This window comes from Cibotium barometz, chromosome 48 (genome assembly GCF_041138505.1).
Source record: "Cibotium barometz isolate CiBa-2024 chromosome 48, ASM4113850v1, whole genome shotgun sequence".
Classification (NCBI taxonomy): domain Eukaryota; kingdom Viridiplantae; phylum Streptophyta; class Polypodiopsida; order Cyatheales; family Cibotiaceae; genus Cibotium; species Cibotium barometz.
The window spans coordinates 2,942,343-3,086,521 of NC_141093.1; the positions used below are offsets into that span (position 1 = coordinate 2,942,343).

General features: G+C 43.5%; 2 protein-coding genes across 3 annotated transcripts; both read right to left on the minus strand.

Annotated features, from left to right (window-relative positions):
* Nucleotides 1–29,915: 29,915 nt before the first annotated feature.
* On the minus strand, nucleotides 29,916–92,454 carry LOC147610705 (protein NEDD1-like). Of its 2 annotated transcripts, XM_086785165.1 has the most exons (12): nucleotides 92,254–92,454; nucleotides 91,980–92,129; nucleotides 91,711–91,823; nucleotides 64,903–65,163; nucleotides 64,637–64,741; nucleotides 63,033–63,098; nucleotides 62,695–62,916; nucleotides 31,405–31,992; nucleotides 31,004–31,280; nucleotides 30,624–30,922; nucleotides 30,299–30,484; nucleotides 29,916–30,152 (listed from the first exon to the last, which is right to left on the minus strand). In XM_086785165.1, the coding sequence occupies exons 2-12, from the start codon at nucleotides 92,125–92,127 to the stop codon at nucleotides 30,045–30,047; spliced, it is 2,373 nt and encodes a 790-aa protein (XP_086641291.1). In that variant the 5' UTR covers nucleotides 92,128–92,129; nucleotides 92,254–92,454; the 3' UTR covers nucleotides 29,916–30,044. The 2 variants fall into 2 exon arrangements, with proteins under 2 accessions (XP_086641291.1, XP_086641293.1); XM_086785167.1 differs by lacking the exons at nucleotides 91,980–92,129; nucleotides 92,254–92,454 and having other exon boundaries at nucleotides 91,725–91,823.
* Nucleotides 92,455–129,018: 36,564 nt separating this feature from the next.
* LOC147610706 (Acyl-CoA N-acyltransferases (NAT) superfamily protein) lies at nucleotides 129,019–130,839 on the minus strand. The gene is made up of 2 exons (XM_086785168.1): nucleotides 129,705–130,839; nucleotides 129,019–129,508 (listed from the first exon to the last, which is right to left on the minus strand). The coding sequence occupies exons 1-2, from the start codon at nucleotides 130,805–130,807 to the stop codon at nucleotides 129,262–129,264; spliced, it is 1,350 nt and encodes a 449-aa protein (XP_086641294.1). The 5' UTR covers nucleotides 130,808–130,839; the 3' UTR covers nucleotides 129,019–129,261.
* Nucleotides 130,840–144,179: the final 13,340 nt, after the last annotated feature.

Genomic DNA, 144,179 nt, shown 5'->3' on the forward strand with positions numbered 1-144,179 from the left:
AGAAGGCTGTGAGGCATGCTATGTTCCTTGTGCGATATTTGCGCTCACTTGGCTCGTACTCACTCCGAGGTGGGCTAAGACCTGGCAATGTGTAAGAGATGTGCAATGATCCTTCCCCAGAAAGTGGTTCCTTTGATGGGGTTGAAATGAAATCGTCACCTATCTTATTGGAGAAAATATTGTGGTGACCATGATGACCCATGGAAGACCAACTTTGGGAACCATAGAGAACGTTAAGATGGAAGGATACATCAGTTGGAGCAAGCTCAAAAGGTATTATGGGCCCTTGAGTTAGACTATGATTAGAAGCAAGAAAAACAAAAGAAAGAGAACATAATAAACAAGCCAAGGCTCGAGAAGCTAAGACTAAACAAAACTTGAAGGGAAAGACTTTGCATATAAGCATATAAACATGGCCACCCTCACCAATATCTGCCTTAATAATATTTCCATCGAAAACAGTTCTTGGGCTAGAGGGGTGTATGTTATGCCTAAAGGAACAATGGAAGAACAAGTGTTGCTAGGAATAAGCTCGATTTGTGCAACAAATTGCACACTTAACTAGACTAATTGGACTGCTCCGTTGAATAGGACACGTTTACAGTGCCACTATAGAATAATCCCAAGCCGAAGCCTATGATAAGGAAGCAGATTCTAGTGGAGTAAAACATGTAACAACATTGAAATTCCCAAGGAAATGAAAAAATGGAAGAAACACAAGAACCCATCTCCATACCTGAGGTGGACACACACCTAGTGACCGTGGATACCTTGATACACTAGATGGAGGAAGAACTAAAGATATAACTTCAAAATCTTCATGAACACCTTCTATCAAGTTCCAGAACTCAATCCAAGTACTAATTTCTTTGAGTTTATACACTGGATGGAGGAAGAACTAAAGTGCTAAACGACAGATCTTCATCAACACCTTCTATCAAGTTCAAAACTCAATCCCAAGTACCCATGGGTTTGAGTTTATACAACAACAGACGTTGAAGACCCATAGAAGCTCAAATTTATTACTTAAAATAACCTACGCTACCGGTTTTTTAAGTAATGGCATTATTGATGTCACTAACGTTACATGTCAGTGAGATCCGATAACATCTTTAAGTCGAAGGTTGCCAAAGGACATCATCATGAGTCCTATCTAAGTTGGAAATGAGTCCTATCTAGGCCCTTGGCAAAGGTAGACAGACAGTTTCTGAAAGCCAAAGTCACTACACCCACGTGAATTGAGGTGAAGGTAAACTACCTCCTGGCGTGTTTTGAGGCGGTGAAATTTCTGAGTGTGCAACAGAAGTTAAATGCTATTATGCAGGGCATGGTGCAGGAGCTGCCAAATGCACTGAACTTGCCTTTATGCACTGAATTTTTAAACACTTTAAAACACTAGGTTTGTCACTGATGCTAAGGGGAAGCAAAAGTGCCCATTAAGATTACAGAGGACAGCATTAGAGATGCATTGGACCTCCAAAGATTGTTGAGCCCTATAAATCAAAATATGCGCAGGATTGGCCTTTGGGTGACATCCTCTACATCATACAATAAACAGCAGGCAAGAGCACAAGAGGATGTGTGAGCTATATGAAGAGTTGGAAGGGCTTATGGCCAAGTGTACCCAAGATATGCAAAAGACAACTGCCGAGCAAAGGTCTATTTGGAAAACGAAGGATGTATTGCAAGTGCAGTATGCACAGTTGGGCACGGAAAAAAGAGCAGCTGCTTTTAAGAAACGACTTGTTGAACAGCAAAGGCAGATAGAAGACTGGCAAAAGAGGCACGCACAGTCTTTGGATGCACATAAAGCAATGAAAAGTGAACACGCCCATGCCATAACAGATTTGGGAATAGTATCACAGGCAGCGGACAGGGAGATCAAAGAGACAACAGATGCACTGCAAAAGACAACTGCCGAGCAAAGGTCTATTTGGAAAACGGAGGATGTATTGCAAGTGCAGTATGCACAGTTGGGCACGGAAAAAAGAGCAGCTGCTTTTAAGAAACGGCTTGTTGAACAGCAAAGGCAGATAGAAGACTGGCAAAAGAGGCACGCAGAGTCTTTGGATGCACATAAAGCAATGAAAAGTGAACACGCCCATGCCATAACAGATTTGGGAATAGTATCACAGGCAGCGGACAGGGAGATCAAAGAGACAACAGATGCACTGCAAGCCGAAAAAGAGGCCAATGCCAAATCCATGCAGGATGTGAATGCCCAAGTCCAAAACCTGAAGGGACTCATGCCAACCAAGCCAAGGAGACTGAAAATGAGCGACGAAGTGTCAAGGATGCACACGCCAAGGCACTTGAAGAGTTAAATGCAAAAATCCGAAGTTCAGAAAAGAATGTGCAAGTCTATGCAGATAAGTCCAAGGACGTTGAGGAGCTCTGAAAGCATGCCTAGAAAAAGATTGAAAATGCTGAAATATTAATGAGAATAAATGTTATACAAAATGATCAGCATATCAGAAATGCAACCAAAGAGAAGCCAAGTTTACCAAACCCAAAGCAAGGACACTGCTTTAGCATTGGCACAACGCTTAACCACACCTGGCTCCTCAAGAAAATATGCTGAAGAAGGTGACTGCCTGTAACAAATGATTGATTAAGCAGCAGGTATGGAACACCTTCCAATGGCTCCCCCCCCCCCCCCCCCTCACCAAACGCTAACCATGTTCTTTTCCTCACTAACCCTCTCACTTATTCAGTTTCAAATAGACGTAGCTGGTGAGTTAAGCCTAGGGGATATAGTTTTGATACAAGACATTACCACTCGCTATGCTGACCCTACCATAGTGATAGCCATATTCCATTCAGATATCATATTAGAAGATCAAATGGCCATCTACACTTTTGGCTTCCACGCCATAGTGCTGAACTTTAGATCATGGTGTAGAGTACTTTAGAACTCCACAATTGATGAAGAGGATGTCTTCATCCCTTTGGGCCTGAAGAAGTAACAACATCCTACTTTTTTGGAGGTGCTACTCACCAATTTAACATGGTTACAAGTACATGGCTGGCTAGAAGCCAATGAATCATATCATTATCCTGACTACGAACATAGTGTACACAGTATCCCCCTCAGGGTATAATAATTCTATATCAAAAAACATATACGCATCTTGAAACTCTTCTTCAAAAAATATATATACGCATCTCGAAACTCTTCTTCAAACCATGCTTTATGACTTTACTGCTGAGCAAATTAACTACCCTGATAACATATGAGGGGAATGCTGCACTGAAGTTCTTTGATCAAAGTAAGCCCCCACCCCCATATGATGAGAATGAGCACAGAAGGAGAAAGAATGAAACATAATTATGATACACTAACTTAGCCCGTTTATTGTTACAGCTTTCCTCCATTGACTCACCGGCCAAAGAGCAACCACATATTGCCAAAACTACTCGATTCGCACTTCTTCTCCAACTAACACTCTAGACTCTGAGGAGATACTGGATTTTCAATGATCAGCAACCGATCAAGAATAATATCAGATCAACCAACTGGTATATGCAAGGAATCCGTTACTGGAGTCTGGATCCCAAGCTGATGACAAAAGATTTCCTCCAGGTTGTGCCTTTTGATCCAACGACACCGATTCTTCCAGAAGCCTGTGCATCTTTATAGAATGTGGGTCACTGGTAACCATACCCAATCCGTGCATTAAGGCCATATAGCAGATGGTTATGGGCAACACAAACCTGGTTAACTCAACATTACGTCTGTTGGAGATAAGGATTGTCGCATTCATAGTGTAGTACTGGTACTGCAAAAATGGTGGAAGAAGCACCCTCACAACATGCGAGGAGGTTATGAGAAGCTGCCTTTGAAGCTCAGGTTACCTTTTCCTGATGATGTATTTGGCTTATAGCCTCCATGGAGAATTCCCATCTTAAGGCAACAAGCATGTTGGGATGTATATGTCAGAAGCTCTAGGTATCTGCAAACCGATCCAAACTTTATGCCTATAAAGAGGCAGTGGAGTGGCACTAAAATTGTTATATATTTTAAGTCGTCTCCTTTGCCGACATTTGGGAACAACAAAGATGCACGGAAAGCTTAATGTGGCAATGGCACGGTGTTCCAGATCCTGCCATCAGCACTAGAGTCTCAAAGATTTACTGTTTGACATGAATCAGAGAACCGACTTTCAAACTATGATGTATTACTACCAAAGTCTTCGATACTTACGGAGCTACTACCACACTGCTTTCAAAGACATGGTGAAATACAAATTTTTGGACTGCCTACCCACACTTTCATTGGACTTGCCAAAATTTGCAAAGAAGGAAAGATATCTTCTTCAGAAACTGGCTTCGGGAGGACCCAAAACCTTTAAACAGGCTCCTGGGGACAGAACCTGCATCAAGTAGGGGGGAATGTGAACCTCATTCTCATATGTGTCGAGAAGCTTTCCAGCATGAGACAACGGAGAGGGCGCTGCTGCATTGGAGCTACTTCAGAGTTTGTTGGACCTTGGAGCTCGGCTCAGTTCGGGAGCAAGTTCCCAAATGACAGTTATTTTCCAAGCTTGTCTTTCTTGCTTTAGTGAGGGGGTAGGCTGGGAGATAACAAAGGACCACTGCTCCCTAATTGTTATTGAAGTGCATCGTAGCAAGAAACACCAGATTTACCCACCCGACTGAGACATGACAAGCAACAACAATACACGAACTCCTTACCGATGCTACTGGTTGGAAACCAGCAAGCAGCCCTTTTTGTGGGTCATCTGCCTAAATAGACAGCCCTCTACAAGAAGTCCTTCCGGACAGCTTCATGTACCTGACAAAAGACCGGTCTGGCATTTGGCACAAGAGGACAGTATGTGAGGAACTTTAGTGTGCCCTCATAGGAGGGGAATTGGACTCGAGAGCATCACTTGACCGCAGGCAGGTCTAAGCACTGCAGGAAGCTTCTCCCGGGCCGCAGTCACACCTTCTGGTCCTCAAGGAGGGGTGTGCATCTCCATTAGTAGATAGCTCCTCACCCAGGTGGTTGATTCTGGCACCATCATCATTCGCCCAAGCACAGTGGGTTGTTCTTTCTATTGGGAAAGATTGTGTAGGCCTCCTCAACACCTACGCTCCCAATGGAATGCATGACAGGGCTGATTTTTGGACCTAGGTACAACATTTTAAGGTCTCCATATACCACGGCCAAGGATACCATGAGGAATCACTCACCTTGCAGCTCCATGACCATGAGGTCTTGCACGGTACCCCTCCTGTCTACCATGTGGATACTTCAGTAACTCATACATGTCCCCAACATGAACACTCTAGGTCCCCACACCCCATCCCTAACCCTAACCTCAGTGAGTCCACATCTCTACGCCTGACCCTAGGCCTATTGAGACGTAACATACTTCACTCCTCCTGTTCAATTCACATCCTTGTGAACACACAAGGAGACCAGCCTATGTAAGCGAATCCCTGGATCCGGACATCCAATCATAGCATCTACTCGAGTCTATTGCCTCTTACCTAGTCTAGTGTAAGACTCCTCTTGTGGACCCTGATACAAAGATCCAATCGCTTACTACCAATCCAACTCTCATCCAAGAGCTGAATCCCAATAGGACATTCATTCTTAAAGTGCAACAAGCTCTACCGTAACAACCCTAGCACAAAATCAATAACACAACTCAACTATCGTACCAAATGGCATTTTGCATTAGTTGTCGGCAAACACTAGTACACTTAATGCACAAACAAGTCCTAGTGCCATGTACTTCCAATACATATTCCAACCACAAGCGCTACCGTAACAACCCTAGCACAAACCCACAACATAGCTCAACTGTCATACCACTAGTTGTCGGCAAACACTAGTCCACTTAATGCACAAGGAAGTCCTAGTTATATGTACTTCTAGTACAATATTCCAACCACAAGGTCTCCCCTGTCCAATGTAGACATCTATGTCATGGGCAGCGGTGTGTGAACACTCTAGGACCCCCTCTTATTTCGCGTACGGTGTGTCCTTATCTTTGTACTAGATTTTGGGTACACACACTCCAAGCAAATCTGATCAAGTTGTGTGCCATCTTTCCCTAAGGACTTCTTCACTCTGTGTGTGTGCATGCACGCTGTGTACTGTTGCTGCTATCCCTAATACAGGTCCAACATTTGGTACCAGAGCAAGTCACTCCTGGAGCTACCCATTTCACTTGTGCGCCTTCAAGCTGCTGGCTGCACTTCCGTTCAGACTGTCCCGCATGCCATCGCTCTGCTCAGCCAGTCGTGGCGGCACTACTGCAGGCAGAACCACCTCTGCCCCTTTCCGTTGGCTGAACGGCGCTAGTTGGAGAACCATCAATAGCCAGCCAACGGGCGGTCCTTGCATCTCAGCCAGCAGAGCTCAGCCCACTTTGTGCTTACACGGACAGGGCACCTTTTCTCTGCAGTTTTGGTAGCACCCACCGTTCAGTTCACACAGGCCGCCTGTGCCAGCGCCTCCACCATCTTGTTCACACAGTCCGCTTGCCGCCACTTCCTCTACTGTAGCAGTGCCCTCTTCTGCTGCCCTCCTGCCAGAATTTGGGGCTTTTCAAAAAAAGCAAGTCCAAATTTCGGGGATTCAAAAATTGGCATCGAATAAGGGGATTCTTCAAAATTCCGCATCAGATTTTGGGGCTTTCCAAAATTGGGGAGAAATTGCACCAATTGGACCATTCGGCATCAGTAAAAATTGGGGCTTTTTTGCAAAACTGGGATCCTACACCATTGATTAGAGAAATTGACCAGTAATCTCTATCCCTACGATTGCTTTTTCATTACATTTGCAGGTCAGTGAACTTGTTTGTAGGAACAATGGTTGACAATGATGTATTTGACATGCTTACAGCTGAGGACAAATTGGATGGGACAAATTCCCCATTGTGGGCATATATGATGAGGCACCTGCTGGTTGCCAAGGGCCTATGGGCTATGGTTATAGGTGAGGAGGTCCGTCTCCCTCGCCAGTTTTGCAGCAGCCAGCTGCTCCTACTCCTACAGGTGGCCTAAGTACAGCTACGTCTACCACTTCGGGATCATGTCATTCATGCACCCACACCCCCTACTGTGGATCAGCGATGGTGGGATGCCCGAGATGCACATGCACATGCTCTCATTGCTCTATCAGTAAAGAGGAGAATTATACCTCACATACGCTCACATGCACATGCTCTCATTGCTCTATCAGTTGCAGCAGCCAGCTGCTCCTACTCCTACAGGTGGCCTAAGTACAGCTACGTCTACCACTTCGGGATCATGTCATTCACGCACCCACACCCCCTACGGTGGATCAGCGATGGTGGGATGCCCGAGATGCACATGCACATGCTCTCATTGCTCTATCAGTAAAGAGGAGAATTATACCTCACATACGCTCACGTGTCACTGCTAAGTTCGCTTGGATACACTTGCAACAGTTTCCCAAGTGCGCAATGAGGTTCGTGTGGCCTATTAGAAGAAGCAGCTTGACTTAATGAATATGGATGAGGGTTACTCAATGGTGAGTATTTGACAAAGGTGAAAGACCTTCAAGAGCAACTTGCCAACATTGATGAGATCATTCCGGACAGCTCTCTAGCCACTACTATTCTCAATGCATTACCTGACACGTGTCAGGTTTTGCCACTACACTCAGGTTATTGATGAAAGGCAATCCCAACTCATTCTCATTTGATGAATTGGTGTCTTTACTCTTGCAAGAGGTGAACAAATCTGGCATAAAACATGGGGATCAAGCCTTTGTTGCCCAAGGAACGCACTTGTTACCTATATATAGCAAGAAGCCTAAGGGTGGTTGAGCTTCCTCTTCCGGTAAAGATGCTGACAAGGGTGACACTAAGACGCCCAAGAAGAAGGGAAAATGTAACTACCGTCGGAAGCTAAGTCACTACATTAATGAATGCAGGAAGAGGCTTGCAAAAGAGAAAGAAAAGAAAGACTTGGCCAATGCATCAACACAGTGTGCTGAAAAGAAGGAATCTGCTAACTATGCTTAGGATAAATGGGCATCCCAGGTTCAGTGTAGCTATGATGCTTCTCTATATGATGCATGCATGTCAGTGGCAGATACACATCAGTAGTATTTTGACTGTGATGCTGGCAAGCACATTACGCCATAGTGCCACTTGTTTACTTCATTGGGAGATGCACCCAAGGGAAGTATTGTTACATGTGCCAACAACTCCTCTTACCCAATCAAAGGAGCTGGGAAGATTGTGCTCATTGTTGCCAATGGTGGGACAATCACGCCCTCCAATGCATTGTATGTACCAAGAATCAATAAGAATCTCCTAGCAATTTCAACCATTGCTGGGTCTGGCCTAGCTGTCCACTTTGTTGACGACGACAAATGCATTGTACATGATTGTAGTGATGGAGATCTTCTTGTTGCCTTAGGTACTTTATGTCATGGTCTTTAAGGTTTGATATATGTTGCAAACCTTGCAAGACAGCAATGTAATGGCTCCGTTGGCAGGTAGCACACATGCTAATTCTCGCCATGCATCTCGGCATTATGTTGATCATGCTCTTACGAGCAACTTGTGCAATAAAGAAGAACCAATTTAATGAAGCATAGGAGGATCAAAATTGGATGCACGCCATGCACAAAGAATATGATTCCATTTTGAAGAATGGCACTTGGAATTTAGTTGACTTGCCTTTCGGCAAGAAAGCTGTAGGTACAAAGTGGGTCTATAAGATCAAAAGAAAGTATGATGGTAGCTATCACCATTTGACCCTTTTCCCACTTCTGTCTAGAGATTTGGGAAAAGCCCACAGATGAAGATTCAAGGTGTGAACAGGGATTTCCAAAAATGCAGGGAAGAACTGTTAAGGAACACAAGGTTGCAAACACCTGTGTTAGGCCAGGGTTTGGCACAGAATATGTTTGGAAGGCTTATCCAGCTTTTTCAGGTTCAAAGATGGACCACGGAACATTAGCTTTGTGGATTTTTATTCATTCATATGGATTTATAAGGTTTATAAGCATATGTGTCCACACTCACTAAAGTTGGTCGGCCAAATTTATAAGTGAATACACACCAGAATTGGATGATTTTAATGATAACCAACCAAAACCCAGACATTGGGCGCCTGGATGCATGGAAAAGCTACACGAGTTGCTAAACAAGGCTAGAACTGATATTTTTGAGGGGACAAGGTTATTTCTGGTAGGAACTGGCTTGATCCACACACTCCTCCTCTATGGAAAAGCTAGCGCATCTCTTCTGAGGCTGTTTTTAAGCAGACTGAATCTCTTCCAGAGCTCCTACAGGGCTGGTCATTTTCTTCGAGAGCTCCTATAGGGCCGGTCGTTTCCTTCCAAAGCTCTTACAAGGCTGGTCGCTTTCTTCCAGAGCAGGGCTGTTCACCTTCTTCCAGAGTAGCTACATGGCTGGTCGCTCTCCCAGAGTCTGACAAGGCTGGTCGACTTCTTTCTGGGCTGATACAGAGCTGGCCGGTTTGCTTCTGATCATCTACAAGCTAGCCGATTCGTCTTACTAGGCTTTTTGTCTCTCTCCACTGCCATCCATCTGGCAACACATCTGAGGGCTCTTCTAGAATTGTTTCGGAACTCTTCTAGGGCTGATTTACAGCTGTACCTAAGGGCTTATTTGTGGCTCTGTTTTATGGATTGTTTATGAGCTGATTCATGTACTATATAGAACATGGAGTTTGGCAAAAAGCTCCATGCGAATCTCGCTGCAAAGTTGTGGAAATCCGGTGCTGAAGGCACCTGTTAGGAGTTTTTCTGAAAGGTATTTTCGGCCTGTGTACATATGGATGCATGACGTGTGTGAAGAGATTTGTTTGGGAACGCCTCGGCAGATGTACAAAGAGAATGGTTTTGTTGTAGACTTGTTACAAGTTTGTTCGAAGTGTGCTTTGCTGCAGGCTGTTTTACAGCTCAGTATATGTACGCGTCTCAAGGATGAGTGGGCATTGGCTGCAGTTGAAAGAGGGTGTGGAGCAAGGGCCAATGTTGCCTTGAGCTTTGCTGTGAAATGGAAGGATGTAGATGGTCACGTATATGAAAAGTAGGAAGGGATGGTACAAAAGCATTGGTGTGTGAAAAGGCATTTTGGATGGCCATCTTCTAGGCCTTAGGAAAAAAATTTAAAAAAATGATAACTACGTGGCCAACTATTTAAGGGCCACATGGCTGTTTAGCATGGCGGCGTTCAGGAAGGATCGCAAGAAGGTTGGCGAGCTGGCGGATGGAAAAGATGACGGGGGGGTGGAACGAGCAGAAGAGGAGACGGCCAGCTAGGGAAAGGTCGCGCGGCCTCTGTTGCAGAGACAGGCTGGGGAGCACAAGCTGCTGGGAGAGGCTTCTTCAAAGACGGCGCAGAGCTGCAGAGGCACGGGTGAGGTGCTTTTGTTAGGTGGCCGTCGTGTTAAGGAGGGGGTCGCCCCTGGTGATTCAGCAAAGAGCTGAAGGGAAGGCGCCGCCTGGTGGATGAAGTGAGGTGCTGCAGACCAGAGAGCAGTTGGGGGCGCAGAGACAGGCACATGCAGTGAGGAGACCGCCTAGGAGGTTAGCTGGTAGGGTGCCGCCTTGTGTGAGGCCTTGTAGGTGGCTACGGTGACTGGAGCAACGGACAGGGTCAGCGGGGCAGCCACAGGCGCAGAGAAGCATGGGCTGGTGAGAGGCCGGGGACTTCAGGGTGGTGAGCACCCGTAGACACAATACAGAGGACCCGCCCAAGAGAGAACTGGCGACAAGCAAGAACTGCAGGTTCTAGCTAGTGGAAGCCCCGATTGGCTGGCGACAGTGTGTTCATGGCTGAAGCGCAAGAAGAGGGCGCAGGCAGGAGAGAAGCTGCTGCCGTCAAACATGAAGGGCTGGAGAGTTGAGTCGGCAGGAGAGGAGCCAACGTGAGGAAGGTGGCAGTTTTTCTTGGTTCTGTTGTGGCGAAGGCGTGCAGAGGAGCCACCTTGGTGTTGTGTTACTGAAGCTACTGGGCGACTTGCTGTTTGACGTCAACTGCAGGTCGGGAATTCAAGGGAAACAAGGGCTCATGAGTTTTTAGCGCTGACAGGAGCTGATAGCTTGAAGGATACGGAAGGATAAGTGGTGACGGCTGGAAATCCAAGGAAAGAGAGCTGAGAGGTGGGGGGGGGGGGGGGGGGGGTACCCACAGCAAGAAGGCGTGGAGTGCTGACTGCAGCGAAGGAGGAGGAGGACAGGGAAGCCGCCAAAGAGGGGGGACTGCCACTTTCTAGGTGTGTGGCAGTCTTTACAACTGGATGCTGCTGAAGAGAAGGATACAGGGCAAAGGTGATTACTGGGATATACATATATATTTTGCTGATGCAGTTTTACCGTCATGTATCTAATCCTAGAATTAGGTCCAGATGTTAATGAGTTGTACTTTGAAGATTCCTCACTCTTTGAAGTTGTGTTTTCCAATAGTTCTTCTGGTTATTGGTCTGTGGTAATTTATATAAAGGAGGGGAATGGGCAGATTGTGAATGGATTTTGGATGAGGACGGTTCTGAGGACATTTTAGATGTCCAGCTATGTAAAGATGAAGATTTCTACTGAAATATAGGTTTTGTTTTGTGTTGTCTGTCTGGCATGGGAGGGTGGTGAAGAGTGAGAGAGTGATTTCTGTTTCCAGTATCGTGCTGGTGGTGCCCCTTGTGTTTGTTGTGTCTTCCAAGGCTACTGGGTAGGTAGCTGTAGAGGCATTTCTTCTTTTCCCAGCCTCCCGACAGTTTTTTGGTGCCCCCACTTAGGATCTTTCTTCAGGTTCCTTCAGTTTACAGGTTGCAACCATGGCGTTTGCTTATCCTGAGTTTCACGGTGATAAGAATGAGGATGTAGAGGATTTCCTGGAGCAAATGGTGGTAGCATGTATTACCAACCATGTGGATAATCCGGATCAAATTTTAAGGCTCTTCCAGATCTTTTTGAAGGGCACAGCAAGTACATGGCTTCAAGGGTTTGAAGCAAAAAGAACGATTGGTAGCTCATCTCGAATGACGATGGTGGAAAACCTGAGAGAAGCCCTTACAAAGGAGTTTCAAAGAAGGGAAGATCCCAATGACGTTTGGTAGGAGCTCCAACAGCTGAAGCAAGGTGAAAGCCTGAGTGTGGCAAGTTATGTTACAATTTTCAGTAAGCTATGGACAAGATGGTATTTAGCTCTTGAAACAGAAGTTCCCCCCATGTTTGTGAAGAAGATGCAATTCATAGCAGGTTTGAAGCAAAGTTTGTTGGTAAAAGTGGACTTGAAGCAACCTTCTACTTATGAAGAGGCGGTGAGGATTGCGGAAGAGAAAGAATGGAAGCTGAAGAAAATGGCGGATTATGGGATGATCAAGGAAGACAAAGTGGTCAAGAATGGTTGTCTTGATGTGAATATGGTCCAGGTTGATTTTGTGCAACAAACACCTACTGTGTACCAACAAATTGGCAGGGGAATGTACCAGGTAAATCCTAAGGCAAGCGCCAAAGATTTTGGGCAGTTTAATGAGAGCACTGTGAACTAGTCAAGGTGTGTTAAGTGATGTTACTTATGCTTCTAAAGTTCAAACAGAGAAAATTCTTGCAGAGAATAAGGTTTTGCCAATCATAGGCAGGGATTTAGATGTCGACAGATGCTTCTCTTGGCTTAAAGAGCCAGTTCAGGAACCTAAGGGGAGGAGGGGAGAGACAGAAGATGATCTACAAGAAGAGGATGGAGTGGAAGAGCAAGTAGACGAAGAGATTGAAGGAGATGGACTGCAAATGGAGGATCTAGCAGGATTTGACACGAGGGGTGAGACAAGGGAAAATCTTGAGCCTGAAGAAGAACCAAAGGTGGTTGGCAATGAGGAAGTAGAGGACAAGAGGATGCTTGAAGCACCTTCGGAAATGAGTCTCTCTTTCGAAGAGGACAGTGGAAGTGGAAAGCTGATCACGGATGATCCTGTGAGTGAGAGCAATGTTTATGTGCTGGATTCTAGGAATTTTCTTATTGAACCGGTTGAAGAAGAACTAATGCTTGAGCAACCAGGCATGTGGGAGCCAGAGTCAGGTGAATTTGGAGTTATGAGGTCTGGGAATGCTATACTGGAAAAAGATGGAAATCTTTCCACAACAGTGTGCTTATGAGCCAGGTAATCAGAGGCCCAAGGATTTGGGTTGTAAAATGTTAATGCATATGCTTTTAACTGTGGCTGTGCAGTTGGCAAGTGAGGCCCAAGTTTGTTTCGGATTGACCCAAGAAGAAAAAGATATGGATGAGGGTTATGCAGACCCAGTTTTTGGTGATGCTAAGAGTGTGCATGAAGAGGATAGTCAGAATGGTGAGATGCCATTAGTTTTGAATGAAAGGGACTCCCAATTGGTATATCACCTGGAAGAAATAGATGGGCAGGCGTGTATAATTGGAAGAGACATGCAACAGTGGCCTTTTGACCCTGGAGGCTGACAGTTTATGGATACTAACTGCTAGGACATGAATGTCCTGCAGGCTAGGTGGCTGGCAAAGTATGTTAGGAGTTTTTCTGAAAGGTATTTTCGGCCTGTGTACATACGGATGCATGGCGTGTGTGAAGAGATTTGTTTGGGAACGCCTTGGCAGATGTACAAAGAGAATGGTTTTGTTGTAGACTTGTTACAGGTTTGTTCGAAGTGTGCTTTGCTGCAGGTGATATCAGCTGTTTTACAGCTCAGTATATGTACGCGTCTCAAGGATGAGTGGGCATTGGAAGGCTGCAGTTGAAAGAGGGTGTGGAGCAAGGGCCAATGTTGCCTTGAGCTTTGCTGTGAAATGGAAGGATGTAGATGGCCACGTATATGAAAAGTAGGAAGGGATGGTACAAAAGCATTGGTGTGTGAAAAGGCATTTTGGATGGTCATCTTCTAGGCCTTAGGAAAAAAATTTAAAAAAATGATAACTACGTGGCCAACTATTTAAGGGCCACATGGCTGTTTAGCATGGCGGCCAACGTGACGTTCAGGAAGGATCGCAAGAAGGTTGGCAAGCTGGCGGATGGAAAAGATGACGGGGGGGTGGAACGAGCAGAAGAGGAGACGGCCGGCTAGGGAAAGGTCGTGCGGCCTCTGTTGCAGAGACAGGCTGGGGAGCACAAGCTGCTGGGAGAGGCTTCTTCAAAGACGGCGCAGAGCTGCAGAGGCACGGGTGAGGTGCTTTTGTTAGGTGGCCGTCGTGTTAAGGAGGGGGTCGCCCCTGGTGATTCAGCGAAGGGAAGGCGCCGCCTGGTGGATGAAGGGTTGCCTTCCTGAGGTGCTGCAGACCAGAGAGCAGTTGGGGGCGCAGACAGGCACATGCAGTGAGGAGACCGCCTAGGAGGTTAGCTGGTAGGGTGCCGCCTTGTGTGAGGCCTTGTAGGTGGCTACGGTGACTGGAGCAACGGACAGGGTCAGCGGCAGCCCCACAGGCGCAGAGAAGCGTGGGCTGGTGAGAGGCTGGGGACTTCAGGGTGGTGAGCAGCCGTAGACACAATACAGAGGACCCGCCCAAGAGAGGACTGGCGACAAGCAAGAACTGCAGGTTCTAGCTGGTGGAAGCCGATTGGCTGGCGACAGTGTGTTCGTGGCTGAAGCGCAAGAAGAGGGCGCAGGCAAGAGAGACGCTGCTGCCGTCAAACGTGAAGGGCTGGAGAGTTGAGTCGGCAGGAGAGGAGCCAACGTGAGGAAGGTGGCAATTTTTCTTGGTTCTGTTGTGGCGAAGGCGTGCAGAGGAGCTGCCTTGGTGTTGTGTTACTGAAGCTACTGGGCGACTTGCTGTTTGACGTCAACTACAGGCCGGGAATTCAAGGGAAACAAGGGCTCAGGAGTTTTTAGCGCTGACAGGAGCTGATAGCTTGAAGGATACGGAAGGATAAGTGGTGACGGCTGGAAATCCAAGGAAAGAGAGCTGAGAGGTGGGGGGGGTACCCACAGCAAGAAGGCGTGGAGTGCTGACTGCAACGAAGGAGGATAGGGAAGCCGCCAAAGAGGGGGGACTGCCACTTTCTAGGTGTGTGGCAGTCTTTACAACTGGATGCTACTGAAGAGAAGGATACAGGGCAAAGGTGATTACTGGGATATACATATATATTTTGCTGGAGTGCAGTTTTACCGTCATGTATCTAATCCTAGAATTAGGTCGAGATGTTGATGAGTTGTACTTTGAAGATTCCTCACTCTTTGAAGTTGTGTTTTTCAATAGTTCTTCTGGTTATTGGTTTGTGGTAATTTATATAAAGGAGGGGGAATGGGCAGATTGTGAGTGGATTTTGAATAAGGACGGTTCTGAGGACATTTTAGATGTCCAACTATGTAAAGATGAAGATTTCTACTGAAATATAGGTTTTGTTTTGTGTTGTCTGTCTGGCGCGGGAGGGTGGTGAAGAGTGAGAGAGTGATTTCTGTTTCCAGCATTGTGCTAGTGGTGCCCCTTGTGTTTGTTGTGTCTTTCAAGGCTGCTGGGTAGATAGCTGTAGAGGCATTTCTTCTTTTCCCAGCCTCCCGACAGCACCCACACCTTGGAAATCTTGTAAAAGCTTCTTTTAAGTAATAAAGGAGTTACCTACGGGGAGCCGGTCGTTCTGACTCAGTGTGCTGTTTGTTCATATTTCAGCTGTGTGTTCTTTGTCTGAATACTTGGAGAGTACTTTCTTTCTGTCTAGGTCTCCGCCATTTGTGACAGTAGCATTGATCGCTACAAAGCCAAACTTGTGGGCAAAGGGCTATGCACAACAAAAAGGCATAGATTACGATAAAACCTTTGCACCCACGTCTCGTATGACCACCATCAGGTGCATCATTGATATGGTAGCATATCATGGTTGGAATGTGCATCAATTGGACATCAAAACCGCCTTCTTGAACGGTGATTTGCATGAGGAGGTCTATGTATCTCGACCTCATGGTTTTGTTTAGAAAGGTCAGGAAGCCAAAGTGTGCAAGTTATGGAAAGTTTTGGATGGTCTTATGCAGGCTCCCAGAGCATGGTACGAGAAGATACATGCATACTTGGTTACACATGGGTTTTGTAGTAGTCCCACAGAGAGCACCCTCTATGTCAAGAAGACTTGGGAGGATTTGTTGGCCATTGTTTTATACGTTGGTGACATGCTACTCACATGCCCCAATGTTGAGAAGATTTCAACCTTTAAGACTGAATTACAGGCTTCTTTTGAGATGTCACATCTAGGCCCGTTGCATTGCTTTTTGGACATTCAACTCTCACAACGCGATGCAGTCAAACTATTTACAGATTATGCTAAAAAGGTATAGTCTTGAGGATTGTAAGCATGTGGCTTTATCACTTGAGACATGTGCCAGGCTAAGCATTCTGGATTCAGGTGAGCCTTTTGATCTAACACTATATCATCAGGTTGTTGGATAGTTGATCTACTTATGCAACATGCAGATATACATTCAATATGGGATCTTATAGTTGAGTAGATTTATACATTGCCCAGATACCACGCATTGGGAGGTCCAAGGCTGTCAAGTGGGTTTTCCACTACCAGAGTTTCCCAGATTGTTCTATCCCATGGGAGTGAGTCACAACTACATGCCTTAAGTGATTCGGACTAGGCACGATGTTACAACACCAGAGTGTCAACTAGCGGATTTTGGTTCTTTCTTTGTGGTTCATGCATATCATGCCTCAGCAAGAAACAACTAATGGTGGCCACATCTAGCTGTGAGGCTGAGTACAGAGCAACATTTACAACTACCATTGAGTGTGTATGGCTCAAACGCCTTTTTCCGGATCTTAGTGTTGGACAACAGTCCTCCACTCCTATCTACACTACCTCTCAGAGTGCATTGGCAGTTGCATGGAACCCAGTGTTCCATGCTCGCACAAAGCACATTGAGGTGCATTACCATTATGTCAAGGAGAGGCTCCATGCAAGAGAGATCAGCTTTGTCATGTGCAAGACATGTGCAGGCTCAACCCAGATCTAATCTTGAAGGGCAACAAGATAAAGAATTAGGTTAGAACCAAGGTTAGAACCAGATTAGGAGCATGTGTTGCTGTTTTGGGCAGGGATGAACTGGTGGAGGAAGAGTCAAGGGCTATTGGCCAAATTTATGAGGGATTAATCACCTGTCGGCTGAAGCAAAACTGATGGACTTTGTCCAAGACCTGTTGTCCAAGACCTGGCTGACTAGCAGTTGACCAGTTCACTAGTTTATTCCAAGGCCTATAAAAGGAAAAAGTGCTCATCGTTTTGGATTATTCAGTCCAGCCAAGGACTAGGTCATAGACTAGGTGTTTCTACCTTTTCCAAGACAGCCTATGGCTGTAGGACTTGTACTACCTTTTTGTAAATTATGAATATACTAAATACTCTGTTATCTCTCTCTCTCTCTCTTGCTCTCTCTCTCTTCCGCTTGTGTTTTGCATTAGCATGCTCCAAGATGGTGTTTAGGGCTGAAAGAAGACTCCCAGAGCTTCCGCATGTAACAAGCTTGCTCTATGTCTATACACATGACAATGCGGCAGATTTGTTCACAAAGGCACTTCCTCTCGCAAAAAACTTGAGGCTTTTTGCAAAACTTTAAGCTTATTGCCTTTTGGGGATTGATCAGCCATATCCTTGTACATGTTCACATCATCAAACCAGGGGGGTTTGTAGACATCTATGTCATGGGCAGTGGTGTGTGAACACTCTAGGACCAACCGAGGCACTTTTTCCATCACTAGGAGTAAAACTGCTTTTCATCCCTATTTTTACGCCCAAGATTTAGTGGGTCGGGTAGCATTTGCCATCTTCTTCTCCATCCGGTTTTTTCCCCGTGCACAGGAACACCCTCTTAATTCACTTATGGTATGTCCTTATCTTTGTACTTGTTATTGGGTACACACACCAAGAAAATCTTATCAAGTTATGTGCCACCTCTCCCTCACGACTACTTCACCATGTGTGTGTTTCATCCCATAGGCTCGAGATTGAGGTTCGTAGAGCAACAGGGATCCCTCAAGAGAGGAGACTCTGTAGATTGTGCCATGGAGGAGTAGAGTCTGAGGAGCATTATATTTGTCAGTGCTCGATGTATTATGAGATCAGGGGGAGATTCCACTAACTATTGAGAGAGGGGTTTGGGCCATTATCTCGAGTTATGGAGTATCCAGATCAGCATTGTCTCGCACTCTTCCTATTGGAGATCCGACAACACAAAGAGTTACTATTTAGAGATCCTCGACCCCGACACCCATCTCAATCTACCATCACCAATTTTTTCCACCCATAGGAGGAGGACACTCGGACAAATGAGGCAACCACAGTAGCGACGAGGGGCCCACCATCTCACCTCTCAATTGGAGTTACCTTGCCTAATGCCACCGCACTTCGGAGAGCAAGATGGCCTCACCCTCCTGGACCACAAGCACCCCAGGCTCATGAGCCCCGGATTGATGAGATCCTCGCCCGCCATCGAGCATCTATAACTGCTACCTTGTCCCAGCTTCTCCTCAACCATGCAGATCTAGGGGGCCCCCTCACCCCCTCGCCGATGCTCGACATCCTTTATGGACCCCTACCACACATCGATGGATAACCCACTTTGTATCCACGATGATGAGGATGGTGATCCTCCATGATGAGGATGACGATGATGATCCATACATATCTACATTCACCTATGGATTAGAGTTCTTTTTGTTATGTTGTCTTTTTTTTCCATGATGAGATTCCATGGACACATTGTACATCTTCTATCTCATACACCCGTTGGGTCTTTTGCAAGATATTAATGTATCTTCTTCTTCTATAAGCCATCTGGAAACCTCGGCCTAGCATCTTGGAGTATGACCATCACCACAAGATTGCCTAACTCGGCACCATGTCCTGGGATATGCCAATTTCTAACAAGATTGCATGCCGCCTACCACCTAGTAACAGGAAGGGTTCATCGTAAAACTTGGTATGCTCTCTTCATCATTTTGAAAGAAGTATCCACTCATGTGGAAAAGTAAGAGCAAGTACAAAAAAGGAGGCGTCACAACTTAGGGTCTCTGAAGTCAAGACTATTGAGCCATTCTTGAACCCACCAATGTGTGCGAATTGAGACTTGAATCCCACTTAGCAAAAGACTCTTGACACCACTTGACAACCCCACAATCATCAGTTGGCGAACGCATGGAGCACCCATCAACCGTGGGCCCATCCGTTGACACTATTGCCCATCAAGGGATCTTAGATAATGTGCTCATGTTTTATCTTTTGGCCTTATTGGTGGTGGCGGATAAAATCCTAGCCATCCGGTGGCTTCATAGTCGTCATCATTGATCAACTCTACGTCATTACTACTGGATGACTTCACATAATTACTACCCATTGACTCCATATATATATGGTGCACACTAAATGTGCGTGCTAATTTGAAGAAAAGCAATGACAGAAAGGTGATGGGTTATGGGCTGGAAAGGTTTTAAGGTGGATGAGAGGGGTCATGGCGAAGCAAAGGTTCCCGGTGCGCAGAGAAGGAGAACATCAAGTTGTGTGAAGCACCTCCTCACATGAGCACCTATTGAAGGAGAACAAAAGGAGAGTGAAAAACTGTTGCAGCTCATTTTTATAAAGGTAAAGCGGGTATCGGGCTTTTTTTACCAAACAAAGAGGACCATGGATGCTTTTTAAGCTTTCACCTTGTTTTTGGAGGAAAAAACACCCTAATCGTGCTTGTTCTAAAAAAAGCCATGTGTTGCTTTTTGTTTTCCTCCCGGCAAAACTATGCAGCACCTCAACCCGTCCTTCTTTATTGACATCTCTAGCCTTCTTATATCACCCATGATGGACATCTTGGATGGGCCCTTGCCCAGCACACAGAGTTGACTGATTGTTTTTATTTAGCTCTTCCATAGCCCATCACTTATTGTACCCTATACCACGCATAGTAGGATCTAGATTTTTCATCTTGTATAATCTCACTGTTTGTGATCTTAGCTTTCAATTTTTAGTTTAAGTTTCCTGTTGCTTTTTCTTATTTCATCCATGATGCGATTTCATGGACACTATGTACACATCCTTTTGGTCTCCTAGACCCTTTGGATCTATTCAAGACGTTAATATAACTCTCTCTCTCTCTCTTCCGGACCTAGGAGGTGGAGGACACCGATATTGTCGATCTTGTGGACCCTTCACGAGCTGCTCTGGACCTACCTCACCCGAGAGACTTAACTCGGACCGAGCCTCCACACTCCACTGTGCCCAACGCCCCCGGCCCCCCGCCATCCACCACGATCACCTCATTAGCTCCAGATCCAAGACATGCTCCACTGCCATCCAGCTACCTTTCCACGCGACATAGTTGAGGGAGACCTCCTGGCCATACTCATTAGCCCCATGCTTGATATTTTGGAGAGTGGTATACCATCTACTCGTAGTTGATGCTGCTCTCATGTTTCGATGTTCTTAGTATTCCATGATGAGTTTCCATGGACAATTTTATATCACCCGAGTGAGATAGCTATGTTTATGTTTTCTTTCTGTTTTATTTTCCATTCCATGATGAGATTATTGAATCACTTTGGTCTCATAGGCCCATTGGGTCTTTAGTAGACGCTTAATATATCTTTCTTTCTTTCTCTCTCTCTCCACGGCCCCAGATACCTGCAAACTATCATGATTGGTCACACAATGGCCAAAATCTATGGGGCAGGAGACTGTTAGAAGTCATCTCCTATCTTAATCAGACACCAGGGCCTCTGTTGTGGGTGTGCCCGCCCCGTATAGGTGTTTTATCATTTTTCCTCACTCCCCGTATTTTTCCCCAATTTTTCCCATTTTTTCCATGGTGTGGGTGGCTGCCACAAGCTGGCAGGAGCCCCTGATGCTGGCCGACTGCACTCTAGTGTACCTGGAGCTGGCCAACTTGATCAGGACGGGTCATGGTGTTTTTTCTCTGCTGGCCGACTGGTTGTGCCCAATCGTGAAGGGCTGGTGGGACACTATGAGCTGGCCGACTGCACTCATGGGGCCATATAAATAGGCCCCATAATTCCCACATTGTATTCATTCAGTTTTCCCGGGATCTTGTGTATAGAGAGGAGTTTACACGCCTATCTCTCTATCTTTCTTGTGCTGTCTATTTTCTGCACTCTACTTGCTCTTGTGGTCTCAAGTTTGGTTATCATTCCCGTTGCGTATTTTGACATGGTATCAGAGCCCTAGGCTCTTGATAGATCTTGGGAGTTTTCTGAGCAAGAGGGGGATAATTAAGTTGCTGATTGGTGGACTGTTTTGGAGTGTTTAGGAAGAGAAGTTGCAAGAGGAAGGCAGGCTAAGGTGCTGGACAGCCACTTGCAGGTTTAGAGTTTTTTTTCCCCACCCACGCACCCTTTTCAGTTACATCCCCGCGATGGCAGATTTGTTAGAGATGGCTGAGAAGCATGTGAAGATCCCAACTCTCCCCACGTTCCCAGTGGACCGTTTGTTGGACGGGAACAATTTCGGCATCTGGAAGGTGATGACCTTGCTGATTTCATCGTCATCGGGGTTCCACGGCCGGAAGCAGAGGAAGGGGAGTTACTGTCGATGAAGAAGGACCGAGAAGCACAGGCACACATGTGGGATCGTGTCAATGCCAGGGTCCGGTCATTTATTTTCCTCAATTGCACACAAGTAATCAATCACGTAAAACATATGACGCTAGCCAGAGGCATATGGCAGCACTTGGCTTCTCTTTATAACAGGGTATCACCCATGAAGAGGATCTCCTTGGAAGTGCAGATGCGGGTTATGAACCCTGCAAAGTCATCGACGATGCGGAAGCACATTAACAAGCTGCAGGTCCTTCAACAGGAAGTCCTCCAGGCTGGGAAGGAGATATCATCTGAAGACATGGACATTACTTTGCTGTCCCACTTGCCTGCTCAGTATTCTGCTTTCTACTCCTCTTTGATTATTTACGAGTGGCAGGCTCAGCACCATTACCTGGGAGGAGTTTGTGCCAATGGTCTTGGACCAGGAGGAACGTTTCACGAACCCTCCTCACAGCGGAGGTTCGGAGGCCTTAATTGGCCAATGGTCAAAAGGCTGGAATAACAACAAGGGCAAAGGGAAGGCTTCACTGAAGAAGTCTTCTGAGAAGAAGCCCGACTCAGAACGAGAGAAGATGAAGGCCGAACGATCCTGCAATGATTGTGGCGAGAAAGGCCACTATTGGAGGAAGTGTCCTAAGCGGACTGGGAAGAGTGGTGATTCTTCAGCCTCAGCTGCAAAGACTCCTGCATTTGTGCACTTAGAGATGATGGACTCCGATGCTTCATCGTCTTCGAGCGAGGAGGCAGTTGGCTTCACCGCGAAGGATACCCGAGAATGGATTCTTGACAGTGGTGCTTCCAAGCACATGACTCCGTCCCGTGACTTCTTTTTGGATCTAAAACGGCAGTCAGATCGCATTTTTATTGGCGACAACTCCACTATTCCGATACACAATGAGGGCCGGATGGAGATTATTCCCGACGGAAAGGGGGGCAAGCATGCTTCCCGTGTTCTTTATGTCCCTGCTTTGGGTTTTCATCTTCTGTCAATGCATGAAGTATGCAAGACTGGCTTTCGTGTGGAATTTGAGGAGCATTCAGTTGCTCTACAAGACCGTGAGACTAGCCAGGTTGTTTGGGAAGGCGGTGTGGAGAATGGTATCTATATGCTCTCTGCACTCTCCTCGTTGACAGGTTCTTAGGTCGGAGATTTGTGGCACTTTCGTTTTGGCCACTTAAATGTGGATGCATTGCGGTGAGCTTTCCGAGACCAGATGGTGGTTGGCTTGCCAGATGTTGGCAGTAGGCAAGGACGTTGCAGCTCTTGCATACGTGGTAAGCAACACAGGGAATCCTTTCTGAAGCAGGCTTCCAGGCTGGCTTCGAAACCGTTGGAGTTGATTCACACTGACTTGTGTGGACCTCAGCAGATACCATCATTGGGAGGATCTCTCTATTTCATGTTGCTTGTTGATGACTGTACCAGATTCACGTGGGTCTACTTTCTTTCACAAAAGGACCAAGCTTTTGCACGGTTCAAGGATTGGCACGTGATGGTGGAAAAAGAGTCTGGGTTGCAGGTAAAGACTCTCAAGGCTGACAAAGGAGGTGAATTCTCCTCGACTGTATTTCTCAGATTTTGTGCAGACCATGGCATCAAGAGGGAACTGGCCAATACCGGATCGCCTTCAGAGAATGGGGTTGTAGAACGCAAAAACACGACTGTGGTGGAGATGGCTAGGACCATGCTAGAGCATCGTGATCTTCCTCATCCACTGTGGGGAGAGGCTGTGGCAACGGCTGTCCATACCCTCAAACGGTCTCCAACGACTTCAGTACCTAATATGACTCCGTTTGAGGCATACTTTGGCAGGAAACTTGATGTCTCGCACTTCTGTGTTTTTGGGAGTGATGCGTATGTACATATTCCAAAGAAGCAGAGGGAGAAGCTTGACTCCAAGTCCCGCGAGCTTATATTTGTGGGGTATAATTCTCTTTCCAAGGGATACAGATTGTATGATCCAGACAGGAATGAGATTGTTGTCAGCCGGGATGTGGCCTTTGATGAGCATGTTCCAGTATCCACTGTCGAGGAGCCGCCACTTCTTGGAGATCCAGAAGAGTCTGATGATGATTCCCAGACCATTGCTTTAGTTGATCACCCTCAGTCAACACAGGAGGTTGATCCCGCAGCTGGAGTAGAGCCCCCGCAATAGCAGGAGACTCCACGATCCGTTCAAGTACCTAGGTGCTGGTTGGACACCCTTCGGGAGTCAGGTGTTATGGAGTTACCCTCCGAATGGACCACAGAGGACGGCCCTCGAAGATCACACAGAGTCCGAGACAAAAGCAAAACAGCGGAGCTTCTTCACGTAAACTATGCTCTGATGTCTCGTATTATGCGGGACAAGGAGCCCACTTCCGTCAAGGAAGCCCTCTCACAGGATACTTGGAGGAAAGCCATGCAGGTGGAACTTGATGCCATCGAGAAGAACAAAACATGGGAGTTGGTACCGAGGCCGTCGAAACGGTCAGTCATTGAATGGGTCTTTAAGACCAAATATGCGTCAGATGGGTCGGTGTACAAACACAAAGCCAGACTTGTGGCTAAAGGTTATGCTCAACGGCCAGGCATCGACTACGAGGATACCTTTGCACCGACAGCACGGATGTCCACGATTCGGACCGTTCTTGCCCTTGCTTCTTCTCAGAGCTGGCCCGTGTATCAAATGGATATAAAATCTGCGTTCCTTAATGGTGACCTGCAGGAGGAGGTGTATGTTGAGCAGCCTCCAGGCTTTGTTGTTCCAGGATCAAAAGGGATGGTTTACAGGTTACGTAAGGCCTTGTATGGTCTTAAGCAGGCTCCCAGGGCTTGTAATCAGAAGATTGATTCCTTCTTTGTTCGGACTGGATTTCAGAGATCGGTTGCAAATCCTAACCTGTATCTCTTTCGGGAACGCGGCATGGTTACGATTATCATCCTTTATGTGGATGATCTCATTCTCACCGGCGGTCATGTGGAGCACATTAGCGTGACGAAGGCTGCCTTGTCAAAAGAGTTTGAGATGACCGACTTAGGCTTACTCCACTTCTTTCTGGGATTGGAGATCTGGCAGACCCAGAGGGGTTTTTTTGTCTCTCAGCAGCGGTATGTTCATGAGTTGCTTGAGGCTTTTGGGATGGAGAACTGCAAGCCTATTACTTCGCCGATGGACCCAAACACAAAGTTAACCGTTAATGATCCTTGTGAGCCAGTCGATGCCTCGCAGTACCGGAAGTTGGTTGGTTCATTGATCTGGTTGCTGAACACCAGATTGGAATTGAGCTTCTCCGTGGGGTTGTTGAGCTCTTTTATGTAGACGCCACTAAAGTCTCATTAGGACGCAGGATTGCGGATCTTGCGCTATCTGCAGAGTACGAAGGATCTAGGACTCTTTTACACATGAGGGGATGGAGTCAGACTCCAAGGTTGGAGTGACTCAGATTGGGGAGGAGATCCAGACACGAGGAGATCTACTTCAGGATACAGTTTTACCCTTGGCTCAGGAGCAATTTCTTGGAGCAGTAAGCGGCAACCAACTATTGCCCTATCTTCGACAGAGGCAAAGTACCGGGTTGCTTGTGGTGCTGCTTGCGAGGTTGTATGGTTGCGGAGACTGCTAGGCGGTTGTATGGTTACGGAGACTGCTAGGCGAGATTGGGTTTCCACAGAAGGAGCCCACAGTCATCCAGTGCGATAACCAGAGTTGTATAGCTATTGCTCGGAACCCGGTCTTCCATGCCTGGACCAAGCACATAGAGATATAGTATCACTTTGTACGTGAGAAGATCTTGGCTGGTGACATATTGCTCCTTTATTGTTCGACGAAGAACAATGCGGCGGACCTCTTCACAAAGTATCTACCTCATGCTACACTCAGGCGGCACTCCAGCTCCCTTGGGTTGATTCCACAGCCAGGAGCTGAGAGGGAGTGTTAGAAGTCATCTCCTGTCTTCATCAGACACCAGGGCCTCTGTTGTGGGTGTGCCCTCCCCGTATAGATATTTTATCATTTTTCCTCACTCCCCGTATTTTTCCCCGATTTTTCCCATTTTTTCCATGGTGTGGGTGGATGCCACAAGCTGGCAGGAGCCCTTGATGCTGGCCGAGAGCTGGCCGACTTGATCAGGAGGGGTCGTGGTGTTTTTTCTCTGCTGGCCGACTGGTTGTGCCCAGTCGTGAAGGGCTGGTGGGACACTATGCGCTGGCCGACTGCACTCATGGGACCATATAAATAGGCTCCATAATTCCCACATTGTATATATTCAGTTTTCCCGGGATCTTGTGTATAGAGAAGAGTTTACACGCCTATCTCTTTGTCTTTTTTGTGCTGTCTATTTTCTGCACTCTACTTGCTCTTGTGGTCTCAAGTTTGGTTATCATTCCCGCTGCGTATTTCGACCAGAGATTGAGCAGTCGGGCCAGCACGCATTGCAGCTAGCCCAGATCTCGTGCATGATTAGGAGCAAGCCATGAGTGCCACATGAGATTGTGCGGGCAGAGATGGGGGCTGCACCGATTGTGACAGAGGCTCTATTCCAGACAGTGACATACTGGCACAGGCTATGGGAGCTTCCACTAGATAGATAACCCCAGCTAGCCCTGGAGTCCTCGAGACATCTGACACTCGAGGGAGATACAGGGTGTTGGTATGCATAGGTAGGCACTTGGTTTGGCATGCACGACATGCAGATGGAGACACTCCCCCCGTTCCAATACAGTATAGAGGCCCCGTCATTTGCTCTCAGCCGCACAGAGCGCGGAATAGGGTTATCAGGAAGGACATTGTCAGACTGGATACTCAGAGGACATCGAGTTCACCTAGTCGTCCTCTTTCTTTCACAGAGACCGAGAGCACTAGGCTACCAGATTCCCAGACTACATTAGAGGAAGGTCACAGAGATACGGGCTCGACATCATGGATTTCCCAGGCCGGAGATGCTTAGGCTTTTCCTCCTGCAGCTTCAGAGACGCAGGCAATCCCTTTTGCGGCCTAAACTAGTGGTACCCATCAGAGGACCAATACAGAGAGCTCTCACCGACTTCTTCCAGACCAGAGTAACGAGGGCAGATTCACCCACTACAACCGACCTTCAGGCTGATGCAGGAGCTCGGCCGAGAGGAGTGACACTAGACAGAGCCACTGAGCTATGCAAAGCCCGGCGCCCTTGACCTCGTGGTCGCCACCCATGCCCGTGTCACTAAAGGAGGATCAAAGCCATCGTCTTCCACCACCACACGACTTTCTCTCGCCGGCCCAGCTTTACTACATTGGGTGCCATGTTGCAGCGTCCTATGCAGGATATTTTAGGGTGATATGAGAACTGGACACTTTTTGTTTTGGGATCAGATCTGACATTTCAGCTCTTATTACTTTCTTTGATGTTTATTTTTAGTACCCATGATGATGTATTTCATGGACATGATGTAACCCTTTGATAGGTCATTTTGGCCTTTTGTAAATGTTAATACATAAACCCCGGCCTGTTTGCTCTGCAGGCCTATGTGCTTGTGCTTAAGCATCTATTGTACATACTGGCCCACGGCCACCTACTGTCCGTACACTGGCTAGACTGTGCGCCCTCTGCTGCCCACCTGTGCGCCAACTGCCCAAGCAGCTTCTCTCAGGCCACCTCTAAGCCCAATCATGGGCTGGCACTTGTGCGCACAACAAAAAAATAGACTAATCGTGCTTTCTCTAAAACAAGCAATGTGCTGCTTTTGTTTTTCCTCTCGGCACACCTACGCGGCACCCCAGCACATCCTTCTCCCTCTCTGCAGGCTCTCCAAGGGTCACCCTCTTCTGCGCGAATCCCGTCCTGTTTGTTGCAGGGCTATGCGCATGTGTGCGCATTTATGGTCAGAAATTGACCAAACTGATTTGGAAAATTATAGAATCAGTTTGCTTGGTTAGAAGCTCACTTTTTGCTATAAATATAGGCCTCCCCTTTTGTAGAAGCTTAATAGTTTTTTATGCACTATTACTCTACTCCACCTCCCCAGAGCCAAAAACGGTGAATTTTTTTATAATTCATTAGTTTTTGACATTTCCCTCTTCAAAAGATTTGGTGGCCACTCTTGTTGCAAACAAGAGTAGATCCCTCAAACCATCAAGCCAAAGAAAAGCTCACAAAAATTCAAGCTAGAAATCCTACTTTGTCTTTATTCCTTTTCATGGTTTTCTAATTTTTGTCTTCTTTAAAATGAAAAAATGATGTTATGCCTTGTTGGAAAGGCTTTTCCCCTCTCTTCATTCTTAAATTCAGCCTTTCTTTATCCTAGATAAGTAATCAATTGTTAGAATTAAACTTTTCATTTTGTTTCTCTTTTAAAAGTAGAATTTGATTAGTTTAGAATGCTTTAAACCATCGTATTGGCCCATGGCCACCTACTATCCACCACTGGCTGGACTGTGCGCCTTCTGCTGCCCACCTTTGCACCAACTGCCCGACCAACTTCTCTCAGGCTGCCTCTAAGCCCATCATGGGCTGGCACCTGTGCGCACACCAGCAGCAGCAGCGCTTTGACTGGGCACCCTTAGCTGGTTTGGTGGCCGACCAGGGCTGGTCCTTATGGGCTGGCCTTGGGCCATAGCCCTAGCCACCCTAACCCTAGCTCCTCTCATGGCAACTCCACCAACACACCCGCCTGCTTTACATGGCTGCTCTGGCCGCCTTCTGCAGGTCAGCCACAGGCCACCCAATTTACCCCCTTTGTCACCTCTTTATGGGTGCCATGGCTGTCCCTTTGTTGCACATAAAGACAACCATCACCCGGCTGTTCTCTGCTAGATAACAAGCCTAAGGGTACCTGTCTCATGATTTCAACACGGACAAAAATGCAGCCCCAAAAGATATCATGAATACCTTCATGCCGCCCGAGACACAACCAAAGGCAAAAAGCTAGGGTTTCATGGACAAACAACCTCCTGTCCAGCATGCACCTCAGGTGCTTTTCTCCCTTTCTATGACCTTTGCACATCCATGCTAACGTTTCATGGCTTTCTTGCTAAATTCAGCCTGCTGTCTTGTACATCCTCCATGCCTTGGGTTCTAGCACTTGTCAGATCCATGCTCTAATACCAATGTAAGTTCTCCATAAACCATACCCAAGGATCATCTGACCTAGAACCCTAATGAGGCTTCATAGACCCGACATCGTACACATCGCATAACCACAATAGATTGTGGCTAGCGACTCATCACCCAAACGTAGAGTCCTCTGGATTCACCCCCGAGCCTGAAGACTGGTTGCCACGAGCTTGCTTGGTACCGATGCCTAACCTGCACTCCAAAGGCCCCAGGCAATCGCCTTCTTCCAATACTTGGCCCGCGTGGATCCGTGCATTCTCTTGCAAGCACTAGATGGTACCCTGGCAGCTGCAGCACGTCGGCAGGCCCAGGGCAAACTCCATGATTTTCATGCAAATTGTTGACACAAGCTCTTGGACAGCTATCGCACTCAAAAGGTCACTCTCTTCCTTTGGCTTCTCGCACATCATAGCCTTGTAATTGGCACCTAGCTTGCCATTGCGGGAAGACCCTCCCTCTACACCCACTGAAGCGCCCCCAAGGAGACTCAATCAACATTGCCTCTGGGATTGTCCAAAGGCCCAGCAGGTTTGGTGGAAGATCCTCGGCTTTTCACGTCTGAGCCGAGCACTCTCCGTGTCATCACATGGGGCACGATTGCTTGGGCTACGGCGGAGGGTGCAGCTCTACTTTACGGGAACAAGGGCACCAGCCTCGCTCATCGGCCATCCCAGCCTCAGCAGTCCTGATTACCCAGTGGACCTCCCTGGGCTGGAGTCTGTCACGATGGGAGATCATTAGCAGTATTACCGCTTGGCATGTATGGCAGGGCTAGGTGCAGAGAGGCCATTGATGGCACCCCCACTATTTGGCTAGACATCATCCACACCCTAGGAAGACGGTGGGAGCACCTAACAGGTGAAGTGGATGCAGCTGCCTTCCTACACAGTTGGAGTCCAGGCCCTTTTCTCACTCTAGAGAGGGTGACGGACCGATCTAGCACTACATGCCTCACTGGCTTTTTTCTCCCTCCTTTGATGTAGTCTTCCTTGGAGAGCGGCCAGCCAGAGAGGGAGCCCCCCTCTTTTTTCTCTTCACTCTTCTTTCCACGGACGTTTTCTCTTCACTCTTCTTCTTTCCACGGACATAACACACTTTGCTTTGGGGCTGTTTTATAGTTCGCTTTCCACGGACGTTTTCTCTTTTATAACTGATGGAGGATCTTTTATAACCAACCATAGCTCACATCTCCGGTGAACCTACTTTGTTTGGCTAATAAAACATTTTCCATACAAAATTCACGTAGTTGAAAAACTTGACTTTAGTTTCAACTCATAGACGTGTGGAACTTAGGACCCAAAAATAACACCATATCTTGAAGCCATGTTTTAAGATAAACTTCTCACCACACAAAGGAAACTGACTGATTACAGACCTTGTACAAATTTATATATGAAATTGCCAATGAAATAGGCGCTTCCTGAGTCAGAAAACTTCAAAGAAATGTATTAGAAATCTCTAAAAAAGATTACGAAGCTGCTGGTTTTCTCTCCTAAGAGCCTGCATTTCATCCATCATTTCTGTCTGTTTTAACAAAAACCCATCCATCATGCCCACCATCTCTGTCTGCACAAAAGCAAAGAGAACACCAAAAATAAGGTGTAAGTTTTATGTTGTATCCATGGCTCTCTGAATACTGCTGCTTGAGATTCTCAAAAGCCTTACGAATATCCTGACCACACTTCATAGAGAGTTAAAACAGTTCTGCAAACCTGTAAGATATGGAATTGCCGTAAAAGCTCCAAATGGAGATTCTGCACATCATCATGTATTGCCTTCTGCACAGCCCCTAGACTCTCTTCAAGTGTTCTCTGCACCAGTTGCAGAGCAAAGGAAGGTGGTCCTTGATGAGGTGGATCTTGTTGAGAGCTTCTTGGTGCACCAAGGTGTAGATGGCCCTGTCATCATAATGTTACTTAATTAGATTATTAGGTGGCCATATCCACAGCCAACCATTCGACAGGAAAGCCACCAAGACAGTACCTATTTAATGTACACATAAAGTTGAACAAAGAGGAGGAAATGAAAGGATCATACATTGGATGATATTGATGTTGCCCCTGTCAATGTTCCTGCATCAGACCTTAAGCCATGCCCATTTTCTCCCTCCTTCCTTCCTTCTAGGTTACCCTCCACCACACTGTGATCATCAATTTTTTCAGCATTCAACTTCTTTTGCCTAGGAGATCCTCCACTTGATTCAGGTGCTTCACCAGTGCTTGACAGGATACTTCGAGAGATAAGGGTCCTTTCGGAATATGACATTAACTTCCGATTCGGAGATGTTACTGTAGGATCAGATACAGAATTCTCTGGGTTCATAATAGTACTGATACCTGCACCCACATTTATGTCCATCATTCAAGGGCTTCGAAATACTACTCAACTTCTGAATCCTTTACCATCAAAAAGTTCACCTCCAAGATTTAAGCTATTGGAAGCGAGGCTGGGGAATGTATCAGCTGCATTGCTTGTGGATGCCCGAGAAGATAAACCATTGGAGCCTGATACTAAACCACGTGAGGCAAATCTTGACATAGTGTGAGTGCGAACAGTCACTTTATCTGCAACAGAATCACCCCCCCATGCCTCAGGAGGTGTCACCGATGGAGACCTGTCTGCCTTGGGGGATATGCTAGAGATAGGAGTGCTTCCCACTGGTGATGAAGGGCAGGATTTAGCTTGTATGTCCTCCTAAAGCACAAAAACAATGTCCTCAGTCATGTTTTCTTTACACTACTTGGGCTCAGTTAGGATTCTATACACCAAAGACACGATCAAGCACTCTTGAAGTTGAATCAAGCTTTTCTTTGAAAACCTGAAGTGATGGACTGCGATGCTCTGCAGGTGATTGGTTTTCATCCTTAAGCTCTTCTATGGATGGGAATCGCCGAATGTTACCAGGTGGAGTAGGTCCCCATGCCACTTTCCTGTCTCCACCAGAATCTCTTTTCAAATCATCATTGGAATCCCAGAAAGTGGAAACTGATGGGGTGATGGGTTGAACATCAACCAAGGGAGAAAAAACCTCCATATCATCCTTGATGATGCAAGAGTTGCGAGGCGTCTGCAGCCACGAGAAGGAACCTTTAGTCAAAGTTGGGTTAGCAGACGGGAAGGAAGTCTCCTCACTAGTAACGGTTGCTGAAGATAAAGGCCCAATGGTGGCATTAATCCCTGAGGCCGATGAGCTATCAGCTGCTGTGAGAGAAGAACGCCCAGATGTTTTGACAGGAAAAGATGACAGCACAGTTCGGCCATGTGTGTTTACTGTTGAAGCTGGTAGAGGATCTGGCATAAGAACAGAATCTTCCCCTGTGACACCCAAAAGAGCCACTTCCAAGGTGCAGTTTGCTTCAATTACAGGTATAGGATTTGAGCGCTGCCAACATAGATTTGTGACTGCCTGGCACATATCCAAAGATACAACTATTAAAATAACATACTTTCATAACATCTAAGTAACAGTAATTTTCTACTTCTAGCTCACGAATTGCAGTATGCATTAGCAATTAGTTTGATAAACTACTTTTTTCATACCAGAAGTTATTTTTTAATGACCACATTCTAACGTCAGCCCTTCCAACAACTTTTTAAATACAGAATTTCTCTCTGCAGGCATATCACTACTTGAATTTATATGCATGATGTTGCAGCAAAGGTTTAAAAAGTTAAATGGAAAGAGTGGCCTAGACAGCTTAGTTTTCAGCCACAAAAATATTTTCTCCTTGTTATGGGAGCAAAGAAGATTTGGCAGTTAAGTTTAAGGCTTTGGCCGCATATCAATGGCATGCAGCCTACACATTCTTTGGTGACCCCTTTCTAAGTGCTTACAAATTCAACAGTTTTGTCTGCAAATCAGCTCTGGTTTGCGATATAGTTTCCGTCTCAAAATGAAACACAAACCTCAATTTGACGCAGATTCCAGAGGTGGAGCAGTGTTGGGTATTTCGGAGTCTTTGTGTGTGTATCCATCGTGTACGTGTACCCCTGTTTGTGTATGTGTGTCTGAACACTCACTTATGTGAGTGAGTATGTCTGTGTGTACAACCTCTTATAGCCATTTTAAGTGTGAATGTGATAGGCAGTGATGTCATTGGCTATGCCATGTGTTGTTGCTCTATGAATGTGACTGTGTCAAAAGATAAGGCTTAAGCCTATAAAAGCATTGTACTTTTTGAAGGTTTTATAGAACATTAATACAAGCATTACATTGTATGTGCAATACAGTCTCTCTCTTGAGCTTTGTTCTCTTTCTCTCTACCCCCTCTCTCTATACCTACACCACAGCCATGGACATCTTTCATCCTCCTTAGCTTAGGCCTATGTAACCCTAAACCTAAGAAATGGTATCACAGCCACGTCAGCTTCAATTCCATCTCCTTCATTGTTTCCTCAGATGCGGCCCTGACAGCTTCACGAGGATCTTGTGTGCATTGTCCATCACCGCCACGTGTGCTGCTGTCACCACCTCATGTGTGCCATTTTCACAGCTTCCACACTGGTTACCTGTTCAGCCCTCTCGCACCCACCATCTGCTCATCATCAGTTGCAGATCGTCTCCCCTCTACTGCAGCCGTCTTGCCCGCCTGTAGCCGCTGCTCCCTGCCCTCGCAACCAACTGCAAGTGCCACCTTTTCCCAGTCCACAGCCAGCAGCATTATCTCTGCCGACTCACCACCAGTTTTCCCTCTCCAAGCACTGCTCGCCTCCATCCAGCTAGTGTCCCTCTGCGGAGCCTCATCCAGCTGGCGTGCAATACTACACACAGCCCATCATCATCTTCGATGTCAGCATAATCATCAACTAGGAGTACCTGCAAATCCTGAGGTTGAGGCTTGGCATGACAGAAAGCCTAAGGTTGACCACCTCAGGACTTTTGGTTGCCTTGAATATGTTCATGCGCCTTCACAGCTAAGAGGCAAATTGGATGACAATGCAGTTAAATGCATATTTGTGGGCTACAAGCACTGGTAGCAAGGTATATTGTCTCTACAATCCATGCAGTCAAAGGAGTAAAGATGTTGCATTTGCTGAAATCGGCATAACCATTGGCAATTCAATAGGATGTGATTTTATTGTCCGATTTGCGTCTCAAACCGAAACTTATAGTACTTCACTGGGTTTCTCTTTCAGATGGAGCAGCAGATGATGCAGCATGCGGGGCAAAATGGTGAAGTCCAGGATGAGTGGTATCAAGAGGAGAGAGCCCACCAAGTAGGCCACTGTACTAGCTCCATGTCTAAAGGGGTAGCAAGTGAGAGCTAGAACCAGGCCACCAGTCTATGAGCCCCACCAAGGGCCAAGAAGTACTTCCCATAGTCCATGCGGGTCGCCATGTCCTATGATGTCCCCTCGAGATTGTGCCCACCATGTGGATCTCCTGGTACATGGGATCATCTGTCTCGAAGAAGGGTACTTGTGCACTAGTGCTGCAGGCATTGAAGTCTCCAGCTGGGAGGATATCCCCTAGGATGGAGAACTTCATGATATCATCATAAAGTGGCACAGGTATGGAGACTCCCCATGGGTGGCATATCTGGATGTGGATGGTGCAAAGTAGCACACTGCAAGGTAGATGTCTCGGGCCCTCTCCGTCATGATCCTCACCCACATGAACTGTGCATCCTCATCTTGTCTGGCCACCCATATCACATGCTGTAGCTCCTCTATGTATAATATGGCCATTCCTCCTGAGCCTCTAGTGCCACCTCCTATGCGTGGCCGTGGGCGGCGGATGGGCTCCCATGGTAGTCGGCTCCCTTGGCATTGGTGTGTCTCTGTATATAGGACCATGTCACGCCCTCTAAATGTTCCCTCAAACAGGCCTGCATCTGTCTACATAGCACCATTTCAGTTCAAGACTGCAATCTCTAGCTTGGTCTCATAGGTCGTGCGCCATCATGGAGAGCGCCGCTCTATGATAATCACCCTCCCATCTCTATACACTGCCCACTTCCCTGCCTTCCGCACTTCTAGTATGTATGGCATCACTCCCTCCTGTGTGCGACCTGGGCTGGTGTTAGGTCATCCTCAAGATAGGTCTTCTCCGCCTTTAAGTTCCGCCTCTTGGTGAGGAATGCCTGCTTCGCCTCCAAACTCTCAAACTTGAGGATGAGTGCACGCTCCTTTGTGATGTCCTTGCCCACTCTCCATGCCTCGACGAAGGGGGTGTTGGGAATTCCAATAATCCTGCATAGTGCTATGGCACCTTCTTTCGGTGAGGCCCCTTCCTTCCATCCCACCACTCTCGCATGTGGTGAGAGAGAGAGAGAGGGAAAATGTGTGTGGTGTGTGTGTGCGTGCGTGTGTGTGTGTGTGTGTGTGTGTGTGTGTGTGTGTGTGTGTGTGTGAGATTGTTCTGGCTTATGTCCAGTTCTACCTTCCTCTCTTACATTGGTCATCTCGAGATCTTTCTTCTTTTATGTCTCAAGCCATGGAGATTTTTTGGAAAACTAAGCTTCGTAAAAAAGCTTTAAGGTTGCTCAAAATGGACCTGCTTTGCTCTCCAAGAATGCATGGTGGTTTGAATATTATAAACATCAAATTTCATGTGCTAGCAAGAAAGATCACTATGCTCAAAACCTTTTTTCAACAAGAGCAGCCTTGGTCTATCATGTTGGCAATTTTGTGTGGTCAGATGCGCACAAATGCTTATGGTCGTTGGTTAGTTGATCCATCGGAAGTAGTGCTTGGCAAATTTCAAGGTAATATCCCTGGTTGTCCATTTTCTACTTCCTTGATTCAGGATTGGAAGAAAGTGCTCTCTTGCATCAAATGGTCTCCCCATCCTGCCTCTATAGCTTCCTCGCTTCGAATGGAAAGCATACATTGGAGTGCTGTTTTTTACTCTCCCCTTGTTGTACAACAACCAATCAGAGCTTACAATCTTATGAAGTTGGGCATCCGGTTCATTGACGACGTGGTAGATACTCGAGGGCAAATTCTTTCTTTTCCGGCAGCATGCCAACAATACAATCTTGGGATGCATCATAGATTTATATGGAAAGCTATTGCAGATCTCTTACACCCTTTCATTCCGATTCCAACATTGGATGTAAGAGACAGGCTTCAAGATTGGCATCTTCAGTCTTCAAGTTCAAGATTATCCTCTCAGCCTTTGCATCTATTGACTTCTATACAGGCTTATTGATTGATATTACCTCCTCCATGGATTGCTCATCATGCTAATTCTCTTTGGCATCTGGATAAGTCTTTAGCTTGGTGGAAAGGAAAACTGACATTGATATGGAAGTTGAAAATGCCATTGAAGCAGAGACTCTTTCTTTGGAGATGCATTGTCGGTATTTTTCCAGTGGGAGTGAAATTGGCTCAAAGAAGGATTGCCTCTCCTCTTTGTCCAAGATGTCATCATACTACTGAGAGTATTCCGCATTTATTGTGGTCTTGTTCATATTCCAGAGACCTTCTGGACAAGATCTCATGTTTTTTCTCTCTCAGATTTCCTGCACACAGGTTCTACAGGTTTTTCTCGATGTTTGGCACGTTATCAGCTTCTTTGTCACAGTATTCTCTTTTCTTCCATTGGATCAGATACTGGGCCTTATGAACCCTCTGGCTACAGCGAAATCAAATTCACCCCTTCAGCACCCTTATGAGTTCTTCCGAGCCTCTTTGTGGCAGTCCTTATATGATGCCGTACATGAGAAAGATTTGGATGTTTCTTGTGTTCAGCTTTTCTTTTACTGTTACTGATGAATAGGGCATAGGCTCTTTTCTAGAGCACTTCCCTGTTCTTGCATAGAACTTTTTTACTACTGTTTTTAAGTTCTAGGGTTTAGACATCCTCTTGATGTCAAACCATTTTGTACATTTATGATATAATGCAATTTCAATGGTTTTACAAAAAATAAAAGTGTGTGTGTGTGTGAGACAAAGAGAGAGAAAGAAAAATATATTAAGCGTCTACTAAAGATCCAATGGACCTATGAGACCAAAGTGATACAATAATGTCCACACAGACACACACACACACTTTTTTTTTCTTTGGGTGAAACGAAGAAATTATATTATGAAACATCCATTTTACATCAGGGCAGTGCTCGAGAAAAGAGCCTATGCCCTATCCATCAGAAACAGTAAAAGAAAAGCTGAATACAAGAAACATCCAAATCTTCCTCATGTAAGGCATCATATAAGGACTGCCGCAATGAGGCTTTTAAGAACTCATAAGGGTGCTGAAGGGGTGAATTCAGATATGCATGATTTCGCTGTAGCCAGAGGCTCCATAAGGCCCAGTATCTGATCCAATGGAAGAAAAGAGAATACTGTGAGAAAGAAGCTAATAATCTGCCAAACATCCAGAAAAACCTGTAGAACCTGTGTGCAGGAAATCTGAGAGATAAAAAATAGGAGATCTTGTCCAGAAGGTCTCTGGAACATGAACAAAACCACAATAAATGCGGAATACTCTCAGTAGTATGATGACATCTTGGACAAAGAGGAGAGGCAATCCTTCTTTGAGCCAATTTCACTTCCACTGGAAAAATACCGACAATGCATCTCCAAAGAAAGAGTCTCTGCTTCAATGGCATTTTCAACTTCCATATCAATGTCAGTTTTCCTTTCCACCAAGCTAAAGACTTATCCAGATGCCAAAGAGAATTAGCATGATGAGCAATCCATGGAGGAGGTAATATCAATCAATAAGCCTGTATAGAAGTCAATAGATGCAAAGGCTGAGAGGATAATCTTGAACTTGAAGACTGAAGATGCCAATCTTGAAGCCTGTCTCTTACATCCAATGTTGGAATCGGAATGAAATGGTGTAAGAGATCTGCAATAGCTTTCCATATAAATCTATGATGCATCCCAAGATTGTATTGTTGGCATGCTGCCGAAAAAGAAAGAATTTGCCCTCGAGTATCTACCACGTCGTCAATGAACCGGATGCCCAACTTCATAAGATTGTAAGCTCTGATTAGTTGTTGTACAGCAAGGGGAGAGTAAAAAACAGCACTCCAATGTAGGCTTTCCATTCGAAGCGAGGAAGCTATAGAAGCAGGATGGGGAGACCATTTGATGCAAGAGAGCACTTTCTTCCAATCCTGAATCAAGGAAGTAGAAAATGGACAACCAGGGATTTTACCTTGAAATTTGCCAAGTACTACTTCCGATGGATCAACTAGCCAATGTCCATAGGCATTTGTGCGCATCTGACCACACAAAATTGCCAACATGATAGACCAAGGCTGCTCTTGTTGAAAAAAGGTTTTGAGCATAGTGATCTTTCTTGCCAACACATGAAATTTGATGTTTATAATATTCAAACCACCATGCATTCTTGGTGAGCAAAGCAGGTCCATTTTGAGCAACCTTAAAGCTTTTTTATGAAGCTTAGTTTTCCAAAAAATCTCCATGGCTTGAGACATAAAAGAAGAAAGATCTCGAGATGACCAATGTAATAGAGGAAGGTAGAACTGGACATAAGCTAGAACAATGGATTGAACAATTCGAAGCCGTATGTGCAATGGCCAAGTGGAGATCTTCCAATATTCTAATTTGTCCTGAATTTTGTTTAATACCCAAGATATTTGTTGCTTATTTTTTATTTTCCAGCCAATGGGATAACCCAAATGTCTTACTATGTTTTCCGGATAAATAATCTGGCCGGGCCACAGGATAGCATGCCAATCACAATGCTTGAGAGGTAAGAGTTTTGATTTCTGAAAATTAATTTTTGGACCAGCTGCCAACCCAAAATCTGAAAGAGTATCCATCAATAGGCGAAGCTCCAGAGGACTGTTCTTTGGCATGAAGAATGAATCATCTGCATAAGCCTATGCAATGGAAGGCCGTGAACCAAAAATCTGAAGCCCCTCTAACTGTCTAGTATCAACCAGATGATCCATATAAAGAAGCAAAGGATGTGAAGCAATAGCATAGAACAAAGCACTGAGAGGGCATCCCTGTCGAACTGATCGTTCCAGAGTCCAAGACTCAGACAAATGATTCCCTATAAAGCATTGAGCAGTGGAATCTGAGTAAAGCCAATATATGACATTAACTAGCTTTGGTCCAAAACCAAGTTTAGACATGATTTGAGAGACATAATCCCACTGTACCGTATCAAATGCCTTTGCCACATCCACCTGCATGACCAAGACATCTTAAGCAGAATATTTTGCATATTCCATTGCGATGAGAGTATTGGAGATATTATCATGTATATGCCTTCTTGGAACAAAACCATATTGCCTGGGATGAAGTCCATCATGAAGGATATCCTTTATCCGATGTACCAACATTTTAGCAATAAGTTTATATATAACAGGCATCAAAGTGATAGGCCTCCAGTCATCCATTGTCTCACATAGAGGTTTTTTGGGCACAAGCTTAACCAGACCATGCTTCCAAGCTGAGGGAAGATGTTGATGCTGCCAGGCTACATTAATGAGCTTCAAGATTGGACCCTTCAATTCAGCCCAGAAGGCTACAAAAAGTTCAACCGTCAAACTATCCCAGCCAGGGGATTTATGTTTACCCAAATGCTTGAGGGCTTCAATATCTGAAAAGGACATTTCCAGCATTGAAGCTTTTTGCAAAGAAACAATAGGAGAAACAAGCTCAATAAATCTGCTCCGAGCCAATGCAACCTGAGGTGTAGAAGAAGATGGTTGAGAAAAAAGAAGCTGAAAATGATCCAGACATTGTTTTTCTAGCTGAGATAAAGTCTGGGTCCAAAGACCATCGGGTTTCCTGACTCTCATGATAGATTGACTTTGTCTATACGCATGTAAATTTCGAAAGAAAGATTTCGAGGAACAACCCTTATCTAGCATAGGTTTAACTCTAGCCCTTGTCTGCCATTTGGAAAGCTTGCGTTTATCATTAGCATCAATTATGGAAGAAGCACAAGACAATGAATTCTTCTCAGAAGCAGAAAGAGACCTTTGATGGCTAATTTGTACCAAGGACTGCTTGTATGATTTTGCCCACTGGATATGCTGTCTGGTTTCTGCCATGTACCATCTTCCATATTCCTTAATGACATTTTGAATACGATGTACAAAAGAGTTCCAAGCAAAATCCAGATCCTCCTGAGCATGGGATAACAATGGCCTGCAAGCCAATCTGATCATTTGCTGGAATTTTTCATGAGAAAGATATAATTGATTGACCTGCAAGTGTCTGACTAAAGAGAGCTGCATATCATCCAGAGGCATACCAAATGAAAGGTTGAGCCAAAGTGGAGTGTGATCAGATAGTTGTTGAGAATAATCAGTCCACATTTGACATGTATAATCATCATATTGCTGATACCATCTATCAAGCCTGGCCCAATATTCTGTAAAAGCATTATGATGATATGTAAATCCCAAAACTGAAGGGTGAGTTGCTGTCCATAAATCTGCAGTATGAAGTGATGAAGTCATATGTTCCCATTGCTGGATTTCAAAGGGCAGCATATGGGATTTATGTGTGGTATTGTCCTTCCAGTGAGGAGAATTATTGAAGTCACCACAAAGTAGAGCATTTGAGGACCAAGGATATTGCTTTATGGAGTCCCACATTAAAGCTCTGGAAGCTGAAATTTGAGAGGCATACAAGGAGCCTATTTCAAAAATCTCTCCATTGATCATACATTGGATAATCATCCATCGGCCACAAAGATCATTATATGCTACGCAGGGCTGCAGATCATGTCTGGCTAAAATGCACAGCCCAAAGAATTGTTCAGATCCTGCATAAAATATATCATATCCTGAAAAGAACCCATGCTGGCCAGCAAAAGAATGCTGATTATGCTCTTGCAGACACACAACATCTGGATGAGTTTTATTTATATAATGCCATAGGAGCCTCCATTTATGTTGGTTGCAGAGGCCCTGTATGTTATGAGAAATACATTTAAGAGAAGCACGCATGAAAATATGTACAAGAGATGAGCAGTCCTCAAAGAGAAAGGGAGGCATCAGGCCTCTTGCCACAGGGTCTTGCTGACCCTCAGAATCGAATTCCCTGACTAGATCATCTTCTTCACAAAGTGGAATACCCTTCTTGACTCCATTGACCCATGCCTTTGAGATGGGGCTGTCCGAAGAGGTAGAAGGTTGACCAGGAGATGGAGTAGAAGCATCCCAATTACGAGATTGGAGAGGTCTTTGTTTGAGAGGCACCGTCTTCTTTGCATTCTGCCAACCCTCGTGAGAAGATGAATTATTTTCCACTAGCTTGCTTTTTCCTTTATCCTTCTTTTGAGCTGAATTGGCTTGGCTCCCTGTATGAACGGAAGGCTTTGCTCCTTTAGCTTCAGTCTTTTCCACATATGTCTTCTGACCTCCTTTATTAGATGGCGGAGGAATGGCAGCTGGAGGAGGCGGATGAAGGATAGAGGGACACTCAGAAGCTAGGTGCCCAAACTTGTGACAAGAGAAACAAGCTCCAGCAAAAATGCCCCATTTCAAAGTGAAATATTTCTTTCCCAAATTAACACCCTCAATCTCAACTGCAATAGCAGAGGGGGTTGGTCTATCAGTATCCCATAAGATGCAAAAACGATTTTTATTACCTGTGGGACGAGGGGGACAGATCACTTGTCCCAATGTCATCGCTAAGCCTGGAAGCTCTGTTCTCATGTAATCTAGAAAATCAACCACTTCAACCCATACAGGGCAGTGATGTTTGATGAGATTCGGATAGTCCTTATTAGGAGACCAAGGCATGATGTGCACCATTTGACAACCAAAAAATAAAGGGGACATTTCCAGCATCTTTTGTTTTGTCAATGCATCCAAGAGATGAACTTCATAAAATCCTTGGGAGGCAAAATAGACTCCTACATAGCATCCACCTAGGAGAGAATTCACCCATTGTCCCACATCATTAGCCGAGGGTATTTTGCCTAGAAAGAAGATGATGACTGCAGTTTGAGAGAGCTTCTTCAGAGGATGCACAAGAGAAGGCAACTTCATCTTGTAAGTGAGTTCCGGAGCAGGTAGTATCCATTCTCTTCTACTTTGTTGAAAATCCTCATTCAACATGTCAAACACATAGGAAGCATCTTCAGATGAAGGAGCTATGGGGGGCAGAGTTTCCCTTGATTGTCTTTTAGGTTCAGGAGAAAGTGCTCTCTTGGCATAATACTTGCTTGTTTCTGCCATCGAGACTTACACAGAAGGGAACACAGAGACCTGTAGTAGCGAGGCGCTTGGAGGGTTGAGAGGGCAGACAGGACGGCGAAACAGCGAGAAGTTTTGAGCGAGCAGAAGTAAGGGCTGCGAATTGGCTGAAATCGTGGAGCAGATCGTCGTGCTCATAGACAAACGGAGTGCTGGATGGGACGCACACACTAACGGAGAGCTGGATGGAATGCACACACACAAAACGGAGAGCTGCAGGGGGCTGGAACGAAACAGGAAAGAGACAAAACGGAGCTCTGAAAGGTGGCTGTTCACAGCGAGCTGGCGCAGGAGGGAGAACGAACCGTAGACTACAGTATGAACAGGTCGGGATCACCAGAAGGGCCGGCTGAGGGCTGGAATCACCATGGCTAGAGCTCGTAACACACACACACCTATCAAACACACACACCGGTCACACACACACCGGTCTCACACACACACACAGAGCCATGCCTTGGAGCAGGTACGGCAGCATCAATAGGTACGGCAGACAGGATGCACAAGCAATGACGACATAGAAAACTAGAGAAGAGAGAGAGAAAAAAATTGTACGAGACCTTGTCGCTTTAAGATAGCGCCCATTTTTTGGAATTTTTTTTTTTAAGCAACCATGTCACCTATTCCGTACGACGTACAAAAGGTACAGGTCCGTATTGTACAAACTAAATGAATTTGTATCAGCTGCAACTATGCCCCCACTTGCCTTGCTCTTAGACCATCTTTGGCCTTGACTCGCTACCGTTGTCTTTGCCTTTATGCTGCCCTTGTTGTTGAGTCCCAAACTTGAAACTCTCCTGCGTCTCAAGGGTTGTAGCAAGGCGAACCGCTTCTGAAAGGCAACAGGGTTGATGTGCACAAATGTCTGCATGCAAAGATGGTTTCAGACCATCTACAAAACGATCAACCTACTCCCACCGCCAAACGGCTGCTGGGAGTATGAGCAAAAGCTTCCAAAAATGAGTGAGATAGTCCGTTATCGATTCGCCATGTTTTAGCATAAAACACTCCCACTTTTCTTCAATTCACGCTTGTAATCTACGGGAATAAATTGCTTGAAGACTGCCTTGCAGACAATCATCCCAACAAGTCACAAAAGTGTGCCTACGGTGGTCTTCCCACCACAAGAGAGCAACATCCATCAAAGCCGTACGCACCAAATGGAGTTGAAAAAAACTTGAACCACCTGTTGCTGCTGCTACCAACAAGGCAGCCATCTTGCGGGTCCAATTGGTCACGACTTCTCCATCCATCCCGTTGAACTTGGGAGGCCTCAAAAGCTTCATTAATTGAGCTCGTTCCTCACGATGCATGGAGTAAGAACTCGGCAAACCGGTAGTCCCCCGACATCAAGATGGTGAAGGCGAGCGAGAATTGTCTAGAGAATCTCGAGGACAGGGACTCCACAAAGGAGACCATCCGTGACATGTACAGCGTGTCTTCTCCCAACCACGCACAAGTGAAGAATGAAGACTGCTCGACCGGGAGCGAATCTAGTACATCCTTGCCTACATCCAAAGAAGTGACAAATCCTCCACCATAAAGTTTTGCCTCTTCGTCCTCGGAATCGTCCAACACTTGCTTTGAAGCACGGGCCCTTGTAGATTCCTGATCCGGAATACTAGGTGCTCGAGGTGCCGATCCCATCTTGTCAAGACGGGCAGATATAGCCTCCATTTTAGCCACTTGCGCATCCATGGATGCGTTCATGGATGAGAAGCAAATCAGTGAGTTGTGAATCCATGACAAACATCAAGTGATCAAGGACCAGGTGAGGGATTTCAGCCCTATGCGATGGATCGGGCACTGACATCCCAAAATCTTTCTTCTTCTCTTTTGCAAGCCTTTTCTTGCACTCACAAATGTAATGGCCAAGTTTCCTATAGTAATGACATATGCCCTTTTTCTTGGCTTTCCCAACATCATTCTTATCAGCATTTGACTTACAGGATGGTTGTCTACAATCAGGTTTTGGCTGATAACCACCCTGTGAAGATGCCTTACCTTTTTTTTTTCTTTTCCAGAAAGGAGACTTCTATTAAGTATGAAAAATTTTACAAAATGGAGATTTCACACCAAGCAAGGTGGAGATCTCAACCAATCAGGAGCCCTGTGCTACCAATAGGGTCCCGAATGAGAGGATGTGAAAAAGATACCAATGTCCCACTCTCTCATAAACTGGGCGCGCTTCCTCTTTGCAGCCCTCAAAGATCCCTGGATTCTAGCCCAGGTAGCCATAGTGGTGTGAATAATATCACTCCAAATCCTGCAAAGACACTGCGAAACAAGAACAGGAGTACCCTCAATGGCCTCACTGCATCTAGCCTTCTAGATATTCCAGGCTGAGATGCTAGCAATAATCTCCCAAAAACTGTCTAACCTCTGTGCCGGAGGGACAAAGTGTGAAAGTGGCAAATCTTGAAGACAACACTGCCGAGCAACTCCTTGCCTAACCATAATGGCCAAGCTCCTGTCAATCCCCTCGAACCTCAGCTGAGGCCCAAACTGTGTCAACCAAATGATAGAACCAAAAGAAATGATAGCATCCCTCTTAATCCTACCAAAGAGGTGTGCAATCGCAGACCAAACCCTCTGTGCTTCCTTGCATTTCCATAAACAATGGTAAACTGACTCCGAAACTCCTCCACATCTAGGGCATGCTGGGCAAGCACCAATAACAAACCTTCACTGATTAGTGGCCAGACCACCATGAAGGGAAACCCAGATAAAGGAGGAAATCTGTGGCTTCCTATAAGAGTGCCACAATCTCTGCCAAAATGCCCTCTGAATGTCAATCAAAATGCCGTAAGAGTCCCAATGGGGTCTAAGCGTAGGGACACTCTAAATGTGTCCCAAGATAAGATGTCTGGCATTCCGCACTGTATAACTAAAAAAAGCCATGCTTTTCAAAGAATTACAAGCATCCTTCCACTCCCACTCACTGGGGTTCCAAGGCAAATGTCTGATAGGGCAGCCACCATACAACCAAAGGCTAACACTCTCTGTGATCATCCCTTGGGGGGGGGGATGTCAACAAAGACGTGCTTCCCTAACCTGCCAACAACTATGACTAGACGAATCTGGGGGCCCTCAATAAGGTCATGCACATCACATCTCTCTAGCTGCCATCCATCCTATACAGAAAAAAAGACCGATACATCATCCTCCCTAGGCAATGAGATACCCATAACCTGAAGAGAAACACCTGTCCCAGAGAAAACCCCAAACCAAGAATAATGACGACCTTCCAAAACAAATCCAATAATCCAGTGGTTGGGAATGGCTGCATCAATCGGTGCAATCCTCCGGCTAGAACCTCTCAAATGCTGCGTGATATCCAATCTTTGCACCTCGGTAAGGCTCTCAAACCTCTTCCAAGCCAGCGTTGTGGGGCATAGGGTCTCCCAGCCAGTCCAGAGAATATGCATAGCTACCCCAAGAGGCCTACCATGCACATCTAAGATCAAATCATTCCACAGAATGGACCGCCGGTTAGCTTCCTCCGCTGAACGCGGGGGGATGTACACCAAAAAACTCCTCAGGCAGTCCCACGCCCGTAGGAGGGACCTAACCAGGGAGACGAAGGGGAGCGGTGAACTGCATCTGAAAAAATAAGGCGTGAGCTAAGAGTCCAAACACCTCCGCGAACAGGGACACACTTCGTGATCTGCTCCATGAGAAAGTCCTTCCACGGCTCAGTGCCTAGAAGAAAGCCCCTAACAACAAGCTTACAAAGCAAAGCCTTACATTGCACCTCCAGGTCAATGATATTCAATCCCTCTTCTTGCTTAGGCCCGATAATGGTTTCCCAAGCAACTCTGGCCCTGGTGTGTGCATTTCCATCAAGCCCTGACCAAAGAAAGTTCCAAATAAGGCGACGAAGCTGGCCAATGCAGCCCTTCTGAAAAATCCAACACAAAGCAATAAACCAAGACGTGGCTAGCAAAACTTGGTTAACCACCAAAGCTCTAGAGGCCAAGTCGAGCTTCCTCCTACTCCAGTGATGAAGTTTGCTTTTAATGCTTAAGAGCACTGGAGCAAACTGTTGTGCAAGAGAGATGTCAACGCCCACCTGACAACCAAGGTATCTGGCAAAGCATCCTCTCTCAATCCAAGTAAAACCAACATCTGTACGCCAATCTGCAAGAGGAGAATCACTGATCCAAAAACCAACTGATTTATGCCAATTGATAGTAGCTCCTGCTGCCAAATGAAAGGCCTCCAAGGCTGTCCGGAAAGCACATAAATAAGCATGTGAAGCCTCAAGGAACAATGCCATATCATCTACTAACTCAAGAGTCCAAAAACTCTTCCTTCGTGCATAAAGGCAGCCTGAGACCCACAACACCAGGGGCAGCCCGAAGAAACCTGCTCATAGCCTCAGCTACAATGAGGTACAGTAAAGGGGCAAGGGGACAGCCCTGCCTCACTGAACGGGAAATCTCAGAACGCTCGCGCGCCCCCCGCAAGCTAAGACAGTGCTATGAGCCTCCCTGTATAGGCAGGATACCCCTCTGATCCAGTTTTGGGAAAACCCCATAAGTGCCATAGTGCCCTCCAAAAAATTCCAATCCACTCTGTCATAAGCTTTTTCAAAATCAACCAAAAGAATGGCAAGAGGCTGCTAACTAGACTTTGCCCACTCGACAGCTTCCCAGAAAGAAAAAATGTTATCAAATATACTCCTTTCTTGGAGGAACCCATTCTATGTATCATGGATAGTCCTTTGGAGAATCAGCAGCAACCTTATACTCAAGGCTTTAGCTAAGATCTTATATGCAGATCCAAGGAGAGTGATGGGCCTCCATTGTTTAATGTCAGTATTGTCCCCACTCTTGGGGATAAGGTGAATCAGCCCCTCCGTGAGGTAAGGCGGCATCATACCCGACAGTGACATTTCCTGAAGGGCAACAGTGATAGCATCTCCAATATCATCCCAAAAAAGAATAAAGAAGGCGGGAGAAAGACCATCATCCCCTGGGCATGAACCACTGGAAAGAGCATGTAGTGCGTGAAGGAATTCATCCTTCGAGAAAGGGGCATCCAAGGAAGAACACACAGCATCTGTAATGAGCTTGGGCATGCACTCCCAGAATTTCTGCCATGCCACATCTCTCGGAGAAGAGGGCACCTCTGCAGTTAACAAAGACCGATAAAAATCTGAAGAAATACCCCTTACCTTGTCAGGCTCAATCTGAACCTCACCCTGTGAATCCTGCAAATACCTCACAAAATCGCTGCTATATAGGAAGGCCTGTGCGCTGAAAAAAACTCTTTGCTGCATCTGCCACCCATCTGAGTCCAAAAAGCCTCGTTCGCATGATACGCGAACTCAGCCCTCCTGTCCATGGCCAACTACAGCTCTGCTCTAACTGTGGTCAAGAGGTCTGTAATCCAAGATGCATGTGGATGCTTTTCATGTTCCCTCTGAAGAGCAGCAATCCTACGCCTAATAGCTCTCTCCTTGTCAAGAGCCTCCTTCTTCTTGAACAAGGCAACGCTATCATAATGATGGCTGGTCCTCTCAAGAGCCAACGCAATATTATGACGAGGATCAGGACCATCACAAGATCTCCATCTCTCTGATCTCAAGGGAGATGTCAGCATCTAGATAAAGAGAGTCAAGGATACGGACACGGAGAGAGGCCAAGTGAGCCCCAAGCTCTCTGAGACACAAAAGGACGAGGCAATGATTAGATTTGGTGGTGCGAAGCATAATAGCAAGGTGCCTCCTCTGTCCAGGGACCAATCATCCACATAAAATCTGTCCATACGTGCAAAGATGCTCTCAACCTCGCTCCTGCAATTATGCCAAGAGAAAGATAAGGAATTTGGCCTTCTCTGGAAGTCATCCTCAGTCCAGCAATCCCAGCTAAAGAAAGAGAGCGTTGTCGTGACGTGTGCGGTATAGCTAGGAAAGTACGAGACTTTTAGCTGTGAGAGTAGGTACCAAATCTAACAAGGAAACTCGCACACAAAATTCCCCAAGGTGTATTGGACATCTCCATTTTCAATGACATATACATGTGTCGAATCACCTCAATACATCCTTGAATTCATCCTGATGATTGCGCAAAATTGCGTATCAAGTGCTTGTCCCTTTTATTCATTGACTCCTTTCTCCAAATCCTTTGATCCAATCACATGTAGGCATAACATATCCTTCAATTTTTTCCAACATACATGTGACCATTTACATTCTTTACATCCAGTGCCATCAAAACCATTTTATCAAGATGCCCTTTATCACCTGAAAACCTGCCTTAATATTCTAACATCTCACAAGCAAAAGATAGCATTCAGCATAGCTATAACATACTCGTAATTTCCAAAATTCAATCGAGTAGAAAGTAAGACCAATTTCCCTCGACTTAAATGTATTTTTGTTACCTTTTTTTCCCACAAATCTCCGAGCTCCAAATCCTTTAGCTTTTTTCCCAAATCTTTCTACTCATTTCCAAATTCTTTTTGACATATGAGATATACGATTTTCTTAAATCGTATGGAGTGAAAGTAATTTTAAAAGAGATATAAAAAAAAGTCACTTAACTGAAGGTTTACAAGCGAAGATTCCCTTAATTTGTTTCACTATTCGCTAAGCTGAACGCTGCCGACTGTTCGATGAAGGTCGTGAAGAAAAACGAAGGGCATCTCCCTTTATAGTACTCAAAATTCCCTTCAAGTCTAACACCTACAAGGCACGAACAGTATATATATCCTTGAAATGAAAATCACTGGTCGATTGGGCTCTGGTTCCCATTTTCTGCAGACATTTTTCTTCTCTGATCTTTGCCGCCTCCTACCTCTGGTTTTTCTCTCTTTTTCCCGCGGGGAAATCGTGCCTACACCACCTTTTGCAACTTACAATCCGGAAATTTCCATTTCAAAAAGCTGCGCTCACATCTATTTTGCATATTATCTAGAAAATTCCAATAAAAAAAATACATTTCTTTTCACTCCACGTACGCTGCCACCCGCCATTTCCACCTTTAATACTTTCCATTGTTTTCCTTTTTAATGCCACGCAATCTGCCCCCTTAGTGTAAAGCACCTAACCTTGGCATTAAGGCAAGGTTTCCAATGTAAAATAGATCATCCATTTTTTATTCCCCGCATTCAATTAAGACTTCGGCACTCTAATGCCCATTGAATATCCATTACTCTTGACGCCTCCATAGTTTATAATGTCATCACATCGGCCATATGATTCATAGAATTCACCAATTGTTTACTCAAATATTTTTCCATGTCTTCATAAATGCATTCCTTTGTACATTGGCATGCCCTCATGTTTGCATTCCATAAGAGGTGTTCACTGATTTGACCCAATCGATACCATTTAAAAGCTACCACACATTATGCACATGGGAAGCCATTAACATCATTAACTTATCCCTTTGACGTGCCACTCATACCATCATATATAACTGGATGTTTCCAACTTACCCATGGGCTCTGAGTAACAGCAGAACCGTCACTCTCCACACTCATATACAAAAACTCCTAGATCTGGCTCAGCCTCAGCTCGTCTTATTGAACCTCATTTACAATATGAACATATGTACATGGCATCATGTAATGACTCGTCATGGCACTTAACCCCATGCATCTGGATGTGTATTTGATGGCCTCACATGCACGGTTTCACACCATAGACGTGCCATGGCACGACATCCACCCCCTCTAAACCTGCACATCCTCTGGTATATGCCAATTCATCATCAAGATCTACATATAGCTGGATGTCGTCTTCATCTTCTGCATTGTCAGGAAGATCATCCTCTTCCTCTTCAACCATATCCATACTACCACTGTCAAGCCTCTCATCCTGAGTCTCCTGTGAATCAAAAGGATCACTATCATGCCTTCTTTTAAATATCTTGATTCTTTTGCTTGCCACAAGATTCTTTATTTCTGTTCCATCAAGCTCACACAGAGTATACGTGGCATTTCCATGCACATGCTTGACAATGTAAGGGCCAAACCATCTTTTTGCAAATTTTCTTTGAACGGTGAATTGGTTGTCAAGGCTACTATCATACATTAGAACCCAATCACCTTCTTCAATAGGTTTTGGCTGGAGTCTGTGTCTACTATCAAATCTTTCTTTATTTTTCAACCTTGCATCTTTCAAACGAGCTTTAGCAAGCTCTATATCTCCAGGCCTCCTCTCCAACTGTCTTATTCGCAATGCAAGGAGGTCATCTCTGCTCAATCCTTCCACCCAGGGCAATACATTCCAAGTTAGAACTACTTCTTCAACTGGCATCACTGGCTTCTGACCATACATTAATTCTGCAGGCATGTATCCTGTCACTGAGCTATGAGTTGTACGGTCAGCCCACAAGGCATATGGTAACAGCTTTGGCCACTCTCGCATTCTTTCTCTGCATGCCTTAGCCAAAGCTTTAATGATTGGAGGATGTCCTCGCTCACTTTTCCCATTGCCCTCAGGATTGTAAGCACATGTTAGAGACAGTTTGATACCAATTCTAGAGAAGAATTCCCTTGCTTCTTCAACATCTAGCTCACCCCTATCAGCTGTTATTTTCCCAACACAACCATACCGGCAGATCACATCTTCCAAGAGAAATTTACATACTGTTTCCGTACTCTTTGTTCTAAGAGCACGCCCCTCTACCTGATTTGTCAAGTCTTCTCTTGCAAGTGCTATATACCGCATCTGCCAAATTCCCAAGGGCATTGTAACTAGATCCACTACCCATTTATAGTGCATGGCAGGTGGGTAGGTTGGTTGCAAGCCATCACGATGCCGCACATTTGAGTACATTTGGCATACCATGCATGTTTCCACATATTGGGAAATATCCTTGTACATTCCTTTCCACCAATATTTTTCCTTTATTTTGGTAAAGGTGGCCCACACACTTCTATGTCCAGCCCAGAGACTCTCATGGAATTCTTTCACAAGCTTTCCTTGAGTCTCTTTATCACATATGACTCTCTGTGGCATAGCATTCCTCTGCTTAGGATGCTTCCAGAGATACCCATCCTTTAGGAAATAACCATATGCTTTTCTGCGGATCCTCTTAAATTCTGAGTCAGACCAATTTTCTTGCCTTGTCAGAGTACTCAAATATTGACCAATAAGCAACCAATCTCCTTCATATATTTCCTCAATAAAAGACTCAAGTGCATTTGATAGGCAAATATGATCCCCTTTTGCATATGCTGTAGTATAGAACTTTGTACCCACATCATCAATGTCACTAATCATCTCTTTCTCATCTTCATACCTGGCTCTTGATAGCATATCTGCAACTGGATTATCTTTTCCCGCAATATGCTCAAACTCAGGATTTAGTGACTTGATATAAGCAATCCACCTAAGCATAGCAATATCTGGAGTGGTACAACTTGCTATCATCCCAAGAAGTGGCAAGCAATCAGTTTCCACAAGTACAGATGCCCCAATAAGATATTCTTTTTCACATTTTAGAGCAGTGACTATCCCCCATAACTCTCTCTTGATCTGTGGATACTTTCGTTGCCGAAAGCTTAATACCTTTGCTCCAAATCTAATTACATACCTATGATCATCCTCATCATCTTGCCCTACTGCCCATCCTATCCCAGTAGGACTAGTATCAACTGTAACAATCACAGGCCTGCCACACTCATAATCTGCCTTTCTCAAAGTGAGTGATGATTGGAGTAAATATTTCAGCTTCCGCATAGCTTTAATATGTACTGCACTCCACAGAAATTTTTTATTTTTCCTCAAAAGTTGATAAAGAGGATCTGCTACATGTGCATAATGTGGGATCCAAATAACATAAAAGACATGCTCCAAGAAATCTCCTCAGCTCTGTAACATTAATGCATGTTTCCTTCATTCTTTGTATTGCATCTATCTTGGCTGGACAAGGTCGGCGTCCACTAGTACTACAAAGATGTCCCACTATTAGCACTTCACCAACTCCAAACACTGATTTCAGCCCAGATAAAGTAAGATTCACTTCTTCAAGCCTGGATAGAATCATGTCACAATCCTTTATATGATTTGCCACAAACTTGCGGCACCCCTTTGAATCCAAATCCCCATCTTTGTCTTTCTCATCACAGCCCTTTATTGGCACATCATCCAAAAATGGCATAGTTTTTTGTGGTATGAAGTCTCGTAAGACTTTATTCATTCCATTCATCATATGTGCCACTGAGTTAGTGGCTCCCTGTGGTAAGGTACACATCCTTACTAATCCCAAAGGAGTTCTCATTGTGGTCAAGTCCCTGCTTTGTATATCCAGCTGGAACTGATCATATCCCGAATACAGATCACCCATAGAGTATATAGCTTTTCCTGCAAATGCTTCTGCAAACTCATCCACAATTGGACCTGCTCCCACATTCCTGATTGTGACTTTGTTTACAGGTTGCATGTCTTGAATAAAGCGCAATGTCCCATTTTTCTTTGGTACAGTAAACCATCTGTTGGAATATGGGGCACATGAAGGCTCCAAGATTCCCATCCTGATCTTTTCCTTTAGTAATTCCATCAACTTTGGCAAGAGAGCCTTTGGTACTGGAATTGGCCGCAGGTTCCAGGGCACATGTAGAACAGTAAAGATCACCATTGGTGCTGTTACACTTGGATCAACACAGCCTATCTCATGCGGCTGAAAAGCAAAGGCTTTCCCATGTTTTACAAGCATCTCCTCAAAGCATTCCCTTTCAACTGGCAACAGAAAATCCTTCTCACCAATCTTCAGCTCTTTTAGAGTTTCTTGAGTAAATTTATGCCCAATTTTCTTCGGATCTCTAAGATTTGGTTGCATAGAAGCTTCATCTATCTTCTCCTTGCTTCCTGGTGGCAAGGGCAAGGCAACTGGTTTCACCTTCTTTGCAACCGTTTTGTACTTTGTATCAACATGAGCATCCATCTCACAATTCATGTTTTTACATTCCACACCCTCAAATTCCTGGATTATATCATACATCTCCACAGATGACACCTCTATCATTTCATTTCCACCCTGTAAGCATGCTCTTCCCATATCAAAAAGCACATCCATAGTATCTACAAATGACACCTCATCAAGCACCCCTGAAATAAACTCATTCTTCCCCAAAAGACCACACTGCTCAAAACTTTTTTGTTCATTTTGTATATGTTTTCGCATGCCACGCTTCAAATCCTTGCTTTTTACAAAAACCAGTGACCCATAGCTGGAGAATCCCTGAAAATTTGCTGAAAAACTATTTACATTGATTGAGTCCTGCGAGAACTCATTTTTCCTTGTACCATTGGAATCCCGCCTTACAATGGCACCTGGCCAAAATCCCTCATCTCCCTGTAATTCATGAATTCTCTATTTATCTTTGGAAGTGACTGTGCCCGAAGAGACTCACGATTCCTTTCATGGTTAATACAAACTGTCAAAAACTGAACAGCCTTTTTGCCATCTTTACTCCTTATTCTTGCATATGCTGAACCATCATCCAAAACCTTTGTTTCCATCCTTACAGCTGTAATGTAGGGTTGCCCAAGAATGAGGGGATACGATGACATCTCCTGAACAAAGAAGTTCTGATCATCTTTCACATCCCCTATAGTTACCCTTACATTTGGACATGCTGCATAAAGCTCTCCAGATGAGTTATTAGCTGCCTTAATCATCCACCCATGATCCACATCCATTGGCCACTTACATTTGTTGTAGAGATTTTTAGCCATAAGATTTATTTCAGACCCATGATCAATTAGAGCGACATATGGCTCTTCCAAATCACCTATCTTGACAAGGGTTTCAGTGGTTGCTCTTGCCCAATGGCTCCTGGAGTAATGACTCTTTGTAAGAACTTCTTTTTCATCATCTTCTTCCACAAAGCGCACTTGTCGTGCCCCATCAGCAGAGTGATTACATTCCATCACATTTTCTCTCTCTTCCTTCTTCTGTACCTGTACTCCATGAGTCTTGGAAGTGCTTGCCTCCCCTTGTGATGGAATAGATTCAATTATGGACTGCCTTTTCCTTCGTATAATATCAATTATCTCATCATGAAATTCTTTCTTTGCAATCCCCAAGACCTCCCCTAGTGTGAATTCCACCCTGCTGTTTAGAATCCTCTCTTCAAGCACCTTTTTGAGATCTGTTGCAGCTTCAATATCAGATTGAAGCTTGTAGAGTGGACTTTTCCCTTTACCCCTTTCCTTCATTTTTGCTGGCACTTCTTCCATTGAAACATCCTGTGGAGGTCTGCTATGCTGTGGAGGCATATGTGATGGCCCAGGATCCTTCTTTTCACTTCCACGTGTAACTCTTTTTGATGGCCCTCCTTCCTCACTTTCCCTTTTACGCTTCTCCTCTACCTGTGCCTCATTATTTTGGCATTTGGCAATATAGGCATGAATAGATAAAGAATCCACAGGCTCCTCCCAGCCAGTCTCAAGACGTATACAATCACCTGCCTCATGCAAAGCTTGCTTTGACACTTTCTTTGACGCAATTAATTCCATTGTTGATGGCCAAAAATCCTCATTCTCATAATCCTCATCATTCTCAAATCCCTGCTTTAGTTGACCAACCTTTAATCCATAGGTTGCTGCCTCAACCATAGAAATGGCATGGCTAGCAGCCATATCCTCTACCAGCTTTTTCATCCCTCCTTTCCCAAAGTTTGTGCTCAATGGAAGACCAGTCTCTGTAAGATGGATTTTCCCATCTTTGAAAAACACAAGTTGATTTTTAAGAGCTTCTTTATAGCTAGCACAATCCTTCTTTGCATGTTCTGGGTCATCACACCATATGCATCTATATGTAAACCCTTCTTTGCTTTGAGGCCTTTGCATAGTAGCCTGCCCCAATGGTAGTCCTTTTTCTTCAATCCTGGACATCTTCAATTTTAGGTCACGCATACCCTTGATAAGCTCATCCATCGGCCCATCTACCTTTGGAATTGTAGCAGCTGGTTTGGGTAAATTCTCCGGGGTAACAGCAGTTATTGGGGTTGCAGAGCCCATCACCATTTTATCCCTCCTCCGCTGCCGCTTTGCTAACATAGTGACTGCATCCTCAACATCATTCCAATCACTCTTTAATCCCTGCTCTGTATCCTTATCCTCAAGGAGGATTTCCAATTTCTCCTGGAGATCTTTCCCAGCTGCTTGTAAGAAGAGCTCTGTTTTTTCTCTGTCCAAAGTTGTACGCTCTATCCTTGACAGCTGGGCATAGCGCTTCTCAAACTCTCTTAGCAATTCTGTGGCAGAAATTCCCATTTTAGGTTTTGTGACCCATTCCAAGAAAGTTCGTTTGGTCACTCGCTCAGAATCCTCCATGAAATATTCATCCTTTAAAGCAAGCTTGAACTCCTCCCAATTTCTGCCACCATGTGCTGTCTGCAATCCTCTTATACGCTCTCTTATTTCAGGAACACATACCAGCTCGAAACTTCGAACCATATCCTCCTCAGTCACCCTGTTTAGCTCCATCTCCTTTATATAATTGCGCAGGTACTTTGTAATGTCCTTCCCATCAAATTGATCCACCTTTTTCACAATTGATTGTAATGCTTTGGTCGTGGAAATTTGTCCCCTCTCTGCAGCTTGTTGCTGTTGCATGTACATGGTAAACATCTGAAACATCTGTATAACTCCGGGGTCAAAATGAAACCCCTGACCCTCAGAATTCTCAGCCATAGCTTCCCTGTATATTTCACCACACTCTCACCCCAGCAGTTTCACGTCGGGTTCACCAAAGCAGCTGTCGTGACGTGTGCGGTATAGCTAGAAAAGTACGAGACTTTTAGCTGTGAGAGTAGGTACCAAATCTAACAAGGAAACTCGCACACAAAATTCCCCAAGGTGTATTGGACATCTCCATTTTCAATGACATATACATGTGTCGAATCACCTCAATACATCCTTGAATTCATCCTGATGATTGCGCAAAATTGCGTATCAAGTGCTTGTCCCTTTTATTCACTGACTCCTTTCTCCAAATCCTTTGATCCAATCACATGTAGGCATAACATATCCTTCAATTTTTTCCAACATACATGTGACCATTTACATTCTTTACATCCAGTGCCATCAAAACCATTTTATCAAGATGCCCTTTATCACCTGAAAACCTGCCTTAATATTCTAACATCTCACAAGCAAAAGATAGCATTCAGCATAGCTATAACATACTCGTAATTTCCAAAATTCAATCGAGTAGAAAGTAAGACCAATTTCCCTCGACTTAAATGTATTTTTGTTACCTTTTTTTCCCACAAATCTCCGAGCTCCAAATCCTTTAGCTTTTTTCCCAAATCTTTCTACTCATTTCCAAATTCTTTTTGACATATGAGATATACGATTTTCTTAAATCGTATGGAGTGAAAGTAATTTTAAAAGAGATATAAAAAAAAGTCACTTAACTGAAGGTTTACAAGCGAAGATTCCCTTAATTTGTTTCACTATTCGCTAAGCTGAACGCTGCCGACTGTTCGATGAAGGTCGTGAAGAAAAACGAAGGGCATCTCCCTTTATAGTACTCAAAATTCCCTTCAAGTCTAACACCTACAAGGCACGAACAGTATATATATCCTTGAAATGAAAATCACTGGTCGATTGGGCTCTGGTTCCCATTTTCTGCAGACATTTTTCTTCTCTGATCTTCGCCGCCTCCTACCTCTGGTTTTTCTCTCTTTTTCCCGCGGGGAAATCGTGCCTACACCACCTTTTGCAGCTTACAATCCGGAAATTTCCATTTCAAAAAGCTGCGCTCACATCTATTTTGCATATTATCTAGAAAATTCCAATAAAAAAAATACATTTCTTTTCACTCCACGTACGCTGCCACCCGCCATTTCCACCTTTAATACTTTCCATTGTTTTCCTTTTTAATGCCACGCAATCTGCCCCCTTAGTGTAAAGCACCTAACCTTGGCATTAAGGCAAGGTTTCCAATGTAAAATAGATCATCCATTTTTTATTCCCCGCATTCAATTAAGACTTCGGCACTCTAATGCCCATTGAATATCCATTACTCTTGACGCCTCCATAGTTTATAATGTCATCACATCGGCCATATGATTCATAGAATTCGCCAATTGTTTACTCAAATATTTTTCCATGTCTTCATAAATGCATTCCTTTGTACATTGGCATGCCCTCATGTTTGCATTCCATAAGAGGTGTTCATTGATTTGACCCAATCGATACCATTTAAAAGCTACCACACATTATGCACATGGGAAGCCATTAACATCATTAACTTATCCCTTTGACGTGCCACTCATACCATCATATATAACTGGATGTTTCCAACTTACCCATGGGCTCTGAGTAACAGCAGAACCGTCACTCTCCACACTCATATACAAAAACTCCTAGATCTGGCTCAGCCTCAGCTCGTCTTATTGAACCTCATTTACAATACGAACATATGTACATGGCATCATGTAATGACTCGTCATGGCACTTAACCCCATGCATCTGGATGTGTATTTGATGGCCTCACATGCACGGTTTCACACCATAGACGTGCCATGGCACGACAGCGTGAACCTCTCCCATGAGGCTCGCTCCAAAGGGTGTAAACCCCCTTCGCATCCACCCTTCTTGTCAAAAGGTTGCTCAACCATATTGAAGTCTCCTCCCACTATCCAATGATCAACCTGGGGAATGACATTTGTAATGGTGTCCCAAAAGGCCACCCTTTCACCTGTCACGTTAGGTGCATAAATATTCAAGATTCCCTATTTCTGACCCCCATGCATGATCAAGATCCACTGCGCTCTAGCAGGGATGATAACACCGTGCCCAATAACATGAGGCATAACAGATGCTGCCACTAAAATGCAAACACCCCCTCTAGTCCCAATAGCCGAGGACCAGAAGGTGTGGCCAGAAAGCATCTTACCAGTTTTGCCACACTGAGATCTATCCAATTTGTGTTCCTGCAACAAAAGTATATCCATAGACCCTCCTGTAACAACAGGGTGAAGCTGGTCCTTCAGAAGGCGTTTCCTACCTACGGGTGGGAAGCCCTCCAAGGCCCTGAACATTCCATGAGACGATTCTCATGGAAGAGAAGAGGGTTTGAAACTGACCTAAGAAGACGATGGGCAGCCTGAGGACGCCTCTCATAATGCTGGAGGACGGGATAATCCACGGGGCAAAGTCCACTGACATGCCCTTGTTCGGGGCCCTGCACAGTACCTGCATATGTACGAGAAACCTGTGCGCCCTGCGGGGCATCAAGGGCAATGGCATCATGCTAAAAATCCTGCAATACATGATCCACACTGCGCTGAGCATCCTGCATATTGCCCCCTCCAAGTAGAAATGAAATGAAATGAAATGTTATATTAACATCTTCAAAAGGCCAAAGTGACCTATGAGACCAAAGTTACAACCATGAGATCAGGATGATTTTGTAGAGAGGACTCAACAAAATCATCCTGATCTGATATATCATCTCCCTACAAAGAAGCATGAGCTGATACATCCCTCTGCCCAGAAACATCATCTATCTGAGGTGCAAGATGCGAGGAGGTTTTCCCATCAATCGTACCAGGGGAGCGGGCGTGAGAGACAGCTCGCCACACCTGGTGGACTGTAGGACGAGAAGGATCCAAGGGAGGTGGCGCCTGAGAAGCACGCTTGCGAGGCCTCCTGCGACCCCAAGCCCGAGGGCAATCTCGAGCAAAGTGACTCCCGGCACTGATCGCGTTTACTTGCAATCTCCATACGTTGCTTCAAAAGACCACCAGGGCCCGGAAACAAAACATAGTCCTTAAAAAGCTCTCAGTCATCACGGGCAAGAACCATGACCTTGGGGATAGCATCCGCCGAGGCAGTAACCACCTGGGCAGAAGATGTCGGCAAAGCGTGGAGGGAGGGCACTTGAAGAACCAACCCAAAGGCAGACCCGATGGCCTCTAGCATAGGACAATATGCGCGAGGAAGACCTGGGAATCTGAGAGTAATCGGGAAATGGTTCTGGTCTTCCTCAACAGGGTCAAAATAGCTAGAGTAGGGAAGAAAAAAAATCTTCCTCGGGCCCAATGGCAAAGGGCTGCCCTTCAAAACATCTGAGGCTGCATCCTCGGAATCAAAATCCACCTCGAAGAAACCTCTTCCAAGCAACCTGACATCTCAAAAGTGTGGAGCGAGGTCGGAAGGCAGAGCCGCCAGGACCCAATCCCGAGCCTGGAGACGGGAAGGGTGAGATCCAAAGATTCTAGCAATGAGGGTCGTTTTGGAGTATTTCTCGATTTTGGTGAAGAGGACCGCGAGCTTGTCTTCGGAAAAACAATGGTTCGCCCGGCCGAGGGAGAATGATTAGCCATGATGCTAATCGAAAAAGAAGGCCGACTTGAACCCGGATGAGGAGCAATCCGAACCAAGGGTAAGAGGCAGGCAAGAAGGCGAAAGAAAGGAAGGGAGGGAGAAAAAAAAAAACAGGAAGCAAGACACACAGGCGAAGGGATGAGCTGCGCAGAGGGATGAGGCGGAGGAACAAAGGGGAGGAATAGGCAGGGGCGACCAGCGGAGGAGGAATGATGGGAGGCGGAGGAGAATTTCGCTGTGCAGAGGGAAGAGGCGGAGGAATGATGGCGGGCAGAGGCAGGGGTGAAAGGACAGAAGGGAGGCGGAGGAAGGAATGGGCACAGAGGCGACACAGGCACAGGGGCACAGGGGCACAGGCAGGGTTCGGGGAGCTTACACGGTCCGCAAAGATAATTCTTTCTGTTCATGGGTTTCCATATCTGCCAATATTGGAATCATTGGAGTGCTGACCCCATTCCCCATATGGTCACCGATGCCTTACCTTTTCACTTGTCTTACATGGCAAATGCATGAATACCACCATGCATACTTGACATGTTTATCTTGGTTTGTTCTTCATGCAATAGCAGACCCACCAGCTCCTCAAATGTGAGAGGATTTGGGTTTCCTCACATAGACAGATTGAGGGAGGTGCGGAAACCAAGATAAGATGGGGTAATGAATTCAAAGTAGTAGTGATTAGTTGGTTGTCTGGGATCACCTCATGAATGTTGAGTAATTGCTCTCTAAGGTCCTTGACGTTAGTCAAGTGCTATGTCATAGCGTCACCCTCTTCCTTTTTGAGAATGCCAAGCTACCCCTTCACATGTGCAACTCTAGCCTCATTCCTTGTCTACATGGCTTCCATAGTATCCCATGCAAGTTTATCAGTCCTGCAAGACCTAATGTGAGGTATTATTGGCCTCTTGACTCCTGACAATGCAATGAGAGACATGGCATGTGCATCTCTCGCATCCCATCTCCTTTACTCCTGTGTTGAAGCCGGTGCACCAAGTTGCTCTTGCTCGATGATATTCCATGGATACTTGTAATCATCTTTTGTCTCATAGGCCCATCGGGCCTTTTGTAAGACGTAAATATAACTTTCTTTCTTTCTTGTAGAGCACCTCTACCACCACACCTTGCTAGAATGCCTGGCTGAATAGTAGGGCGGGTGTCCTCTCCATTCACAAGGCCCCACATGCCTTAGGCTACCAAGAGATTTCTAATCATGAAGCTCCACAAGGGAGTAATTACTCCCGTCACGCTTATCTTCCTATGCAAATACACCAAATACATCTGATCCATGCTGAGCCATTGCTTATGCAAAATATCATATACACAAAATGCACACTGCTCTGCTACAATCCCAAGTTATGATGCCCAAGCTCTCTATAGGAGCTGAATATGGACCAGAGACTGAATACATGCAAAAAAATGATTGAAAAGCTAGGCACAGTATCAAATTTTACCCAAATTTGTCGATCGATGTTTGCAAAAGAAAAGCCCCAATATTTGGGGATGCATAAGGCCCAATTTTGATTTATAAGGCTGATTTATGCAAAAGCCCCAAATTTCCAAGTGTGCAGGAGCTTCAATCTTGCAAATTCTCTCGAATATTGTGAAAAGCCCCAATCTGTGTCGAAACCCTAATGTATGTGCTACATAAATGCTTCAGTAGGCGCATACACGTGTGTATGAGCAGGTACAGCCGGGTGAAGGTACGGCTGCAAGTACAATCGAACACAAGCAGGTGGAATCAGGTACCGTCGAGTGAAACAGGTGCAGAAGGTACAGCAAGCAAGTGCAACAGTTGCAGAAGGTACAGCAAGCAGGTGTATGGGCAACAGATCGCGCTGGTACAGTAGCTGTACGGACAGAGCCACGACCTGTACAGACAAGACAAAAACCCTAATATAGTAGCTGTATCGAAACCCTAATATGCTGAATCTATGCAAAAACCCTAAAATCAATAGAAACCCTAAATTTGCAGAATGGTGGGCAAATGCACATGCCCAAGGGTGGCAACCAATGCTCTGATACCACTAATAGGCAATGAAGCACACAAAGACAGTCAAAATGCAGAAGGAAAGACAGTGAAACAACAAGATGCACATAATAATAAGATAAGGGTGCAAGTACAAAAGTGAGTGAGTTAACAAGTCACTTTACACGTTTTCACACGCGGGGGGAAAACCCTTCAGTGTGAAGGTAAAAAGTACCCCAGAGTGTGCCAATGAGGTGACAGCTCAAGTGGTAGAGGTGTTTGACTAGGACCACAAGGTCCTGGGTTCAAAATCCCACATGGTGCTTCCCCGGCGGCATTGCCTATGGGCAGATTAAAAAAGCGTCTATGGGTGGGCACGCCTACAGGCGTTGAAAAAATGGGAACTACCGGAGGATCTTGGGCATGAGGCCAGTTTGGGGGAAAAAAAAGGTGCCCTGGTGTGTCCCTAGTTCACATGGTCACCACTATAAATCTCACATCTCCACCCAATGCAATTAACAGCTCTAAAGACTCTCCATCGGATATTTGGCTGGAAACTTCCGCCTTAAACTTTCCCCGCACTGAACCTTGTACACTCTTGGAATCTAGGGACTCTACCCTATCCAAGCAATCAATGCACACTGGTGCCACAAAAGAAAAAAAAAATCGTAGGTTCCCTAGGCTAGCCATAAGCTCTCAAGCTAAACTGATAGTGGAGCCCAACTGTAGAGTGTCCACATAGCTCGCCGTTTAAGGTATACTACATTTGCACTCTAGAACCACCTGTGCGCGAATCTAGTTGAAGCAAGGTTAGGCTCCAATACCAACTATGGTATACCTATGCTTGTGCAAGAGTTTAACAGAGATTGTATGGCAGCGGAGTACTCAACTGCAAGCACAATAGAGATAACTTCAACCTACTATATATAATATGAACAATATAAAGTGTACAAAATGTTTCTATAAAGTGTACAAAATGTTTCCAAATACAAAAGATGACCAACAGCTGCTAGATCTCAGCCTGAAGTTAACGCCTGCTGCAAATCTGTTGCTTAAGCCTCTGGTCCACATGAAATCACCTAGCAAAAGACTCCCTGAAGTGCTGGATGTGGATGATAACTAATTGGGGCAAGGCTGTGTTTATATAGGAAGGCTTGGGGCTGGTCAAGCAGCCTTACAGCCTACAAGCAGGTAAAATTTCCCAAAAAATACTCAAAAATGCTCCCAATCTGTCCATAGGCTGCCGGACATGTGGGTGTGTCACAACTCCTCAGCTGACAATCGAGCTCATCATGAAGGATGTCATAGAAAAATTCAAATGCAATTTTCTTGCACCCCACAGATCACATGATGGTAATTATGAGTTTCTTCTGAATGGGTTGTGGGATCCATGGGAATGTACATGGTTAACATGGACTGACCGTGAGGGCTGAATTGCCCAGAGTCGGCTTCCAGTTCTTGCCAACCCTTCACTTCAGTTTCTATTTCTAAGTTTTAAGAAAATCTTTAACATGTCCATTGAGCATTGTCCCCACATTTAGCATTGCCCAAAGTCAGCTTCCAGTTCTTGCCAACTCTTCACTTCAGCTTCGAGTCCCACATAGTTTTCTTTTTCTTTAACATGTCAGTTAACATATTGAATTTGCATTGGTAAAGGAAGGAATGCTATAGTATCAATAAGCAGAGTTTGTTGCTTGCCTCAGATGTACCATAGGCACGAAGAATCGTAAAAGGTTGTGGCTTTCCACGGACATCATAGAAGACCACACGACCATTGTTTGTTCCAGCAGCCAAAATCAGCCCATCGTCTTTGAAAGCTAAAGAGGAGAATGGTGCCTCTGATGGAATACAATGTACAAACTTCCTCATTCCTGGGTCGAACGTGTACAGTTTTTTATCTAAGCCAACACTAATTATCATCTGTCATTTCACAGAGCAGCTCTCAGACAGCGGCTTACAACTAATATTTACTTCAAATTGAGAACATTGATCGAGGCATCCTTGTTGTTATCAAAGTAAATATTCTCACAAATAACCTTATCATTACAAGGAGAAAAGGCCACGCCTGTAGTAGGTGCTGAATGCTGCTTTATCCATGATACCTGAAGCACAAAGCCATTTCAAGAAATTTCAACAGCATGTATCTAAAACCTATTGAATGGAAACTTGAAAATGCATGAATAATGGAGACCATATGCAAAAACTCAAACCCATGTACCAGTGAGGTCCTGAAGTTAATCAATCACAATATCACCTGCAGGAAATATTAAGCAATTCATGGCATACACAGGGTGCTTGAACCTTGGTAGTCCGAATATGTGATGCACACCATGTGCAAGTGGAAATGCAGCAAGGACAGATTCAAGATATTATTGTAAGGCACCACTTTGGCCCTGGATGAGGATAACAGAGCTTAAAGTAAGTAGTCATCAAGTGAGTAGCACAGGAGTTCCTCGTGGTGCACAGACTTAAATGAATTAGTAATGGATCATAGACTAAGGGACACAAATCTTACCGTTCCTTTGAAATTTGAAAAAGAAATAATGGGTTTTGGGGGAATTATCTTGAAATTGCAGTAGGATGGTAAGGTTTCCCTTAGATCCTGACGATGGTTGAGGGTTCGAATCCCTCCTCACCCACAATCATCATCCCTAGTTTTATAAGGGATGATCAATTCTCCTTTCTTACAGAGAATTTTCTAACGATCTAATGAGCCCACACAAGCAAATCTTTTCTTTATTATCAGAATAATGATACCATAGGAAGAAAAAAAAACGGAGAACATTTTTTTCTGCCTAGATACTTAAATGGAGCAGCATGGGTTGTTACTGCACAACCCCAATTGTGCGTCGTGCGGAAATACTTACATCTCCTCCGGTTTTCCTAGCAATAGATTCTGGGTGCGAAAAAGACAAATATTAGCTAGATAGGCGTAGATGTATGAATAGATATAGACAAAGACATGGTGTTCTAGAGATTGCAATGACCTGGGAAGGTACTTCAACTGACAAAAATTTACAACGTTCCCACCAAGAAATTGTGTGTTAACCCAAGTCGCCCTAAACCAGACATGCAAGCCAAAAGTGCAAATCAGAGGAGCACCTTAGGCTAAGAACCTTTAGCACCCTGTTCGCAACCAAGTCAGGCACCCAATTTATTCTCTCAGCCACCACAACACAGTGATTTTTCTTCCTTGCAACCACTAGCATGGCACTGAATCATCGCCCCCTTCATTCAAAAATTTATGCTGTTTTTTTAAGTGGCATTATGGGGGAATTCGCAGCAATTTTCTATTCTCATAGCATTCCATTTAGCGCCATCTGGTACATACATTCTAAGTCCAAACATGCAACCAGATAAAATAAAAGAGACAAGTAAGATGATTTGCACCCCAAGCGATCTAAGACCATTGACTCACAGTTCACAGCCCAAGGAGAGATGATCTCCAAACAATTCTAGGAATGACAACACCTAATGTAAGTGATCATGTTCACCTGGAAAAAACCCCTTACTTGAAAACATCAAACCTCAGAGTCATGCATGCTTTCTGACCTAATAATATGTGAAGACCCCAAAACATCACCTGTACTAATACGAGAACCTTATAACATGAGAGGAACACTAAGCCATATATTGATACCTTGGGATTACGTCCAGTGGTATCCCAAAGGTGTATAGAGCCATCATCTCCTGCTGTCACCAAGAGATGTCTGCTCAATCGAGAAGACTCCAGCACCCTCAAAACCTGCACCAAAGAAAACAATTGAATAATAGAAGAGCCACCAAACTATTTGTCAACAAAGAAAAGCATGATTGAATTGGTACTCAATCATAATTGGATAGAATTTTGCTTCATAACATAAAGATAAACAAAAGACCACCACATGTTGAGGTTGCACCATTTACCTGACCGTGGGGGTCTCTCAGCTCTGCCGCCCGTGTACCCGATGCAAGATTATGTAGAATCAAATCCCCTTTGAGACTGATAGAAGCTAGATGCTCATCTTTGCTATTGTATGTTACACCTGTGATTGTGTCTGTGTGCCCCTTCAACCACTTGATGCATCTCTTTCGTTGCATGTCCCATATCCTAACAACTTTCCCAGTACCACCTGAACAAAGATATCGTGAGCCCTTGGAACTAAAGCTGATAGCCAAAATAGACTCCTGCAGAACAATAAATGGTCCTCTTCATCAGAACCTTATATCATGCCACAATCAGACAAGTAGTATAGTACCAAAAGGGTCTGTTTTCAGATCTAACATCATTAGAGGAAAAGACTTGCAAAAACCAAATCAGTATCACGCAATGCTTCATCACAAAGGAAAAATGCAATCAAAATACCACCAAACCTTGAAGGTTAGAGTATACAGCTTGACTTCAGATGCATGCCACGTCAACATGAGTATATAAAACTATCTGAAAGTATTTACATCATCGTGACAGACCAAAATGATCTCGACAACACGTTACACAAGAGGACTTCATGGAAGATTGTAAAGACACTTGAGACTTAAAAACAGCTGGGGCATGTTTGATACTAATTCTTCCCTCACTGTCCCACAACTATGTACAATGTAGTAAAAGTCAGGCAGGAGACCTTTGTGAATCGACAAAAGAAAGAAAGAAAGAAAGAGAAAGGTCATTGAAATTTAAGTGACTGAGAAAGAAAGAAAGATATATTGACGTCTACAAAAGACCCGAAGCGCCTATGAAACCATGAATGGTACAATGATACCATGGGTATACACAATGCCATGGAAAAACTAAAAAAGAACATGATAACTGAAAACTGAAACATGACTCCATAAGCCTCTTGACGGCATGGCGAAGGCATGTCATGTCGTCAGAGAATCTCATGGATTTATCTTTGTGTGGTGTAGATCCTCGACACTCTGGGTTGGGGACGTCTGGCATGTAAGTTGGAGCAGGCCTGGTTGCTCAAGACTCTCTGGGACACGAATATGGCCTATGTGTACAGCTGGTATAAGCTGATGTAGATGCAGCAGTGTCCGCTGATGTGGATGCTCGTGATGGGTGCCTCAAGACTCTCTGGGAGACAAATATGGCCTATGTGTACAGCTGGCATAAGCTGATGTCGATGCAGCAGTGCCCGCATGGGTGGCTGATGTGGATGCTCGTGATGGCTTATTGGATACATTTTTGGACTTCAATGTGGTTACCTGGAGGGGATTGATATTTTTGTACTTCTGTGTGGATGCCCAAAGGGGGCCAAGGTGGTTGTTGGGTCAGGTGATATCCACAATATATATGTGGATTCTGGCCATGTAAACATGTACACATGGTGCCTGTGAGGATTCTGGCCATATGCACATGGGGTACCGAGATGGCACGCAGAATATCTGGAAGTACAAGAAAGCAGATGGGCGATCCTCCCAGCTACACGTGCATCATGCATTCATATGCGTGCCGTGACATTTATTTTATTTGTGACATTGTTTGGTTTGCCTCGACAATGCTTGGATTTATTGTGGACGGGGGTGTGCACAAACCTGTTTGGGAAAGACGCAGTGTTCCTCATCTATTATAAAGTGACCGGGTCTATTGTGATTACATGGTGCTTCACAGAGTGAAAGAGATGGAGGAGAAAGAAAGAAAGAAAGAAAGTTATATTAATGTCTACAAAATGCCAAAATGACCTATGAGACCAAAAGATTACATGAACATCATGTCCATGGAATACATCATCATGGGTACTAGAAAGGAACAAGAGCTGAAATGCCAAAGTTGATCCCAATACAAAGAGCATCAAGCTCTTACATCACCTTAAAATATCCCGCATAGGGCGCTACATTATGGTACCCACTGTAGTAAAGCTGAGCCGACGGGAGAAAGTCCTAGCTCGATAGCTGTGTCTATTGTCACTCCTCTCTGCCGGGCTCGTGCATCAACTTGGAGATCGAGTGTAGTGGGTGGATCTGCTCTCGGAACTCTAGTCAAGAAGAAGTCAGTGAGAGTTCTCTGTACTGGTCCTCGGGCAGATTTAGCTGGGTTGGGCCGCAATAAAGACACCCTGTGTCTGTGGAGCTCCAAAAAGAAGAGTCCTAGGCATCTTTGGTCTGGGAAATCCATGATCCTGGAAAGTAGTCCAAATCCATCCCGAAAGAGGCAATGAAACCTCCCTCTGATCTCATAGTATACTGGGCAATCGGAATATATAGCTGGCCTCTGTCTCTGTTGGAGGGGTCATCTCCATTGTTCTGGGTGCTTCCCCACTATTTCTGCACCTCTAGAGAACCTCTCCCAGCCTAGGAAATTTTCCCATATTTTTTGGATTTTTCCCACATTTTTGACACCTTTTTCTGGCATGTTCTATTTTATGCTCCAATCGGCCTGCTTTATGCTGGCCGACTGGGCTCTATAGGTGCTATATAAGCATGGGCTTTGCCCTCAGTTGTATCATCTCATTTCCCGCATATTCTAGGATCTTGGCTGCACCTACGATGTGCCTCGTGCTGCCTACTCCAGCTTTGTAACCACCTTTTGGTGTATATGATCTTCCTTCAGTTCCTGTGCATCCTGTATTTGTGAACTTCAATTCTCTTTCATTGTTTGGCACTTTGTCAATCTCAACCTCTGTATGAAAAAAGCTAGCATATCTTGTCCCTACCCCCGGCCCATATCTGGTTGTCTCCACTCTCAACTGATGGGATGAGGTGCGGATCTATCCAATCGCACATTTCACCCCAAATGACAGATGTGTGTCCATGTAGCATGGGCGTATGATGAAAAAGAGAGAGTGAGAGAAAGAGAGAAGGAAAGAAAGAATGTTATATTAAACGTCTTCACCAAACCCATTGGATCTATGAGACCAAAAGTGATACAGTTGTGTCCATATAATCTCATCATGGTACAAAAGAAAACAAAGACTAGAGCTATGAGCTCGGAATGTCAAATCCGAGCCATATGATACAAAATGGGACCATCATCGTCATACAGTCTATGAAGCTAACCCCCCTATAGGAGGAGCGGCCCATCAAGGATATCAAGTATGGGGTTAGCCTATAGAAGGCTCTGCAAATCTGCTGGGCGTGGGAAGGTGGCTTTGTGCCTCTCCAAGATCTCCTCAAGTTGGGGCTGATGTCTATGTTGCTGGCGAGGTCCAAGGAGTCTAGGACGTCGCGCTCACTTTAGTGCTGTGGCCTCATCTAGAGTCACACCAAAGTGGGGTCCAATGGGGGGACGAGCACTCGAGAGTGTGTGGCTCGATGAGGCTGTGGGTATGTCATCCATGGCTGGTGCGGTATCCTCTTGTGGTCGGAAGAATTGAGTGATGGTTGCCTAGGCTAGGGTGGACATCTCCCACGGGGTCTCGACTCCCTAATCAGTGAGTCGTTGTGGCGATGAGGCTCTAGTTGGAAGAGGCCTAAGCACCACTGATCTGGGTAATCCATGATCCTAGATAAGGGTCCAAACCCCTCTCTGAAGAGACAGAGGAACCTCCCTCGAATCTCATAATATACGGTGCATCTGTATATGAAGTGCTCCTCTGACTCGACGTCCCGTTGGCACATAGTGCATATGCTCTCCTCACCAGGTATCTGCATGGCTCTATCCTTGAGTGCAAATGATTATGATGATTGTATATATACACACGACTACTGGTGGTCAACCAATATAAACACATGTTCACGACCTGCCACATCAGTGTTGGATATTTGGAGTCTAGTAGGTGGGAATGCCCTCTTAGGTATGAACACCCTCTATATGAGTGTACTTGTTATGAGCATGTGAAAACTCCCTATGAATCATAGGATAATAAGTGTGCCATGTGTCATTAGTATGTGTGTGTGTGCGCGTGCGTTTCCAGAATGTGATGTGTCCAGCTATGTGTCAAAAGATAAGGCTACTCCCTAGCCTACAAAAGCATTGTACTTCATAAGTAAACTACACATCTATCAATCTAATCATCCTTGAGTCGCGCAATACTCTATCTCTTGAGCTTTGTCACATCTCTGTCTCTCTCTCTCTCTCTACTTACCTTCAGTTCTTTCTTTTCTTTTCCAGACAGTGTATCAGATATCACATGGTTGTAACTTTGGTCTCATGGGTCACTTTGGCCTTTTGAAGACGGTAATATAACATTTCATTTCATTTCATTTCTCTTCAGAGATGGTAGAGTCATTATCACTGAGCGCCGTCCCAAATAGGGACGCGGGGTCTATGAGACAAAACACCTGGGGTTGGCATTATGGAACTGCAATGGCATGCTGTGGTCGGATCCAGGAGGCTTGAGCGAGATTCTCACAAGCAGGGATGTCAAATTTTTTTTTTTACAGAGACTCATCAGATCCCTGAGAGGGGCTTACCATACATAGCCGGGTATGAGTGGGAGTCGGCTTTTCGAGGCGAAACCCGCACATCAGGAGGAGTACGTGGCGAGAGGGGGGGGGGGTAGCTGTCTTTTTTAGATCCCATCTCCGACACATTCTCAGCATTGTCCGGAAGGACGAGGATGCACGATATCTTTGGGTGCGGCTACAACTTAGCAGTGAGACAGAGTCATCCACATTGCTGTGTGTTATTTTGCACCACGCCACTCCCCTTACGCCGCACAACATGGCCAGTCACCGTACTTACCATTATATGAGGATATCATGGAGTTCTCAGAGTTGGGGGAAGTCCTCCTACTCGGGGATTTCAACGCCAGGACAGGAAGTCAGCAAGTCCCACTACTCGATCTAGACGACCCTATCAGACTTTAGGAGCTGGACATCACTGACACAGGGCTACAGTGATCATCACAAGACCGTGAGGAGGTCAGAGTGTTCGGGAGATATTTCTTAGAGCTGGGAGCTGCACATGGTATCGTTATCTATAACGGGATGTCCCAATGGCCCTCCTCCGGCGCCCTCACCTCCTTCCCTCGCTCAGGAGGTACTAGCACTGTGGACTACCTTATGGGATCTCCGGCTTTGGCACACATTATCCCTGACTTCTCCATTCTGCCACCCCCTTTTGAAGCTAACCATGCCTACCTCTATTTCACTCTTACCTGCACACCACCCGTCCCTCCACCACCTCCCCCCATCTCACATTACACTCAGGTCCTCTTTGATCACGAGCTTGACCTTGTTTACTCCAACCACATCTACCGCCAACTCCAAGATGTGGAACCTACTGTCCCCCTATCCACCCTCACAACACAACTCACCACCATACTCCACACATCCGCCACAGCTTCTTTCATCTGCACGCGGCGGTCTACCGCCAAGCCACCTTGCGGTTCCATGCCCCAGAACTGTTGGTATGATGACGAATGTCGGGCCACACACTCCCGTCTTAAGCATGAGGTACGGATTGGGCAAATCACAAAGCGCCAAGCGCAACGGATTTCTCAACGGCTCACCCAATGCAAGAAACGGGAGTTCTATGCTCGGAAAGAGTATGAGTTATACCAACTTTTCTTAGGGTCGAACTGCAAAGAGGCATGGAGGAAACTCCGAGAACATCACCCTCCCACACCTATCACCTGCCCAGACACATGGCACTCCTATGCATGCTCCCTCTATCATATCCCCCACCACCAGACCCCCGCCCCACCACCTCCACCTTCTTCACAAAGGGCATGGTCCTCAAGGCCCTTCGTAGACTACGCAATGGGCGAGCCCAAGATCATGAGGGACTCACTCCCGAGTACATCTCGCATGCCCATGATACCCTAGCGCCCCTACTAGCCTACATGTTCAATAGAGCCCTTTGTGAAGGATTTCCACCCTCTTGGTCCACCAACACCATCAGCCCAATCCTCAAAGCCGGAGATCCACTTGATCCTAATAACTACAGGACGATCATGATTGGCCAAACTCTACGGATCAGTGCTAGAGGCGGAGCTCAGTTCATTTGCAGAGAGCCACGGATGCATAGCCTCAGGACAGGCAGGCTTTCGGAGGAGGTACTCTACCCTTGACCACATCTTCACCCTCCGTGCCATCATTGAGGAGGGTAGAGCACGACACCAGAGGATTTACTGCTGCTTTGTGGATTTCCACAAAGCTTTTGATACTGTACCCCGAGCCCGCCTCTTACACCGTCTACAAGAGATCGGAGTCCCATCTGACATGGTTTGGAGCATCATCGCCCTCTCTGAGTCTGTCACCGGACGAGTGAGAGCCCCAGGAGGTACATCACAGGAGATTTCCAGCACCATTGGGGTGAAGCAGGGCTGCCCTCTATCACCCACTCTTTTCGGCCTCTACATTGATGAGATCTCGAGCTTCATTGATGGATTACCGGGGGCTGGTCCCACACTGGCAGGCATATTGATCCCCATACTACTTTATGCAGATGACATCGTCCTCCTCTCAGACTCAGCCGAAGGGCTTCAGAGACAATTGGATGCCTTATATGACTTTTGCACTCAGCGGGACCTCAGAGACAATTGGATGCCTTATATGACTTTGAGCTTCACATATAGAGGGGAACCTGTGGAGATTGTCTCATCCTATGTCTACCTTGGTGTCACTTTCAGTGGCCCAAGCTTTACCATGCTTCCCGCAGCACATGCTAGAGTGACGCGGGGATATGCAGCCTTGAGCTTACTTGAGCGGCAATGCTTCCAAGCACATTTCCAAGACCCCAGGACGAAGGGTTGGCTTTTTGACACCCTCGTCACACCAACCTTGATGTATGGAGCAGCTTTCTGGGGGCCAGATTTATCCGATGAGGATTGGCAGCGAGTTGAGAGGCCCCAGGTCATGATGTTCTCCCGTATGCCGCAGCAAACCATCAATCCCACACCAAATTATCCAGGCAGAGTTTGCTGCAGCCCCGATGGTAGTGGAGGCACTCTTCCAGACAGTCACATACCTTCATCGCATCAATCACATGGATCCCCACAAGTACCCGAGGCTTGCCCTGGAGTCCACCAGACAGCTAGCACTTGAGGGACACTCTGGAGTATGGTATGCACTAGTTTCCACTTGGTTCTCAGTATATGGGCTCTGCATGGACCGCCTACCCCCCCTTCAGTACAGTTTGGACTCCCCTTTTTTCCAGCGGTCTCACGACGATACCAACCAGGTTATCCAGTCAGATCTTCTAAGCCTCTACACACATTGCACATGGATCACACCCCAGAGCTCCCCACAAAGATGCACTTTTACAGAGACCACTTCCTCACACTCACTGAGGATGGATTCATCTAGGAGCCGGGCTACTTGAGTGTTCACATGTCCCATGCCATGCGGATTGCGATTGGCCAGATACGGGTTTCTTCCCACCGCCTCAGAGTGGAGATAGGTAGAGCTGAGCACATCTTCAGAGCCGGGAAGCTCGTACGGACACCCACAGAGGAGAGGATCTGCCAACTATGCCACACAGAGGTCAAGACAGAGGAGCATTACATATGCCGCTGCTAAGTATACTATGAGATCCACGGGAGGTTTCACTATCTATTTCATGAGGGATTCGGTCCACTCTCCAAGATTATTGACTTCCACGAGCAACGTTGCCTGGGCCTCTTCCTGCTTGAGCTCCGCAGACATAGGGACACCTTCTTGAGACACAAGCCCCAGCCACCCCACCCCCTACCTCAGCAGCCAACCATCACCAGTTTCTTCCTGACCCAGGAGGTGGAGGACACCGACATAGTGGATCTTGTGGACCCTCCACGAGCTGCTCTGGACCTACCTCGCCCGAGAGGAGTTACCTCGGACCGAGTCTCTGCACTCCAGCGTGGCCCCATCGGCCACGATCACCTCATCAACTCCAGATCCACCAGGACATGCTCCACCACCATCGAGCTACCTTTCCACATGACATAGCTGAGGGAGACCTCTCGGCCATACTTGTCAACACCCATGCTTGACATTTTGGAGAGTGGTATACCATCTACTCGGAGTTGATGTTGCTCCCATGTTTTTATGTTCTTAGTATTCCATGACGAGTTTCCATGGACAGTTTTGTATCACCCCAATGCGATAGCTATATTTATGTTTTCATTCTGTTTTATTTTCCATTCCATGATGAGATATGCCATGGACATTATTGTACCACTTTGGTCTCATAGGCCCATTGGGTCTTTAGTAGACGCTTAATATATCTTTCTTTCTTTCTTTCTTTCTCTCATCAGCTTCAAATCGAGGACATGCTCCACCGCCATCGAGCTACCTTTCCACCTGACATCGTTGAGGTGGACTGTCACAAGTAGGGGAACTACCCGAAACAATAAATAATAATAGACCAACACTTCAAATATACCAAACAGAGCATGGAAACATAGCAGAAGAACCATAAAGAATACAATAACACCGCACTGAGCCGGAACGGCCAGCCCCCCGTAGGAACTTCTTTATTGATAGAGAAGATTTTACAAGATAACAAGGTGCGGATGCAATTAGCACTGGATATTCCACAAAGCATCAGCACAACTCTTGCCCAGATCTCAATCTAGAGCCAAGATATAAACACGGCACCAAAAGCCATCCAAAAACTGTCTCAAAACAGTCCCATGAATTCAGCTCATAATCAGTCCATAAAACAGACCAGTACAGAGCCCAAAACAGACTTGAATTCTGTGCCAAATCAGCCCCAAAATCTACTCCATAAACAGGCCGAAATCTGCCCATGACAAGGCCAGAAGAGAGAGAGAACTGCCTCAAAACAGTCCCATGAATTCAGCTCATAATCAGTCCATAAAACAGACCAGTACAGAGCCCAAAACAGACTTGAATTCTGTGCCAAATCAGCCCCAAAATCTACTCCATAAACAGGCCGAAATCTGCCCATGACAAGGCCAGAAGAGAGAGAGAACTGCCTGCTGTACGGCCAGCGCAAGAGAGAAGAGAGAAAGTCTGTAGTCGGCCAGCAGAGGAGAGAGAGAGAAAAAAAAACTCCAAGAGGGATGCGCATGGCAAAAAGAGAAGCCCCCAGCTCCTTTTATGAAGTCGACTAGCTATCTTTGAACTACTTTTCCCCTTTTTGCCAAAAATAACCGGGTTGGCCCAAAAATATCAACTTTATGCTTTCCTTGGCTTGTACTCCAAGTTTTAGCCCAAAAATATCAACTTTTATGCTTTTCCTGGCTTGATGCCTAAGTTTCATCTAGGCGCCTCTTTTTGTCCACTTGTCCATGCCCAAGATAATAATATGTCCAACCTATCTTTACTGATGTGTGAACACATCGACTTTAAATATTATAAGTCACTTTATTGAATAAAATCCCATGCTGCTCATGCTGTATGGCCATCTTTTAGGCCAAACCATGCCAGTAAAATGCTCTAGCTTTCTTCTGTGGAAAATCCCCGTTCACACCTTGGTTCTGCCCAGTGTGTGAAACATTGGTCAAGACTGGTGAAGGGACCAAATGGTGGCATCCCCTCCGTCTTATAAAGCAGTTGTCCGCAATTGTATAAACCTGATGCCACTTAGCCGATGCACTGCCAATCCGAAATATTTCATAATTCTAGCATTATAGGCATAAATCCAGATCCATGATCCCAAGTCAGATACGGGCACAAGATCCAACCGTATCGAAACTTTATCCATATCCCAAGTCAACAACTCTAATAATAACTAGACACAGGCATAAGAGCCAACTGTGTCTCAAATATCCATAATTCCATAAACCGGATAATAACTAGACAGGCACAAGAGCCAAATATAAATATGTAGACACAGGCACAAGAGCCACTGTCTCAAATATCCATAATTCCATAATATAACTAGACACGGGCTGTCATGTGCATCACAGATGCCATGGACATTTCCAGGGCTAGATCCAGAAGAGGCAAACAGATAAAGACCATGAACCAGTAGAAGATGGACATGGAGCAGGACTTGGAGCAAAGCATGGATCAGAGGGCTGTCGGCTGCAGGACAGAGGATGCTGGCTGCCAGAAGAGCTGTCGGCTGACGTCAGCAAAGAGTGGGCAGCAGGCGCATCATACACAAGCAACATGCGCAGGAGGATATCCAGTCGGCTGTGCTTAAAAAGGGTATTAATGAAGTATGAACTGGCCGACCAGCAGTCGGCCAGTTCACCATTTATTCCAAGGGGCTATAAATAGCCCCCCTTGCTCAATGTCTTATTCATTCAAACCCACTAGGGGTTGGGATCACTAGAGGTCCCATAGGGGACAGGTTTTGGTGTTTTACCCAGAGTCACATGGGGACGGGGGACGGGGACGGGGGACGGGGACGGGGACGGGGAGGGGGAGGGGGAAGTGCCGTCCCGGGGACGGGGTCCGGAACGGCAAAAAAAAACCTCTTTTTTAAAAGCAATTTAGGAGTTGTATGCATGACATACATATAGAGACACACTTTGAACAAAATTTTACACCGAATAGACAAAAAAACAAGAGTCATTTTGAGCAAAATGCGCTAATAAAACATCGATGGCACACTGATTATGTGATTGATAGTCTGATAGATACAAAGAGATAAGTACATGCCTCATGGGCAGTGAGGGTTACAAAAAAGAGTGGGTACAAAATAGAGATACTAGATAGATCATAGATGATAGAATCATAGATCACAATAGATCATGCAATTCCATGCCCTTGAACCACCGCCCACTCCACGACTAGTGTAGTGGACCTCATCCCACCATGACCATGTGTGCACCGCCGGCCTCCTTCGTGAAGAGCTCGCAACGGAAGATGTGGCGGCGGCGCCTTCACCTTGAGATGCCATGAATGATGATAGTGTGAGAGAGAGGGAAGAAGGGTGCAATAGAGAGTTGCAAGTTGCCGCTTGACTCTTGAGGCTTGCAAGTCTCAAGAGGGATGGATCATGGAACTTGGAGAGAGAGAGAGAGAGAGAGAGAGAGATGGCTTGGAAGTTGGCACAATGTAGATAGTATAGAGAGAGAGAGAGGGCTAACTTGCCACTTGGGCCTTGAGGCTTGGACAATGGAACTTGGAACTTTGGAAGCTTGAGGCTTGAGCAATGAGGCTTGAAGCTTCAAACTTGAGTGTGGAGAAAAGTCCTAAAGTGTGCATTCTTTCATAGCTGGAAATTTGCCCGTTTCTGGCCGTTTCTGGCCATTTTCTGACCATTTATAACCCCTGTCTACGTCCCCTATCTGCGTCCCCTGCCCGTCCCGCGTTTCGGGAACGCGTCCCCGGGACGACTGTATGCGTCCCCATTCTGCACGGCGTCCCCTGCGCGTCCCCCCCCGTCCCCGGTCGTCCCCGTCCCCGCGACCCGCGTCCCGCGTCCCTAAGGGCCGTCCCCGCGTCCCCGTGTGACTCTGGTTTTACCACCTTTTTATGAAGGCAGCCAAGGGCTGCAAGATATGTACCTTTTTGTACCATAGTATATACTGAATTTCCAGCACTCTCTCTCTCTCTCTCTCTCTCTCTCTCTCTCTCTCTCTCTCTCTCTCTCTCTCTCTCTCTCTCTCTCTCTCTCTACCTGCGTTTTTGCATCAGATGGTGCGTTTTGCATCAGAAGGTTTCCAAGAGTGTTTAGGGCTGAAAGAAGACTCCCCAGAGCTTCCGCATGTTACATTGGTATCAGAGCATCAGGCTCAGCCAAGCTAATCACTGATTCAGTCCCAGATGATGGTGTACAGGTCCAAGGTACAGGAAAGTACACGGATTCAAAGCCCAAGGCAAGAACACATATGGGGAAGAACTCCCAGGAGGTTTGTCGGTGGTGTTCCACAGTGCCAGATGGGGATGGCAGTTCCGTGAGCCAGATAGGTTCTCAGGTAACAGTCCCAAGGGAGGTTGATCCTCCAAGGGTGATGTGAGAGTGCCAGACTCAGTTCCAGGAATGAAGACCAAGACCGTGTTCAGAGTCAGGGCAGGAATGGATTGTGGACTAGAGGAAGACCAGATGCATAGATCTTCATCAAAGACAGAGTGGTTTGGAGAACAGACCGGATTTTCAGAGAAAAAGGTTTGCCAGGGATGGATGATGACAGAGGGACTTCGGGACAGGATTGGGATGATGACAGTCATCCAAGAGCAGGTTGGATTCCCGTCATCAAGTTTAGCAGAGGGGGATGTCATGTGCATCACAGATGCCATGGACATTTCCAGGGCTAGATCCAGAAGAGGCAACAGATAAAGACCATGAACCAGTAGAAGATGGACATGGAGCAGGACTTGGAGCAAAGCATGGATCAGAGGGCTGTCGGTTGCAGGACAGAGGATGCTGGCTGCCAGAAGAGCTGTCGGCTGACGTCAGCAAAGAGTGGGCAGCAGGCGCATCATACACAAGCAGCATGCGCAGGAGGATATCCAGTCGGCTGTGCTTAAAAAGGGTATTAATGAAGTATGAACTGGCCGACCAGCAGTCGGCCAGTTCACCATTTATTCCAAGGGGCTATAAATAGCCCCCCTTGCTCAATGTCTTATTCATTCAAACCCACTAGGGGTTGGGATCACTAGAGGTCCCATAGGGGACAGGTTTTGGTGTTTTACCACCTTTTTATGAAGGCAACCAAGGGCTGCAAGATATGTACCTTTTTGTACCATAGTATATACTGAATTTCCAGCACTTCTCTCTCTCTCTCTCTACTCTCTGTCTACCTGTGCTTTTGCATCAGATGGTGCGTTTTGCATCAGAAGGTTTCCAAGAGTGTTTAGGGCTGAAAGAAGACTCCCCAGAGCTTCCGCATGTTACACGGGCACAAGAGCCAACTGCGTCCCAAATATCCATAAACTCATAAGTAGCTTTAAGTACCCGCAAAAATAAAGAAGCAGCATACATAGCCACAAAACATCTTGTCATGCCATTGGACTGCATAAGGGCACCACCCCTATGATCCATACGCATGCCCAAGCCATATGGTTCACCAGGGCAACAACCCTTCCATGAAACCATACATGCTAGCCAAGGTTTCCCCTTTCACAAGACTTCACTCACCAGGGCGACTGCCCTTCCATGAGTTCATGCGACACTCACCAGGGTTACCACCCTTCCATGAGTTCATAGAATTCACTCACCATGGTTACCACCCTTCCATGAATGAACATGCCCGCCAGGGTTTCCCCCTCCACGAAGCTTCACTCACCAAGACTACCACTCTTTCATGAGTGAATCCAGATCACATGACCCTTGGCATAGACATAAGTCCCCAGCCAACAAGGCGTCATGTCCACTCTACCACATGCACTCCATGTCGGTACTCTGAACATACACTTTGGAGGAGAGATGGGCTCAAGTTCACTCTACCACATGCACTCCATGTTGGTACTCCGACCACACACCTTAGAGGAGGTGGGCTAAAGTTCACTCTAACACGTGCACTCTGTGGTGGTATCCTGATCACAGACCTGGAAGGAGAGGTGGACTCAAGTGTAGAAGATAAGATAAGAATAAGCCACAAGCATAAATATCCTGGTTCTCCATAAACATGTCTGCAACAAATAGTTTTATAGGCATTTCGCCCATCGATATAAATCCATAGAAAATTCTCGATCCATAAATTCAAGAAATCCACTGCATCCCAAATAAAGGGATGCCAAAAACATACTCCACCGAGTACATAAAACCAACTGCATATTCCCAGGATAAAATCTGTGAATCCATAAATCCTTAGACCAAGCTGTCTACTGCTCATGCTCATGACTGCTTCCATAAGCTCAATAGCAAAACTGTTGGTCAGTGTAGTCCCCACTTCTGATCTTTTCTCTTTCTGATTGTTGGAAGAAAGCCTCTTGCTTCCAAGAAAGCCGATGCTCTAATACCACTGTCACAAGTAGGGGAACTACCCAGAACAATAAATAATAATAGACCAACACTTCAAATATACCAAACACAGCATGGAAACATAGCGGAAGAACCATAAAGAATGCAATACCATCGCACTAAGCTGAAACGGCTAGCCCCCGTAGGAACTTCTTTATTGATACAGAAGATTTTACAAGATATCAAGGTGCGGGTGCAATCAACACCAGATTTTCCACAAAGCATCAGCACAACTCTTGCCCAGATCTCAATCTAGAGCCAAGATATAAACACGGCACCAAAAGCCATCCAAAAACTGTCTCAAAACAGTCCCATGAATTCAGCTCGTAATCAGTCCATAAAACAGCCCGATACGGAGGCCAAAACAGACCCGAATTCCATGCCAAATCTGCTCCATAAACAAGCCCAAATCTGCCCATGACAAGGCCAGAAGAGAGAGAGAACTGCCTGATGTACGGCCAGCACAAGAGAGAAGAGAGAAAATTTGCAATTGGCCAGCAGAAGAGAGACAGAGAGAAAAACTCCAAGAGAGACGCACATGGCAAAAAGAGAAGCCCCCCGCTCCTTTTAATGAAGTCGACTAGCTATATTTGAAGTACTTTTCCCCTTTTTGCCAAAAATAACCGGGTTGGCCCAAAAATATCAACTTTATGCTTTCCTTGGCTTGTACTCCAAGTTTTAGCCCAAAAATATCAACTTTTATGCTTTTCCTGGCTTGATGCCCAAGTTTCATCTAGGCGCCTCCTTTTGTCCACCTGTCCATGCCCAAAATAATAATATGTTGAGCCCGTCTTTGATGATGTGTGAACACACCGACTTATAAATATTATAAGTCAATTTATTCAATAAAATTCCATGCTGCTCATGCTGTATGGCCATCTTTCAGGCCAAACCATGCCAGTAAAATACTCTAGCTTTCTTCTGTGGAAAATCCCCGTTCATACCTTGGTTCCACCCAGTGTGTGAAACACTGGTGAAGACTGGTGAAGGGACCAAATGGTGACAAAGACCTCTCGGCCATCCTCATTAGCCCCATGCTTGATATTTTGAAGAGTGGTATACCATCTACTCAGGGCTGATGTTGCTCTCATGTTTCTATGTTCCTAGCATTCCATTCCATGATGAGTTTCCATGGATAGTTTTGTATCACCTCAATGAGCTAGATATGTTTATATTTTGTTTCTGTTTATTTTCCATTCCATGATGAGATATGCCATGGAAATTATTGTATCACTTTGGTCTCATAGGCCCATTGGGTCTTTAGTAGACGCTTAATATATCTTTCCTTCTTTCTTTCTTTCTCTCCCCCCACCACCACAGGACTTTCTTCCATCGACTCAGCTTTACTACATTGGTAAGCTTCCAATAGGACTGAGGAAGAGCAGGGAACCGTAGTGAGACCGGGGTAAGGCGCTGATCCTCCACCACTGGATCAAAGCCCACCTGGTAATGAAAGAAGAAAATCTTCCTAGGACCAAGAGGAAAGGGGCTGCTAGCCAAAGCCTGAGAAGTAGCTTCTGAAGAATAAAAGTCCACCTGGAAGAAGCCTCGACCAAGTAAACGAGTATCCTGAAAGTGCACAAGCAGCTCCGAAGGGAGAGCTGCTAGAAGCCATTCACGGGCCTGCGAACGAGAGGGGTGGGAACCATAAACTTGTTAGAAGTCATCTCCTGTCTAGATATATACACCAGGGCCTTTGTTGTGGGTGTGCCCGCCCTTATGAGGTGTTTTATCATTTTTCCCCACTCTCCGTTATTTTCCCCTATTTTTTCCATTTTTTCTAAAGCTTGGGAGGGCTGCCAGGTGATGCCAGGAGCACCCCAGTGCTGGCCGACTCCATGTTGATCAGTCGTGGGCTACTGGGCTGCTGGCCGACTGGATTTCATCAGTCGTGGGCACCTGTTTGCTGGCCGACTGCATTTATGCAATCGTGGGACCTTTTATCAGTCATGGGCTTTCTTTATGCTGGCCGACTGCCCTCTATGGGAGGTATATATAGGTCCTCAGCCCCCATACCTCATTTGTATCATATCTCGGGATCTTCTTGTGTATATAGAGCAGAGTTGTTAGAAATAAAGTCCTGACATTATTATGGGCAGTGGCCAATGTATTAGGACCGGCCGGGCACTTTTTACTCACTTTAAGTGAGGTTTTTTCCCCGCGCCCAATAAGGCGCCCAACTTACCGTTATGTGAAACGGGCACCAGTTAGGGTTATTATATGCCCTAAGTTTTGTAACAAACTTAGCTTCATATTTTGAGCTCCATCGTTTTGCTCCAGGTCTCCACACGTTTTTCTTCTGTTTCTTCACGTGCTCCACACCATCTCTCACTCACAATTGGTATCAGAGCTGGTTGTTGTTCCTGCTCCCGCCTTCCCTACTGCTGGTGAAGCACTTTCGTCGCGAAGAACACTCTCTACTGTGCTGGTCGCCTGCTTCTGGTGCTGAAAAACAGGTCGCCCTCCTTCTACAGACCTGGGCGACTGCTTTCTGTGTGTCTCGGGCACTGTTCTGGTGCAAAAAGCAGTGCTGGTCGCTTTTCTACAGGCCGTACAGCATCTGTGCAGCACGTGTGGCTGCTGGTTGCTGTTTTTCTGTCCGTACAGGTCTGTACGACCAGTTTTGCTGCTGTTTTCTGATCGTACAGCAGCCGTACAGCTGTCATACAGCCCTATCTGCTGTTTTCTGTCCGTACAGTTTCGTACAGCACCTGCTGGTTGCTGTTTGCTGTCCGTACAGCCTTCTGTACCGTCTTCTGCATCAGTTCGTACCTCAGCAATCTGCAGCAGCAACTCGGGTGAGTCTACCTGCTGAATTTTGGAGCTTAACTGTGAATTTTGTCAGCAAATCAAGTCCGAAATTTGGGGCTTTTGCTGTTTTTGTGTTGCTGCACAATCTGTGACAGCTCCCACTGGTTTTTTGTGGGAATCAGAGAAATTTGAGCCACCAGAAATTTGGGGCTTTTGTTGCTGTGCTGTCTATCTGTGTGAAACAGACAGTCTCCAGCAATATTTGTGGACTCTTGTGCAGTCAGTCTCTTTTGCAGGTTACAGTTTGCTCTCATGGCACAGAACACCGCTGATGTGTTTGGGTTTTTAGCCCAGGAAGATAAGTTGGATGGAACCAACTATTCCCTGTGGAGCTTTATGATCAGGAATCTGCTAGTTGCAAAGAATTTGTGGAATTATGTAAGTGGAGTTGAGGCAAGGCCTATGCATGTGGCCCCAGCTACCCCTCCACAACATGGCAAGCAGCAGGTTGTACTACCAGCTCCTCAGGCACCTACACAGGAACAAACTAGGTGGGATTCCACGGATGCTCAGGCACTCTCTTTGATTGCACTTTCAGTTAAGAGGTCCATTATTCCGCATATCCGTTCATGCAGGACATCTCAGGCTGCATGGGATACTTTGGAGCACATGTATCAGGCTCGCAATGAGGCTAGAGTTGCCTTTTTGAAGCGGGAACTATCACACTTGTGCATGGATGCGGGTGATTCTATGCAGGATCATCTTACGAAGATTCAGGATTTGAGAGAACAGCTCTTGAATATTGATGAAATCATTTCTGATGCTGAGATGGTCACCACTACACTTAACTCTTTACCGAGCTCTTATTTGGGTTTTCATACATCTCTTCACTTGTCCATGAGGGGTAATCCAGTCCCTCTATCCTTTCAGGATTTGGTTGGACTTTTGCTGCAGGAAGAGCAGACTCGGAAAAATGTCATGCAAAGAGGTGGTGAGCAAGCATTCTTTGCCAAGAACAAGGGCAAAGGAAAATCTGGTGCATATAAGCCTAAGTCAGAATCAGGACAGCCATCTAGTAAAGAGAAGGATGATGCACAGAAACCTAAAAAGAAGGGTAAGTGCCATTACTGCAAGAAGCCAGGTCACTATATTCATGAATGTTATAAGAGGATAGCCAAGGAAAAGAAGAAAGAGTCTGGTAATTCAGTTGAAGACTCTTCAGATGTGGATAACAAGAAAGATGATGCCACAGTCAACCTTGTGGAAGAGGATTGGTGCTTCTTTACTTGCAGCTATGATCCCTCAAATGAGGTTCATTCACTCAGTGTGAGTGAAAGTGGTGATGTATGGTTCTTTGACAGTGGTGCCTCAAGGCACATCACGTCCAGAAAGGATTTGTTTGGCAAGATGGTACCTTCTTCTTGTGGCAGAAAGGTTACGTGTGCAAATAATGCTTCTTATCCAGTTCAGGGCACAGGGGATGTTATGCTTACAGCCATTAATGGCTCAGAATTTCTCCTTCAGGATGTATTGTATGTGCCTGGGATAAAGAAGAATCTTCTCTTAGTGTCTTCTTTTGCAAAGAGAGGGCTGGTTGTTTCCTTTGAGGATACTAAATGTATGGTCCGTGACAGGGAAAGTGACTTTGCTTTGGTTGCTACAGGGACCTTATGTCGCGGTTTGTACCGTCTTGATCCTTATGAGAGGCACAGTGCATGTGTTGTTTCTACCTCTACATCTGCTATGCAGGATGCAGAGTTGTGGCATGCCAGGTTTGGGCATGTAAATTATGGCAGTCTCATGGCACTTCAGAAGCTGAAAATGGTAGATGCCCTACCTAATTTAGAGACTCCTCCCAGACATGTGTGTGAGGGATGTATTTTGGGAAAGATGCATCGTCAGGCTTTCAAAAAGGATAGAGTTGTTAGAGCTGTCCGCAAATTGCAGCTCATTCACAGTGATGTATGTGGTCCAATGAGGACACAATCCTTGGGAGGTCATTGGTATTTTGTTACTTTTATTGATGACTTTTCCAGATATGCCTCGGTGTATGCTTTGAAGAACAAATCTGATGTCTTTATGCATTTCCGACATTATGTCAACATGGTTGAAAATGCAACAGGACAAAAAGTGCAGACTCTAAGAACTGACAGAGGGGGGGAATACTTATCTAAAGTATTTGATGCTTTTTGTTTAGAGAAGGGCATAGTACACCAGTGTACTACACCATATACACCTCAGCAGAATGGTGTCGCCGAACGAAAGAATAGGTCACTCATGGAGATGGCCAGGTGTATGCTGAAAGCAAAGGGATTGCCACATAAGTTTTGGGTGGAAGCTCTTATGTGTGCCACTCATGTGTTGAACAGGTGCCCTACAAAGGCACTCAGATCTGTTACACCCTATGAAGCTTGGTTTGATCGGAAACCTAGTGTTGATTATTTTCGTGTGTTTGGTTGCTTGGCTTATGCACATGTACCACAGGAGCTTCGTGGGAAGCTTGATGATAAAGCCATAAAGTGCATATTTGTTGGCTACAGCAATCAAAGTAAAGGGTACCGTCTCTATAATCCTGTCACACGGAGGATTTTTGTGAGCAGAGATGTTGTTTTTGCAGAGAATTCAGCACAACCCATTGCTGAATTTAAATTTCAGCAACCTCAGGAGTCTTTTGATGTATTTGAAGGGTTGATACCCATTGGCATAGGAACCACAGCTGATATACCGGCTGAATTTCAGAATTTGCAGCCACCACCTCGTGTGTTTGATGCTTTAAATCAGCCCCAGGCTGCGCCTGACATACAGCAAGCAGAAGAGGATATTGTTGTACAAGAGAGGACAGCTTTGCAAGAAGCTAGAACCATTCCTCGTTGGGCTATACAGACTCTTCAAGAGAGTAGACTTGCTGCTCATTACCAGGTAGGACACGTAGGAGTACACGTGAGGCTGAAAGCTCTCACTTTTCAGAGTCAGCTTGGGTGAGTTCTATTATGGATGAAGAGGAACCTGAGAGTTTTGAAGATGCAAGTGAAATCAGCATTGGATGCAGGCCATGCAAGCTGAATTGGATTCTATTGATAAGAATCATACATGGGATTTGGTGGATTTGCCTCCTGGCAAGAAGGCAATTGGTACAAAGTGGGTTTATAAGGTTAAACGCAAACCAGATGGTACCATTGACAGGTACAAAGCAAGGCTGGTTGCTAAGGGCTATGCTCAGAAAAAGGGCATAGATTATGAAGAAACTTTTGCCCCCACTTCTCGGATGACCACCATCCGTGTTGTTGTTGCTATGGCTGCACATTATGGCTGGTTTGTACATCAGTTGGACATAAAAACAGCCTTTTTGAATGGTGATCTTGAGGAAGAGGTTTATGTGATACAACCTCTTGGTTTTGCTATGTCTGGTCAAGAGCACAAGGTGTGCAAGTTGAGGAAAGCTTTGTATGGCTTAAAACAAGCACCGCGTGCCTGGTATGCAAAGATTGATGCATTTTTGACTAGCCAGGGGTTCACCAACAGTCCAACTGAAAGCACCCTCTACATCAAGAGAGATGGGGGGGATATTTTGATAATCATTCTTTATGTAGATGATATGTTGCTCACAGGTACTGATGCGGATAAAATTTCAGATTTTAAGTCCGAACTCAAATCTGCTTTTGAGATGTCAGATATGGGTATGTTGCACTATTACTTGGGCATACAGTTCATACAAAGTGAGAAGGGTATCTTTATGTTACAGTCGAAGTATGTACAGAGACTGTTGGAAAGATTCAAATTTCAAGATTGTAAGCCTATTTCCACTCCTATGGAACCAGGGCTGAAACTTACAGTACATGATGGCAGTGAATCTTTTGATGCTATTCTCTATTGTCAGGCTGTTGGGTGCCTGATTTACTTGTGCAACACCAGACCGGATATTCAGTATGCAGTATCCCAGGTGAGCAGATATATGCACAGCCCACGGATGCTTCATTGGCAAGCTGTAAAGCGTGTGTTTCGTTACTTGCAAGGCACCAAGTCTTATGGCTTGATGTTTCCCAGGGGGGGTGACTTGCATTTACATGCATACAGTGATTCAGATTGGGCTGGTGACTTCGACACAAGGCAGTCTACCAGTGGTAATTGTTTCTTTTTGGGACACTCATGCATTTCATGGTTGAGCAAGAAACAATCTACAGTAGCTACCTCGTCTTGTGAGGCTGAGTACAGGGCAGCTTTCACAACGACAGTGGAATGTGTTTGGCTACGCAGACTCTTGGCAGATCTTCATCCTTTATTGGAGGAGCCTACTCCGATTCTCACTGACAGTCAGAGTGCTATTGCAGTAGCACGGAATCCTGTGTTTCATGCACGAACGAAACACATAGAGATACATTATCATTATGTCAGAGAAAGACTTCATGCAGGGGAGATCAGCATGATCTATTGTCCAACACATGACAATGTCGCAGACATTTTCACCAAAGCTTTACCTCGAGAAAAGTTTGAAGCTTTCCGCAAAGCTTTAGGCTTACTTCCTTTTGGTGATTGACATCATGCCTTGTACCCACATTGGCACTGTAGGGGGGTGTTAGAAATAATGTCCTGACATTATTATGGGCAGTGGCCAATGTATTAGGACCGGCCGGGCACTTTTTACTCACTTTAAGTGAGGTTTTTTCCCCGCGCCCAATAAGGCGCCCAACTTACCGTTATGTGAAACGAGCACCAGTTAGGGTTATTATATGCCCTAAGTTTTGTAACAAACTTAGCTTCATATTTTGAGCTCCATCGTTTTGCTCCAGGTCTCCACACGTTTTTCTTCTGTTTCTTCGCGTGCTCCACACCGTCTCTCACTCACAAGAGTTACACGCCTACATCTCTCTCTCTCTTGTGCTGTTTTTCTGCCTGCGTTTTTTGCTCTTGTGTTCCCAGATTTGGTCATCATCTCCGCTGCGTATTCTGACATGGTATCAGAGCCGAGGCTCTAGATAGGTCTTGGGATTTGTGTGAGCAAGAGGGGGCTGTTTTGTGGCTGATTGGTGGACTGTTCTGGACTGTTCGGGAAGAGGAGAAGCAAGAGGAAGGCGGGCTGATTTGCTGGACAGCCACTTGCAGGTATCAGTTCTTCTTTGTTCCCACCCACCCACCCTTTTCAGAGTACATCCCCGCGATGGCAGATCTGTTTGAGATGGCCGAGAGACATGTGAAGATCCCGACACTCCCCACGTTCCCGGTGGACCGTCAGTTGGACGGGAGCAACTACGGCATATGGAAGGTGATGATGGAATCCGTTCTGGAGTCCTACGATCTCGCCGATTTCGTCGTTGTTGGTGTTCCACGGCCGGAAGTAGAGGAAGGGGAGTTACCGTCAACCCGAAAGGACCGGGAGGCCCAGACCCAGATGTGGGATCGCGTCAACGCCAGGGTCCGTTCGTTTATTTTCCTCAACTGCACACCACAGGTAATCAATCATGTAAAGCACATGACGCTGGCCAGAGGTATATGGCAGCATTTGGCCTCACTTTACAACAAGGTATCGCCCATGAAGAGGATTTCCTTGGAAGTACAGATGCGGGTTATGAGCCCTGCAAAGTCGTCGACGATGCGGGAGCATATTAACAAGCTGCAGGCTCTTCAGCAGGAAGTTCTCCAAGCTGGGAAGGAGATATCGTTCAGCATTTTACTCGTCGTTGATTACCAGTGGCAGGCTCAGCACCATCACGTGGGAGGAGCTTGTGCCTATGGTCCTGGACCAGGAGGAACGATTCACGAACCCTCCTCAGGTGGAGGTTCGGAGGCCTTAACTGGCCAACGGTCGAAAGGCCGTACCTCGGGCAAAGGGAAGGCTTCATCGGAGAAGTCTTCTGAGAAGAAGTCCGACGCTGACCGCGAGAAACTGAAGGCAGAGAGGACCTGTAATGATTGTGGCGAGAAAGGCCACTACTGGAGGCAGTGTCCCAAGCGGAAGACCGAGAAGGGTGAAGACTCCTCAGCAGCAATCATGAAGACTCCGGCTTTTGTGCACCTGGAGGTGATGGACACCGATGCTTCATTTTCTTCAGGCAGGGAGGAGATTGGAGGACTCTCCGCAACGGATACTCGGGAGTGGATTCTCGATAGTGGTGCTTCCAGGCACATGACTCCTTCCCGTTCTGGTTTACAGGATCTCTACAGGATTTCTGGTCATATTCTTACTGGGGATACGTCCACTATCCCAGTTCACAGTGAGGGCAGGATGGAGATAGTTCCCGATGGCAGAGGGGGGAAGCATTCCTCCCAGGTGTTGTATGTTCCGGCACTTGGTTTTCATCTGTTGTCAGTGCATCAGGTTTGCAAGACTGGCGTACGGGTGGAGTTTGATGAGCACTTTGTTGCTCTCAGGGACAAAGCGACAGGCCAAGTGGTTTGGGAAGGTGGAGTGGAGAATGGAGTCTACAGGCTTTCAACACTCTCTCTCCCAGGTCCTCAGGATTGTGATGAGTGGCAGTGTGGTAATGGCTACTCAGGTGTGGATACGCTGCAGGTGCGGGCTTTCCGAGACCAAGTGGTGGATAGCTTGCCAGTAGATGGCAGCAGTTGGCAGGAACTTTCCAGTACTGATGTTGGTAGTTCTTGTGTTCGTGAGTCAGAGGAAGCTGAACAGGTCACTTATGCTCTGATGTCTCGTAGTGTTCGGGACATAGAACCTCCAATAGATGAGGATGTTCTTTCCACGGGGACCTTTCGGAAAGCCAGGCAGGTGACAGGTGATTACTTGCAGAAGGAGGTGGTTTCTCCAGGCTTTGTGGTTCCGGATTCAGAGGGGGTGGTTGACAGGTTTCATCAGGCTTCCAGGACTTGCTTGTGCACCATAACAGGTGTTGATCCTTGTGAGCAGTGTGATGTCTCTGAGATTCAGAAGCTGTATGGTTCATGGATCTGGTTGATGGACACCGGATTGGACGGGAGCTTCCTGATGAGACAGTTGAGCTCTTGGTTGCAGATGTCTCTTTGTGAGGCAGGATTGCGTTTCCTGTGGTTTCTGCGGCATGCGAAGGATCAGGGACTCTTGTACACAGGAGGGGGATTGTTGGATGGAGTCCGACTCCGCGGTTGGAGTGACTCAGTTTGGGGAGGAGATTCGGACACGAGGGGATCTACTTATGGCCCAGGAGCAGTTTTACGGAGCAGGAGGAGGTTGCATGGCAGGTTTGGGCTTCCACTGGAGGAACCCATGGTCATCCAGAGGCACTTTCTTCGTGAACAGATCGTTGCTGATGACATCTTGCTAGAGTTCTGTTCGACGGAGGACAATACGGTGGACCTCTTCACGAAGTCGCTCTCAGGATTTGCTCCGGCGGCACCCCAGCTCCCAGTGGTTGGTTACACAGCCAGGAGCTGAGGGGGTGTTAGAAGTCATCTCCTGTCTAGATATATACACCAGGGCCTTTGTTGTGGGTGTGCCCGCCCTTATGAGGTGTTTTATCATTTTTCCCCACTCTCCGTTATTTTCCCCTATTTTTTCCATTTTTTCTGAGGCTTGGGAGGGCTGCCAGGTGATGCCAGGAGCACCCCAGTGCTGGCCGACTCCATGTTGATCAGTCGTGGGCTACTGGGCTGCTGGCCGACTGGATTTCATCAGTCGTGGGCACCTGTTTGCTGGCCGACTGCATTTATGCAGTCGTGGGACCTTTTATCAGTCGTGGGCTTTCTTTATGCTGGCCGACCGCCCTCTATGGGAGGTATATATAGGTCCTCAGCCCCCATACCTCATTTGTATCATATCTCGGGATCTTCTTGTGTATATAGAGCAGAGTTACACGCCTACATCTCCCTCTCTCTTGTGCTGTTTTTCTGCCTGCGTTTTTTGCTCTTGTGTTCCCAGATTTGGTCATCATCTCCGCTGCGTATTCTGACAAAACTCTCACAACAAGGTTAGTCTGGACCTCAAGGTCAATGTCGTGTTGAAGAGAGATGAGCTTGTCTTGTGAAAGATTGATGATTCTCCCGGGTGATGAGAGATTGGCTGCGGTAGAAAAAGCCATAAGACCAATCAAGAAAAGCAAGCGGCCGACTTGAATCCAGATAAAATAGCTACTGGGAAAACAGGAGCAGAGGAAGGGGGCGTCATGTATGGTTTGACATTGATAAAGAATGATTATATGGTTTTTGTTGTTTGTGATTCAAAGACTATAGACTATAGGCTTCAAATTGATGTTTCCATGTATTCTATGCATTTAGTGTTATTTTTACATATTTTATGCACTAGATATTTGAAATTATGTACATGCAAAAACTTGTAGGTAGAAAACTTGTAGGAAACTTCGGGCTGATTTTACGAAACCCATTTGAAACGCGTTTGAAACTTTTAGGAAACCCATTTCAAACAACCCTTTAACTACTATGACAGGAGCTTGGCAGTGGGCACATGGTTGGCCATTGAAGGTCAACCAACAGCTTGCACGAGGTGCGGCCACCCTAAGATGTCTCAACGACATTGTCTTTGGGATTGCCCGAAGGCTCAACAGGTTTGGCAACGAATTCTCACCTCCGCATTTCGGCAATACCAATCACAACCCCATCTACAGACCACTGGAGACCGGGCTCATGTCAAAGATGGGAGATTTGTAGTAGCATTGCAGCCTGGCACATATGGCGAGCTAGATGCAATGAAGCCATCAAGGGTACCCACACTCCGCCAGCAGAGTCCATCATGAGCATTTGGCTCATCATTCATACCCTCCGCAGTGAGTGGGGGAATTTGCAGGGTGGCTCTAACCACATGCGGAAGCGGCGGGAAGCTTTCTCGAGGCTCTAGCGGCCTGGCCCTTTTCTCACAGATAGAGGAGGTGATCCCACTTGGCATTACAGACCACCTGTGTGGTTATTTCCCCGCCCCCCTCCCCCTGTATGAGATAGCCTTCTCCTCATAGAGCGGCCAGCCGAAGGGGAAGTGCATCTTTCTCCACCCCCTTTTGATGATTTGATCCCCGCCCTGTACTTGAGGCGAGGAGGTATCTAGCCCTTTGTGGTTGTATTTAGCCCATCGTGGCTGTTTTTCATTAACTAATAGAAGGATCTATTTCTTGGGGGGGAAAAAAGTAGTGTTCAAAGCTGAGATCAGGGAGATCAGGGAGATCAGTTTAAGTATTATTTTGCACTTGAGAAACATTCAGTTGTAACCTTTGTTCATAGATATACAGGTTTAGGTCTACTTGTTGTGTGCTTGCGATTTGTGTTCTGCTGCACTTCTGTCCTCTCTCTAACAATCTATTGCACATAGCACATGTATACTACATTGGGTCACAAAGGCTGCTCCCTCCCTTCAACCGCTCTTTGAGGAAGACAATCAGAGCTATAGGAGGGCCTAGCCATATGTTTGGCCCACAATCTTTCTTGCCTCACCTGTCTTTGTTAGCAGCCCCTGCTGTAAGCATGTATGTGTTCAACAGGCTCCCTCTTTATGCTGCCCCCGTTCTTTGCTTTTGAAGGTTGCTTTATGTGTAGATATCCTGCTATTTGATTCTGCCTTTTCTGCATTCTGGTTATATATATCCTCGAGTATCCTGGCCTTCTATGGGCTCCAATGGATAATGCTTTATTCCTTACAGGTGTAGGACGCCACCCTCTGCAAATGCTGTCCCCTAACCCCCTCAAAATCATTCCTCCATGTGTCAGAAGTCATGTGTGTGCCTTGGTTTTCTGAGCTCTGCCATGGCCCTCGTGGTGTCAAAATCCCACAGAATAGATGAAGATGAACATATGCATGATTTTGGCATGAAAACATACCATCTTTCAGACGAACTTCCTTTCTCCAGCTTTGAAACAATGCATGGAAATACAAGCCAACAGATGTGGATAGGCACCATCAGCAGCAAATAAATTGATCATCCCCAGACAATGAGAACCGTGAAGGCCATTGTTTCTTCTAGGAGTGAAGATTGCCTGTGCCTTTTCAGCAAGTCAACTCTGATGAAAGTCCTTCCTATCATGTGCAGTCCTGACTGCCTTTACTTGCATGTGACAATCTTCCTAGATGGCACCTTCTCTTATTACAAATATCAGCGATGTCTCTATGTCTGAGTTTTGGAAAGACTGCAGGCACAGTGTATGTGAATTTTTGCAGTGAGAGCTTATGTTTTGATGAATAAGACACGGTGATATTTCCAAAATGAACTGGTGATGGTTATCAATGTTGAATGTGCATTGACATGCATTTCAAAATGAAGGATATGAGGACTAGACACTTGCAATTACACCATTGCCATCACAGTTGAATGTAGATTAAAAAGACACACATGTTCTCTGCATAGGCATGAGAATGAAGCACTCACGTTTATATTGTCACCTGTATCAGTGCCTGAATGCGAGATGGTGCCAAGGTTCTGACCGTTTTTCATCCATAAGGAGATCTTCCGGTCCTCTCCGGCACTGGCAACAACGAGATCTACATACAGGAAGGATGCATAAGGATGTCTGCATGGGAATGATCATATTCTTGAAGAATGTGATAAGTGAACCAATGAACACGTTGGAACAAATGCAAGACATCAATGGTAGAAACCATTGGAAAATCCGGCAATCATACTGTATGAGCACCTACTTGTATGGTTCCACTTGATGCTGTTCACTTGGGAGCCCTGAGAGGGCGAGTACTGGCAGGAGCAAGGATCCCCGGTTTCCACCGAGACGTCGAAGAGCTTGACGGTGTCCCCACCGCAGGCAGCGATCAGGCTTTGCGTGTGACTCATCCCTTACAAGGCGCAGAAAGGAGGCCAAAGAGAGGCGATGAGCAGACCAAGGATAAATATATGAGTAATGCCGCCCCTGCAGGCGATCCTCGACGGACTGTGTAAAAACCACGACAAGAAGCGCACCTGCAATTCTGAGCCCGAGTGACTTTGAAAAAATATATATATATAACGAGTTGTTGCGGATGAAGAGAAGATCTTGCAGCAGCTCCTGCTGCAGATGCAAAGGATATGCAGATGCAAGCGAGGGAACCGTGGGCTGCCCGTAGCACCAAAACACCGAGCCCGGCTAGCCAATTTCTTCTTCAAGATCTCTCCGTCTCGTTAAGGCGGGTAGTCGAATAATATATTAGTGAATCACCGTGGTTTATCCACATTTTCACAGGTGTGCATGCTAAATTTGCTTCCTTGAGTACTTTCTTTTTTACTTTCAATTAATATTCCGGGAATATGCCGAATTTTAAAGGTTTTCAAGGGTGAATATTTTTTGCAATTTTTCTAACCTTGCCATTTTTGGCGTGTGTTTTCTTTCTCAACAGATTGAGAGAGAGAGAGAGGGGGGGGGGGACATAGGGATGGAGTATTGAGAGGACATGCTAATTTCTTCATAGCACGAGCATCCACATCAACCACCCACTTTGACATCACCACACATTGACATTAGCTCATACCAACCATCCACATGGGCCATATTCGCATCCTAGAGAACTCCTAAGTGGGAAGGCCTATGTGCAAGCCGCCCCCGCCATAGAGCACCGAGGATCTCCACCACACAGGGACAAATCCATGAGATTCTAATGCAACAACATGACATGCCCTCACTATAGCCATATCTACCATCAAGAGGCTTCGAGAGTCATGTTTCAGTTTTAAGTTTTCACATTCTTTTTTTAGTTTTTCCTAGCACTATATGTATACCCATGGTATCATTGTACTATTCATGGTCTCATATGCCCTTCAAGTTGTAGATGTTAACCTTCTCGTGCCAGCTTAGTTTTACCACCTTGAGCACCATGTCACAGCGGCCCATGAGGGATGTATTAGGGTGATATGAGAGCTCTCTGCTCATGTACCTAGATCAGATTTTATAGTTCTAGATTTTTGTTATCTTTCTTTATTACTATTTTGTACCCAGGATGATGTACCTCATGGATATGATGTAACCTTGTGGTCTCATAGGTCATTTTGGCCTTTTGAAGACGTTAATACAACTCTCTCTCTCTCTCTCTCTCTCTCTCTCTCTCTCTCTCTCTCTCTCTCTCTGTGTCTGTCTCTCTCTCTCACACACAAGTACACTGATTTGTCTCAGAGGCTGAGTTCACTCTTTTGGAAGACGTTAATAAAATCTCTCTCTCTCTCTCTCTCTCTCTCTCTCTCTCTCTCTCTCTCTCTCTCTCTCTCTCTCTCTCTCTCTCTCTCTCTCTCTCACACACACACACACACACGCACGCACGCACGCCTTAATCACCCCCCTACCCACACACTTCAAGTATCCACCACCTTCGTGCTACTACCCACCCATTTCATTCCTACATGTCGCCTACCAACTCAAACTGTGCATACTCATGCACATGCATATGTGCATATGATATGCACGCAAACAAATTGACTCTTCTACCTTTGCACACATAGGCACAAGTGAAGATTTAGATTTTCATGCGAGAAAAGAGGGGAAGATCTAGGTTTGCTCATGGGAAGAAAAGGAGTTGATTAGAGAAAGTTATTGCATGTCTAAGGGCCATGCAATTCCAGGTATGTGTCAACATGAGGAAGCATGTGTGTGATGTACCATCCACCATTCTCTTGTCATATTGCATAAAATGTTAGTACAATCATAAAAAAACAAACATAAGCAATTCTAGGTATGTGTCAACATGAGGAAGCATGTGTGATGTACCATGCACCATTCTCTTATCATATTGCATAAAATGTTACAATCATAAAAAAAGAAACATTAGCAAATTGAGCTTTGCAAAGCTTTGGGAATAGGGAAGGGGAGGGGGGGTGCATGGGGGAGTGGAAGAAAGTTATTGCGTGTGTTTTTTTTTTTTGAAGAATTGAGAGAGGCCATGGAATTCCAATTGCATGTCAATAGCATGTGTGACGTACCATGTAATGTTTTCTTATCATATTTTTTGAAGAATTGAGAGAGGCCATGGAATTCCAATTGCATGTCAATAGCATGTGTGATGTACCATGTAATGTTTTCTTATCATATTTGTATAAAATGTTAGTACGATGATCATAATAAAGAAATGTTAGTACGATCATAATAAAATGTTATTTGTATAGAATATTAGTACGACAAGCGAATTGAGATTTACAAAGCATGTCCATTTAATAAAAGAAACTTGGTAGAAAGTCTACTTGATTGCTTCAAGTAGACTCATGTGTAAGCCCCTTATTAGAGGAGTAACTGCTTCAACTAGACTCACTATGTTTTAGCAATGTAGATGCTCAAAAAGCTTGTTTTCAACGACATTACATGGTGACATGTAATTAGGTCATAGATGGCAAGTGTGTGCATGCACATAAGTAGTTATGTGCATGTTCTCATATTTTTCTAAGAACATGGTTGAAGGAGACATGAGGGACTAGCTATAAGGTGTGTGGAAATGAACATCCCTAAAAATCAAGTCACTTGTACCCCAAAAGTTGTATGCAAGGAGGAGCACCAATAGAAATGCGCAAGTTTAATTATGTTATAGAAGTGATTCACGCAAAGTTATTATCTTTTCCTGCCTTTGCTTGTCTGTCTTCTACAATACAAATATATCTAAGGTTTAAAATGTTTTTTCTCATAACTAATAACTCTTCAAACTAGAGAAAGATGATATTTATTCATGTAGGGTGGCAAGGTGGCACAAACATCATTAACAAGAAAAAGGTGATGCACGCAGGGTGGCATCAATATTCATCTTAATGTTGACATTGATTTTTGTTAAAAAAAAAGTAAGTCTCATGGGCTTATCGCATTTGACAATTTAAAGTACTTCACTGTTCGTTTGCTTCAAGTTCTTGATCAAACGCTAAAGCCCTCTCAAGTTTCCTTTTATTTGTAATTCCTAATAAAATTAGATGGTTGGGCTAATTTGGATTATTTAAGTGTGCTAGGGGATACAATCCTTCTCATGAAATCTAGGTCTATTCTAGAAGCTATAAGCCTAGAAACTTTGTTCAATCCTAGCCATCCATCCAAATGATGTGCCACATGATGGTAGAAGGAGAGTAGATGTGTCAACAAAAAACATTAGCTTGGCATATCTCTAGTGTTCTTTTTGAGCTAGGATGAAGCTTGATTTTTTAGTCACCTTCAACAGAAATCGGCATAGGTAAGGGTAGAATGCCAAAAAGATGACATGCCACTAGGTGACAAAAGGATAGGGGTGACACATTATGAAAGCAAGTTACACATGTGGCTAAAAGAGCTTGTGTTGTCGCTAAGGCAAAAATGAGGTATGACACTTGATAAAAGAAGATTGCACCACTTGTATGTGATTAGAATATCTTAAGTGATCATTTTTTACCATGCACTTTACAAAGACAAAAACAATTTTCACAATAGGAGGAGATTTTAGTGTTGGAAAACTTTGAAAGAAGACTTCTAAGAAACACACTAAAAGAAGACTTGCTAAGAAACACACTAATATTTTGGTTTAAAAATAATGCAACATTGACACCTAAGATGATAGTCACGTGATCTTGATGCATCAACACATAGGGAAACCTAAATCACAAATTAGGAGATATTCAAGATGGAAACATTATATCACTCCGTTGGTTAACATGGTTTTTCTTGCCCAACCTACTGTAAGGTGCTTTGCCATATTACCCATGCAAACAAGCACTTAACTTTTGTAAGATGGTATTGGAACATATAGAGTAGCCTTACCATGCGCTTAATGTAAAATAGGGAAAGTCTATGAACTTAGTGTACATAATTGCTTAAGACTAGTAATAGAGGTCGGACCATTTTTTAATTTGGCCGGCCTAGTGTAAAAACTAGTCACTTGTATATAAGTCATTTTTAACAATAAGCAACACCTTTGCAATAGTATTCTTATGAGCTCTCCTTCTTCCCTCTTCTTACTTGCTTTGCATGCTATTGAATCTTGCTTGCTTGATGGATGCATGCTAGATAGTATTGATTATAGGTCTTCTTCTTACAATAACTTCTTCTTGTTCTTCCCCCTCTGTGGAGAGAACCATCATGAAGACAGATATCTTCTTGTCTCCATCTAGGCATTGAGAGCTCTCCTTTCAATCCTTCGAGAGGAAGCAAGAGGGAACAAGTGATTAGCACTAATCATTCCCAAAAGAGAGAGAGAGAGGAAGCAAGAACAAGTGATTAGCACTAATCACTCCCAAACCATAACGCTAAGCACACCACGCATGCTAGATTAGAGTTGTAAGAGAGAGGGAGAGAGAGAACACTCCACTTCTATTGCACAAATGGGAGAATGAGTTACAAACAAAAGAAATTGTCTTTTATAGTTCCAAGCCTTTTCCCACTAGGTCGCTCGAGAGTAAGTGACCCGGGCGCCCAAAACATAGTTACAAGGCTTTTCTCTATGGTTTGGCCAATTGACCAAGATCCTCTTGTCTGTCCATCGAAGCTCAATACTTGGGAGCATCTTTAGGACATTTTCCTCATCAAATCACAGGATTTACAATATATAGTGCCGACTCCCATTACATAAGTGTGCAGACATAGTTGTTGTTGGAATGTGTTAATATGTGGTTAACATACTCTCCTTCCTAAAGTTGATCGCGTCCTCGTGATGATCGGTGAGGGGTTGTCGAGGCACGCGAGGAAGGGTCGCACTTGGTTGGTTCTCTTGGCTCTCTAGAAATGAGAGGGAGTGGTAGTGAGATGAAAAGAAGTTAGTGGAGTACTAGTGATTAAGTATCCAGCTAATCTGATAGGCTCTTATGAGTTTGCTTTTTTGTATGTGCCCAGTAGTACTCTTTATTTATTTTTTTGATGTTTTTCTTCTTTATTTTGTTGCCTTTGCAACAAGGACATCCTCATTAGAGGACGCAAAGTATTTGAATAACATAGAATGCTTAACGACCAGTATCCAAGTGGGAGGTGGTATTATTAAGGAGGGGTTTCTAAAACAATGGCATTAGTAAGCAAGTAGCAAGGGGGAATTCCGGATGGACAAGGAGGCAACACGCATGGAGACTACTTACGCTTTGAGATGTTGTATGTCAAGGGTGATGTACATGAAGCTCTAGCCTAGGCATGTGAGCTTGGAGACCTAAGTCCAGAGGCATGAGCCTAGATACGTGAGCCAAGAGATATGAGAGTAGAGGTGTGAACCTGGAAACAACTAAAGAAACTTAAAAAAAAGTAATTTTTTTAAATCTAAAACCATTTTCAAGCATATATTAGGAAACACCATGGACCTTTAATCTGGCCCGATCTGGACTAGTGTGGAAATGACAATACAGTTAAGTGTAGCACATCAAACCACACTTCCTTAAACCTACTAAGCCTTCCATTCTAGCAAATGACTAGCACTCAGTCCAAAGTGCTAGTCATTTGTCTATGATCCTAGCAAAGGACCGGCACTCAGTAGAGCACTCACAGCACATCAAGCCACATCTGAAACCCACCAAGCCTTTGATGCTAGAATAATGACTAGCACTCAACATAGTGCTCCCTAGTTAAGAAGGCTATACTCTTTTGGATTCACCTTAAGCGAGGAGTAATTATTGGAAATGACAACACACTCAAGTGCAACACATCAAACCACACTTTCTCAAACCCACCAAGCCTTCTATCCAACAAATGACTAGCCCTCAATAGAGTGCTAGTCATTTTCCTTCGATCCTAGTAAACGACTAACACTCAGCACATCAAACCATACTTCCTCAAACCCACCCAATGCTTGGATCTCGAGAAAACGACTAGAACTCAACAAAGTGCTTTCTAGTTAAGAAGTCTAGACAAGAAGGCTAGACTCTAGATTCACCTCAAGCGAGGAGTGTTGGGAGGAAATGAGCCAATGAAACACAAACCTAAGTGGAGGAATAGTGGAACACCTGGAAATAGGAGCCGCCACAATAGGCCTCCGAGCTCCAAATTCACCAATTGGCTCTATTAATAGCACCTTAAATTTTATAAAGAAGATGTTCAATCACCTTATTTTTAGGTGCATTTCTAGTGAAGGAGCAGGAGTAGGACTTGGAACCTCAAGGTTCTCTCCCATTAGGAAGCGATCAAACTATGTCTGATGCCATAATGTTTCAAATATTTGGTATTGATCCTCAGGTGGGTTTAACCCAACTTAGGATCCTAAGTTGGGTTTATCCCAAGTAGACTATGATAGCAACCTCAAAAAAACCAGTGATTATGGCCGGCACGTGTCACTTTATTATACCACTAGGGACAAATGTTCCATAGTACATGCAATAACAAGCACACACAACACAAGTAGGAGTCCCAGTCTCCACATGAGGCCACTATAGAAGCACTTTTGTTACCACGGAACCAAGTTCTATTTCTTCTCTATTTGGATGAGGAACCCAAAATATGGGGAGGGGTAAGGAGCCAATTTTAGGGGGCCCATCACAAAGGGATCCACACAAGCATTCACAGAATGTATCTTGAGCTGCCCACCAATAACAAGCATATAGCCTTAAAGTTAGGTTGATAGAGAACAAGTTCCATTGGAAATTGCACAATCCAACCCCATAGGGCAAGAGATCTCATATCATGATTGTTTTATGTAACCACCTCCTTACATTCCCTTGCCATGTGAATATACAATGTGAATATATAGAAGAGATGCTAAGGATAGCACTTGAAATGGGAAGGGGGTTTGCGACAACAAACATAGCACCTAATGCTCTTTCCCCTTTATTTTCAACACAAAAAAACAAAAAAAACAAACAAAAAAACAAATAAAAGAAGAACAAGAAGAAAAATGATGTTTGTTAATTAATTAAGTTATTATATTTATTTATTTATTTCAACCAAAAAATCCCTTGCCCTTCATGGCTCCCCCTACATCATCAGTTGTTGGTGCCTTTGGCCCTTGCATATTCCATATTATGGAAGAAGATAATCTTATGAATTGATATAGACCTCAAATTGATTAATTTTAGACCTTGATTTAAAGGACTTAACCAATACATAATTTTCCAAGGTTTTGAACCTTAGAATGTAAATCTAAGACTAAAAATTAACTACTTTATTAGTTTAGAATGCAACTAGACTAGTTGTAATCCTGAGAGATTCACATTCGAAGTGTCGACTCGAGGACTTAGAAAATCTTACTTGCACTTGTAGTGGTTTACTTAGCGCTGGACAGCATGTATGATGCATGGTTGTGCCCATGTTTTGCTTGAATAACTATATTCATTGGATTTCATTATTTATGAAGTCTATGAAGGTACCTCACAGATTATTATTGTACCGGATGGATCTCTCCCGAGTGGGGAATCACATGATGAAGATAATCAACCGAGACCTTGACCCATCTCGACAAATGTGGGTGTGCTCTAGAAGTAATTTGTGTGATGGACAAGAGGTTGCTGTGATTATACAGGGCCATGGTTTCTATGAGAAAAGATCCAAGTGACGGTTTTTATAAGAACCTTGGTGCGTTGGTTGGTTTGAGCATTCGTGCCTTAGAAGTAATATGGCTGCCAGAAGTGACTCCATATGGCGATTCATGACATCAGTATTAGGGGTGATATGGGCTCCTCACTAGGAGGCTTAGTTGTCCTCGAGTGTTCGGGCTCAACAGTGCATATCTTTCAAGTCTGAGGATTGCAGTTGTAAGCTTGGAGATTCTTATGGACATATGTTATTTTGATACTATAAAATTTCTAATTAATGATAGTTTTTTGTGGGGTGTGTGTGACCTCTGTTTTTTTTATTGTTGTTAGTGTGTGTGTGTAATGAAAAGGAATATCAATTTACCGGTGTGTGAGTTCATACCGGCTCCTCATGTCCTATGGTTAAAGAGGGCGGCTAGACCCATTGTGTGATTGAGGCTAAGTTGTACCCTTGGAGTTGGTCGTCTAAGTTGAAAAAGGATTAAACCACTGGAAAGTGACAAGTAGGGTGGACCCAAGTTGTGGGTGATTTCTAAAAACAAAGAAGAATCGAGACCAAAACCGTTGTAAAGTTAGGAAAACTTGGGAAAAACAAGATGAATGATTAGAACCAATGTTACCTAGGTAGAATTGTCTGCTTTATAATTGAGGAATAGGACATTAACAATGGTTCCCTGAGTCACCAATATGCCTCCTATTTGTGAGAATTATTGATGGATGACCCCCCTTGGAGGTATTGTACACAATTCTCAATGTTAAGCTTATGCTAACAATTATGCGATAAAACTGCTAGAGTAGCCAAACATCAAGATAGTGTTGTGTGGAGGCCCTGAGTGAGACTACTCTACCCTTATGCCAGTCTTCCGATGTAGATAATTGAGCAACTGTAAGGGGTAGGGGGTCTTCACACCAGCTAGTAGTATCAGAGTGTGGTTTATTTTGTTAAGGTTTTCGAATGGGAGACTTACAATATTGAATGGGGGTTCTTTTTAAGATGGCCCAACAGCAATCGCTGAGTCACCACCATCTCTCAAGAATTCTTGGATTATCACAGGAGAATGATATGAAAGCATTTGCCTTCAACCATCTCTCCTTGACACGAGGTGGACTTACAAGGTTGTGCTTAGAACACTTTATTTGACTATACTTTCCTACTTACGCGAGGAGTAGAGACATAGGTGGAGCATGGACCATACCCTTCAGATCTTTGAATGTGATAGTGAGACATTTCATTAAAACATGTATCTAGCCATCATATTGTTTTATCTAAATATGGTAGTACGACTTCGCTAGTATCCTCATTATGTGAACCACCCTCATTATGTGAGACAAAGTTATAAAGCAATCAACTATTTTATTCCTTGACATTTCATTATTGAAAGAGTGCATAGAGCGGAAGCAGAGTAGCACTAGAATGTGCTAAATAGAGAGTGCAAGAGAGAGATATATATATGGAGAAAACTATGCTGAATATACTAAAGCAAAACAGTCCCAAGCAAGAGACACTACAAGTCTCATAAGTGAGGGAGCAAAATATGTACAAGACTGAATGAATAATGAGAGGCTAGCACCCACTATTTATAGTAGAGGTAAGCTAGTCGACTGGAGTTGTAAAACAGGCCGGCTGGAGCTACTGGACAGGCCAACTGGAAAATGCCAAAAAGCTGGAAAAAATCCTAGGAAAATACTAGAAAAATACTAGAAAAACAGGTGGCCAGCCCACAAGTAAGGGCCATGCAAAAGGGACCACCATAAATGAGCAGAAAAACTGGGGATAAATGTGCTAACACCCCCCCTCAGCACCAGATGTTGAACATACTCCGAGAAGCCGAAGAAGTCATCCTCTATCAAAGACAAAAGAAAACAACAACAACAGGTACCAGGAAAGCTCCACAAGCAATCTCCATAGCAGCTCAGCTACAAAAGCAACAGAACAAGTTGCCAGGTACACTGTTCCTCTAGAAGAGAACAACCATGTAGGTTGCGTCGTGCTGCTCCAAATATTGGTGCTAAACCCAAATGTAGACGCAGTGTCACAAGAATCCCTAGAAGCCTGTAGCTCCAAGAAGATAATACCCTTAAAAGAAATAGAGTCCATCTGCTCCAACTCTGTACTAAGAGTAGCCAAATGCTGTACAATAGTATCCTCCTCAAAGGTCGGCATCACCAGATGTAAGAACTCAACTTCCCCCTCTGAAAATTGATGTCAGGACTCCACAAATCCTAATCCTTCAATCCCTAGAAGTACCACTGTGCCCCAGGCACGGTCACGACCACACCTGACCACAATCCAAAATCCTCACACAGAGTAAGAGGAAGAGGAACATCCACTGTAGTGGTAACTGAAGTAGTAGTAGCCTCCTCAATAGAATCACATAGCATAGAAGCAGGCTCCTCCATAGAAGGCAAAGGGACCAGCAACACATCCTGGTCACTGGTTGACGAAGAACGAATTGGAGGTGAAGTAATAGGAGAAAAATCCCCCTCAGAAGCTGTGAGCAAAGATAGCCCACTGTCATCCTCAAAAACATTACTAGAGATATCATCCTGAGTGGCAAGGAGAAGTATGCACAGAAATTGAAGGCAATGCAACAGGAGAAACATGCTCCTTAGATGCAGTGAGCAAACTGGCCCACTATCCTTCGTTGTTGCAGGAACATCTCCAAAAGAAGTATCCATAAGATCACTGGCTGCATAGCACCCAAAAGCAGAAAGCATATGCCGATCATTGGCATCACCATAGAGGTCACAAAGCAACTACCACACATAGAAGGTAGAAGCATCATCAGGAGCATAGATGAAGTGTCGAAGAACCGAATCCTATCAATTCTAAGGAGAAAGCCATAGATCTGACCATCAATCTTCTTCCACCGACACACATCCTCGGCAGAGGCAAGGTCCGGCAAGCATTGATTCTTGTACGAGAGAAACTCCATCAAACCATACTCCCTGAGAATAGAAGTAACCTGCAACTTCCATGACTAAAAGTTACCACCATCCAACTTGTCTGCCTCATCTAGGAAATAACAAGAGAGTGGTATGGGAGCCAAATTTGAAGCTATCATCATTGATCCAATCAATAGAACCAGCCCCAATAAGATAAAACTGTCCAAATCAGAAAACGCTAATATAGGGTCTTTTCTCCCACCAAAACGCAACCCTAAGAGGCTGGACAGCACCTGAGAATCTGCTGTAAGAGGGTGCAAGAGGGAAAGGCAACAACAAGGACAGTAGCTTGGGCTCTCCTCAAGAAAACGCACAATCTCTGAAATAGAAGTGTCCTCCATAGGTACCAAGAGTGCCACCAAAGCCTGCAACACCAAAGACCTCCTCTACAAAGGAGAAAACCCATGGGAGAGGAAAACGTAGCAAAAGAAGCTGTTGTCCTGAAAAAACAGGTTGCCTATGTCCCAAACCCCACATGTAATAGAAAATGGTGGTCAAACAATACCTGAAGGCTGTGTTGATGAAGCCAAACTGAAAGGCGCAACAACCAGTAGGTTATGGGTAGATGCGAGTGGATGAGATGTGATGAGGATAAATGAGGAAAGATGTGATGAGATAGAAAATGATGTGATTGGATGAAAATGGGAATACATATAAATTGGACGTGGATTAAGTAATGTGGACGTGGATTAAGTAATGTGGACTAATGTGGAAAGACAAGAGTTCATTATAGAAACTGTATTTATGACTTGTTTTTAAATGACTATTTTATGTTAATATTGCTGGGGAAGCATTTTGACCGTCTTGTGAATGAGGTCGTGGAGATCTAAACTGATAAGGTTACAACAGCTGACGAAGAGTCAATGAAAGACGTCTCACTTAGCAAGGTCGGCCGAGGTCTTGACCAGCCTCGGTTCGATTTAAATGGTGAGCTTCTGGTATGGTGGATGAGGGACCAAGGAAGCGGCCTATGAGTGAAGCGCTAGGCGACCTGCGAAGGATCATCCTAGAGGGTGCTGACCATACGGTGCTCGGGCTCTGGGTTGCCAAAGATACCCACATGTATGTATTGGGAAAGATATTGAAACAAGGAGTAAGAGTTGTTTTCTGAAACCGGGCATGGATTTGGTTGATTGACCTTGCTGGTCCTCAACGGATGAGTCCATGTCTCTTTTATATGGATCCGTTTTGTTGGTTGATATTGCTGATCTTCAATGGAGATTCCATTTTGATTTTTATAAGTGAATATATAGCCAGGTACTATGAGCTAGGAACTATGGAAAAGGCCCCTGAGTGAGTGGACAGGTGGTGAGCGTTTTGGTTACCAATGATGCCATGCGTACACCGATGAAGGAATGATTGGAAATGATAATTCAATTGGATATTTTGGAGGATTATGATTAGTGATACTATGATTTCATTAAAAGATTGTTTCAAAGTCAGATGAATCTGTGAAACAGGCAATTTCATATTGGGTGTGTAAGTGGTATGACTAGCTTGAAGTTTGTATGAAGTTCCAGCTAGGGTGTAGGAACTCTTTTCCCTGCTTGGGACAAAACCTAACCAAATTCTTAAATTGATCCCATCATTACAGTGGTTGGGCGGATAGCTAACCCACGAGACTGGATGGGGTTAGGCTAGATTGATGGATCCCTAAAATGAGACTCAATTCTGTTATGGTACGATAGATGAAGTAAATCCTGGATAGAAATTGTTCTATGAAAAAGAATCAACGGCTGTGCCTCTCAATGAGGAAAAAAGCATTGGTCTCTATGATCCAAGTGCAAGTCTTTTCCTTGATCTGACCATGGGACTTACGGGTTCAGTCGGATCAGTTTAGTTAGTTAAGGCTCTTGACTACGTTAAAGTAAAAATATCCATGGAGAAATCACCTATGCTTTCCGGGTGAGGGAAGTTTTTTTCGGGTTCGGTTTTGAAAGAACTGAGGGATTAGTCTCTTGTCCGGATATCCGTGGGCGAGGCCTCAAGTGAGGGACCCGGCCCCATGCAAGAAGTGCTACTCCCGCTACTAGCACCCCTGAATTCGTTGCGAAATTCGTTGCGAGGGGGACAGGGATCTTTCACTATTTGTTAGAGTTTCTTCATCGATATATCTTTATGGTGATAGGCTATTTTGGGCCTATGATGTAGATGCTAAAGCTCCATGCAAATTCTTATGTGGCAGTTTACATGGTCCACTGTTATGGCTCACCCGAACCCCCCTTGAAACATATCCAATAAGAGATTACCTAGTGAACCACAACTATCATGAGAATCTTTCCAATGTCCAAGCTCGTAACCCTTGAGGTCTCAAAGCTCTACAACTCCTTGAGAAGTAATTCCATCGCGTCTCCCACGAGCGTTGTCACACCGTCACGTTGCACTACGTTGTCCACCACTACCCAGCCCGCACTACCCTCTCTCTCTCTCCTTCTCCTACCCTCTTCCCTCCATTTCACTCTCCCACCCTTCATCTCTTTCCTTCTCTCACCCTCCCTCTCTCTCCCTCTCTTTCACTCTCCCACCCTCCCTCTCTTTCACTCTCCCACCCTCCCTCCCTCTCTCTCCTCTCTCTCTCTCTCTCCCTTCCTTTCACTCTCCCACCCTCCCTCCCTCTCCTCTCCACCCTCTTCCCTCTCTCTCTCTCTCTCTCTCTCTCTCCCCCCTTGTCCCACCCTCCCTATGCGTAATCTCTTCTTCCACCTCGTTTCTCTCCATCTCCCTCATCTTCACATGCATTTGCATAACATTGCATGTGAGTTTATTTTCTACATTTGTATGACATGGGCTACTCTTTATTATCCAATTGCATGACAATGTATGTATGTGCCATTACAATACATTGCATTGCATGGCATGGCATGGCATTGCATGGCATGGCATTGCATTGCATCTAGATGTTATTACATGTGCATGTTATTGCATGGTACTCCATGCCCTTTGCATAGTGTTGCATATCATTGCATGCCTTTATTATCTAATTCCATGTCAATACATGTATGTGACATACAATACATCTCATTGCATGGTACTCCATGCCCGTTGTATAGTGTTGCATGTCATTGGCATAGTGTTACATGTCATTGCATGCCTTTGCATGTGATTTCATATCATTTGAAGCCTTTTCATTCAATGGCATATCATTCCATGTGAGTATAATTAACAAGGTGAATAATTTAAAACATATACATACAAGATAATTTCATTCTAGGAAAGATATCTACTATGCCTTGTGTAAGAAGCAATGAAGAATGTAAATTTATTAAGGTCAATAATTTTTCAATTATGATTGAGATCATGGCCTAATTATTTGAGAGAAAGAGGAAGTGAGAGAGAGACAAGGAGTGAGAGAGATAAGAACATGACGACAGTATCACTTTCAATTACAGATAAAACCAAGTTCATTCACATACACCTTCCAAATATAACTCTTCTATCAGAACTGTTATTTAAAACATACAATAAACTGAGAATTTGATATGATTAATCAAAACAATAACAAACCAAAAATTTTCCAAGGCAATTAGTACAAAATACAAGGCAATCTATAGTTGATAACACCTTATTCTCAAAAAGGTTATTACATGGGCTACTGCAATCTAACATTGTTTAAAATTCAAAACATACCATAACTACCTACAGATCCTACACCTATACACTTTTTTGGGTTACTCTATTCTTTAACTCCTCCCGTAGGAGCTCCTCCGTCTCTTCGTCGGCAATATACTAGTAACTTTGCCAAGTGCCGATGGTGCTTCCAATCTTCATGTTCCACACGAACAAATCTCCAGAATCAATAGGCTCATCTGCTAGCATCTTTGTCCAAAGATTGCGGGCCTTTGCCATAATTCTGAGATGTTTTGTCGCATCTTTGCCCATTTTGTTACATAAATCTTTGGAAACCCTTTCCAAGGTTTCCTTCAGAGTATAGCTAGGGCCATTAGAGATTAACGAAGGTTAATTGATGGTGGTGAGGGTTGTAAAGGAAGAGAATGATAGTGAGGGAGAGAAATGAGAGATTAACGAAGGTTAGTTGATGGTGGTGAGGGTTGTAAAGGAAGAGAACAATAGTGAGGGAGAGAAATGAGAGATTAACGAAGGTTAGTTGATGGTGGTGAGGGTTGTAAAGGAAGAGAACGATAGTGAGGGAGAGAAATGAGAGGGAGAGGGAGTCAACAAGATTTGGAAGTGAGGATAATTATTATTTTTTCAGAAAGAGACTTCTATTAAGTATGAGAAAAACATACAACAATCATAGCTATAAGCCGGAAGAGAATAGAATCACCCCAATATGTAAGGTGATTTCAACCACTGATGAGGAGCATCATGATGCCATGTAAGACCTGTGGTACTAGAGGAAAAGAAGATGCCATGGTCCCATTCCTGCATAAATATCACACACTTTGCTTGCGCAGAACGAGAGGGCCCCTGAATGCGAGCCCAAGTAGCCATAAGAGTGTGAATGATATCACCCCATATAGTACTAATGCACTGAGACCCAAAAATCTAGACACCCTCAATAGCCTCCGTGCATCTAGCTCTCCAGACCTACCATGCTATAATATTGGCAATAATCTCCCAACTGGTGTCAATCCTTTGTCTAGGGGGTGTATAATCAGAGTGAGGAACATCTTGCAATAAACCATGCTGGGTAATACCTCTATGAATGAAAAAAATAGAATCTGTACCACTGCTCTCATAAAAAAGTTACGGACCGGATTGGAAAAGCCAAGCAACTGGAAGTGAGGATTAGAGTAAGAGGCACGGGTCAAATTTATAGATACACAAAGCAAAAGGCAAAAAGGTACTTTGCATGGTTATCCACTAAATTTAAAAAAGTAGATGCATGGACTCTTCCTAAATTTAAAAAAGTACATGATGGCTTTTTCCTAAATTTAGAAAAGTAGATGCATGGCTATATCCTTTATTTAGAAAAGTAGATGAATGGCTATCTCCTTTATTTAAAAAAGTAGATGAATAGAATGAACATATTCAAGCCATTGACATATAACCATATTAATTGTCCTACTAAAACATTAAAAAAATGAAAAGTAAATAGTCCTTGCTAGAGAATTGAGACAAAGGACATTTTATTATTGCAACATGAAGGATCTTTTCAAAACTACAGTGCAATGCCATCAACAGTACTAGGTCATTTTCACATTGTTCTCATGTTTGTTGAACATTCTCATTAGGTTCTCTTTTTTTAGAGTGGGTTGATGTATAAACATATTATAGTTTGCATCTAACCCAAAGAAACACAAATATACAAAATAAAGGTTCTTGCATGCACAATATGGTCGTCTAGTACTACCTACCTTGATTTGAAAATTGAGACATGTGCATGATGGATTCTTTTCCATAGTCACTCGGTATTTTTCATTGCGTACTAGTGATTCCTCAGTCTCAATCACAAACACTTCCATTTTCTCAACCTTAATGACCAAATGCTCAAAGACCATAGCTATGATTGAAATTGCCGAATCTATTCTCTTGGCTACCATATCTGATATGCCACTTATGTACCTTGTTAACCATTGGCTTACATCATTTGCTTCGTGACATTGTCCATTTTGCAACACAAACCCACTAGCCTCCAATGCTCGCATATCTCATCCACAATCAGGTTTGTACCTTGTCCCATTATAGCCAAAGAACTAGGGGTCTAGTAGGTGATTGACAGATGGTGTTACATACTCTCCAAATATGTTGTTACAAAACCATATGAACTGACGCCTTTAACCCTCGGACCATTCTCTCATACCATAGAAAGGAGCTGGAGCACCTTGCCCAAAGTTCTTGATGCTCTTTTTGAACTTGCTGTCTTGGCCACCTAACCATCCTTGGCAAGTTATCTTGCTGTGTAGAGATGTTCAATGTATAGACCACATTGAATCATGTATGTCACTCTCCACAATTTCTTGCATCTCTACTTCAGTTGTCTCTCCCTCTCTGCGTGTTGAGCACTTGTATCTAAGGAATAATGGGTGGAAAGCTTAATCTCCTACCTTGTTTCTTGCGTGGTTGGTTTTCTGTGACATACTTTGGACGATGTGATGAGTTATCTTCCTCAAGATTATAACTCTGGGTTTTTGATGTCAGTTAACATTAATGTTATTACCAAAAAAGTTTGGTTGCACGTGCATTGGTGTACCACTCACTGCTTCCCCCACTAATCTGCTCTAGTGCTTGACGAACTTGGAGCTTTTGATGTTCTGGCCTTCTCCATCAACTATGTTATTGTAGGGCCTACTCCGTGATATTTACCTTGCATGAATGCATACTTCTTTGTGAATTGCAAGTGGGCATTAGTGAGGTCTGAAACAGCTACATCATATAAAGAGATGGTTTCCTTGAAACCCTAAGAGATGGTTTCCTTGAAACCCTCTCCTGCTAACCAACTTGCATGTTTTGTTTCTGCTAGATTGGTGGTTGGCATGTGCGACACACTAGCATCGTCGACATCCAACAACAGGAGATTAAGTTAATTGCAAGCTACAACCGCATTCTATAACCATATAGTTAAGTTAACAATTCATATTCAAAATACAAGCTATTCTTACCCCTACAAGATGTTTCCTTACTTGGGGATATCTAGTATGCCACCAACTAAGCCAATAATCCATGGCTGGTAGGTTTGCATCAGTGACTTTATCGTTCATCCCACCATGATCTAATGTATTTGTATTTTAAAAGTGCCTCTTCCTCACTCAATGCAGCACAACGCCGCTGATAACATAGTCGCTTGTGCTCTTCTTGAAAATTCTTAACTACATATTGTACTGTATGGATGTTCAAGCTTTGTTCCAATGAAAAAGACACGAACACTCATGATCTTCCAATATATTCTATAGTCCATTATTATAGACTATCCTAACTGTCCTCTAGTTGGCTCCAGCCTTATCAACCATGAAGCCAAAAAACTCTGGCTTGGAAAAGCCTTTTTGGACCACAACATTGTTAATCATCTCCCAAAAAAGCACTTGTGCCACTATGTCACCCTCTTTCATTTTGCAAGTTGCAATTGTCATGAGCTCTTGCAGGCTACATGCTATCATACCACAATTGGAAAAGTACTAAAAACAAGATCATTTTTTTAAGAACTTTACACGACCAAACTGTACCTTGGATCATATACACGTGCAGCCATTGTTGTGTCCATCCTTGCACATGCCTGACATGATCAAAACAAACCTAAACCTTCCTCAAATCCCTGTCTCCTGTTTGGCGCATACAATTCACGAGATCTAAATTGAAATTGCCGAATCTATTCTCTTGGCTACCATATCTGATATGCCACTTATGTACCTTGTTAACCATTGGCTTACATCATTTGCTTCGTGACATTGTCCATTTTGCAACACAAACCCACTAGCCTCCAATGCTCGCATATCTCATCCACAATCAGGTTTGTACCTTGTCCCATTATAGCCAAAGAACTAGGGGTCTAGTAGGTGATTGACAGATGGTGTTACATACTCTCCAAATATGTTGTTACAAAACCATATGAACTGACGCCTTTGACCCTCGGACCATTCTCTCATACCATAGAAAGGAGCTGGAGCACCTTGCCCAAAGTTCTTGATGCTCTTTTTGCACTTGCTGTCTTGGCCACCTAACCATCCTTGGCAAGTTACCTTGCTGTGTAGAGATGTTCAATGTATAGACCACATTGAATCATGTATGTCACTCTCCATAATTTCTTGCATCTCTACTTCAGTTGTCTCTCCTCTCTGCGTGTTGAGCACTTGTATCTAAGGAATAATGGGTGGAAAGCTTAATCTCCTACCTTGTTTCTTGCGTGGTTGGTTTTCTGTGACATACTTTGGACGATGTGATGAGTTATCTTCCTCAAGATTATAACTCTGGGTTTTTGATGTCAGTTAACATTAATGTTATTACCAAAAAAGTTTGGTTGCACGTGCATTGGTGTACCACTCACTGCTTCCCCCACTAATCTGCTCTAGTGCTTGACGAACTTGGAGCTTTTGATGTTCTGGCCTTCTCCATCAACTATGTTATTGTAGGGCCTACTCCGTGATATTTACCTTGCATGAATGCATACTTCTTTGTGAATTGCAAGTGGGCATTAGTGAGGTCTGAAACAGCTACATCATATAAAGAGATGGTTTCCTTGAAACCCTCTCCTGCTAACCAACTTGCATGTTTTGTTTCTGCTAGATTGGTGGTTGGCATGTGCGACACACTAGCATCGTCGACATCCAACAACAGGAGATTAAGTTAATTGCAAGCTACAACCGCATTCTATAACCATATAGTTAAGTTAACAATTCATATTCAAAATACAAGCTATTCTTACCCCTACAAGATGTTTCCTTACTTGGGGATATCTAGTATGCCACCAACTAAGCCAATAATCCATGGCTGGTAGGTTTGCATCAGTGACTTTATCGTTCATCCCACCATGATCTAATGTATTTGTATTTTAAAAGTGCCTCTTCCTCACTCAATGCAGCACAACGCCGCTGATAACATAGTCGCTTGTGCTCTTCTTGAAAATTCTTAACTACATATTGTACTGTATGGATGTTCAAGCTTTGTTCCAATGAAAAAGACACGAACACTCATGATCTTCCAATATATTCTATAGTCCATTATTATAGACTATCCTAACTGTCCTCTAGTTGGCTCCAGCCTTATCAACCATGAAGCCAAAAAACTCTGGCTTGGAAAAGCCTTTTTGGACCACAACATTGTTAATCATCTCCCAAAAAAGCACTTGTGCCACTATGTCACCCTCTTTCATTTTGCAAGTTGCAATTGTCATGAGCTCTTGCAGGCTACATGCTATCATACCACAATTGGAAAAGTACTCAAAACAAGATCATTTTTTTAAGAACTTTACACGACCAAACTGTACCTTGGATCATATACACGTGCAGCCATTGTTGTGTCCATCCTTGCACATGCCTGACATGATCAAAACAAACCTAAACCTTCCTCAAATCCCTGTCTCCTGTTTGGCGCATACAATTCACGAGATCTAAATTGAAATTGCCGAATCTATTCTCTTGGCTACCATATCTGATATGCCACTTATGTACCTTGTTAACCATTGGCTTACATCATTTGCTTCGTGACATTGTCCATTTTGCAACACAAACCCACTAGCCTCCAATGCTCGCATATCTCATCCACAATCAGGTTTGTACCTTGTCCCATTATAGCCAAAGAACTAGGGGTCTAGTAGGTGATTGACAGATGGTGTTACATACTCTCCAAATATGTTGTTACAAAACCATATGAACTGACGCCTTTGACCCTCGGACCATTCTCTCATACCATAGAAAGGAGCTGGAGCACCTTGCCCAAAGTTCTTGATGCTCTTTTTGCACTTGCTGTCTTGGCCACCTAACCATCCTTGGCAAGTTACCTTGCTGTGTAGAGATGTTCAATGTATAGACCACATTGAATCATGTATGTCACTCTCCATAATTTCTTGCATCTCTACTTCAGTTGTCTCTCCTCTCTGCGTGTTGAGCACTTGTATCTAAGGAATAATGGGTGGAAAGCTTAATCTCCTACCTTGTTTCTTGCGTGGTTGGTTTTCTGTGACATACTTTGGACGATGTGATGAGTTATCTTCCTCAAGATTATAACTCTGGGTTTTTGATGTCAGTTAACATTAATGTTATTACCAAAAAAGTTTGGTTGCACGTGCATTGGTGTACCACTCACTGCTTCCCCCACTAATCTGCTCTAGTGCTTGACGAACTTGGAGCTTTTGATGTTCTGGCCTTCTCCATCAACTATGTTATTGTAGGGCCTACTCCGTGATATTTACCTTGCATGAATGCATACTTCTTTGTGAATTGCAAGTGGGCATTAGTGAGGTCTGAAACAGCTACATCATATAAAGAGATGGTTTCCTTGAAACCCTCTCCTGCTAACCAACTTGCATGTTTTGTTTCTGCTAGATTGGTGGTTGGCATGTGCGACACACTAGCATCGTCGACATCCAACAACAGGAGATTAAGTTAATTGCAAGCTACAACCGCATTCTATAACCATATAGTTAAGTTAACAATTCATATTCAAAATACAAGCTATTCTTACCCCTACAAGATGTTTCCTTACTTGGGGATATCTAGTATGCCACCAACTAAGCCAATAATCCATGGCTGGTAGGTTTGCATCAGTGACTTTATCGTTCATCCCACCATGATCTAATGTATTTGTATTTTAAAAGTGCCTCTTCCTCACTCAATGCAGCACAACGCCGCTGATAACATAGTCGCTTGTGCTCTTCTTGAAAATTCTTAACTACATATTGTACTGTATGGATGTTCAAGCTTTGTTCCAATGAAAAAGACACGAACACTCATGATCTTCCAATATATTCTATAGTCCATTATTATAGACTATCCTAACTGTCCTCTAGTTGGCTCCAGCCTTATCAACCATGAAGCCAAAAAACTCTGGCTTGGAAAAGCCTTTTTGGACCACAACATTGTTAATCATCTCCCAAAAAAGCACTTGTGCCACTATGTCACCCTCTTTCATTTTGCAAGTTGCAATTGTCATGAGCTCTTGCAGGCTACATGCTATCATACCACAATTGGAAAAGTACTAAAAACAAGATCATTTTTTTAAGAACTTTACACGACCAAACTGTACCTTGGATCATATACACGTGCAGCCATTGTTGTGTCCATCCTTGCACATGCCTGACATGATTAAAACAAACCTAAACCTTCCTCAAATCCCTGTCTCCTGTTTGGCGCATACAATTCACGAGATCTAAACTTGATATAGGCCATTTGGTTGACATACCCACTTTTTCCAAGAACGTCTTTACTTGGGGTTAAAATCAATTGCTTAAGTAGTAAGAACTATACTTTTTACTTGAAATACAAATGGATGGAATCATAAAAAGGAATAGCAGGAAAATATAGCTTAAATTGGGAGCTTAAATTGGGATCACAGAAGACATATAAAGGTTATGCAATCATTATATGAGAGTTAGTTATGGAATAATCATTATCTAAGAGAATTAATTATATAACATTATTATTGAAAATGAATTTTAGATTTTGTGTATTAATGACATTATTTATAATGATTATTTTTAAAAAATGAGTATAGCTTTTAAAAAAATTTAATATGTATAGAATTAGTATTAAGATTTTGAATTTGTTATCATTAGTTTATTGTGTGTTTGTGAGCTAGTTTTTTAAGAGCTTGTGTGTTTGTGGGCTGGTTTTTTGAGATCTTTTCTTGCCATGGAGAACACTTATTTTCACAATTTTGTGGAGGTTTGGAAAGTGATCCTATTGTTAGAACTGTACAGGATTGTTTTTATATTACTAAAGGTGATGATGTTGATGGAATATTGTGTCCTCACTCTTCTGGATTGAAAGTTTTTGCAATCAAACCACAAGATGATGGTGTAGATTGTCTTATACCTAACCAGTCAATTAGATCCACTGGAGAGAAACGATATTATATCTTTGATAATAACGATATAACAACAGAATACCTTGTTATTCCAATAATAGGAGAGTCAAGCAACACTACAACAAGCACCCCAAAAGAAGTCATTATTGACCTTACAATAGAAGATTCTCCCACAAGTACACCACTTTAGAAGAGTGTGGTCAAATACTTATTGACTAAGGAATATCATGCTAGTATTCCTCATAGATTATTATTAGCAAAGCACATATATTAAGAAAGTAGAAGAGATTCCTCAAATCTATAATGGTAAAATGAGAGTGTTGTTTTTTGTGAGTTTGTGTTGGAGAATGATGAAATTAACTTGATTGTTGTTGCAGAGGATCTTAACAAGAACAACTTCCATGCTTGGAGGTTTATATTAACAAATTTCTGATGGGAAAAGGCTATTGGGACTACATTGAAGGTGAACATGAGGAGACACCAGAGATACTATAGATTAATCCAACTGTTGCTGCTGATGTAAAAGAATACAAGAAATCAAGGAGCAAGGAAAGTCATATATTGGCTTTCTATTTAGCATACATGACACCATGATTGGGCATATATAGGATGCCAAGTCACCCAAGGAGGCATGGGACACCTAGGTGAACCTGTATGAAACTAACACCAAGGCACTAAAGATTCAGTTAAAGAATGAGCTTCATACTGTGGAGAAGAAAAACATGTCTATAAATAATTATGCATTGAAGATTAAGGGTATTACGGAATCCCTTTTATTATCTATTGGTGTTTCTATTGATGATGATGATAAGGTGGAAGTATGTTGTTTACATGGTCTCGGGCCACAATACAAGGCATTCAAGACGTCTATTCAGACTTAGGAGAACATTCCTAACTTTAGAGACTTAGAATCAATGCTAATCATTGAAGAAAAGAGTTTGGGGTTAAGACGAGTCTTCACAAAACAAAAATAGTTCATAGCAGCAAGCCTTCTACACAAGTTCAGGTAGAGGACGAGGTAGAGTTCGCGGATGTGGCCACGCGAGTGGCCAAACAGGTAATCATACAGTCCCAGGATTCAAAACAACAACACATAGGTGGAAGAGGTCAATTTAGAGGAGGCAGAGGTCGTGGAAATTGGCAAAGGTAGCAAAATGATACACGAGGCTATTTTTATTGTGGAAAATCTGGGCATGTGCAGGCAGATTGTTATAAGAAGCAAAATGACATGAGAAGTGGAACAGTGCACCAAAGTAATTATGCGTCCTCTAGCAGCCGAAGTAATGAGAACAATGAAAGGTTGTTTGTTATGCGACATGTGCTTAATGATGTGTCAAAAAATGATGTATTTGCACATGCAATGATGATGTATGGTATGTGGATTCAAGTGCTTCAAACCACATGACCAGTCATGGGTGAGCATTGTTCAAGGATATGAAAAATCTTGAAAAGCTGGGTTTTGTTGAGACAGGGGATGATACTACTCATCCAATTGCCCATGTTGGAAATGTGCCATTGTCTATGCATAATGGTAAAGTGAAGTATCTTTGCAGATGTACTTCACGTTCTAAATATTACAAACAATCTGGTTTTTGTTGGCCAGATGATTGAGCAGGGTTTGTAGGTCCACTTTAACCCTGATGGTTATTATGTCCAAGACTTTATAGACAAGTGTAGGTTGGTTGCAAAAGGCAATAGAGTGGGCAGAATGTTTATGCTTGATGTAAATATGCATGAAGTGAAAGCTGCAATGGTTGCACGAGGTTCAAGAGTTGTTGCAGATACAAATATTTGGCATAAGAGAATTGGGCATGTAAATGTGCAAAGAATGAAGTCTATGCAGACTAAAGAAATCGTGATAGGACTACCTAAGTTTAAAGTTGATGGTAGGCAGAAAGTATGTGAAACATGTCAATTTGGAAAGTAGACAAAGCATGTGTTTCCACATGATAGAAATGTGAGAAGGAATGTACTAGATGTGGTGCATTTAGATGTATGACGTCCTGCAAAAACTATGTCTATGGGTGGTTATACAGGTACTATGTAACATTCATTAATGACCACACGAGGAAAGTGTGGAAAAGTGTGGGTGTATTTCATGAAGGAGAAGAGTGAAGTTTTCACTCATTTTCAGAATTTCAGAGTGATGGCTGAAAAGCAGACAGGAAAGCATGTGAAAAAGTGCCTAAGGTCAGATGCAGGGGGAGAATACTTCTCCAATGAGTTCTCTGATTTCTTATGGAAGAATGGCATTCAAAAATAGTTTACATATAGATACACTCCCTAACAAAATGGAGTTACTGAGTAAAAAAACTGGCACATTGCAGAGATAGCACGAGCATTAATGATAGAGAAGAATATGCCGTATAGCTATTGGGCTGAAGCTGTTTCTCAGCAGTTTATATCATGAATAGGACTCCTACTACAGCAATACATGATGTGATGCCAGAGGAGAAATTCAGTGTGGCAAGAAACCTAATTTGTCTCACTTGAAAGTTTTTGGATGTATTGCCTATATGTGCATGTGCCAGATGAGTTACATACGAAGTTGGATCCAAAGGTAGAAAAATGTGTGTTTATTGGATATTCCCTTGAGAGGAAAAAGGGATATAGATGCTATAACCCTACTATACGTGAGTTAAGGGTAAGCAGAGATGTTGTGTTTGATGAAATGAGTAGCTAGTATGCTGTTGAAAAAGATGCCATTGGGGTTGATGTAACTAGAAATGTGAGTGCACAGAATGCAAGTCGCAATCACAATCATTGAGTGGACCTAGAGAGTCCTCCTGTTTTGGGTCTATTGATAGACCATGGAGTGGCAAGATGCATCAAAATACTAGTCCTAAAAATGTAATTGGTTCATCGTCGTGAAAAAGGTAAAGAGAAGGTTGGTGAGCCTCTTAGTATGCCCAACATTTCTACATGGCATTCTTATGTTGATGGAGAGTCTAATAGCTCGGGGCAGAGCCTTGATGATGAGCTTGGGATTCTAGCTATTAGAACACATGGTGTAAGAAAGGTAAGAGAAGCTGCAAAAATACCAGCAGGTAGTGATCATGAATAACGCAAGTCAAGGAGATTCACAAAACCTATTGAGAGGTTAACATATGATCATTATGTCACTCATCATTATGCATATATGGAAAAAGTTATGCAAATTGTAGAGCCCACATGTTTTGATGAGGCTATTGGAAATGTGTATTGGGAGAAAGCTATGGATGAGGAGATGGATGCATTGTATGGAAATAAGACTTGGGATTTGGTGCCATTGCCTGAAGGCAAGAAAGCTGTTGGATGTAAGTGGGTGTATAAGGTTGAACATAACAGTGATGCAGCATAAGAAGGTACAAGGCTAGATTGGTAGCCAAAAGACATGCGTTGACACATGGGATTGGTTATGAGTAGCCAAAAGACATGCATTGACACATCGGATTGGTTATGAGGAGACGTTTGCCCTGGTTATAAATATGGCAATTGTGAGAGCTGTGATTGCGGTGGCAGCAACTAAAGACTGGTTTTTACATCATATGGATGTAAAAAATGTGTTCTTGCATGATGGTGACTTGCAAGAAGAAGTGTATATGGATCAGCTACTTGGTTTTGAGGATACAAGTCACTTGGAGTATGTATGTAAGCTTCGTAAGGCCTTGTATGGGGGCTGAAGCAAACTCCATGAGCATGGCATGACAAGATTGTTGAGTATCTTGTCATTATTGGTTTTCATATGTCAGATGTAGATCACTCTTTGTATGTATGCAATAGTGATAAGGGTATTGTGATCATCACCATCTATGTAGATGATCTTATTATTGGGGGTGACAACTTGGAAGAGATTGAGCATGTGAAAAGTGTTCTCAAAAGGAATTTTGACATGAAGGATTTGGGAGATCTATGCTACTTTTTGGGCATTGAGGTCATCCGCACACCTGATGGTATTTGGCTGACAGAGACAATATGTATTGGACATGTTGTCCAAGTATGGGATGGCTGGTTTGTAAGCCAATATCGGTGCCATTAGATCAAAATGGCAAGCTTAGTGCGGATGCAGGTTGTGTTGGAGGACCCCACTATGTACAAGAAGATTGTGGGGAGTTTGATCTATGTCACGATCAACATGCTAGATTTGAGTTACACTGTTGGCTTTTACAGAGCCAGTTTATGTAGGTTCTGCGCAAACCACATCTTGACAATGTACAATAATGCACACTTCGTTATTTGAGGGCCACTGTTGATTATGCATTGTTTTATGCAGCAGGTGTACCATTGGAGCTATATGGGTACACACATGCAAATTAGGTAGATAGCATCTTAGATAGGAGATCTATTAGTGGATTTATATTTTCATTGGGAAGTGCGACTGTAACATGGAGCAACAAGAAGCAGCCCACAGTTGCCTTATGGAGTATAGAGGCAGGGTACAGAGGAGCTACAGTGGCAGCATGTGAGGTAGCTTGGTTATGCAAGCTACTTGTTGCTGATTTAGGGTTATATGTGGAGAGAAAGGTTGTCATATATTGTGACAATCTTAGAAGTATACAGTTGGCCAAGAACCCAATTTTCTAGGGGCGGACGAAACACATTGAGGTACACTACCACTTCATCAAGGGAGAGAAAGGTTGTCATATATTGTGACAATATTAGAAGTATATAGTTGGTCCCAGGAATCCAATTTTCCATGCGCGGACGAAATGCATTGAGGTACACTACCACTTCATCAAGGAGAGAGTCTTGGCAGGCGACATTGACTTGGCCTACGTCAGTATACAGGATCAAGTTGTTGACATTTTCACAAAGGCCTTGGGAGCTGAGAAGCTCCGCAGATTCCAAAATATGCTTAGAGTTCACGAGATAAAGTTGAGCTTGAGTGGGAGTGTTGAGATGTCAAGCTCAGCATGCGATGCCACTCACGAGATGCCTGCGTGACCATTTGACATTTACATCACCGACATCTTCACGAAGGCCTTAGGAGCTGAGAAGCTCTATAAATTTTGAGATATGCTTGGAGTTTGTGAGCTGGAGTTAAGCTTGAGGGGGAGTGTTGAGATGTTACGCTTAACATGAGCTGACCACTCACGAGGTGCCTGCATGACCATTTGACATTTACATCACTGGTGGTGAGTTTGGTAGGTGGCACTGACATATCTTCGCCAAAGATTCTATAGTTGGACTACATTGACGAGTCCACACCTACCCACTCCACTTTAGCGTGTGTTCACATTACAGACTGCTTGTATATACTCTAGTATGTGTGTTAGTCACTTTATCTCCTTTGTAGACCTCTTTTGTTGAAGAAGAAGAAGAACAGGTTTTTAGCCTCTCACCTTGTGTGTTATCTTCTAGGGTATGTGTGTGTGTGTGTGCTTGCAAGAGCTCAAGCTTCCTTCTCCCTTGCATCTTTTCACTCTCCTACTTCCTTCGTTTCTTTAATGGATTTTAAAGAATCACCTTTCTTTGAAGACTTAGCAACTCGGCTTGGATTCCTTCGAGGAGGAGTCCAATCATCATCATCTTCCTCTTGCACTTTTTTCCTCTTCTTCGTACTTGTCACTTCTTAGCTTGCTTGCATGGTAGGTGTGCTCTTTACACATTTTGCATGCTTTGGATGTGGGGTTTCCTTTGATGTGTTTGTAACAATCTAAACACATTGACATATACAAGATAGATTGCTCTTAAAAAAACCACTAAAAGGGAGCATAATTGGAAAGGTGAAGAGAGGTAAAATAACACTTACACAATCTCTAGCTAGCCACGCAATGATGTATCGGAGCATAGAATGAGAGTTTGGCGCATACCACATGCTACAAAAAAGATATTGTTACCATAAAGTGGTTATCAATATGTGATCCACCACATCAACCTAAGAGTGTTAAGGTCAAGTTTATATGGATATTCTACTACAAGAACATGAAAGCATAAATGAAAGTAGTTAAGGGACAAGGTAAATAGACCTTTCGAGGTAGCTAACATTGTCATTCTGAAAATGGATAAGGCAAGAGAAATAATCAGGGGATTTTTTAACAGAACAAAAAAATAAAAACAAGCCAAGAATCAAAGTAGAAAAAGGTTAAGATTTCTACCAAGGCACTAGGAGGCCAAGAATGTTGAGATACTAATGTGGATATCATTGACACGCTAGGATGATAGCTCCACATTCATGCCATTGGCATAAATATGACACGCTAGGATAACAGCTCCATATTTATGCCGCTAGCATAGTTAGTAAGATTATGGATAATATGTTTCCATTGATTTATAGGCAGTGTGATAGGCATGTTGGCTCATTACAATTATGGCAGAGTTATAGTGCAAGCTCATGTAGTCGGGTTCACACTATGGAAGGACCTTGTATGTTTTAGTAGGAGAGTACTTTTTTTCTCTTACGTTTATTATGGTTGTAGAAAAGTGAAGAGAATAGAAGAAAATTCACACATCCATCTCTCTTGTGTATTGTGTGTGTGTGTGTGTGTGTGCTTGCAATGGAGCTCAAGCTTGTAGCATTATATGGTAGTGATGTGTGTGAACACACTTAAGACTGCCAGGGTATTTTTTCCTTCACTCACTAGGAGGTTTTTTCCCCCGTGCGTATGTCACCCTCTTATCTACTCATTTTGGGGTGTGTACTTATCTTTTGTATCTAGCACACATTTGTTGATTCTATTCTAGTGAGTTTGTGTGCTCTCAATCTTGTGTGTGTGCATTGTTTAAAACCCTAACCCTAATTCCAACAATTGGTATCAGAGCTAGCTTCCTTGACTCTTGATCTAGTAGTCTGCCTCCCTCCTCACGACCCTATTTTTCTGTCTCCGATTGAGATACCCTCTAAGGAGAAGAAGGTGTATAATGTAGTATGTTGTATACAAAGTAAACGAAATTTTCGGGGTCTGCGGTGCACGATTCGAATACATTTCACGCGCATTTTAGGCATCGCAAGGTTTCTGCAGATGTTTTGGAGAGGCGTCATTTTGGATTGATTCTACTTGATTTTGGGTGTTTTGGCTTTGTAGCGGCAAAGATTTGGTGTGCAACAGCATCTACAGTGTCATCGACAACATCGGCCATCATACTTTTGCCAGTAACACTCTATTCTCTACTCTGTGTTTTTTTTCATACACTTTGCAGGGTGATTCAGTCAGTTGGTAGCCATCCAGGGATGCATTCAGTGAATACTGAGTACTTGCAGTGTGTTGAAAGATTTTGCATTTGGTAGAAAGTCATGGCTGGCAGTAGTGATGTATTCAACATGTTGTTTGCTGTTGAGGACAAGCTTGATGGGACTAACTACCCATTGTGGTCCTATATGATGAGGCATGTATTGGTTGCTAAAGGCCTTTGGAATGTGGTTAGTGGTAGTGAAACTCGTCCTTTTTCACAACTACCAGTGCAACCAAGTGGTGCAGGTACATCTGAAGTAGAATCTGACAGATGTGGCTCCTCCACATGCACCACCAGTACCTTCCACTTCTGCTCAAATGAGATGGGATGGAAGAGATGCACAGGCACATGCATTGCTTGCACTTTCTGTGAAGCAAAGCATTATTCCTCATATTCGGTCATGTAAGACTTCAAAACAGGCATGGGATGCACTTGCTGCATTATACCATGTGCACAATGAAGCACGTGTTGCATATCTACGCAAACAGTTGGGAGTCTGAGCACATGAATGAGGGAGACTCAATGGACAGCTTCTTGACCAAGATCAAAGATTTTAAGGAGCAACTTGGATAAGATATATCCTGATAGTACATTGTTGCCCGCAGTTCTCAATGCATTGCCGGATTCTTATCAAAGTTTTGCCTCTACCCTTAGACTCATGATGAAGGGAAATCCAAATGCCCTTACATTTGATGAGCTGGTTTCAGTACCCTTGCAAGAAGAGCAGTCTAGGAAAAACAGATCTAATATGCGAGTTAGTGAGACCAAGCTTTTGTTGCCAATCAGAAAGGCAAAGGTAAAGCTTCTTCGCATGGTGGCTATAAGCCAAAATTAGAATCCTCAGGTAAGGATGCAGAGAAAGAAGGTGATAAGCCTAAAATGAAGGGCAAGTGTCACTATTACAGGAAACCAGGGCACTACATACATGAGTGCAAGAAAAGGCTAGAGAAGGAGAAAAAGAAAGAATCGGGCATGGCTGTGGTTGATGCATCTGCACCAAGTGCAGAGAAGAAGGAATCTGTAGGTTTTGCTTTAGATGATTGGGTATGGACTGCACATTACAGTTATGACCCTTTTGTTCATGAATGTATGTATGTCAGTAGCAGAATCAGATGCTTGGTACTTTGACAGTGGTGTTAGTAAGCACATTACTTCACAAAAAGGTTTGTTCTCATCTCTAGAATCTATCCCAAGTGCAAGAACCGTCACATGTGCAAATGGTTCCTCATATCCTATCAAAGGAGTTGGTAGAGTTGTGCTCACTGCTGCAAATGGGGGCGCATTTACTCTTTCTAAAGTTTTATATGTGCCAGGCATTAAGAAGAACTTGCTGTCAGTTTCAGCCTTAGCCTTGTCAGGATTGATAGGGTGAAATTTGTGGATGACAGATGTACAGTTTAGGATAGAAATGATGGTTATTCTATCATTGCCTCGGGTACCTTATTTCATGGCCTATATAAGATGGATGTATTTGAGAAGTTGCAGCATGATGCTTGCTCAGTCTCTACTACGACTAGTGCTATGAGTGATGCAGAATTATGGCATGCATGATTTGGCCATCTGAATTATGGCAGTTTGTTACGCCTTCAAAGGCATGATATGGTGTCTGAGTTGCCAACTCTTGAGACCCCTACTAGACATGTGTGTGAGGGGTGTATTCTTGGTAAAATGCATCAGGCATCATTTCCAAAGGATGGATCTGTGAGAGCTGTTAAGAAATTATTGCTTATACATAGTGATGTATGTGGTCCTATGAGGACACCATCTATTGGGGGATATCTCTACTTTTTCACTTTTATTGATGATTACTCTAGATATAGTTGGGTGTATCCATTAAAGTAGAAGTCGGAGGTTTTTATGTGCTTTAAGCACTTCATATCCATGGCTGAAAATGCATGTGAATGTAAAGTTGGCACCCTTCATTCAGATCGAGTGGGGGAGTATATGTCCAAGGAATTTCATGAATATATAGCTGAAAAAGGCACAAGGCATCAATGTACAGTGCCATACACACCTCAACAAAATGGTGTGGCTGAGAGGAAGAACAGGTCTCTCATGTGGAGATGGCACGATGTATGGTGAAAGCCCAAGATTTACCTTATGGTTGTTGGTTAGAGGCAACTATGAGCACAAATTATGTGTTGAACAAATGCCCTACCAAGGCCTTGCAGTCTAAAACTCCTTAATGAAGCTTGGCATGGCAGGTGTTTTTCGTTGTCTTGCTTATGCTCTTGTGCTTGAGCAACAATGCAGTAAACTTGATGGTAAGGCAATTAAATGCATATTTATGGAATACAGTTCAGAAAGTTAGGGATATAGACTCTACCATCCGGCCTCAAAGCGGATTTTGGTAAGTAGAGATGTTGTTTTTGTCGAAAACTCAATTCAACCCATGCTTTCATGCAAAAAATAGTAGAATGTATGCTCACAAATGTATGCTCATAGGACATGTTTGATTCGCTCCTACCTTTGTTTAATGGAGGGTAGCCATATGTAGAGCAATTGAATGCTCAACCAAGTGCTGAAATTCAGCCTTTGCAGGTGTAAAATCAGCCTACAAATCAACTTGTTGATGAGGCAATTATTGAGGATGTAGTGGATGAAGAGAGAGCAACCATAGAACAATCTAGGCGTATGCCAAAATAGCTTGTGCAGACATTGAGGGATAGCAAGTTGGCAGCTCCTTTACTTAGCAGAACTCGTGCACGTTCTCATCATGCAGATTATTCTCATGTGGATCATGTTCTCATTTCTACTTTATGTAATGATGAGGAGGAACCTGTTTCCTTTGAGGAAGCACAGGATGATGATTATTGGATGCATGCTATGCAGGATGAGTATAACTCTATACTCGAGAATGACACCTGGTATTTGACAGATCTACCTCAGAACGCCATTAGTACTAAGTGGGTTTACAAGTTAAAACGCAAAGCACATGGTAGCATTGATTGCTACAAGGTCAGACTTGTTGCAAAGGGGTATGCCCAGCAGAAGGGAATTGATTATGATGAGATCTTTCCACCCACATCTCGTATGACTACCATTAGGTGTCTCATTGCTTTGGCAGCACATCATGGGTGGAATGTACATCAGTTGGACATTAAGACTGAATGGTGATTTACATAAGGAGGTGTATGTATCGCAGCCTCCTGGTTTTTGATGTGAAAGGGGAAGAGTCTAAAGTATGTAGGTTGAAAAAGGCTCTTTATGGCCTTAAGCAAGCTCTTAGTGCATGGTATGAGAAGATTCATGCATACTTGGTTGTAAATGATTTTTGCAACAGTCCAATAGAGAGTACCCTCTATGTGAAGAGGAGTAAGGACACATTTTTAGTCATCGTTCTACATGTTGATGACATGCTTCATGGGACCCAATATAGATCAGATTTCAGCCTTTAAGGCTGATTTGCAGTCATCGTTTGAGATGTCGGGATTTAGGGCCCTTGCATAATTATTTGGGGATTCAGTTTATGCAGCGCAATGATGGCATTGTTATGTTGCAGTCTAAATATATACATAAGCTATTAAAGAGGTTTAATCTTGTAAACCTATGGCTACACCTATGGAGATAGGTACTCGACTTAGTCTTCAAGATATAGGAGACTCTTTTGATGCTAGTTTGTATCAATAGGCTATTGGATCCCTTCTTTATGTATTCAACACGAGGCTAGATATACAGTATGTGGTCTCACAGTTGAGCAGATTTATGCATAGCCCAGGTACTAAGCATTGGCAGGCTGTCAAGTGGGTTTTTTGCTATTTACAGGGCACTCAGTATTTTGGATTTTTTTTATCCATAGGGGGGTGAGTCACAGCTGCATGCTTTTAGTGATTCAGAATGGGCTAGATGTTATGACACGCAAGTTTCCACTAGTGGGTTTTGCTTTTGCCTTGGTGATTCATGTATATCATGGCTCAACAAGAAGAAGCCTACAGTGGCCACTTCCAGTTGTGAAGCTCAGTATAGGGCAGCTTTTACAGCTACAGTTGAGTGTGTGTGGCTCAGACGTCTTATGGCTGATTTAGGTGTTGGACAGTCATCTAGCACTACCATTTTCACTAACAGCTAGAGCGCATTAGTAGTTGCAAGGAACCCAGTGTTTCATTCCGCACTAAGCACATTGAGGTGCATTACCACTATGTCAGAGAGAAAGACTCTTTGCGCAACAGAGAGATCAGCTTGACAACTGCATTCACTCGTGCTCACACACACATTAAACTATCTTGTGCACATACGCACATAAACTCTAGCCACATAATAGGTTACGAAATAATCAATATCATAATTAATATCATATGATCTTCATCTTCACACCACTGCTCAATCCATCTGAACGATGCCTCAATTGGTACCCTCGCACAATACGGCACTTCAGTCGTCCTCGATACCCTCGCACATCTCACCACCTGTACTCACAAACATGATCCACATGAGTTAAACAATCAATTGAAGTCACATCAATTAATCCAAACACTGTCTTGAGAAATACGCAACCATAGTATCAAATTACACGTACCTACACTGGCATAGTGCACACACATGTCCCTAATATAAATCAGAAATATAATTCACAAGAGTGATTTTTGTAACATCCCTATTGATTGGGTTGCAACTGTTCTCAGTTACATAAATGTATAAGAGGATGGCTTTATGATTAGTGTGAAAAACTCGACCAATACATAATGCATATATGTAAGAATCAAATCAAATGAACATCTGTGACACAATTCTAAGTGTCACATACCACAAAGACACATTCCACATACACATAAGATGATAAAATATAGAAGACTTAAATGTGTGTCAATGTATATATATGAAATGAATCTAATATTCCATAATACTGGATTAAATCCACATAACATTCCTTAAGAATAGAAGTTTGAGGCAAAAGGAACGGTTTTCCCTTAAACCTTCATTTCGACACAAAGTTCTCATGTTAAGACTATTTAATAAAGTAGTAATAATATTTGAAATATCTTAAGTAAGTATTAATGCTGCAAAACGGGTTATGAAAATAAAAATTATTGAAATTATATTTTTATAATGTGTTTCATTTATCATGGATATTTATTTTTAATTACTTACTGCATGGTTAGTGACTTACAGGTTGCATCGTGTTGGGTAGATAGTCACTAGATATAATATTTGGCATGTGTTTTTGATACCAGATGGGCTACGTGAGCGCAACTCGACGATAAGGGTTGCACATGTGTGCACAATTTTAGGCAACATTATATTTTTGTAGCAAATTTATGGTCGTCATTATTTTAGATTTATGGCGACCATTATTTTGTAGCCACATGGTAGCCAAGCACATTTGATCATATGGTTTAATTATCCTTAGTAGTTTCATTGACTAATTTATTTAAAGTTATAGCAAGGTTCATGCATAAAAGCTTAGACTTTTCTATTTTTAAGAGCAAGGCCCAAAGTAGAGTGTAAAAACTATTTTTAGCTTACAAGTACTGCAAAAGACATCTAAATACACTTACTTGAAAGCGTGAGCCATCAAGAAAATGGGAGAGATTTAACCATTTTAGTGCCTACGCATGTTCTTCTTCTTTGTGTATTCTGGGAAGTTGGATATATTTTTATGCTATGGTTTTGAACAAGCAATGAGAGAGAGAGAGACAGAGAGAGAGAGAGGGGAGAGAGGGGGAGAGATCATTTTAATTATTTTTGTATAAAAAGACCATCACGCTCTTGTAACAGTGGTATCAGAGCTAAGGACAAATCCAAATCTTCAAGGATGAAGGACTAGTGGACAAGGAGGTGAAGAAATTGAAGGGAGAAAGACCAAATCAAAGGTCTTAATCAAGCCTTGAAAGCTAGAGGTAATTTTATACATTGGTATCAGAGCTAAGGACAAATCCAAATCTTCAAGGATGAAGGACTAGTGGACAAGGAGGTGAAGAAATTGAAGGGAGAAAGACCAAATCAAAGGTCTTAATCAAGCCTTGAAAGCTAGAGGTAATTTTATACATTGATTATTATTCAAAGTCCATAGGAGGTGGAAAACCATTGATGGTTTCACAAATCCACTGAACAATCCAAAACCATCTTTCTCTACGCTAATCCACTAAAAAATCCAAAACCATCTTCCTCTACACTAATCCTCTTCTTAATCGTGCACCATATATGTGTTTTACAAGCATAGGAGGCTTCAAATCTGCTCAAACATGATCAAAAGCTTCAATTTCACCTTCTCTAACAATCAGTAGTTGTAGGTGACTCTAAATAGACTCTCTTTTCCTCCACAAATTCGCTTTTGTGAAAAAACATGATTTTGAAGCTTGCAAAATACATGCTTACAAGCTTTTAAGCTTTTAAAAGTCCATGAAAATTATTAGTATTAGTTGTTTTTTCCAAGTTGCAAGTTGAAAACTTCTATAGCTTCCTTGAGAGTTTCAAAATTTTATCCATATTTTTAGGAAGTTTTTCAACCTTATTAATCATTTTAACCTAAAAATGTAAAAAATCCCTAAAAATCCTTACAAAATCCAAAAATTCCCATAAAATCCCATTTTTTTCTCAACTTATCTATCAAATTTGAGCTCATTTCATGGACAAAGTTGTTTGCAAGGCTCATAATCAGTGTTCCTAGTGCTGATCTTTCCATTATCAATTTCAACATCTAGTGAATCCTTGTGTATCCTCTACAATGTCTACAAAATTTTATTTTGTGGTGGTCAAATAACACACCAAAGCAACTTGGTCGTGGTACTTCTTTGCTTAAATAAAACAAGGTGAACCTCTGCCTACATTCGACACACATGACGTCATTTTCATCAACCTAATCATGATTTGCATTGTGCAAACGAGGTAACAAATCTCCAATTTCATCAACAAAATTCACAATAAATCCTTCTTTAAGTAATGATGCTTTACATATCGACAACACTCATGGCTTCACCAACTCTCCATTTCTTGGGCCGATGCTCGATCAAAAGCTTTCTTTAATCCAAGCTCAATTGAAAGAAGAGCAACAACATTACATATATACAAAATCCTTATTTGAGCATGAGATCAAGCAAAGGATTCTCAAGAGAATGACCGCATCGCCAAAATTCTCAAACCAACTTTTGATGTTCAACACACGCACACAAGAAATCTAGGATAAGTCGTCACTCTTTTACTTTTGCAAAGTTTGATGGTAAAAAGGATGGCCACTATAGGTTGAGCTAGTTTGATGAATATTTTTTGGATGAAAGTTTCTCAAAAAAGGATAAGATCAAATGTGCTACTAACCACATAATTTGCAAAGATTAGAAAGTTTAAAGAGTAAGCTAGCAATCATGTTTTGTATGTACATGGCCTATATGGAGAAATAGTCTTGTAATAAGATGCCTAGACATTCTGTAGGTAGCTAAATGAAACTATGAATATAAAACATTTTGAGTATTGAGAAAAAACACACTCCCATTAACATAATCGAGTCTTTGTTGAAGCTTTGAATGCTTGCACTTCTTTGTAATATGCATTTAAGTGAGATTATTTCCATGGAGGATGGCACCAATCATGCTGAGAAGGAAGTCAACCTGAGACCTTGATGAGTTTTTTTTTTTTTAGGAGCTAGACTAGGGTTAGGGTTTGAAACGAGGAAGAACTTGTGGTTGCCACAAAACAATGACGGAAACCCCGATGGAAACAAGGAGAAGGATTAGGGAACTGGGGAAGGGAGTGATGGAAACTTAACCTGTTTGCAGCCGGGGGAGAGGGAATGATGGGAACACAAGCCGTTTGCATCAGGATCACCAAGATTGAACAGTAGAGACTCAAGTTTCAAGAAACCAAAATAAAGGCGGGGAGGGAGCAAGTGAGGGATGTCCCTTTTCATTCCATATGCAAGCCTTTAATACATTAGTTGTTGCAGAATTGGTTACAAAACGCCCATCATTAGGTCCCAAGAATGAAGAGTTTCATATATGCAAATGGTTGGGTGGCCCTGTAGACTCAGTGCCCAGAAGAGAATGCATATAATATGTATAAAGAAATAAACACTTCTATGTGTTTTGATCTCCAAAGGCTTACAAGTTACAAGGGTCAGTCTGACTGTACCAGAGTCCCATCACACAAAGGTGCTGGGAGTGTTTTGCACATCAAGTGTCGACGACGTTGGAGCGTAAGGAGGGAGAGAATGCTGTCTGTCTCCACGACCACATACCCAGACTTCTTATACATGTTCAGAGGTGCTTCATCAATCAAGCGACAATGCAGATACATCTCTCTGCATCCCATGCGAGCTGCAAGCTGTTCAGCTGCTTTCAGAAGTTCCTGGCCAATGCCTCTCCTGATGTGCATAACCAAACAGCCAGCAATGTAGGTCAAACTACTGTCTAAATGACAGTCAGCAATTTTTAAACCAATGCTGGAAGGGGCAGCCCCACTCTCTGAGAGTTAGACAATATCTACAAGATGTAAACAAGGTTTGAACCAGAGAGGCAAGATCCCAGTCAACAGAGACGATGTTTAAGAACGTGACAAACCTTCTAAATTTCTTCAGAACAGCCATGTTGCTGAGAAAAGGGGCGTCTTCGGGTGGCACAGGTGTTAGCAGATCTTTAGGTTTGCCACTTGCATTGAAAGAAATCTCCACAGCACCAGCTAATAACCACTTGTGGGATGGGACCTCACTATCACCAACATCTATGTCTTCTGATGGGAGGTAAAGACCCACCAAAGTGACAGCATGAGGGAGGCATGCTTGCCTGTCTCTCAAATACGTTGCCAGAATCCATGCAAGCGCAGGGCGGTAAGTGAGGGGCCCCCACATGACCTCCGAATATGAGTCAGTCAGCAGGTGTTCCAAGTCCTTGAGCTGCTCTGTTCTCATAGCTCGTACTACCAGGCGGCCTTTCAAGCTGTCATGGGTAAGCTTGAATTTCATGAGCAGCTTCAATCTCTCCTGTTCAAGGGGAGTGAGAGCTTCCTGCACAGTCTTGAGATAACCAGGCTGGTCCAGAGAAAACCTTCTGACTTTGCCCTTAGATCCTGATTCTCCTGCCTTTGGTGGGTTGCTGTCCGTATATGCATCATGCCCTTCAACCTTATGATGTACATCACGAGGAGGCATCGTAAGTGAATTTGGTGGGTTTCTGGTCGTGCACCCATCATGCCCTTCAGCCTCATGATGTACATCATCAGGGAGCAGTTTTACAGAATTTGATGGGTTCCTGCTCGTACATGCATCATGCTCTTCACCGTCATGATATGAATCATCAGGGGGCATTCTTGCAGCATTCGATGGGTTCCTGGTCGTACATACATCATGCCCTTCATCCTCATGATCTACATCATCAGGGCGCGCAAAGGCCGAGTCTACGCGGTCATCGCGCAGTGTAGCACTAACACAGGCATCTGAACCTGTCTGGGTCGCCGCAATGACGAGTTCCCGGCACCCACGATTGCCAGAAATTCTACCTGCTTTGCCAGAACCCGCACCGTGGGAGAGCTTCCCGAACGAGCGCTTGCCGGAAATTCTTCCGTTGAGAGTGCACACCTGCGCCTCATGCTCCCGCCAGCACCTGATTTTGGACAGTGTAGTGGTGCTGAGCTGAAGACTTTGAGTGGAGGTTACCGAGAGACCCATCCGTGTCTGAGAGACTGTGGATAAGGGCAAAACGTTCTCACCCACTTATTAGTTTTTGCATTTTCAAAATTAACAGATTTGAGAAAACTTTCAATTTTCCAAAATTTTGGTATGTTCCAGGATTGAGTGTAAGTCAGTAAATACACTAAAACAGCTCATTTCCATATGTTTTGTTAAAAAAATCTGATTTTAAGAGGTGGGGAGGATAGCGGAACGCGAGGGCTCTTGCCCTACACCGCGAGGGCTTGGGTTCAATACTCGCCTCCTCTCGCATGCCTTAATGGCATGTGGTATGTCTGTTCCTCACTAAAAATAAAAATAATATCCCTCACAATACAAAAAAATAAGAATATGATTTTTGACCATCAACGTCGCTTAAAGAATAGTTGGAATTGCTTGATGAGCTTGGGAATCAGCTTGCTCTAGGAATCTGTTCTTAAGGAAGATTGAATTTTGGACCCCAGGGATGATGGAGAACTCCTAAATTCTTATGTTACTACCTTTGTGTTGATGACTTGTTACCTAATTGTTAAGGCCCTTCAGTTATATTTAAAGCCTAAACCTACGTTTTGATTACTAAAATCTTTCCTTTATCCCATAAAGTATTTTCACACTATCTCCACAAGTGAACTATTTCCACTGTCCAAAGTCTATGTCCACGGTTCAAGACTCTATACTTCCTCCCATAAAATATGTTAACCCACAATGTCAAGGAGCAAATTAGGTCACATTGATCTAATTGAGAGAAGCAAGGAAATAGATTTTAGGATCTAGATATGCTCCTTGTGAGCTAATAAAACATGTATTGTGTGCTCACATTTGTAAGGGATTTAATATATTTGTGTTATTTTAAACTCATTAGCTTTACTAGTCTTCCCTCTTGATTAGTGTTAATTACTTCCATTTTCCAACCATCCGCTCTACGACTCACAAAAAAAGACAAACAATCGTCTTTTTCAAAAATCTATTGAAAATTGAAGCAATTCCTGATGCATAAGCTGTAATCAAGAGTTTTGTTCCTTTTCACTTTCGCAATTTTACATAAATTCATATTCCCATTTACATTTTGTTCAGGTAGGGTATTCAAGTATTTACAAACTTAAGCAACGAGTGTCCTTCTCAACAAGATAAATAATACTTCAACATCTTTGGGTACTTCAAGTATTTACAAACTTAAGCAACGAGTGTCCTTCTCAACAAGATAAATAATACTTCAACATCTTTAATATGACATCATATGAATAATAATAAAAACTCAATTATTTAAAGTTACATAAAAAGATGATATTTCTTGCTTAATCTAAAACACATACAAAATATTGTTTAAAACTCAACATTACTTTAGATAAACCACGAATAGCATTATAAATGATGTTTAAAACTCACCATAATCACTTGAGATAAACCACATCACACCCGATTTTTACCTTGCCCTTGCTTTGTAGAGGATATGAGGGGTCCTCACGGAGTACTTTGCTCCCTTCTAGTAGTCGTCGCCAAATTTTTATTTTTTTTAAAGAAAAAGTATACAATGTCCAACAACAAAATAAAATTTCATAAGTTGAGTTCATATGTTTAATCCTTGGTCCATACCAAATGCTCCTATACTTCCATAGCTTTTAGTACATAAACAAACGTTTCTCAAAGATCTACTAGAAAACCCTCATTTAGCAAGATGTGTTGGGCACACGGTCAATCTCGCTTTCCTCCTCTTTAGAATGCACAATGTCAACAAACTCTTCTCTTTCAACACTATATATGGAAGGCTATGGTTCTCCAAATGCATCCATATAATACAAGCATCACTACCCATACTTTTGGCACCCACCTCTTTATTCTCATCAGAAAGTTCTTTGATAGTAGTTACACTCTTTGTATTGGAAAAGCATTTGCTCAATGCTCCACCCTCGTGTTGTTTCTATGGGTAATGGATGTCGTCTATTTTATAAGGCCCCCTTTATGAGGAGTAGTTGTTGTGTGGTGAGCACTCGGACACCCGACACTTCCAAGTTTAGACATTGGATGGTGGCCAAGTGTGGCCAGATGGTTAGGAGACGGCTTATGTAGACTTGGCACTCTGCTGATTGAGTAGGATGCATGCTTGCGCACTAAGTGACTGCATTAGCGAGGACACACTATTCTTGGGTTGTGGGGCACGTTTGAGGGTCGAAACAATCTCATATGGTCGTGGGAGTTACGCACAATAGTGCTAGTCAATTAGACCACTTGTCTTAGATCATAGAAGGCCCTATGAGAGAGGCTAAGGATGCTCAGAGGTGTGTTAATCTAATACAAGAGGGTGATAGTCCTCTTACACAAAAATAATTAAAATAATCCACATCTCTCTCTCTCTCTCTCTCTCTCTCTCTCTCTCTCTCTCTCTCTAATTGCTTATTCAAAACCATAGCAAAAAATATATATATATCCAACTTACTAGAATACACAGAGAAGAAGAACATGTATGGCACCAAAATGGGTTAAATTTCCCCCACTTGCTTGATGGCTCACGCTTTCAAGCAAGTGTATTTAGATATCATTTTTCATTACTCTCGTGAGCCAAAATAGTTTTTACAATCCACTTTGGGCCTTGCTCTTAAAAATAGAAAACTCTAAGCTTTTATGCATGAACTTGCTATAACTTTAAATAAATCGGTCCATGAACCTTGCTATAACTTTGAATAAATTGGTCCATGAACCTACTAAGGGTAAATAAACCATATTAACAAATGTGCTTAACCATCATTTGGCTACAAAATAATGATAGCCATAAATCTAAAATAATAATGGCCATAAATCTGCTACAAAAATAAAATATCACATAAATATAATGTCACAAAAAATGTGTACAAATGTGCAACCCTTATCGAATTGCCCGCACTAGCCCTACCACGGATATGCTATCAAAAACACATGCCAAATATCAGATCCAGTGACTATCTACCTAGCCAATACCTTGCACAGTAAGTCACTAATCATGTCGCAAATAATAAAAAATAAATATCCATGATAAATGAAACACATCACAAAATACCATTTCAATAATTTCCATTTTTATACATGCCTTGGGGTTGAAATGCAATTGTCCTCAGTTGATCATGAACTCAGGAAGATGCCTCAATCCATGAGTCTTCTTCCCACAACACGTGTTCCTTCAATCGGCAAGTCTGTACACACAATGGACTTGATAGTGTGCTATACACATGAGTGGGATATTTGTATACTACCTCAATCGATGAGTTCTTTTTGTATATCATATACTACCACAATCGGTCGAGTCTCTACACTTGAAACTAGAATCAAGGAAACTGTGAATGATAAGTAATTAGGGCATGGTAGGCAAACAATGATTATTTTGGGAACCACTGTGCTTCCTTTGATAGAGTGATTTTTGTACTTAATCAAGTAATGATGATAAATAGTATGGTTCCAGTATGGGTTATGATCTAGTCATGGTCAATGTGACTTATTCAGGGACTAAGATTTCGGAGTCTTCTTGTAAAAGGGTGGATCATGTAGAACATGGTAAACTAGAAGAGTTTCCTTAAATGGGCATAGTAAACTAATATAAAAAGAGTTGTGTATATGCCACAACAATGTGAGGGAATTTCTAATCAGAATGTTAAAATAGTGGATTTGATGGTGTAGTTTAATGCTATGGAGGATCAAAGCTTAGACTACACATCATTAGTACTATAAGCAAAGTGTCTCTTGCAGCCTTTTTTACTCTCTTTAAGTAGTGTTGTCTCCACACTATCTAGATTTGCTTCTGGCAAAACTAGATGTGTAAAATCCTCACTGGGCATACTTTTAAGAAGTACTGCTATGGTATCTTCTTCATCTACTGGTGCGCACCTATAGCTACAAGTTCAGCCAATAAGACTCACGTAATTAATGTGCTTTGGGAGGCTGTTAATTTAAGCTCACAAAATTGGATTTTAAATCCTATCTTTGGCTTTTGCCCCAAAAATCCTCTCAAGGGTGTCCCATGATGCTTCAGTGATGTGATGTGGGCTATAATTGTAAATGCTTTTTCATTCTTTGTGAGCCATATATCACATCACTCTTAGCCTCAGTGATACGATGTATGTGTAACTCAAATCTAGGGCTATACTTGCAAATTATTTTTCATTTTTTATGAGCCATATCGTTTCATTATCCCCCTTGTTTGTTGGCTTCCTATCTTTCCCATTGGCTATAATCCAAAAGCCCCTTCTTCATTAGTATAAACTTCACCTTGGGTTGCCAAGTGTGAAGCCTTTCGTGTCAAACTTATTAGTGTGACCTTTAGGATCCATTGAGCAAAGTCTTACTACTTGGCTTATAGCTCAAGGACAGTGTCTATTGCTTTACAAAAGCTTGATGAAATCAACACATAAGATCAGCCATCTATTCTAAAATAGCCTTTACCAAACAAATACGTATTGGTACTAAGACAATCGTTAAGATCCGTTTCCCTAGCATTATAATAGATAGTAATCTGGTTTTGATTTTCTAGTGGAGTTGACCTTTTGGATTTGTTTCTTGGCTTTCACATACTTGACATACATGGCATTAGAGGATTCAGAAGAGGAAGGCATCTTGAATGACGAAATCAACTCCTCTTTGATGTGTAGAAAATAGAGTTACTTGGTGGATAAAAATAAGGCACCAAATGATGTTGGTTTTAATAAATGATGACAAATATGTTTGAAGTAGCTCATCGATGAATGTTGTGAAGCTTAACAGTTTAGAAATTAGTGAGGTAATTATTATTAATAATTGCTTAAACATAATATGCGGAGAACTCAAGGAACACTTTAATCTCACCAACCATTCATCACTAATATGTTTGAAGTAGCTCATCGATGAATGTTGTGAAGCTTAACAGTTTAGAAATTAGTGAGGTAATTATTGTTAATAACTGCGTAAACATAATATGCGGAGAACTCAAGGAACACTTTAATCTCACCAACCATTCATCACTAATATTGTAAGTTGAATTGAAAATCCCCCAAACCAATTTGCTTCAATCCATCAGATGGTTGTAAATCCACATTTCTCTCTCTGACTCTAGTGTTGTTTGTAGGCAAAAATTAGGGATAAATGTGGTGCCTTTGGCTGGAGCCCTTTGGTATGAGGTATAACAATGGAGTTTGCTAAAGGGTTATGGTCTCATTATGCAATAGAAGATCTCAAAGCTCTGGATTTGAGTTGATTTGTGGAAGGTGGTAAAGAGAGAAAAATAAAGTGATTAGTGGTAATGTAGCTAAGAATTACACCTAACCTAGCTCTGATTTGTGGAAGGTGGTAAAGAGGGAAAAAATAGACTGAGTGATTAGTGGTAATGTAGCTAAGAATTACACCTAGCCTAGCTCTGATACCATGTTAAAATGGTGGATTTGATGGTGTTGCTACATTAGTTTAATACTATGGAGTATCAAAGCTTGGACTACACATCATTACTAAGAAAAGTACTAAGCAAGAAGGATTAAGGCTAATCACATGATAGATTCAATGCTAATCATAAATACATGCATTTTTTCGATGAATGAATTGATATATTTATTCACATGAAATAGAGCCTCTTATACAGGCTAGATCCATCACATTAAGAGCCAAAAAAGGATTCCACCAAAATCCCTATAATTGCTCACATTTTCCCTATTCTCTCCTAGATTCTAGAGCAACCCTTGAGAAGTGGTGGTTTGATTACATTGAGAGCCAAAAAAGGATTCCACCAAAATCCCTAAGATTTCTCACCTTTTCCCCTATTCTCTCCTAGATTCTAAGCATCCCTTAAGAAGTGGTGGGCTGATTCCTCTACCAATTCACTTTGATATCCTTAGTAGAGTAGCTGATTGTTACATTTCAAAATAACCTTGGACATTAAGGCCCATTGATACATAAAGGCTAGGGACTATTGTTGATATATATCTAATAAAGGCATTGTTATTAATTTTCTCAAGACTCTTAAATGGCCCTTAAAATCATGGAGAGAGTTTAAGTTTGGGGTGCTTTTCAACACTCTTGAGTCTGTGTTTCTCAATTCATAAATGAGACATTATCATTTTCTTAAAATTGCATAGGTGTTCACTTCCCTTGACCTTGTTTGGTATATCTTTCTCGAATAGATTGAGTAGGTTCAGCCAAGATCTGGGTATGGTCATACACAAGATTGAGTGACTTCAGCCAAGATCTAGGTATGGTCACGACGATGAGAAAGATTAAACATGTGTTCCAATCCTAGAGGCTAGGATAGGTTACTTTTTACCATAAACGATTTCAAAGGGGTCTTTACTTGTGGCAAAATGGGGGGTATTGTTATAAGCAAATTGCAAAATATGTAAGTTCTCATCCCAATTACAATTACAGGGTGAAGTAACAATATAAGATCATAAAAGATCCATGATAGTGCAATTGGTAGCGTCAGTCTGGCCATTGCTCTTAGGATGGAAAGTAGAACTAAAGTCCATTTTAGTACCTAAATTAAAGAAATAAAGTCCATTTTAGTACCTAAATTAAAGAATAAAGCTATCCAAAAATTATTGCAAAAACCGGAGTCTTTGTCAGAAATAATGAGTCTAGGAAAACCATGATGAAGTGAAAATAGTTTTAATAAACAACTTAGCAGCAAATGAAGCTGTTAATGTTTTCTTACATGGAACAAAATATTCTTGTTTGCTAAATCTATCTACTGGCAATCCTGTAATGAAATCCATTAAAATTTCTTCCCATGGAACATTTGGAATTGGCAGGGGCATTAAAAGACCATATGGTTTTTCTTGATGACACTTAATACATTAACAAACAATGCAAGTAGAAACAAAATTTGATTTATCCTTTTTCATGTTAGGCCAATAGAAGTTTTTGTTACAAGTAGTCAAAGTAGAGAGTATGCCACGATGTCCTATATTTCACACTTTCAAGCAAGATTATTTAGATATCTTTTTGCATTACTTGTAGGCCAACAATAGTTTTTACACTGCTTTGGGCCTTGCTCTCTTCAAAATAGAAAAGTCTAAGCCTTTACGCATGAACCCTACTATAACCTTAAATAAATTGGTCCATGAACTTACTAGGGGTAAATAAACCATATGAAAAAATGTGCTTGGCCACCATTTAGTTACAAAATAATGACAGCCATAAATCCAAATAATAACGGCCATAAATCTCCTACAAAAATATAATGTCACCAAAAATGCACACATGTGAAACCCTCATCGAGTTGCCTGCACTAGCCTTGCCCACTGATTTGTCTACACAACATGGTGCGACCGATACCTTGCAATAAGTCACTAACCATGTAGTAACTAATATATCAAAAACACATGCCAAATATTAGACCCAGTGACTATCTACACAACATGGTGCACTAGCCTTGCGGCCGATAAGTCACTAACCATGCGAAAAATAATCAAAAATAAATATCCATGATAAATGAAACACATTACAAAAATACGATTTCAATAATTTCTATTTTTGTAACACAATCCTTCTTGTTTGAGCCCTTTCTCTACTCTCTAATCTACGTAATCATTCCAAAAGGTAATGGTTTAGCTAGAAAGCTTGAACCACCTTCTTCTCTAATCATGCTCAATCACACTCTCACTCAAGCAAGCAAGCATGCACACTCAACACACTCCATCCACACATAAGCATGCATCCTATAATCAAGTAAGGAAGAAGATAAGAGCTTAAGAGAAGAAGAAAGTAAGCAAGCAGGCACACTTATCACACTCCATTCACACACAAGTATACATCTTATAATCAAGTAAACAAGAAGGTAAGAGATCAAGAGAAGGAGAAAGCTTGAACCACCTTCTTCTCCAATCATGGGGTCAATCACACTCTCACTCAAGAAAGCAAGCATGCACACTCAATACACTCCATCCACACACAAGCATGCATCCTATAATCAAGTAAGCAAGAAGGTAAGAGCTCAAGAGAAGAAGAAAGCTTTGCAATTGAGAAATATTCCCTCTTCCACATTATCAAAAGTTATATATATACAAATGGGCTTTACATGGTCACCCAACTTAAGTGGGTTCCCAATGCCTATCTCTACCCATATATACAAGGATTTGTGGTTGTGTGGCTGGCTTTTAATACATCATTGGCCCATGTCCATACACAAGTTAAATGCATCCTAAGCTAGAGGCGGGGAATCAAGATGTACAGAAAAGAGTTAACAAACCCCCTGCCTAGATGTGCTTCTGTTCGTAGAAGCTATGAACGATGAGCATGTCAATGAGAGGATCTTCACTTAAGACAGCCTTAAGAGATGACCTCATCATGTGGAATTTTTGCACCACCTTTAAAATTGATGAGAGGATCTTCACTTTATCTTCACGAGATGATTTCATCATGTGGAAGTGTTGCACCACCTTTAAACATTGGAGTGTCTTCCCATTATTATGGGTGAACAAAAAATTATAGCCGGAGAGGATGAACTCATAAGAGAACATCTCCTCAAAGGCCCGCATTATGAATGCTTCCAAAAATTGAAGGTCTATGTGAACAACCCATAGATCTAGCAAAGTGTGGGCCCAAGGTTGATGTTGAAGGCAAGGCCTTGCACTTGAGATCCATCATACTTGTGCCATTGCATGGGTCCCTTCTCTTATTTGAAACCTTATAAATAGATACAGATTGTGTCTAGGAATTTGATGGCAGTTTTGATGGTAATATCTGGGGCATTTTGATATGAGGCAATAGATTAGATTATCAGTCCACACATCCATTCTTTTGTTGGGATCATGCTAAATGATGTAAACCCAAATTCAAGGAATTTGAGGAGGAGAGAATTGAACTTCTTTTTAGCTTCATATTCCTTCCACCTTATGTGCCTATGCAGTGGCATGTACATTAGATTTACCTTTTGATTTTAACTAGAACAACTCTCTGGATTGTGGAGGTAGTAGAGCTACCACTTGGGCCGATTCTTCATCTCTATATTGTCGAATGCAATTTCTTCTGTTGGCCTCCTATATCCCCCACGCTCTTCATCTCTATATTGTCGAATGCCATTTCTTTTGTTGGCCTCCTATATCCCCCACGCTCTTCAATGGGCGTGTTTTGTAGTCATTGTTTGGAGGGCTGCTTAAGGTAGAGCCACATGAGTGGAATCTCAAGCATGTGAATACCATGAATGGGCTCTCGACAAGGAATATTCTTGGCAAGCTTATAAATTTCTTTGTTGTAATCATGGATCTATGGTAGGTGGGAGAGATCATTTGGAATCTCCTCTTGCACTCTATCTTCTACCTCAAGAATAAGTTAGTGGGATTAAAAATGAGCAGACAAGGGGTCACGCTTTCTTTGGCCTCAAAGACTAAGTAGGGGGTCATGCGCCCATTAAAAAGTGGTTCTTTGATCAGTGCACCGAGTGCGACCTCACCTCCTTCGTGTGGTTTGCGTCCCGCTTATAGCTAGGGTGGTCCCTTGAAAGCATCGGTGTTCAGGTCTGGTAATTCCATCCCTTGGGGCTAGTCCTAATTCTCTATTGCAATCCCTTAGAAGGCATTGTTGTCCTTTGGCTTCTCAATTCATTAGTTGTTCCCAAGGGTGGTTCTTTGTCTCCTTGCTCCAGGCCCTTATAATGCCATCCTTTATCTCTTTATTAGCTCCTTCATTGGGTCCTCTATGGCCTAAACCTCCTGACTTCCCATGCTTATTAAGAATCTTGGCATTCCAACTCGTTGATAAAGTCAAGTGACTCATCACCCTCCATTTTGTCAAAGGCCACTTGTAGTGTAGTGAAAAGCAATGCATTGGCTACCTTTTACTCTTCAACCTGTACCACGATAAAATCACTATGATAGAGGACTACCACATTGATTAGATCATATGTGGCAAAGCCAATGGATGTTAACCCATTTTTGGCTTGCCACATTTATGTATCATTGTGTCTAGGGCACATGTGCACACAACACATCATTGTGCACATTGTTTGTATTACATTTGGGCACATAACCTAAGGTATTTACCTTAAGGAATAGGGATGATGGCATGCATGACATGTGGCATAGTGGATAGCCTCATTTTCCTATATGATGAAATCATGGGAAAGGATATCTCATTCCCTCTAGCCTTAGTTCGAATCCACTCGTGTGTGTTCTCTTTGGGTGCATTTTGTTTACTTGTCTCCTTTCTTCGTAAAGTCCCTATAGTGTTAGGTTTTCTTCCAAGTGTGAGAGTCTTGTTGAGGTGCTCCAAAGCCTCGGTGAGTTTGTTAAGGATCCTCTTGTGGGAGTGGCATCTTGGAGTGTATATAGGTGTGTTAGTGAGGTGCTAATCGCTCAAGAGTGACATTCCTTTCTTCTACTTCTAGAGGTTCCTTGAGTTCCTTCCTAGTCTACTATCTTGAGTGGGTGGAAACCATTTGCTTGTGTGATTAGGGTTCTTGGGTGGAATTACCTTGTTATCTTAATCTTGGAGACTTGATTACCCCTTCTTGTGCCCATGTGTATGGTGGAAAATTGTGGAAGTGACCTTGTGTGAGGAGGTTTGAGTGTTTGTCCTTCTTAATTTGTAGCATGCTTCCTCTATGCTTCTGTGTGGTTTGTAGACGAGGGATGGTGCCTCTTTTGTTTTGCTTGGAGAGTTCACCACTCTTTGAGGCTCTACATATGCGGCCTTTGGATTCAGTAGCATACCACTATTTGCCAAAGGTATCACGCAATAAAGAACTTGCTTGGATAGGAGCTGGATAGGAGATTCATGGAGCCTTAAAGAGGAGAGTTACATTTATGGCTTGCTTGTTGGTGGAGAGATACGCAAGAGATGTTACTGCCAATAATATCCATATCCATGAACATCAACGTATAATGCTCAGTGTGTATCAATGTGAGAGAAAAGGATGTGACGGTGGTTGTGACCCAAGAGGGCACAACCCACAAATCACACCTCCTCACATCACAAGTGTGAAAGTGCTCTACCATAAGAGTGAGTGCACATGGGTGCACCTTGGACTAAACACCTGGCACACCCGGTGGATAAGAATCCCAATCTAAAGATCGAGCCCACATAGATAATAGATGTATGCTAGAAATGAAATCCCATGAGGTAAATGTAATCTCAATGCAATACCATGCTATGTTATACAATATGAATATATGAAACCATGCATCAATAATGATGTCCACACTCCAAGAGCATGGAATGGATGTTAACCCATTCCTAGGGTTAACAAGAGCTACTACCCATTATCTTATATCAAGGAGTCAAGATAGATACACCAAAAGGTCATACATTCAAGATATGAAGTAATGGTGTCCAAATCTACAGCTTGGACATGCACCCATAATGGTTCGATGGAATACGTATGACGATTTCCACTTCAAGAGCGTGTGGTAATAAGTTAGGATGAAGTCCCAAGTGATGTACTTCATGGATATTTTATGAGAGTAGTCATTGTAATAACATTAGGCCTCTTATGAGCCTAAAGTGTGTGGCCGACCATAGTTTGAGTATGAACACTTATGGCCATGTATATAAGTGTATCTTTCATAATATAAAATGGAATTGATCATGGTGAAGGACATAGATTAAGCAACATAATTAAGGTGGATTAAACCACACTAAGAACTCCATAAGTGAGAGAGAGAGATTGCACACTCAACACTCAATTCTATTCTATTGCATATCACAACAATGAACCATACAATGATATAGGGCCTCTAGCCTTATCCCACTTTACACATCATCATCATCCATGTGGCACTCCCTTTTCCACTTCTTTTGGTCAACACTCACACACCAAACAATATTACATGTGGCCTTCCTATCTTGCCACAATATCTTGCACCTCTAGGGTGCTTTCCTACATACACACAACACCACGATTACATCTCTCAACACCCCCTCTTAATCGAGGTGTTCCACAACTCACCCATCATCCATCACCCATATCAATGTAGCATTGCAACAATCCTAAAATGGGATTGATCATGGTGAAGGATATAGATTAAGAAACATAATTAAGGTGGATTAAACCACACTAAGAACTCCATAAGTGAGAGAGAGAGAGATTGCACACTCAACACTCAATTCTATTCTATTGCATATCACTCAATGAACTATACAATGATATAGGCCCTCTAGCCTTATCCCACTTTACACATCATCATCATCTATATGGCACTCCCTTTTCCACTTCTTTTGGTTAACACTCACACAGCATACAATATTACATGTGGCCTTCCTATCTTGCCACAATATCTTGCACCTCTAGGGTGCTTTCCCACATACACACAACACCACGATTACATCTCTCAACACCCCCTCTTAATCGAGGTGTTCCACAACTCTCATCCATCATCCATCACCCATATCAATGTAGCATTGCACAAACGCAATCGCTACCTCTCAACACTCCCCCTCAATGATACATTGGAGTGTCCATCAAACAAACATGTGTGCGTGTGTCTACCATCTTAGACACCAAGTCTATTTTAAGCCAACTCGCTCATAGCGGAACCACTGAGTTCGATTTGAACATGGAAGTTTGGGTGGGAACCCCCATGCGCATGCACCTCACACGTGCATCGCTTATGCACACATCACACAATAACCATTTCGAGCTTCTAGGTGCTTGGGAAGGGCGACCCTCATACCATGGGTGATTACAAAAAAAATCCTCGTTTTGAGCCCGCAGGCTCGGGCACATTTGCCCTCATAAACATGGGTGAAAGTAAAAAATTACAAAGCTCTTTCGTGTGTGAACATGTTCTTTACGGGTTCATGAAGCAAATGTGCCATTTGAAGGCATGTGAACAAGGAATGAAATGCTTATAAGAATATGTGCATGTGAAACCACCCTTAACACTTTAAGGAAGTGCTTATTTGAAAGGTGAACCTTTTTAGAGAGAAAAATAAAATAAAATTGAATCTGCTCTACGCTGCACTTGCAGCTTTTCTTCTCTGTTACATGCCACAATGCATTTCTTTATAGGCCGACATCATGTCAGATTGAGCCGTTCATCATTAACATCTTCTACGTGGATAGTGCATTATACACTCCTCTACCAGGGACCCACTCCCTGTACAACTCATCTCAAAATCTAGCTACAAGCTTTGTCTTCTCCACGCTACCCTGCACCAGCAGTTCACAACCACCATAGCTGGAGCTTCCATCGCTAGCTATAGTTGGTAGAGACGATATCCATGCCTTTGTTTAGCAATCTACTTTAATTTCCCATTCTACAAAATAGATCTTTCATATCAATCTCACATCCTGAGGCTAATTCTCTGCTATCAATTTCGCCTTCTTTCATTGCGCCAACTCTTCGCTTAACTCCACATGCTTTCTTCTTATGTTGAAGGTGCATAGCTTTAACACTGCCAACTGCTTGCTTTCATGGCGACCTCCCATAGTCATTCGTCCATATTCTGT

What these genes read in the sequence shown, in the direction of transcription:
- LOC147610705 (XM_086785165.1), bottom strand. Translation starts at nt 92,127, where the DNA reads ATGAGTCACACGCAAAGCCTGATCGCTGCCTGCGGTGGGGACACCGTC. An exon ending in GTGCCTATGGTACATCTGAG is followed by an intron (nt 31,993 to 62,694) that starts GCAAGCAACAAA and finishes GATATGTGCCAG; the next exon opens with GCAGTCACAAATCTATGTTG. An exon ending in CAATAGCTTAAATCTTGGAG is followed by an intron (nt 30,923 to 31,003) that starts GTGAACTTTTTG and finishes ATGTGGGTGCAG; the next exon opens with GTATCAGTACTATTATGAAC.
- LOC147610706 (XM_086785168.1), bottom strand. Translation starts at nt 130,807, where the DNA reads ATGGGTCTCTCGGTAACCTCCACTCAAAGTCTTCAGCTCAGCACCACT. An exon ending in GTTCTGAAGAAATTTAGAAG is followed by an intron (nt 129,509 to 129,704) that starts GTTTGTCACGTT and finishes TATGCACATCAG; the next exon opens with GAGAGGCATTGGCCAGGAAC.